At 41.4% G+C, this 144,179-nt stretch overlaps 1 protein-coding gene across 1 annotated transcript; it reads right to left on the reverse strand.

The window, feature by feature from the left end:
* Positions 1 to 8,898: 8,898 nt before the first annotated feature.
* On the reverse strand, positions 8,899 to 99,690 carry LOC117517920 (glutaredoxin domain-containing cysteine-rich protein 2). The gene is given in 7 exon segments (XM_034179052.1): positions 8,899 to 9,747; positions 22,526 to 22,545; positions 23,647 to 23,854; positions 55,769 to 55,878; positions 92,791 to 92,974; positions 94,368 to 94,433; positions 99,652 to 99,690. Coding segments are annotated over 7 exon segments (801 nt in total). The 3' UTR covers positions 8,899 to 9,573.
* Between the last annotated feature and the right edge of the window lie 44,489 nt (positions 99,691 to 144,179).

A 144,179-nucleotide genomic window follows, 5' to 3' on the forward strand; every position in this document is an offset into this window, starting at 1 on the left:
TACGACAGTACAGTACCTGGACATCGAAAAAGGTGGAAGTGTTCCGCCTATAAGAAGCGGATGGCGAACCAGAGTACTAGTGGGGCTTTGGCAACCCCCAAAGGCTATACTGATACGACTTGGCATAAAGTCGGGAAGAGGATTATTTCGAAGATCAACTCCTCTGTACTCTGTGATAGCACAGTATCTCTACAATGGAGCGGCATATTGGAATGCCTATGAGGATATCTTGCACCTACGTAGAGAATTGAATCCTGCGTCTTCACAATGTTTCTTTACACCCCAGGGACAACCGCCTGAAATGAAGGAAGTGACAGTTGTCACTTGGCAATGGGCGTGGCGAGGACTGGATATTAGACTACCGTGGCCATCTCCCTTGTTAAACATTCTTCTTCAGCAACGAGCATCAAGTGTCCCTGGTGAGAGCACAAGACAAACCACAGCACCTAAGATCATCTATCTCCGAGATGGGAGAACCACAGGAAGACAACGTGATCACCACGCAACCTCGAAGGATCAACGACAGACCAAGAGAAAGAGAATCTGGCATAGAAATGCCACTACTGCAACAACCACGAGGGCAGCAGCCGCTGCCACAAGTACCAAGTGAATTCTACTACGAAAATGTTGGAATAAGGCAGCAGCAACAGCAGCAACAAAGCTGGCCGTGGAAGAAAAAGTACCTCCAATGTTGGAGTTGGATGGCCAGACTTACAGCATTATTAGTCGGCATTGCTGTACTTCTGGCTATCCTGTACCATTATGGTAGTACGCCCTGGACCTTATCCCATATCAGGGTCCAGTACGCCACAACGAAAACTTTTCAACAGACATGTTGGGGAGTTGAATCAAGAAACACCTACATGATATGGGACCAGAATTCTACAGAAAGATGGGCAAAGATGAAGAACCTAACTCAGCAGATGCAAAAGAACAAGTGGCTGCAATACTTGAACGACAGTGGGGAATTTCCAACCATCACTACCAATCACAACCTGACCACCGGAGCAGAGATCCTACAAAACCTACAAGTGAGGGAAAAAGAGATTATCGTGGCGACCATCTTACGGTTAAAGCAAAAACAGCGGAGAGAAGTAGGCTGCACTTGGATAAGACCTGAACCTGGCGAGCCAGCCTGGTATTGCTCATGGGGATGCAGAGTACTACTGGGCTATCGAGCAGGATATTGGGAGAAAGAAGCTGTTTTTCCAGCATTACCAAGACATGATGTTTGCAGAATGATAATGCCTACCTGGAAACATTGGGGAAATTACAACCTCACCTGTGACAACACCCGCAGCAGAGTGCCGAAAGTGGATACTACATCTACAATAATCCCTCCGTTGAACAACGCTACCGACATGGGGACAGGAATACCAACCGTCATCTCACCAGAAGGATCGGTGGGATCCACAAAGATATCACCAACACAGAGAGGAACTAAATTACTCCCTGCATCGCCAACACAAGATACACAGCGATTATCAGAACCAAAAGTTAAAATTATGGATAATGAGGTTAGAAAGAGATGGAAGGAGCTTAATGATTATTGTGTAAAAGAAAAAGTAGCAAAATTAGATAGATGTTATTGGAATCGACCTATTGGATGTAAATCTCAAAATTACATGGTGCTTACACCAGTTATTGATTTGATAGACAGGATTGTTTGGAGACAAATACAAGAGGCGAAACATGATGAATGGCTTAACGACACCTTTCCGTGGGTCTGGAGCGTTCCACTGAGACATTTTGAGGGGAATTTTCCAAAGGGATACATGTGGACTGGGCATAGTTTGAAGGGTCCATATAAAGCAAATTTCTATGTGCAAAAACTACCAAAACCTGATGAGCTAAGGTCAGTACCACAGGATGATTTTGACAAAATTGATCAATGCGTGGCGCATAAAATCTATGTAAGCTTACATGAGACAGAATACCATAGTAGTTTGGCTGCAGGTTCTGGTAAATCCCCCCGATGTCCCATAGACCAAATTAAGACAGAGAATTGGCTAAGATGGGTATATAACTGTACAAGGTTGTTACAGATTCCAACCATTAAGGGGACCCTTCAAGCATGGAAGGAAGGACTTAAGCGTAGTGAAGACGTTACCTGGTGGGGAATGGAGAGATTTGAGATTGAAGATTGGGTATTCCCCTGTTTAGATCAAAGTGATAATTATTGGGTTAGATATCAATACATCGCCACGGTCTACTCCAGAGATAGAGATACTTGGTCTAGTTTACTCTGGAGACCAGATCCTTATGTTACGCCACGGCCATGGAAAATGATTTGTAATAAGCTTAACACTACATGCACAATAAGCCTTGCCCGTCAAAATTGTAGAAATGTTCCTGGCTGGGAGGGATATTGTGATGCTTACTATGATGGCGAGTACGACACTTATGGCCATCAAACAGTTTGGGAGAAGAACCGTGCAGGCGAATGGATAAGAGCTTTTCCACCCAACGTTGGCTGTGCCAAGGCTGTCCTGGGACATGGAATGTCGAAAAGGAGACAGATCCTAGGTCACATAGTGCCATTTGTTGGAGATCCTGTGATAATGCTTGAAGAAGGATATGCTTTCAAGAAAAGTCTGTGTGAAGGACGAGAAATTGTCGGTTACGAATGGGTGGGGCCCAATCGGATTTACAATAATGGTACATGTGAATCGCCTGCAGAACATTGGATTAGCTGTGGAGAAGGAAGAAGTCGGCATGAATGTTCTTGGTGGGAAAGAACGCAACTAGTCGCTGGAGAAGCCATCACCACTTTTGCTGCAGAAACCGGAGAAGTCATTAAAGAAGGTCTCGAAGTAGTGACTGGTTGGATTGGACATTTGTTTGGATATCTTTGGCCCTATCTGTTAACCATAATAGGATTAATTATTGCTGCAGTAATTGGATATGTTTTGTTAAAAGGTAGTTTCGCAGCCGCCCTGCGCTTGTGTGGGAGGAGCACACAACGCAGTGAAATGGAGCCCCTCCTCTGTTAGGGGAGGAGCTATGGAACCTATAAAGCTCGACGCCGAGACACGCCCTGTTCATTCTGCCTTGGGGGAGCGAAGGAGGAAGAAGCATCTACATAACAGCACACCAACTTAAGGAGATAAGTAAAGAAAATAAGAGAGCACAATGTCCAACAATACTGGCGGCATAACTGACACCATCTTCAAAGTGAGTAGAGTGGAGTTTATTGCACTACTGTTAATATGGCTGCTATACTGCTGTGTCGGCCGTTGGGACTTACGACAACCACTACGAATAGTAACGCTACTACATGGATGTGTCAGATTGGCGATCATCAATCTGCACTACGGTCAGAGTGACTTAGGGTTGTCTTTATTCATCACTCACATCCTCGGTCGCTTTAATCTCCAGTTTGACTGTTGGGGAATATGGCAGTACACATCGATTACAGTTTGGATGGTGATAGATATGACAGCAATCTTTTACGCCCCAGCAGTGATAGCTAACATTGTGTGCGAAGCTGTGATGGCCCTGACCCTATTGGCGTACATAGCTACGTTAACTGGAGCCGTGCAACGCAAGAAACCTTGGCTCTACAAACTTGGACTAATCATAATTTGGGCCTTAGGATGGGGAATATTATCATCCTTATACTGGCTGTCCATGGTTAGTCAACTACTCCTGCTGTTATCGTTTACGACCTATGATGCTTGCTTCCCGCGTACAGCTTCTTCAGCTACTACGGGAATGGTAACGTCATCACCATCCCAATCTCCTACGGTGATCATGAGGCAGCTCTGGCGTGCATCTGAATAATCCCGACAAACTCTTTTGCTTGCTTGCGATATAATCATTAAAAGACTAATGTTTCCTCTTACACTGTAGGGGGATATAAGATGTATTAATTGTCAAGCCACCCTGGAACAAGCGATCTACCTCTGGGAGGTAACACCGACTCTGTGGTGCCCGACGTGTTACAGCAACAACTTCGCTGTCCAAGTGGCACGAGGAATAATGGGACGGAAGGATACATCTTTTGTGCCCCAGGTACCAACAGCAATCAATCAATCAATCAATCAACTTTTTTTTTATATAGCGCCAAATCACAACAAACAGTTGCCCCAAGGCGCTCTATATTGTAAGGCAAGGCCATGCAATAATTATGAAAAACCCCAACGGTCAAAACGACCCCCTATGAGCAAGCACTTGGCTACAGTGGGAAGGAAAAACTCCCTTTTAACAGGAAGAAACCTCCAGCAGAACCAGGCTCAGGGAGGGGCAGTCTTCTGCTGAGACTGGTTGGGGCTGAGGGAAAGAACCAGGAAAAAGACATGCTGTGGAGGGGGGCAGAGATCGATCACTAATGATTAAATGCAGAGTGATGCATACGGAGCAAAAAGAGAAAGAAACAGTGCATCATGGGAACCCCCCCACAGTCTACGTCTAAAGCAGCATAACCAAGGGATGGTCCAGGGTCACCTGATCCAGCCCTAACTATAAGCCTTAGCGAAAAGGAAAGTTTTAAGCCTAATCTTAAAAGTAGAGAGGGTATCTGTCTCCCTGATCTGAATTGGGAGCTGGTTCCACAGGAGAGGAGCCTGAAAGCTGAAGGCTCTGCCTCCCATTCTACTCTTACAAACCCTAGGAACTACAAGTAAGCCTGCAGTCTGAGAGCGAAGCGCTCTAATGGGGTAATATGGTACTACGAGGTCCCTAAGATAAGATGGGACCTGATTATTCAAAACCTTATAAGTAAGAAGAAGAATTTTAAATTCTATTCTAGAATTAACAGGAAGCCAATGAAGAGAGGCCAACACGGGTGAGATATGCTCTCTCCTGCTAGTCCCCGTCAGTACTCTAGCTGCAGCATTCTGAACCAACTGAAGGCTTTTTAGGGAACTTTTAGGACAACCTGATAATAATGAATTACAATAGTCCAGCCTAGAGGAAATAAATGCATGAATTAGTTTTTCAGCATCACTCTGAGACAAGACCTTTCTGATTTTAGAGATATTGCGTAAATGCAAAAAGGCAGTCCTACATATTTGTTTAATATGCGCTTTGAATGACATATCCTGATCAAAAATGACTCCAAGATTTCTCACAGTATTACTAGAGATCAGGGAAATGCCATCCAGAGTAAAGATCTGGTTAGACACCATGCTTCTAAGATTTGTGGGGCCAAGTACAATAACTTCAGTTTTATCTGAGTTTAAAAGCAGGAAATTAGAGGTCATCCATGTCTTTATGTCTGTAAGACAATCCTGCAGTTTAGCTAATTGGTGTGTATCCTCTGGCTTCATGGATAGATAAAGCTGGGTATCATCTGCGTAACAATGAAAATTTAAGCAATACCGTCTAATAATACTGCCTAAGGGAAGCATGTATAAAGTGAATAAAATTGGTCCTAGCACAGAACCTTGTGGAACTCCATAATTAACTTTAGTCTGTGAAGAAGATTCCCCATTTACATGAACAAACTGTAATCTATTAGACAAATATGATTCAAACCACCGCAGCGCAGTGCCTTTAATACCTATGACATGCTCTAATCTCTGTAATAAAATTTTATGGTCAACAGTATCAAAAGCAGCACTGAGGTCCAACAGAACAAGCACAGAGATAAGTCCACTGTCCGAAGCCATAAGAAGATCATTTGTAACCTTCACTAATGCTGTTTCTGTACTATGATGAATTCTAAAACCTGACTGAAACTCTTCAAATAGACCATTCCTCTGCAGGTGATCAGTTAGCTGTTTTACAACTACCCTCTCAAGAATCTTTGAGAGAAAAGGAAGGTTGGAGATTGGCCTATAATTAGCTAAGATAGCTGGGTCAAGTGATGGCTTTTAAGTAATGGTTTAATTACTGCCACCTTAAAAGCCTGTGGTACATAGCCAACTAACAAAGATAGATTGATCATATTTAAGATCGAAGCATTAAATAATGGTAGGGCTTCCTTGAGCAGCCTGGTAGGAATGGGGTCTAATAAACATGTTGATGGTTTGGATGAAGTAACTAATGAAAATAACTCAGACAGAACAATCGGAGAGAAAGAGTCTAACCAAATACCGGCATCACTGAAAGCAGCCAAAGATAACGATACGTCTTTGGGATGGTTATGAGTAATTTTTTTCTCTAATAGTTAAAATTTTGCCTTAACTATTTGCAAATCATTGTATTCTGTTTTTATTTACATTTTACACAACGTCCCAACTTCCCCGGAATTGGGGTTGTACTATAATAATAATAATAATAATAATAACAAAGCAATCAGAGATTTCTGATATCCACCAATCCAGATCTGGATGACCTCCCAAATTCAGTGGAGTCTTGCATGCCCTAATGTCTATATGTGGTGCAAATTTGATGAAAAAGCCGTGAAGCAGTTTTGGCGTAATCCTTCAAAGCCCTTATAAAGTGAAATCTTGATCCAGAATCCAAATCCAGATCATCTCCAAAATGACCATGACCTAATATTCATCTGTGGTGAAAATTTCATCAAAATCCATACAGTTGTTTTGACGTAAACCTGGTAACAGATAGACAATCAAATAAATAAATAAATGCCGATGATTTTATTATGTCCTTGGCAGATGTAATAAAAATACAATCACTGACCCTCAGTTAGGCACTTCAGTGCAGCCAATGGTTCCCCGTTTAACCCAAAATATATAACAGCAGTTACAACAATAAGATGGCCAGCCCAGAACCAAATGTACTCTCCTATAGCAGCATGGTGAAAGAATGATTAGAGCTCTTACCTCACAGTACGAAGGTCCCTGGTTCAATTCCAGCACTGCCCAGTTTCTTTCTGAGTGAGGTGTGCATGTTGTCCTTGCATCTATGTGGTTGTGTACACTCAGTGCCATGTCCCTTTTCACAAATTTTGGTCAACATCACTGGGACGTGCTACAATAATTTCTGCACAAATTACATATGTACAAGCCTAACGTGTTGCGTCATCACGCTAGATCTACAGTAGATGACATTTGTCAGCAGCTGAGACAGTCACATGCATATCTATGAAAGCAAGAACAGAGCTTCACTGAGCACTAAAGCATTATGACATGAGCTGGTGAATTTGTGTTCAAAAGCCAATGTCAGCACGTGTCAACACAGCAGTCAGTGGATGCTATAAAAGAAAATACACTGAAAATGAAATGTTTTATTCAAACACCAAAACTGTGTAACTCAATGAAATAAGTTAAAGCTGGTTTTTGCTTCCATGCTGCTGCTGTTTCGACCAAAGTTCAGAGATGACTGTATGGACGTTTGCTGCTACCAAACACTTCTACATCATCAAAGCACTTTACAGTGATGCCTCACATTCACCCAGGTCACGGTGCAGCCGTGCAAGACATTCACTGCAAACTGGGAGCACCTTGGGAATTAAGGACCCTGCCTAAATGCCTTGGGTGATTTTCTGGTATTACTGGGATTTGAACCGGGGATCCTCTGGGCAGAAGCCCACCACTTCAACCACTTGACCATCACTTCCCCAAGAGAATATGGATTACAGAAGAGGCTCTAAGAGGAAATAGTCTGGCATTACTTCACATGTTGCACCAGGAAGGATCAGGCACCATAAAACACAGAAAGGTTTAGGATTAGAGCTTTCAATGAGCTACAATTTCACTCTTTCTGAACATTTAATGAAAACATTAAGCTCTTCCATTTGTACCTTTATTTTTATTTATCTGTGGTACAAGACGGTTAAATAACTGCACTGGTAAACAATCAATCAGCTCCTTTCAGTGTGCAGCAGCGACAACACGCTGCTCAGAGTTGAATGGGGGGGTTGCACATCAGTGCAGCAAAAAGTCCTCTGGAACACCCGTAAGGCAAACTGCTGAAGATTTTGCTTCCTGCAGACTTTTGGGTCTATTTCATGATTGTGCTGATGCTATATACGAGGGGTGATTGAAAGGTTTTGGGCCTGACCCAGAAAAAAAATAAGGTATGACTCTCCATTTTTTGCGTTCTGAGAAACCAAATTTCTGGGTGCAATGTTGCAGACACCATATCTCAGTGAAGTGAGTAGTGGCGTGTCAGACTGGCAAAATGGACAAAGCTGGTGGGCGTGCTGTGATTCAGTATCTCACAAAAATTGTAATGTCTCTGAAGGGAAATCCATGAGGACACGGTAATGACATTAGGGCAGGATGCCCCATCTTATGCTACATTTAAACACTGGTCAGCTGAATTCAAGAGGATCAGAACAAGATGAAGCAAAATCAGGAAGACCCAGAATTGCCACCTCGATGAATATGATCCAGAAGATCCATGATATGGTCTTCGCTGATGGAAGAGTAAGTGAGAGTCACATAGCTAAGACTGTAGGCATTTTCCAGAAGAGAGTTCATTCAGTTCAGACAGAAGAACTGCGAATGAAAAAACGTTCAGCACAATAGATACCAAGGCTTCTTCATGACTGTGCACAAGACTTGGGTCCATCACATCAAAGCAATGGAAACATGTGGGTTCTCCCCCGCTGATGAAAGCCAAAGCTGTCTTATCTGCTGGAAAGATCATGGCCTGTTTTCTGGGATGCTGAGGGCACCATAATGGTGGACTATCTCTAGAAGGAATAGACCATCAATGGGACCTACTTCCAATCTGCAACAACTTTGGAAGGAAATAAAGCTGATTTCCATCTGTTTCCAAACATGAAAGGTCGTCTTGCTGCAACTCATTATAAATACTAATAATGATGTCAAACCTGCAATAGATGACTTCCTTAAGCTCCGGGATGAGACTTTCTATAAGAACGGTATTAAAGCACTGCAGCGACACTGGTAAAAGTGTGTGGACTTAGCTGGGTTCATTAATTGTAGTTGATGTTTCTCATTTAATCAGCCACATTTTGTGAACCAGTTGACATAATTAGATTAAGTAAATATAACCTTTATTTTTTGTGTGTGTGTTTTCATCACAATATGGCTAAAGACCCGTGTTTGATGGTGTTCTCTCTACACAACAGTAGTGCATTCATTTGCATTTGGGTGGTGTTGAACATTCCTGTTCTTAAGTCCTTCCCTTTAGTTTCACTGTGCATTTTTATTTGTCTTTCCAGCTCAGACTTTTTAATCAACCAGTCTGTTTTTTGGAAAACAAAAGCATCAATTACTCCTCATACAGTACATCAAATCTTGATTGGAAAGGTTTCATTCCCTCTGGCAAATGGAGGAGAGTGATAGGAACAAGTCAGCTTCCCACGGCAGAAGAAATGAACATGCAAAATGTTTGCAGCACTTTAATTAAAATGATAACTCTGTCGTGGAGCAGGCGGGGTGGGGGGGAGTGTTATCTGGAAGCGGAGTGCAGATGCCAAATAATAGTGACAACAACAGCAAAGAAAAAGTGATTATATGTATGTCTTATCTGAAGCCATGTTCACTGCACACAGGAATTGTATTTATGATTTTGTGCCTCCGGCGTTGTCACAACTCCTTCTTCCAGTGATAGCTCTGTTTCCCAGTAGTGCTTGAAAACATCCCACCAAGAATATTGGGATTAGAGCCGTATCACAGCTGGGACGGCTCTGACAGACTGACACATTCGCCGTCTGGCAAACGCCCGTATCTGTTGTTGTGACAAACGTTGCTATTCGCTGGAGCAGGACTGGCACTTCTCCAGGCCGTGGGGGTAGCAGGCCGGGCAACGCAGATCACTGATGGACTCGTTGAAGCGGTTCGCCAGCATGGACAGCTTACTGCCGTGACACAGAGAGCAGGGAGCGCAGCCCGATCCGCCACAATGCTGGCAGCTGTCTGCCTCCTGGAGACAGAAGAAGACGCATTAGCAGAGGGAGGAGGAGGTGAAAGAGAGGAGCTGTGAGGTGACGCAAAGGGTAAACGGGCAGGAAGAGGAGGGAATGGTGGAAAAATACAATGTACACGGAATGAGCTGAAAAGGTTAAGTCGACGGCAAAGGGCAATTTGATGTCGTCCATATTTATACAGTCAGCGGACGTGCTGATTTTAAATGTTCTGGCAAACGATTGTGATTTCTGAACCCTGATGTGTTTGATTAACATGCATCAGTTTTGTATCACAAGCACTACTTACAGAACACCTCATCAAACCACCACTGGCTTTCATATGATCACAATAAAGGATAAACTAATATGAAATATTAAAACTGAGAAAAATAAAAAAATAGTCCATAATTTTTTTTCCCTGCATTACGATGGCAGCATCCTGATTTTTTGGATTAGACACCTGGCTGGGTTTCATAAAGCTGTATTTAGTCTACTAAACTTACTTAGTCGTCTACAGTTAGTCGCCCAACATTATCCGTCCAATCACCATTTCACATCAAAGGCTAAACTTGTAGATTAGCCGTCTTACATTAGCCAATGATTTTCACGGGCATAGCAGCCTCATGAGCGCCATTGCCATGAAACTACTCCAACGCGTGAGAGTTTTGTTTACTTTCGGGTTGGTCATTGTCATGAACTATCCAGCCTTTTTTTCATTAACTGGCTTTATTAACATTTATGGACATATACGAACTGCAGAATGACGTGCATAGTTCTTATGGCCCAGTGACACGAGCATGCCTTTGACTCACGCACTAGCACGACCTGTGTCATGCTGGAGAGTAAACTCGTCTTTAACGGGTGTAGACTGAACGTGAGAGGGGCGTCGGTGCGTGCTATTGCGAACAGAGAATTTTGAAATGTTCAAAAATCTTTCACACATAAATGTCGTGCTACGTGGTGCAATCTAATCTCTAACACGATCTGCAGGTCATCAAGTGGAGTCAAGAAGAAGTGAAACAGAGCGAGTGGTGACATCAGCGGATTACATTAGAGTGCAGCTCATCTGAAGGATTATAACAAGACATTAAATCTGTTATAAACACACTTTAACAGCTGCACACAAGAAGGAAAGAACACACAGCTGTTTTACCAAGCCATCACAATGTAAACATGACAAATAATTACCTTTTAGATGGCTCCAAATGCTTTCTGCAGCTTGTTAGACGTGAACAGCTGAAGCTGGTGCGGTCCTCTGTGATTCAGCAATTTGCAGTTGAAAATGATTGATCCGACAGAAAATAATTATTTTATTATTATTTATATCAGGTGTTACCATTTTAATAATGCAATGTTACCAACCTATATCTCATAAAATAATGCCATTAGGGACATTAGAAGCTATTGCTAAGGACCCTTGGGCATACCTTTAATCTGTGCCCTGCTTTTTAACAGTTTGGAAATGCATTAAAAACCTCAAAAATGGTGAATATACGAGGTCTGTTAGAAAACTATCTGACCTTTTTATTTTTTGCAAAAACTATATGGATTTGAATCATGTGCGCTTGCATCAGCCAAGCTTGAACCTTCGTGCGCATGCGTGAGTTTTTTCACGCCTGTCGGTTGCATCATTTGCCTGTGAGCACGCTTTGAGTGAGCAGTGGTCCACCCCCCTTGTCGGATTTTCATTGCGAGGAAAATGTCTGAACGATTTGGAGCTTTGCTGCATCAAATTTTTCCAGAAATTGTGAGAGACAGCCAGGTGGAAGCCATTCGGAAGATTCAGACGGCTTTCAGGGACGATTCTATGGGGATCACACAGATTTAGGAGTGTTACAACCGGTTTAAAGACGGGGCACAATGGCGGAGGGTGCGCCGTGCTCCGAGTGGCGATCGACAGGCTGAAATGACCAGATCATTTCCAAACTGAACGCTGTGTTGATCCGGGATGTCGTCTGACTACTACAGAAATGGCAGAAGATGTGGACATACCACTTTTTCGGCACATTCCACTGTTACAGGAGTTTTTGTCATGGAAAGAGGAGCAGAGGAATTTGCCACGGAGCCACAAATGGCGCGGGACAAAAGCACCTCCGTGTTGGTCTCACAGGACATGTTGTAACATGCCCAGCTCTTGCACCATTCAGAAGATTCAGACGGCTTTCGGTGGCTTTTCAGTCGTGTGACTATCCGAGAAATTGTGGACGAGCTGCACATGCCACAACATGTCCTGTGAGGCTTCATCACGGCGTTGCTTTTTGTCCCGCGCCATTAGCGGCTCCGTCCCGACGCGCGAATTCCTCCGCACGTCTTTTCATGACAGAAACTCCTGTAACAGTGGAATGTGCCAAAAAAGTGGTATGTCCACCTCTTCTGCCATTTCTGTAGTAGTCATACGATGTCCCGGATCAACACAGTGTTCAGTTTGGAAATGATCTGGTTGTTTCAGCCTGTCGATCGCCGCTCGGAGCGTGGCGCACCCTCCGCCATAGTGCCCCGTCTTTAAACCGGTTGTAACACTCCTTAATCTGTGTGATCCCCATAGAATCGTCACTGAAAGCCGTCTGAATCTTCCGAATGGTTTCCACCTGGCTGTCTCTCACAGTTTCTGGAAAAATTTGATGTAGCAACACTCCAAATCGTTCAGACATTTTCCTCACAATGAAAATCCGACGAGGGGGGTGGACCAGTGCTCACTCAAAGTGTGCTCACAGGCGAATGACGCAACCGACAGGTGTGAAAAAACTCACGCATGTGCACGAAGGTTCAAGCTTGGCTGATGCAAGTGCACATGATTCAAATCCATACAGTTTTGCAAAAAATAAAAAGGTCAGATAGTTTCTAACAGACCTCATATGGTGGAAAAAATGCAATTTTTGCATGTTACCTCGTTTCATGTGAATTGCTCATTATATAATAAGCTGATATTTATCCTCTCGAACCTTTCAAAGAACTACACCAATCAGTGACATTCCCAGTATTTCTCTGGTCATGACACAAGTTACGGAATCAAAATATCTTCACTTGGAGCCAAGCAGCAGTCATTTGAGTAAAATAATAGGTTTGTAACCAGAATCCAAATTTGTCAATTCATTTGAGAAAACACTATGTTCTAAACATAAATCCTTTGATTTCATAATTCCTGTTTATTAGATTTGACACCTAAATTGATCCCCTACAAAACAGTGCTGCACAATGCTGCTCAGTGTAACAGCGATGCGCAATGACTAATGTAAGAATTGTCGAAAGCACATCACATGACAGTCGTCTGCTACAACCATGACCAAAAAGAGAAAGCTCTCCTTTTGGAGGAATATGAGTGACGTGGGGTGCTCTTGGGTGTTCCATCAAGTGGTGGTACATGATAGCTACCGTTTTTGAGGTAAGACACTGACGTTTTGTCAACTAAAATAATACTGGCCTCCTCTGTTGTTGTTGTTCATTTGGCTGCTCCCGTTCCGTGTTCGGGGTCGCCACAGTGGATACAGCCAGATCAGCATTGGTAATTCGCACAAGTTTTACGCTGGATGCCCTTCCTGACGCAACTCCACTTTTACCTGGAGAAACACATACAGTCGCTGGTGTTCCAAAGAGGTCTCCCATCCAGAAATAACCAGATCCTGCTCTGCTTAGCTTCTGAGATCTGACGGGATCAGGCTGACACAGAGCAGACCAGCTGCGGGATTGGCCTCCTCTGTACCAGGCTAAAAACTTTAGTCAGGCAACGTGAAGCTTTAGCCGACTAAGCGCTTTGTGCAACGACTAACGCAGAGTTGTCAAGTTGAGATACACTCAAGGATTACTTTTATTGTCTTGCAGGTCATAGCCGTGAAATGTTGAAGAATGTCATGCATTAGTATGAGAGCGTGACAACATGTTGAGTTTCACACCGAATGCCTGAGACCTGACAGGGCTGCTTTAAAGCGCGAGTCTCACTCCGAATGAGTAAGACTTGCGAGCCCTGCTAACATCAAAAAGTTAGTCAGTTAAGTGAGCTTATTGACTAAACAAGATTTGACTGCTTTATAAAACCTGGCCCTGGAGTTTTCTAGTTTTATATAGTTTTAATGTAGCAGTGTTTTGATTGTCAGCAGGATTACACAAATATTACTAAACCGATTTTCTTGTCACTTGGTGGATAGGTTGGGGATGATCCAAGGAAGAAACCATTGACTTTTGGAGCAGATCATTTATATACGAGGGCTGTCAATAAAGTAACGGTCCTTTTTATTTTTTTCAAAAACTATATGGATTTCATTCATATGTTTTTACGTCAGACATGCTTGAACCCTCGTGCGCATGCGTGAGTTTTTCCACGCCTGTCGGTGACGTCATTCGCCTGTGAGCACTCCTTGTGGGAGGAGTCGTCCAGCCCCTCGTCGGAATTCCTTTGTCTGAGAAGTTGCTGAGAGACTGGCGCTTTGTTTGATCAAAATTTTTTATAAACCTGTGAGACACATCAAAGTGGACACGGTTCGAAAAATTAAGCTGGTTTTCAGTGAAAATTTTAACGGCTGATGAGAAATTTTGAGGTGATACTGTCGCTTTAAGGACTTCCCACGGTGCGAGACGTCGCTCAGCGCTCTCAGCCGCCGTCGTCAGCCTGTTCAAGCTGAAAACCTCCACATTTCAGGCTCTATTGATCCAGGACGTCGTGAGAGAACAGAGAAGTTTCAGAAGAAGTCGGTTTCATCAGCATTTTATCCGGATATTCCACTGTTAAAGGAGATTTTTTTAATGAAAGACGTGCGGACGGATCCGCGCGCCAGGACGCAGCCGACGCGGTGCGGCGGCACAGGAAAAACACCTCCGTGTTGATAACCATTTGTAAAATCCAGGCGGCTTTTGATGGCTTTCAGTGGAGTGAGTATATGAGAAATTGTTTAACAGGCAGGACATGTTCCAACTTGTCCTTAAGGCTTTCAACAGAGGTGTTTTTCCTGTGGCGGAGCGTCGCGGCGGCTGCGTCCCGACGCGCGGACCCGTCCGCACGTCTTTCATTAAAAAAATCTTTAACAGTGGAATATCCGGATAAATGCTGAAACCGACTTCTTCTGAAACTCTCTGTTCTCTCACGACGTCCTGGATCAATAGAACCTGAAATGTGGAGGTTTTCAGTTTGAAACAGGCTGATGACGCCGCCTGAGAGCGCTGCGCGACGTCTCGCACCGTGGGAAGTCCTTAAAGTGACAGAATCACCTCAAAATCTCTCATCAGCCGTTAAAATTTTCACTGAAACCATCTTAATTTTTCGAACCGTGTCCACTTCAATGTGTCTCACAGGTTTAGAAAAAATTTTGATCAAACAAAGCGCCAGTCTCTCAGCAACTTCTCAGACAAAGGAATTCCGACGAGGGGCTGGACGACTCCTCCCACAAGGAGTGCTCACAGGCGAATGACGTCACTGACAGGCGTGGAAAAACTCACGCATGCGCACGAGGGTTCAAGCATGTCTGACGTAAAAACATATGAATGAAATCCATATAGTTCTTGAAAAAAATAAAAAGGACCGTTACTTTATTGACAGCCCCGTATATATATATATATATATATATATATATATATATATATAATATATATATATATATATATATATATATATATATATATATATATATATATATATATAGTGGCTTGCAAAAGTATTTTGGTATTTTGGCCACTTGGTATTTCACGCTTTTTAATTTGTTAATGGCATCTCAAATACAAAAAAAAACACAAAAAAATAAATCAATATAAAAATTTCTAAAATTATTTTCCTTAGACTTAAACTTAAGCTCTACAACTTGCTATAAATTAATTGCAAATATAAAGCCAAGCTGATGTGTTGTATAAGTAATCGCCCCTTTGGTGTATACCTGTATATAATCAGTTTAACTGCCAGTTTTCTTCAGACAAGTCGATGGATACATGTACATTTCCAAGTCACTGAATATGTCTTTAACTTTATTTACATCACTTATGAAGAAATACAAACAGTATGGCACTGTATGGTAAACCTGTGTGGAGTAGACTGAGTGAGGCCACCAAGACATCCAGACAACCCAAAAGTTATAAGCTTCTGTGGCTGTGATTGGAGAAATTGTGCATGTTTGCATTTTGTATCCCCAGTTATGCAATTTCATAATGAAGTGGTATAGAGGAGAATTTTCTTTCGCCAAAGCATCAAATCTAGGCTTGCAGTATGTTTATTAACTTTGGTGAGTAGATGGATAATGGTCAAGAAAATTAAAGATTTTATGATGAATTTGATCTGGAACATAATTTGGATACAAGGTTGGGAAGATATTTTAAGCATTCAGGAACTTTTCATTCCATAATGCATTAATATGAACTTTTGATAACATTTTCTGAAGGGGATGAATAATGTCACAGTAAATAAAATAATGTTAGAGACAAAACAACACTGAATTCAAAGTTATCGATGGATGCAAGTGAAAGTGTTTATTTTGCCAGTGGGGAATATGTGGCCTTGGGGGAGATATGTGCTTTCTGAGTGTCTTGTAGTTAAGTAATAAAATCAGGCATAGGTTTGAAAAATCAAACATGATTATTATATGTAAAAGCATCAAAAACAAATCAGTTTTAACATTTACTTTCTTCCAGTCCATAGGTATGATACGTGTTTCCCAGACTGAAACAAAGATTGTTGGTAATGCCAGTAGAACAGCATTTCCACCTGTCTGGAGGATTTCAGCTCCAATATTGAAGTTCCCTGGAGCTTTTCCCATCCTCAGCCCTTTCACGATATTACGACCCCACCAACATTTGCTTTGCAGTTGATTGGAAGATAAACCACCAGAACCTTGATACTGGAGCGTCTAACATCTTCCTGTATTAAAATGTTGTTGCTTAACTTGCAAAACCTTAAGCCAGTTCACACAGGACCAGTGTTAACACCACAATCTGGTTTGAAGGGCCATAGCACCGTAAACATTCATTTAATTTAACGCCTTGGTAAGTAGCTGTTTAACACAATAATCTACAGCCATCTGGACATTTGACATCCAGCTCATTATTGCGGGAAAATTTATAATAATGAGGCTGTACATTATAATTTTTTTAGTCCATTGCATAATGATGAGGGGTGGATATAACAGAAGAGGTATGCAATTATGTCCTGTATAAATTTTACAAACTACTGGCAGTGGCAATATCGATGTCACTAAAATTGGCAATCAACATTCATAGATTAGAATAAATTGAGACTGAATGAAGCTTAGTTGAGGATGTTTTGTCATTTTTGAAATATGAATTTTGAAGATTTCTCATGGATGTGCTGTTAAGATAAAGTGAATATGTGGAAGCAGTTGTTTAAAATATATAAGATTGAGGTCACAAAAATAAGCAGTTTAAGTGTCAATTTGATATCTTGAAGGACATTTTTTGAATAAGAATTTTGCCACATCTGAAGTGAAAATGAGTTACCGGCCTTTCACATTGAATACGTCAGGCCAGTCCGTCAGCGCCTTCCAATCCGTCGGATGCGTTTCCAACGTGTCTGACGCATTCGACGCGTGACGTCAGACGCGGCGCTTCTGAAGCGGCAAGGAGGGGGGAGATTGTACGTAGCACTCTGGCTGTTTCCACAACCTGAAAAAAGTTCAGCAATCGCCATTTTGAATTTGGGTCGCCTGAACCACAAAAAAACTAAAAAAAAACAGCAGTAGAACGATTCTCTCATCACCCTGCTGGGAGAAGCTTTTTTCAGCTACTTTTCGGAGTGACCCCGACCAAGGGAGGACTGACAACTTGGTGGAATATCGACCGAACCATGACAGCGGGCCGACCCGCACGGAGAAGCCGGCCTTCAGGCATCATTCCTGGGTAAACCGAGGCAGGCAGCCGGGGGGATGGAGCAAACCCACTCAGTCCAAAATCTCCCACTTTTTGGATATATGCGAAGTCCCAGTTTGCCCAAAGGAGTTTACTTCTGCAGATTTATCGAGGGTGAGAATAAAATAAAAGTAAAACGTGACATTTCTGCACTGCTGTGAAGGTTTATTGATCGGCTAATGTTAGCTTAGCTTTTTAGCACAGTTGATCTGATGTGAACGCTTTAATTTGTAGATGGTTCAGTCTTTTTATTTTTACCAAATAAAGCTACAGCTTTTTTCGGAGACCACAAATTTCAACTTTAAATAACTTTTTTCAGGCATTTTTTCCATCGGTTTTTTTTTTTTTTCGTTTTTTTTTGTTTTTCTTTTTTTATATATAAACTGTTTAGTGTTTCTTTATATTTAAAGAAATATTTTATTTGTCCCAGTCACGAACATTGCTGTGCACATAACCAATCTTCCATTGATGAGCTGAACACCATGAAGTCCAGTCGAAAGAAAACATCTCTGCTCTTCAAAATAGGACAAAAGTGTCTTCAGCAACACCACCAGAGTTCAAAGCTGCAGAAGAGACCTTCATCTGGTCCCGAGAATCCAGCATAACATCACCTGCTTCTAAATAAAAGGCTCTTTCAACAGCAACTATTTTATTATTTTTTAAAAAGCTGTTTCATTTTATATTTTAACAATAAATGTGTTGTGAAAGTGTAGGAACACGGACCCACAACAGGGGGCGTAAAAGAACGGGCAATGGATAAGCCAAACAGTAACAATTTAATGTTGTAAACTGTGCACAACGGAATACAGACAACAATCAGTTTGGGACTATAGTCAATTACACGTTGGGTGACGTGTGGGCAGGCTTGAGGATAGGAGACGCCCGTCCGGAACCGAGCCGGATCCCACATGGCCCTCACCGCCAACGGATCTGAAGAACACCGGAGCCGCCAAGTCCTGGGTCCCCAGGTGGTCACCGTCTCCAGCTGTCAGACCTGGTACTGCTGGCAGAGAACAGAAACAGCACAGGTGAGTGTGAGTACGCACACTCAGTAATCCCACAGTCTGTGTTCAGTAAGGAGGGAGAACCTCCACCTCCAATAACACACTCGGACAGCTCCTGTGAAAACCACTTATCTGGTTGGGGTGGGAGGTGAAGCCGTCGCAGTCCACACCAAACGCCAATACAGCAGATAAGGAATACGTCACAGGGAAACGGCTGCAAATGAGATCAGACTATTATTCAGTTTAAATTCAGCAGAGAAATTACCTCCAAGGTAGCTGATTTCTCGGCGGGGAGGTGGAGTTGCAGTCCGGCCTTATGGTGATGGTGTTGAGTAGTGGATGAGTGACAGCTGGTACGGATGATGAGTGACAGCTGTCACTCCGGTCGCTCCGATGCCCTCTCGTGCTTGAAGCCCGCACTTCAAGCAGGGCGCCATCTTGTGGTGGTGGGCCAGCAGTACCTCCTCTTCAGCGGCCCACACAACAAAATGAACGGATCATTAAAAATGTCCACGAATCAAAGTCCAAAGAAATTTGCACAGGTAGAAGCCCTCCACTTATTCTGCTCAAATTCATATTTTAGAAATGACTCTGTCCTGATAACAATATTAAAGGCAATTACATATTTTGGCGAAATTACAAGTTGAAATGACCATTAAAAAAATCATGAGGTTTATGTCACAGAAATCCTACTTTACAATCACACTGCAGTCACTGTTAAATTATTTCCTGTTGCATTTATAATAAACATTTCTATTTATTTACAGTGTCTGTTTTTCTGGTTGAAATGAGATATAAATAATCTACCAGACTTTAAAAAATGTACAAGTTTCCATGTTATTTTATTTGTCCTAAAAATAAATGTCCAAGGTTCCTTATGTTAAACAAGAAAATTATCTAATCTGAAATAACAGGTGGTTTTAATTTACAGATGAAAGGTTTCTAAAGAACCATTTATATTTAGCTATTTTAATTACAAGTGTTCTAAACTTTTTTTTAACAGTAATCAGAAATTCTGAGGTAACAAACAACAACAACAAAAAAACATTTCCAAGGATTTTTCTTCAGAAAACTGCTCTATAAATGAACAGTCCTGTGACACGTTTCTGTTTTTGTACAGATCAGTGGTTTCTGCAGCAATTGATTTTGTATAGATCAGTGGTTTCTGCCACGAGTCTTCCGTGTTTTGGCCCAAGCGTCGTTCCTATTGGACAGCGGCGAAGCTACGTCATGGCTCAGCGCATCGAAAGTTGGATTGGATTGAACTTTGACCGCGTCAGCCTGCTGACAGCGGCAATGCGCGCTCCTGTCACAAGCATCATTTTAGCTCGGCTTTTGATGCAACGCTTCTGACGTGTCTAAAAAGCAATGCTTCTCATTGAAAATAATGCTTTTTTAGACTGATTTTTGATGCATTTGACGCTTCCGACGATTCAGTGTGAAAGGCCCTTTACTGTAAAAGCAGCTGAAAGAAAATGAAATATTAAGTGTGGAGGACCACATTACACACAGCAAAGTCTGCAGTGTTAATTTCACTTACATAGTTTTTATTTTACAACTATTTCTTGATTCATAGAATTCTTGCTGGTTTGAGTTAAATATTTACTGTTCTAACAAACAAAAGTGACTATTTAATTGTGCAGCATTTAAAATGTATTTTCAACACCATAGACAACACTTTAACACTCTTTTGATTTAAAAATGCAATTGTTTGGCTATTGTTTATAGAAATACCACAGACAAGGTCTAACCCACAACCTTTTAGTTAGCAACAGCTCTCACATGGGATCACAATCAAAACGCAAAGGAATGCTTTTCTGAGATGACACCTTTAGAGAGTTAAATTACACTTTGAGTTAAATCAACACTAAATAAACAATTCTGAGAATCAACTCCAACATCGTGTAGGTTTTGACACAGAGGGCCCTATGGTGCATGATCTAAAGTACATGCAGTCAGTGCATTTGGGACGTGTGCGATGTGCAGTGTGAAAAGTAAGGTACAGGTGCAAAGGGGTTGTATTAGTCACTCCATTCATTAGGGCCACTTGTGCATGAAGCATGAATTCTGTGCAAAACATGTAAAATCGTAAAATCTTTTTTTTTTCCCTTTCTTTATATTCTACTATTGTAGTATAATTACACAACTCTGGAAGAACATTTGGCTTCTGTGAGTGGAGAAACTGGGAATGGTGCAACATTTTTATTTTATCTTCATTTTACATACAGTCCCAACTTTTTCTGAATTGTGGTTGTTTCTGTTGCATTTCTGAAATTATTTCTCCCTCATCAGTCACGTTTGTGCTTAAACACTGCATTAAGCCCATATTGAACAAATAAATGCCTTTGGAAAGTAACAGCTGTTAAAGTCAGAGTTCTCACCTGCTTTTTGTGATCTGTGCATCTGAACATCACCACAGCTCTCCATGTCAGGGTTTTTTTTTTGTGTGGTGTGTGTGTGTGTGTGTGTGTGTGTGTGTGTGTGTGTGTGTGGTGTGTGTGTGTGGCTCAGTTCATTCATATATCTCATTTTTTAAATATGTTTTTAAAGCTGTTGACCGTTTATTTCATCTCATGATCTCATAAATTCAGCATTTGACGCGCACATGGTGTGAACAGGACGGTAACGGCAGAAATCACACCTTTAGAGAAAGTCAGAGAGAAGTAAAAAGCAGCTTCACGTTTTGGTTTTGTTTTTTAACATGTTCACTCGGGTTAAAATCCTCTCTCTGCTCCGCGCTCGCTGCGCACTGATGGTTCTCAGACTGTAACGTGTCACACCTGCATTCAAGGAATCTCCCTCACGCACCCCCTCCCTCGCAGTCTGCAGCCTGTTGACTCCGCACGCGCGCACACACACACACACACACACACACAGACACACACACACCAACAGCTCTGCATTTTAGATGGCTTTTGAAGAAGACGGCCACTGTTTTAAATCAGCCGTCTTATCCCAAACGGCAGGAATGGATCGCTTTTCAGCCTCCATGTTATTGTCCCGCCTTAAGACGAGAGCGAGGCTGCAGCACAATGACGTCAGATTCTGAGTCGTTTTATGCTTTGTGGATAAAATAAATAATTCACGGTAATCGCGAATATGAAAAATAATCGCGATTGACAAATATTGTAATAATTGTGACAGCCCTAATCTCAAGTGTTTTTTTAGACATGTTGACACTTTTATTCACAATAATCTGCCACCTCTAATATTCACGGAGCGCAGAGGCTGCCTTCAGCGAACCCAGTTGTGAGCGAGAAGGCCCAAGTCTGACCACGGTGACATCAACGGAGGTCAGGCCGCCTTCCCCGCACACCTCCACAGCCAACGCGGTTTCTCCTTCCCCAGAGGAGCCATGCTCCGTGAGCAGCTGAGATTCCCGCTGTAGTCAGCAACCCGTAACCATGGCGACACACAACGCTATGTGCGCAAGTATGTCTATTATACTATAGTACTGCGCTTTGCTGCTATCTACTGGAATAAAAGAGCATTACATCATCTGCCACCACTATTACAGCACATACACCTGATAATGGTGATATTTGATAATTGCCCACGGCACCCCTGACGATGGATCACGGCACGCACCCCAGTGAGAATCACTGATCTAGAGTTTAAATGCGTATCAGTTTATTTAAGTATAGCAGAAGGTTGGTCCTCCCTCCCAATGAGCGTTTTCCCAGACCTCACTTTGAAGGGGTGTGTGTGTGTGTGTGTGAGAGAGAGAGAGAGAGACTGAGCGAGTTTTTTCAGATCCGCACCGTGTTTGGCACGTTTTACGCCGGATGCCCTTCCTGACACAACTCCAGTTTGACCTGGAGAAACACTCAGCCGCTGGTGTTCCAAAGAGGTCTCCCATCCAAGTACTAACCAGATCCTGCTCTGCTTAGCTTCTGAGATCTGACGGGATCAGACTGGCACAGAGCAGACCAGCTGCGTACCTCCTTTATTCAACTTTAGATGAGGTTTTTGCGAGTCTGTCGCAGTCTGTCTGTTACCACACGGTAGTGCACAGGCACAGCAAACAACCCGATCTTGTGTTTAGACCAACATACCTTATTCTTGTTGCTTCTACAGTAAGGTGCTTGCCATAAATTTCACAACTCCATCCACCAAGGACTGCTTTGGATCAGATAGAAGTTCGATACCCAAGAGTGTTAAACACTTTAAGTGTTAAAATCAGCTGGCTCTGAGATTAAAAAGAAAAGTTTTTTTGCTGTGTAGTTACAAACTGCATGAGACAGTCGGTGAGCGGGGCTGCAGTGTGTTCGCCTGATACCATTTTGTGATTATTAAGCTGATGTTTTGTGATGATGAGCACCAGATTGAGCAAATAGAGGCAGCATCTGTGCAGACGCAGTATAAATCTGAGACTGCGCTAGAGAAGGAGAGGAGGAGGAGAAGGAGTAAGGCAGAAAAATTAACTGGCTTGGACTTTGAGCATCAAAGGCAAAGAAGATAAGAGAACAAAGCAAAGAGGAGTAAGAAATCCAAATAATGGTGGGGGGGGGACTGAGAAACCTTTTCTCTCTGGCTTGAGAAAATGAGAATATAACGAGAGATGTGAGGCAAGGATGGAGGGAATGAGAGGAAACAAGCAGTAATCATCCGAGGAGGTGAGAGGGAGGGAATAATGACGAGCTGGGTATCATTGTAAGCATGTAAGTGGCAGGCAAATGCTGCAACGGCAAAGTGAAACTGTGGACTCCTCAGTATGTGTTCACAGTTGAGTGATAACACCAGGACAATGGGTGGGTAGCGACTGCTGCACCGGCGATGCGGCGTAAGAAAAGACAAGGAGAAGGGTTCAAACGAGGTGGCGGCTGCTGGAAAACACAGGCGAAGATTGGGGGAAAAGACAAATACGCTCGTCTGTGAACAATTTTGTAAAACAGCAGCATGGCTGCAGAGACAATCCCACATTTATTCCACAAAGATCAAAGACCTCGGTCATGAAAGGATGGCTGACGAATGATGCAGAGAGAGGGCTAGAGGGCAGTATAAGAGAAACAGAACGAGGTGATGAAAACCCAGTTACACCGCTGGAGATCATTTGGCCGGAGACACTACCTTCATCTCTGTGTCCTCCTTCTTTCTCTCCATCTTTAGTACAAAGAGTTTTAGCCTTTCTCCTGCTCTCCCTCTCCCTGGCCTTTGGAGTGTTCTCCGAGTCCCAGGGGGTCTCTGCATGGTGCGCACAGCTTCATTCCTCCTCGGCGGGGGCTCTGATGATACGCAGATTGCTGGTGTAGATGATTATCTTACCAAAATCCAGAACTGAGGACTGAGGGGAGAGAAAGATGGCAGGAGAATAAATGTTACCAAATAAGGGCTTTTTGTATTGATCTAAATGATTCTGACTGAGTACTAGTACAATGAATATAAACAGCATATGATGTTTATTCTCTGTACAACTCAGAATTCTATGTAAAAAGAGAACATGCCTGTGATTACTGAAGACTTTAATGTGTTTGAATTCACAGAGCAAGATGACATTTCAAGTTCAATGTACGCAAAATACCATCATTTTATGAAGATGCATTTAGAAAGTCTACAACTATCAGTAAAAGTCTGAATCCATTTGTTCTAGAGTTCTGTGGCATATACATCACTGGGCCACAATGGAAACAACATTTTATTTTGTTTTTGGGGGTTTGTTATTTGCTTTTTTTGTGTTACTCATCACTCATCTTCAACCGCTTTTCAGGTTGCGGGGGCAACAGCTCCAGCAGGGGACCCCGGACTTCCCTTTCCGTGCCACATTGACCACCTCTGACTGGGGATCCCGAGGCGTTCCCAGGCCAGTGTGGAGATATAATCTCTCCACCTAGTCCTGGGTCTTCCTCGGGGTCTCCTCCCAGATGAACGTGCCTGAAACACCTCTCTTGGGAGGCGCCCAGGAGGCATCCTTACCAGATGCCCGAACCACTTCAGCTGGCTCCTTTCAACACGAAGGAGCAGCAACTGTATTCTATATTCTATATCAGGGTGGCCAAGTTCAGTCCTCGAGAGCCACATTCCTGACACTTTCAGTTGTCCTCCTTGCTCCAACACACCTGAAGCCAATGAAAGGCTCATTAAAAGTCTGTTAAAGAGTCTTTCATTGAATTCAGGTGTGTTGGAGCAGGGAGACAACTAAGAGTGTCAGGAATGTGGCTCTCAAGGACCGAACTTGGCCACCCCTGTTCTATATTCTATTCTATATATAATTAAAATTAATCAATCTACTGGCCAAACTCTGCATGACATCGCCCATAGGTTTCTATAGAGACCCAGAAGAGTTGTAATGGCCAAACCCATATTTGGATAAAGAGGTAGAGCATGTGGGAGACAGACAAAGGAGGTCCAAACATGCCATCAGGTTCAAGTTATCAAAAAAGCTCAGCTAGGAGGCTGGAGGGATTGCCAATTAGTTCTTTCACAAAAAGTTAGCTTTGTTTTTTGTTGTTGTTTGCTTGTTTGTTTGGTTTTTACAATTACATTGTGTTGTACTGAGCAGCTGTATTCAATTTATTTACAATTTATTTCATTTACGAGGTATGTTAGAAAAGTATCAGACCTTTTTATTTTTTGCAAAAACTATATGGATTTGATCATATGTGCTTGCATCAGCCAAGCTTGAACCTTCGTGCGCATGCGTGAGTTTTTTCACACCTGTCGGTTGTGTCATTCGCCTGTGGGCAGGCTTTCAGTGAGCACTGGTCCACCCCTCTCGTCGGATTTTCATTGTCAGGAAAATGTCTGAACGGCTGGAGCAGCACTGCATCAATTTTTCAAGAAACTGCGTGAGACAGCCAGATGGAAACCATTCAGAAAATTCAGATGGCTTCGGTGAAAATCCTATGGGCATCACACAGATTAAGGAGCATGTGTGAAGGGGCCATTACCAACCCCTAGAATAAGCACACAGGTGACAGTGGTAAGAAAAAACTCCCTCTGATGATATTGAGGAAGAAAACCTCAAGCAGACCAGACTCAAAGGGGTGACCCACTGCTTAGGCCATTCTAACCGTTACAAGATTTTGCAAAGTTTTACAAAACAGAACATAACAAAACAAAAGATGAATTTGATGATAATCTATGCAGGCATCCATTCCACAGACAGGGTTCATTTATCATGCCATTCAGTGGGCTTGTTCCCGTGGCAGAGTCTGTTCCATGTTCCACATCCCATTTCAGAAATTATGCGTTGTCAAATCAGTATGGGACATTGTGGACATGTGTCCATCTGCACCTCCTGTGGTTATGATAAAGATTTAACCAGTCATTCATTTACCAAATATGAATAAATAGATGAGGTTTATTGTCATTGTCATTACAAGTGCAACAACAATGAGATTACATCCACACTTAAATTGCCACAGACAAGATACAGCAATTAATCCATAATTATTACTTGTTAACGTAATAATGGCACAACATCAGAATTAAGACAACACATATACATTTGACATTGTTTAGTGCACTAAACTTGAAACAGTCCGTTTAGAGAAGATAAGGAGGCAGACGATTGTTCACCAAGGGCCGTAGAGAAATTCTTCTGGAGGAAAACAATGGGGCATTTTGTCTTCAGAGGCTGATAAGCCTGCCATGTCTATGGTTGAGCAGTGAGAAACACTTTTACAGCTTCACCATGAACAAACCAGATCCAATTATAATATTCCCTGGTCTCTGACATTTCCTTTGCAAGGTGTGCATTTGTGCCAAGATGTGACCATTTTGTGTCTGAGTTCAAGGGTGTAACACAGTATGAGAATGTATCGCCTGCCCAACTCATTAATCATGACGGACAGGTGAGGGGTCGTGGTTCTGGTGGCAGCCGTCTGCCAATTGTCCGGTAGGTCAGGGCAAGCACCATAAACCAATAAGTAAATCCTCGATGTCCTCCACAGAGAATGGCGCAAAGCATGCGGACCCGCCACGTCTCCCAGGCGTCAAGAACATATCACGCAGGGTAGGTCCATCTGGGCACGCAGGGTACCCCCGGCCCTGATCTCCTTGTTTGAAAAAATGGTGTCAATAGCATTCAAAAGACCAGCTGATCAGTTCCATGGTTATCCAATATTTAATTTAATTTGCTATAATGTGCCAAATCACAGCAAAAGCCGTCTCAAGGCGCCTTACATAAAACAAGTCAACATAAAATTGAATAAAATTATTAAAAATGAATAAAAAATTCAAATACATGAATAAAACAGAAGTAAAAGAATTAAAACAAATAAAAATAAAAACTATCCATAAGAAGAGAATAAAAATAGGTTTGAGTCTTGACTAAAAATGTCCACAGACTCAGACTGCCTCACAGTCGCAGGAAGACTGTTCCACAGGGTGGGTGCACGATACGAAAAGGCTCTTTGACCTGCTGACTTCTTCTTCACCGTGGGAACACAGAGTCCCGCATCCTGCGACCGCAAAGCCCAGGCCGGCGCGTAAAGTTCCACCAGATCAGCCAGATAGATGGCGCCAGTCCATGAACAACCTTATAAGTCAATAACAAAACCTTAAAATCTGCTCTCACAGAGACAGGGAGCCAGTGCAAAGATGCCAAAATGGGTGTGATATGTTCAGACCTTCTGCTACGTGTCAGAAGTCTGGCGGCAGCATTCTGAACCAGCTGAAGGACCCCTAATGCTGGACTGTGGTAACCCTGAATAGAACATTACAATAATCTAGTCTAGAAGAAACAAAAGCATGAATCAGGGTCTCCAGCATCAGCCATGGACAGGATGGGCGGCATCCTCGCTATATTTCTCAGATGGACAAAAAGCAGTCCTAGTAACATCCATGATGTGGAGGTCAAAAGACAACGTAGGATCAAAATTACCCCAAGGTTTCCTCATTTGGTCCGTATGATGTATGACACAGGAACCCAGGCTGAGCGCCAGCTGGTCAAACTGATGCAGATGTCTTGCTGGACCAAGAACCATCATTTTCAGTCTTATCAAAGTTTAAAAGTAGGAAGTTACTAGACATCCAACTTCTCACTGATAGAAGGACAGTCCTCCAGGGATTTTATAGGAGTGAGATTTCCCGCAGTTTATCGGCATGTACAACTGAGTATCATCAGCATAACAATGAAAGGCAATCCCAAAACTCAGCAGTATACGCCCAAGGGGTGCCACATACAGGGAGAAAAGCAAGGGGCCTAAAACAGATTCCTGTGGAACCCCAAATCTCATGTCAGCAAGGTCAGCGGTAGTGCCATTATACAAGGACACATTGAGAACGACCTGGACAGATATGACGTCAACCAGATGAGGGCACTTCCAGTAATCCCAAAAAAATTCTCCAACCTATTGAGCAAATGTGATGATCCATGGTATCAAACGCAGCACTGAGATCTAACAACACCAAAACCGTAGTGGTGTCTGAGTCCCATTGCTCGCAGATCATTCACAACTTTACTGAGCGCTGTCTCTGTGGAGTGATATTTCCTAAAAGCAGACTGCAGCAGCTCAAAAGATCATTCTCAGTAAGGTGGTCTATCAGCTGCTGTGAAACCACCTTTTCTAAAATTTTGGAACAGAATGATAGATTTGATATCGGCCTGTAATTTTTAAATACACTATGGTCAAGATTAGATTTCTTAAGTAATGGTTTAATCACTGCTGATTAAAAACATTTCGGAACAGATCCAGAGGTTAATGACAGATTAATAATTTCCACGCACAGTCGGCCCAAGAGTGGGCCACAGGTCCTTAAACAATTTTGTTGGTATGGGATCAAATAAACAGGTTGTGCTTTTTGTAGATGCCACAAGTTTCGTCAGCACGCCCTATGAAATACTATTAAATTCTGTCAATCTAGGTAACACCTCAATGGTAGCGCCACCTCCATAGAAGGTTTTTAATGGCTGGGCTCGATGCAATCCAGATGATTGCCCATTTCTTTTCCAGAGAGTGAGGAAAAACTCATTCCTTCCAGTCTGTTGGGAAGATACTTATCTCCCAAATGAAAGAAAAGATTTTTCTCAATATAGTTTGAAGAATTCATAGTCTGGTGAAGTAGGGACTTTGAAGGTTGGAGCAGAGATAGAGGAGAGAGGAGGAGATGTGACCGCCCTCGCCTGAGTCCTAAGTGACCAAGGAACAATTTTTACCCCTCGATGGACAGCAGAAGGGGTACTGTCATAATTTTGTGGTCATATCCTCCCTTCTGTCTGGGTGTCTGTCTGTATGATTACATAAATACATCGTCACCACTGAGATGATAAATTTCTTAACATGAATTACACCACATACAGGTACATTTCCCATGGCTGAGTCCAGGAAGTCAATGAAGGCCTGGATCTCCGCACTGATCCAGGACCATTGCAATTCAAATACTTCAATTTATCACTCAGCTTCTCAAGTGCTACAATCAGGGCATCCATTGATTCCACAAAGATCATAACATCTGCAAACGTCCAAAGTTATTGAATCTTTCCTCATTGACAAAGGCAATCAAATTGCTGGACTCCACAATCTTACCCAACACCTAGTTCATTCAAGCATTGAACAGAGTTATATTCAGAATATATCGGCTGCCAGAATTCACTGGAAAGACATCAGATATTCTGCCTCCACTCTACATGGCACTCACAGTAATCTTTGTGTGGGCTGGCTATGATTTCCAGCAGAGTACTGGGATTCTACAATTTTTCAAAGCAATCAAATTCAACTGAATCAAAAGCATTGTAAAAATCAACACGGGCTTCAAAGAAGCACTGCCAGGATTCATGATTGCATTTGGGTCGGTTTTGCTTGATTGTTGGCTTCTTGTTTGGAAAAACCTGCCTAGTTGGGGAGCAAAGTCATGCTAAGAATGGCCCTGTATGCAACTCAATGAATAATTTTATGTTGCCATGGTCAACATTTTATGAACAATACAAAACAGTGATCCAAGTCAAAACTGTATGCTACCACTTAGGGGCCTCTGTGCTTTGAGCCCATTCCACACAAGTCAAATCAAGATCAATGTCATGGTCACCGTCAAGGTCAACCTTATGTAAATACTTATCAAATGGTAACTACAACACCCACACAATAACTTCTTTCCCCCATTGAAAGCACACCCCTTGGCACTCGATGCCTATATAAAGAGTCTGTTTCACACAGGTCAAGGCCATCAAGGTCACTGACAGGTGAACATATACACAACACCACCAGCCATCCTATTCACAAGTGGAAAAAACACACAAAGTTTTTTGTGCAGTGGTGTGGCAGATGGGAAGAGTCGTGTATCATGATTTTGTCCCGTTTTGAGGTACAAATGGCCTTCACTGTAGCTGAGTAATGAACTTGACTGGTAACCTTGTTTAAAATCCATTTACTTTGACACTGGTAACTAACTGGTGTAGTGACTGAATGAACATAACCACCAACTCTGCATCATATCAAGAAGTCATATTTTATCCACAAGTGTTGCGCGTTCATATGGTAGCTGTTACCATGCAATGGACACATCTCTGAATGTAAATATGGTTTACCTGAAAGCCTATGAAGGACCTGCTCACTCTGGTACCAAACTATCATGATCGTATAAGCAGGTAGTAATAAATAATCATTTACTATAATATTTCACATGCAAAAGGTGTTGATCAGATGGCCACAGCTCTTTACACTGGTCTTTGCCTGAGGGTAATTGACCCCAGTGACCATGACATGTCACCCTGTTACTTATAGATGATACTGTAGCATAAAGAAATCCTGCTAGTTTATTCATGGCAAATTGGATTTTATTGACCCAGGGGTTTGAGTTGCAGGTCAACTAGAAAGAATATTGAAATAACCCATAATTTGCAAAAAAAAAAAAAAACTCCAAGCACACCTTTAGGGGTATGTTTGGGTGGTGTTGCCATGGTGATGTCAATAAGTGTCAAAAATGAACCCTTGGGAGTGTCCCATTTTCCAATGGTACCAAATTATTTGAGTTGCATACAGATTTGATAAAAAACAACTTTTTCTCCGGCACTACCCTGTTCACCGAACAGCAAGTAACTGTGAATGATTCCGCTCAGAATGACCCTTGTAGGTACAATTCCCGGTACACAGAGAGAATGTAATACCCCTGTAGGTGTTGCAATCCAGATGATTGCCATTTCTTTTCCAGAGAGTGAGGAAAAACTCATTCCTTCCAGTCTGTTGGGAAGATACTTATCTCCCAAATGAAAGAAAGATTTCTTTCAATGCCAGTAGAACAGCATCTCCACTTGTCTGGAGTACTTCGCCCCAATATATACCGTCCCTCTGCAGCTTTATGTGATCTCATCTTTCTCTACTGCATTTGCAGTCTCACTGAAGTTCAGTGATTTTCAACATGGTTGGTGGATCATTTGACAGAGTCCTGGCACCAGAGATGTCCAACATCTACAGACTGTTGGTGAATGTATGCAGGGATACTGTTGGGAAAGTGAAGTACACGGACCCACGCCAGGGCGCGTAAATGAACGGCCAATAGGAAGTCAAATAAATGACAATTTATTATGCAAATATGCAAACAAAACCAAATATGCTCCGGTCAATCAGTAATCAAAAAGGTGACACGTGGGCAGGCCCGAGGGTAGGAGACGCCTATCCAGAGGAGAGCTGGAACCCACGAAGTATCACCGCCAAGAGACCTGCAACACACCAGAGCCGCCAAGTCCTGATTCCCCCAGGTGGCCATCCGCTCATGGCTGTCAGACCCGGTACTGTGGCAGGAACAAAAACAGGTTAAGGGTGGGTGTGTGAACACCAGCAAACAGTCAGTGACTCACAGTAATCCTCTTGTATGAATAAATCCAGATACTCCCAGAGTGCAGAGGAAAAACTGGAGGACGTGCAGTGTCAATTGTTATACTTAGTAAGTCAGAAGTGAGGAGTGGAGACGCAACTCCTCCAACTTCCACAAACTCGGCTACAAGCTGCAAGTATAAGTCACAACTGCAAAGACTTCAGTAACAATGAATGTGCGTACGGGCACAAAACGGCTGAGTCGGTTACCTGTGTGGTAAGCTGATAACTCGCAGAGTTATGGTGTCTCTCCCAGGTTCTTATGGATGTGTTGATGAATAATGACTGGCAGCTGACAGCCAAACGGTGCACCTGGAGGATCCAACCGGTCCGTGGCGCCCTCTGCAGGGCAAAAGGTGCCAGCATGGCAGGGCGCCATCTGGTGGTGGGCCAGCAGTACCTCATCTTCTGCGGCCCACACAACAGATAACATATTTTTACATCTTAACTGACAAAATAAAACATAACATTGCTAGTTAAGGGGTTGTGATGGAAAACATATTTGAACCAGTGATCTAAATACTCTGAGATCTCAAGACATGGATTCCAGGTTTACCCAAGTGAAAACTGGCATTCATGGGTGTACTGGCATTTACTGGGTGTTGGGTAGGGTTGCAGGAACCATTGACTTGGATGCTTTTGTTGGAGAGGAAGGTTTACTGCACTGAATTTGCAGACGTTGTGATCTTTGCTGAATCAAGAGATACTCTTAATGCAGCACCTGAGAAGCTGAGTGAGGAATCAAAGTGTCTGAGTTTGAGATTGGCCTATCAAGACTAAGATTCAGGCTTTTAATGTCTTCCTGAACTCAGCCATCAGAAGTGTATCTGCAGTAGTGTTCAGAATAATAGTAGTACTGTGTGACTAAAAAGATTGATCCAGGTTTTGAGTATATTTCTTATTGTTACATGGGAAACAAGGTACCAGTAGATTCAGTAGATTCTCACAAATCCAACAAGACCAAGCATTCATGATATGCACACTGATAGTCACATAGCACTACTATTATTCTGAACACTACTGTATATGTGGTGAAAGAGGTGAACTTGTAGAGATGTTCACTCCTCACGGAAATGACATACATGTCTCTGGGCCTCCGGCCTTTGAGATCGAGAAGTGCCTGTGATGAGCTTTTGGAGTCATAAGGTCAGTGGACAGAGGTGTTAGGCCATGCTGATATCATTACAGGCAAAAGAAGGCCCAAGTCTTTAGGGTCCTGGTGTTACCTGTCTTGCTGTATGGTTGTGGGACTTGGACACTAACTAGAGACATATGGTGATGACTGGGTGTCTTTGGTGCTAGGTGTCTTTGAAGGATCCTTGGGTACCGCTGGAATGACTTTGTATAAAATGAGCAGTTACTAAGTGAGATTAGGATGAGAACTATCAGTTGTATTATGAGGGAGCCTCAGCGATGACATTTTGGCCATGTGGCCCATTTCTCTGTGCATGGTCCAGCACGCAGGTGCCTGCATGTTGAGGACCCCAGTAGCTGGAGTAGGCCAAGGGGACACCCACGTTTCACCTGGCGGCAGCAAATAGATGACCCGTTGTGTTGTGGATGCAGCAAAGCACAGCACCAACACATGTTCCCAGATTTGACTTGACGATCTAAAAACTACTTGTTTCAGCAAACCAGTCTTCATACTCTAATAGAAAGCAGAAATATTCATGGGGAAATTCCCCTTAGACCACTGTGCTATCTTTTCAATAACACCCTAAAAGGATAATGTAATTCCCAATGGCTGTCATCCTCTGATAAATGTGATAATTTGTTGCCTCAGTCATCAGGGCAATGTATGTCTTTTATTGAGGATAAAAGAGTAAAACTGACACTAAGCCAGCAGGCAATGTAGTGACCTCCCTCGTAGCCGGCTGCACTAATGAAGCCCCTGTCACAGCAGCTCAATAAAAACTGCTTATTCCTGTTAGATGAACAATTTTGCTGCTCCTGTTGTTCCCCTTTAAGTTTTTCTTTTTTTTTTTTTGCATGGCAGTCGATGCTTCAATTACCAAAGGATTAATTTGATTTGCTATTTTCAGCCTTAATCGCTTGTTCTATTCTAAAGATCATTAGGCTTCTGTTGGGGGTTGGTATTCATGTATTTGTTTATTTTGGGGCATGTTCAGTATCTGCTTAAGCAGACTTGCAAAGCCTTGTGGTGTTTTAAAACAGAAACACCAACAATTCCCGGGAGCTATGACTCGTTCTTATTATAATTTGATTATATAAGTCAATATGAGTAAGTAAGCTACAGTGATTATCTGCCAAAATAGAAAAAACAACAGATATGTTTTTAGGGTGGCTCACACAGTAAAATATAATGACTTAATGGATTTCTGCCACTAACACTAATATTAGCTCACTAATACTACTGAAAACAAATGGTAGCTTTAGCCAGCAAATGTTCATAATTTAAAAATACTCAGCCACTTCCCACTATTTTCAATTTATTTTCATTTATATAGCGCCAAATCACAACAGAGTTGTATCAAGGCGCTTCACACAAGTAAGGTCTAATCTTACTAACCCCCAGAGCAGCAGTAGTAAGGAAAAACTCCCTCTGAGGAAGAAACCTCAAGCAGACCAGACTCAAAGGGGTGACCCTCTGCTTGGGCCATGCTACAAACATAAATTACAGAACAATTCACAAAACAAATATGCAGGAAAGGTCTGCTTCTTAACCCCTCTCAAAGCCATTAAAAGATGTCAATCATGAGTCACTTTTGTGCGGATTAAAGTCACTAACTGGGACTCTTGTCTTGTTGCAGGCAAGAAACAAGAATTGTCCTCCATTCTGTTTGCACCACTCCAAACGCTTGCACTGCTCTCTGTCGAGTCAAGTTAGAGTTCCACAGAATTACTAACTTCAAAGTCTTTTAAATCAAATGACACCTCTTTCCAACGTTTGTAATACAAACAATAAACTACAATCGACCAAAATGTTTTTTTCCTCCAAAAATGAGATGTCCTGTATCTTTATGAATTACATTGATGCTAACTTGCAGCACAGCGGCTGCAAGAGCTCAGAGGTATGGATTGACATTCATGCCATTAATGTCTGAAAGGAAATGCTTTTGACAAAAACTACAGCTTGTTTATTTCTATTTATGTCCAGAGTGTCAGGGTTCCTGAACGAGTGGCACAAAAGGAGGAGGACACAAATGCAGACCCACAGACAGAAATGAGGGAATAATCAAAAGGCTTTATCTGGAGGCTAAGCAGTGGTTCGGTACACGGGTAGGAAGGCAGCGATACAAAGGTAACAGGCAGACATTGGGCTGAGGCGTAGTCAAAAACAAGCAATGTTCAAAAACACAGTGAGCAGAGTAGGCAGGCAGAGACAAGCGCAGAGTGCAAAAAACAAGCAAAGTCATCCACAGTAAAGGCAACCAGTTCTAAGTCAGAACTACGGCGTGAAAAAGAGTAAAAAGGGCTTGGACGAGGACAGAAGCACAAGGCATGGAGCACAACGAATTGGCAGTGAAAAACATGAAAGACAGGGCTTAAATGCAGGTGGGGTAATCAGGACGTGATAGGAGTCAGGTGTGGAGAAGTGAGGACATGACAAAGATGAGTCCAGCAGGTGAAAGAGAGTGCAGGAAAGTGAAACTTTACTAAACAGAAGCAGAGTGAAAGCTGGGGCAAGAGAGTGCAGGAAAGTGAAACTTTACTAAACAGAAGCAGAGTGAAAGCTGGGGCAAGAGTGCAGGAAAGTGAAACTTTACTAAACAGAAGCAGAGTGAAAGCTGGGGCAAGAGTGCAGGAAAGTGAAACTTTACTAAACAGAAGCAGAGTGAAAGCTGGGGCAAGAGTGCAGGAAAGTGAAACTTTACTAAACAGAAGCAGAGTGAAAGGTGGGGCAAGAGAGTGCAGGGGAGTGAAGCTAGATAAACAGAAACATCAGTGACAAAACACTAGAAAATAAAATGAGACAAAATAATACAACAAGGAAAAAGATCAAGACTAGACTAGAACGGCACTACATGTGGCAACTGACAGTACATCCAGTGACTGAAAAGAAAAATCAATAGAGCAAATAAAGGACAGAGACAAAACTAAAATGGCACTACCAATGAGGCAAAAGAAAACAACCAACTGAAAATCACCGGTCAGGGTCATAGACAGATGGCAAAACCATAACAGGAGCCCGGAGGGGTCCAAACCATGACATCACTCTCCCAAGGCGGCCGGCACCGACGGCCGACAGGTCCCCCCAAAAAAACATAGCAGGAGGCAGCAGAGGGGCGCCGAATATGGGAGGGATGGAGGGGGCCGGAAGGGTGGGCGTAATAAAACAGGCAGTAGGACATGGATTCCTGAGACCAACTCCGGTCAAGGGCATGCGGGGTTGTCGGCAGTAAGGTGGATGAAAACCCAAAACATTGCCAGGAGGGAGGCCAGGCAGCGGGTAAACCACAACAGGCAAAGTGGAAGAACAGTAAAACACAATGGCCATTGGCCAGCTGCGAGAATGGCAGAGAGTAATCAGAAAGCCATGTGGGGTACCACAAAAAACCACGGAAGAGTCAGGGGTCGGCCATGGAGCCTACTAAAGCCCATGGGCAACTTAATGGACTGACTGTGAGGCCAATCAAGGGCCCCGGTCGAGTCCAGGGGACGGCTGTTAGAACGGAGAGGAACTGTGGCTGATTTGGGGAGAAGGACCGGGGGCTGACAAAGACTTGGCAAAACATAACCCCTTTCTAGTAATGGATTTCTGGTGAAAAGCATGACAGAAGGGTAAACATAACCTAACCATGGAACCAAAAGAGGCAACAGCACGTTTTAGGGTGGGGTACATAAGTCGGAAAAATACCCTAACCAACAAAACCCCAATCAACCAATAAAGCAACATTGAAGAACATGAATAGACAGAAAACATGGAAAACAACAAACCAACAAAAATAGAACAAAATATGCGAAAACCCCCATAATATAACCCGTTCCAGTGGCAACCAATAATTACAAGGCAAAAAACAGCACCATAAAGAAACTGAACTGGGGGAAAACAAAAGAAACAAATTCGCTTAAGAAAGGGGCATAATCCTTTGTTATCAGGGTGAAAGAAAAGTAACAAACTAGCAAAGAACCAAATCTGATGCAAAAATGAGAAAAAAACTGAACACAAACGATGAAAAACTCCACGAAACTGACTCGGAGTGTAATCAAAAATAGACAGACCAATAAAAGAGCCACAAAAGGTGCCAACAGAAAACTGATATGAGAAATGATCCTGCTTCTTCAAAGACTTAAGAAAAAACAAAACGCTGAGGCAAAACTGTAGTGACCTGAAAAAACAAATGATTAGCTAAAGACCCATACTTAAAGAAAATGCTTGATTAAAAAAAAAACAGAAAGCAAAAGAATCCACTAAACCAACGCTGAGGGTGCACAAACAGACAACTTAAAGAGGGACTCCAGAAGAAACTTCATCGAGCAACAGCATGGAGAGACAATCTGTTTCATAAAACTATGCAAGCTGTGAGGGGCCCAGAAAAATAAGGAACTCCAAAACAAAACATTAAGCACATGATTGCAATAAATTTGGCATTAGGCTGATCCAATGATACACCTGTTGACTGAGAGAAAAAACAGAAAAACCTCACAAAAACAAAAAACAATGATAAACTAACCGTCCATACTGTGAAGTTCTCTGGGAGCACCTTCAGGGATGATACTGATGCTTGAGTTGAGCGAGAGCTCTCTGGAGTTGTCAGTAGAGCTGGTTCATTTGGAGAAGAGCATGCTGTGGAGGTCTGAGAAGGTCCTTGCGCTTGTGAAGATGTTGCTGATGGAGTGAGAAACGCCGGTGAGTCCTGGAACATGGGCGCGGTGATCGTTCCAGTGGCGTGCTGAATAGCGGCAGTGTGGACACTCCACCTGCTTCCGCCAGTGATGCGTGAAAAGAGAGCGACTTCGCTTGTTCCTGTGCAGTGAACGCCAGGCATTTTGCTGCAGACAGTGCGTGGGAAATGAGCGGCTCCGCTTGTTCCAGAGGCATGCGTGCTGGAGCTGCTTGAAACGTACGTGGAGTGGGCTCTGGAGGTTTCTCAGCGGGCGTGGTTAGTTTCACTTGCTTCGGAGGTGCACACGTTGGTGCTGCTTGACGCGTGCATGGAGTGGGCTCTGGAGATTTCCCTGCGTTCGTGATCGGCTCCACTTGTTGCTGAAGTGTGCGCACTGGAGTTGCTTGAAGAGTGGGCTGTGGAGGTTTCTCAGTGGGCATGGCTGGGTTTGGTGCTGAGCACAAATCTTAGAAACATGGTGTCTAACCAGATCCTTACTCTGGATGGCATTACCCTGACCTCTAGTAATACTGTGAGAAATCTTGGAGTCATTTTTGATCAGGATATGTCATTCAAAGCGCATATTAAACAAATATGTAGAACTGCTTTTTTGCATTTATGCAATATCTCTAAAATCAGAAAGGTCTTGTCTCAGAGTGATGCTGAAAAACTAATTCATGCATTTATTTCCTCTAGGCTGGACTATTGTAATTCATTATTATCAGGTTGTCCTAAATGTTCCCTAAAAAGCCTTCAGTTAATTCAAAATGCTGCAGCTAGAGTACTGACGGGGACTGGAAGGAGAGAGCATATCTCACCCATATTGGCCTCTCTTCATTGGCTTCCTGTTAATTCTAGAATAGAATTTAAAATTCTTCTTCTTACTTATAAGGTTTTGAATAATCAGGTCCCATCTTATCTTAGGGACCTCGTAGTACCATATCACCCCAATAGAGCGCTTCGCTCTCAGACTGCAGGCTTACTTGTAGTTCCTAGGGTTTGTAAGAGTAGAATGGGAGGCAGAGCCTTCAGCTTTCAGGCTCCTCTCCTGTGGAACCAGCTCCCAATTCAGATCAGGGAGACAGACACCCTCTCTACTTTTAAGATTAGGCTTAAAACTTTCCTTTTTGCTAAAGCTTATAGTTAGGGCTGGATCAGGTGACCCTGAACCATCCCTTAGTTATGCTGCTATAGACGTAGACTGCTGGGGGGTTCCCATGATGCACTGTTTCTTTCTCTTTTTGCTCTGTATGCACCACTCTGCATTTAATCATTAGTGATCGATCTCTGCTCCCCTCCACAGCATGTCTTTTTCCTGGTTCTCTCCCTCAGCCCCAACCAGTCCCAGCAGAAGACTGCCCCTCCCTGAGCCTGGTTCTGCTGGAGGTTTCTTCCTGTTAAAAGGGAGTTTTTCCTTCCCACTGTCGCCAAGTGCTTGCTCACAGGGGGTCGTTTTGACCGTTGGGGTTTTACATAATTATTGTATGGCCTTGCCTTACAATATAAAGCGCCTTGGGGCAACTGTTTGTTGTGATTTGGCGCTATATAAAAAAATTGATTGATTGATATCCAGTCTTTCAGGCCGATTAGGTGCAGCCTGCTTTAGCGCAGGACTGCGCTGGAGTGGTGCCGCAGCGGCGTCTGACAGGGTTATTACTCGGGGTGCTTCAGAACAGGCGGCATAAATGTCTGCTTCATATAAAAAGTCGATGGGGTCCTCGATGCATGGAGGTACCCAACCCAGCTTGAACTGTGTCTTGATGTCAGCTAGTTCAGGAAAGGTTGTCAAAACATCAGGCTCAGACTGCAGGAGCTGCTCAAGTGCCGACAGAACTCGCTGCTTGTTCAGTCAACTTGGACTGTCCTGGTATTCAAAAAACAAGTCCTGTATCTTGAATAAAATAGTTGTCATACCCTGGAGCTCTAACACCTCTGCCTCTGAGGAATCATCAGCACCGTCATCATCGTCATCATCCAGGTCAGTCCAGCCTGACTCATTGTCAGGAGGTTGATGTTCTGAAGGCAGGTACAGCTCAGGATGCCTCACCCAGTCGGGGAGTTTCTTCTCAGTGAATATGCTGACCAGGTCCTCAAGTTCAGGAAAGATGTCATATAGCCAAGTGTTGGCTTCAAGAAGTTCCCATGCTTGATCCAAAGAATCGAGCTTCTCCTTCGGAGAGTAGCAGTCACAAAAGCACACAAAAAGAAATTGAGGTCAGAGAAAATCTCCTTTATGGTGACAATGTCCAGGTTCATAATAGCAGTCTGCAGGATGAAGCTTGAGTCTGCTGTGCCCAGGTGTGGCTAGTTCGTTCTGTCAGGGTTCCTGAATGAGTGGCACAAAAGGAGGAGGACACAAATGCAGACCCACAGACAGAAATGAGGGAATAATCAAAAGGCTTTATCTGGAGGCTAAGCAGTGGTTTGGTACACGGGTAGGCAGGCAGCGATACAAAGGTAACAGGCAGACATTGGGCTGAGGCGTAGTCAAAAACAAGCAATGTTCAAAAACACAGTGAGGCAGAGTAGGCAGGCAGAGACAAGCGCAGAGTCCAAAAAATAAGCAAAGTCATCCACAGTAAAGGCAACCAGTTCTAAGTCAGAACTACTGCGTGAAAAAGAGCAAAAAGGGCTTGGACGAGGGCAGAAGCACAAGGCATGGAGCACAACGAACTAGCAGTGAAAAACATGAAAGACAGGGCTTAAATGCAGGTGGGGTAATCAGGACGTGATAGGAGTCAGGTGTGGAGAAGGTGAGGACATGACAAAGATGAGTAAAGCAAGTGCAAGAGAGTGCAGGAAAGTGAAACTTTACTAAACAGAAGCAGAGTGAAAGCTGGGGCAAGAGAGTGCAGGAAAGTGAAACTTTACTAAACAGAAGCAGAGTGAAAGGTGGGGCAAGAGAGTGCAGGAGAGTGAAGCTAGATAAACAGAAACATCAGTGACAAAAACTAGAAAATAAAATGAGACCAAAATAATACAACAAGGAAAAAGATCAAGACTAAACTAGAACGGAACTACATGTGGCAAAAATATGTAAACTGACAGTACATCCAGTGACTGAAAAGAAAAATCAATAGAGCAAATAAAGGACAGAGACAAAACTAAAACGGCACTAACAATGAGGCAAAAGAAAACAACCAAACTGAAAATCACCGGCCAGGGTCACAGACAGATGGCAAAATGATAACAGGAGCCCGGAGGGGTCCAAACCATGACACAGAGATCAAGGATCTATCATGTAGAGTTCATTTATGTCCAGAGATCAAGGATCCGGTGAACAATTTCATATTTATTTACTTTAAGACTCAATAAAATGTTGACACAGAAAACCTGTAAAGCCTACTTTTAGTACACAGAAGATTCACAAAAGGTATCGATCAGGGAAACAATAAGAAATCGGATCGATAAGCGGAATCGATAATGGCATCAATATCAATAAAATCTTATCAATACCCATCTCTAATCAAGTGTTAAGTGTTAATCAGTATTTAAAAAAAGAGTAGAGCTTGGAGTGCAATATGAACGTTGGCACGCACTGAAGAAGTCAGTAATGCCTTGTGTTAATGCTCATTCAGATTCTACTGCCAAACTAATAGAAGTATGAGTACCCGATCGAATCAGACATTTCAATTTAATTCAATTTATTTAGTTTGTATAGCACCATATCACAACAGAGCTGCTTCAAGGTGCTTCACACAAGTAAGGTGTAACCTTACCAACCCCTACAGCAAACACACAGGTGGCAGTTTTAAGGAAAAACTCCCTCTGATGATATTGAGGAAGAAACCTCAAGCAGACCAGACTCAAAGGGATGACGCACTACTTAGGGCCATTCTACCAAAAAGGTTTACAATACAGAACATGACACAACAACAATTGGCGAGAGTCCATGCAGATGTCCAGTCTACTGTCGGGGGTGGGTGGAGGGGGGTAATCAAGTCTCTCATTGAATCTGTTCCTACAGTGGAGTCCATCCCACGTCCACCACAGAACTCATCCAATCCAGCACATTGATCCAGCCACATCTGGGACAGACAGAAAAAGAAAACTGTCAGGTTTCAGCCCCGTTATGTTCCCAGGTATCATTTTTTTCCCCCCTTTCTCTGTGTTATTGTTGGGGAAAGTGTAATGCACGGACCCACAACAGGGGGCGCAAATGAACGGTCAATAGATAGTCCAATAAATACAATTTATTGTGGCAAATGTGCACAACAGGTCGAATACGGCTGTTAGACAGTCAATTACAAAATACAACAGGTGACGTGTGGGCAGGCCCGAGGGTAGGAGACGCCTATCCAGAGAAGAGCCGCGGCCCACAAGGTTCCGCCGCCAACGAAGACCTGCAGTACACTGAAGCCGCCAAGTCCCGAGTCCCCAGGTGGCCTCTACTTCAGCTGTCAGATCCGGTACTGCTGGCAGGAACAAAAACAGGTTAATGGTGGGTGTGTGGACACCCAGTAAGCAGTCAGCAACTCATTTCAGTTCCTTTTGTGGAAGAATCTCCACCTCCGACATAAAAACACAGAAACGTGCAGAGACCGACTGTTACTTCTCTGGTTTGGAAAGAGGAGTGAAGTCCGTCACTCTTCAACGTCCAAAACCCAGCTCCCAGCTGATTTGAAGATAACAGGTCCTCCTGCAAAGGTTTCAAAGAAAGACAATGAGAAGTGCGTTGAGCACAGACATGGCTGAGAGTTTTACCTGAGTGGTAAACTGATATCTCGGCAGAGATGTGGTGTCTCCTCCAGGCTTTTATAGTGGTGATGATGGTGATTGCTGACAGCTGTCAGTCCTGGCTCCTGGGTAGTGACTGTGCCCTCTGGTGCCTGAAACCCGACTACAGGCAGGGCGCCCTCTGGCGTTGGCCAGCAGTACCTCCTCTTCGGGTGGCCCACACAACAGTTATTTTGTAGTCATTAGTTTTGTTTTCAGTTTATCAGTTATTCTCTGGTTATCTTTCTTTAGTCATGCATATAGTTTCAGCCCAGTCTTTGTTTTTCAATTGTTATGTTTTTGTTACTGGTTTTATTTTCTGTTTCTCATATGTAATCATTAGTTGTATCGTTCCTTTTTTCTGTGCATTACACTGTTGTCTTGGATTTTGTTCTTTGGTTATGCTGTTTAGTCTATAGGTTACTTTGCTATCTTTATTATCTTGTAGATTTTTGGCCATGCCTTGAGTTTAGTTTGTAATCTAATATAGTCACTGATTGTTGTCACCATTAGTATTTCATTCACTTACACTCTTGCACCTGTCACCTTTGTCTCTGTCTGCCTCTTATGTTCACTTGCACCTGCCTGTTTCATCTTTGTCTCTGTATGCCATTATTGCTCCATCTCTCTCATGCCTCTCTTCCACCTCTTGGATTCACCTGACCATGCATCCCTTTCCAGAACATTCCCAAACACATGCATCTTGTTTCCCTAATTACATCACCTGTGTTATTTAAGCCCTTTATTTTCTCCACTCCCCTGCCAGTTCGTTGATCTCCATGTCCTCCTTGTTAATTGTCCTGTTTTTGCCACGTTGTGTATCTACCTTGCTTTATTTTTCAGATCTCACTTTTTGCCTCAGCCCATGTTACAGTGTCTCTCAATGCCTTCAAACCCAGCCTGTTTTTTACCATGTTTTTGCCTTGTACCTACCTGTACCTCTGCTTCACTACCTGCCTTCCTGTGCACCGTACTCCTGCCTGTCTTAACAATAAAGTCTATCTTTTTACCTCCAACACTTTGTCAACGAGTCTGCATTTTGTGTCCTCCCAGTTTCTGTGCCATGCATCCTCGAGCCCTGACATAAACAGAATCAGTCGGCCAGAAAAACTACACTTAAGGTATAATTCGTTAACATTAAGCAACAGGATTTATTTGATTTATTTGTTAGTTGCAGTTTCAGACAGGCTAATGAATACTGTTTATGCTGAGTTGTATTATTTATATAAATGTTATAGGGTACTAAGCAAGCAAATGGTACTGATATAAATCTGTTAACAAGAGTGAACACAATTGTTTTTTATTACCTGTATCAGTTGCACGATGAATTAATGTAACCACCCCCAAAAAATGGCATTGCCTCTGAAAGATCTGTTCCAGTGTGCCTGTCAGGTCTGTTCCTGTCCAGGCTCGTGTCTTGGTTTGTCCACTGTATGTGTCCATGTCCCCTCTCTTTGTTATACTGTCTGGCACTGATCTTTGATTTTCTGCTTATTATACTTAGTTACTAGTTGAATTTATCTATTTGTTATCCTTTTGCCATGTGTTGAGTTCTGTTCTATTTTCAGCCCCAGTCTTTAATTTTCTTGTGATCTCTTTTCAGTTTTTTATGTGTTTCCTAGTTTGATTCTTTGTTCTTTTCATGCTGGTATTTTATTCGACCTTTGGTTTTGTTCAGTTTTGTTCTAGGTATTTTATTTTCATCACTGTTGTTTTGGGTGGGGCTACTTTCACCTTTCCTTTTTTTGACTCTGCTCCTGTTTATCATGCCCACCTGCCATTATGGTATTTGGGCTTATATCTCATGTCTACTTTGTGTTTGTCTAACTGCACTCTCTTGCTTCCCGTCTTTCCTCATCTTTGATTTGTCTGACCATGCCCTCTTCCTGAATGTTATGCACACCTGTCTCTTTTCCCTAATCACCAACTGGATTGTTTAAGTCTTGTGCATTTTGTCTTTCTCTGCCAGTTCGTTGAACCCTGAGTCCTTGTTCGAGCCTCTTTGTCATTGAGCAGTTTTTGTTTTTTCCGTGTTGTGACCGTGCTCCTTTTTTAACCTTGACCTTGCTCTTGTCTCTGCCCATGTACTCTGTTGGTCTGTGATTTTGAACCTCACTTGTTTTTGACCACTTCTCTGTCTCACGTCTGTCTGTTACATTGCATCACTGACTGTCATCCTGTGTATCGAACCTTTTCCCATATATAAGATGAAGCCCTTTTGAAAACTCCAACTCCTGTGTCCGTGAGTCTGCATCTGTGTTCACCTCCTGTTTGTGCCATGCCACCCAAGAGCTTGACAGAGCCCACAACTACATATCTGTAGTATTTAATTATAAATATTCTAGTAAACATAAACATTATAAAATGCAGACATCTGTGTTTCCATGAAACAGAATATGTCTTTGATTCATACTTACATATTGTAAAATCAAACCACATGGCTGGAATCACTTATGAATGTTACAATTACAAATATACAGAATTTGCATGACTTGTGTCATCTGGGTATGTTCATTACTGAAGCAGTGCCACCAAATGGTGTGTGCTAAGTGTGTTTATTTGGTGATTGTGGGAGTATTTGCATAGGGCTTACAGGAGTAATGAAGGGGTTTTAGAAGCTTGACAGATATCATTACATTACATTACGCTTGCCTCTACTGGTGGTTGGCTCTCACTGTGGTATTGTATCACTTCCTGTTCCGGAGCACAGCGGTGTTTTGCTGTATCTGTTAGCTGTTTTAATCTGCGCAGTTAGATTGATCTAGTTAACTAGATAACGATTTGTTTCACAGTGTAATCTTCACGTGCCTAACTAAAGAACTCCCTCTGCTGAATCGCCTCTAAATTATTTACACATTATTCACTTTGTGTGTTTTTAGGAATCCGCTAGCTTAGCGCAGCTACTAGCTCTTAGCCGGTTTTAGCATGGCGGCTTCTCCTGTCTCTCCCGCACTTTTCTGCTCTGGGTGTGAAATGTTTAGTTATTCCTCAGCCTCCTTTAGCAGTAATGGTACTTGTAATAAGTGTAGCTTATTCGTAGCTTTGGAGGCCAGGCTGGGTGAATTGGAGACTCGGCTCTGCACCGTGGAAAATCCTACAGCTAGCCAGGCCCCTGTAGTCGGTGCGGACCAAGGTAGCTTAGCCGCCGTTAGTTCCCCTCCGGCAGATCCCGAGCAGCCGGGAAAGCAGGCCGACTGGGTGACTGTGAGGAGGAAGCGTAGTTCTAAACAGAAGCCCCGTGTACACCGCCAACCCGTTCACATTTCTAACCGTTTTTCTCCACTCGGTGACACACCCGCCGAGGAACAAACTCTGGTTATTGGCAACTCTGTTTTGAGAAATGTGAAGTTAGCGACACCAGCAACCATAGTCAATTGTCTTCCGGGGGCCAGAGCAGGCGACACTGAAGGAAATTTGAAACTGCTGGCTAAGGCTAAGCGTAAATTTGGTAAGATTGTAATTCATGTCGGCAGTAATGACACCCGGTTACGCCAATCGGAGGTCACTAAAATTAACATTTAATCGGTGTGTAACTTTGCAAAAACAATGTCGGACTCTGTAGTTTTCTCTGGGCCCCTCCCCAATCGGACCGGGAGTGACATGTTTAGCCGCATGTTCTCCCTGAATTGCTGGCTGTCTGAGTGGTGTCCAAAAAATGAGGTGGGCTTCATAGATAATTGGCAAAGCTTCTGGGGAAAACTTGGTCTTGTTAGGAGAGACGGCATCCATCCCACTTTGGATGGAGCAGCTCTCATTCTAGAAATCTGGCCAATTTTCTTAAATCCTCCAAACCGTGACTATCCAGGGTTGGGACCAGGAAGCAGAGTTGTAGTCTTACACACCTCTGCAGCTTCTCCCCCCTGCCATCCCCTCATTACCCCATCCCTGTAGAGACGGTGCCTGCTCCCAGATCACCAATAACCAGCAAAAATCTATTTAAGCATAAAATTCAAAAAGAAAAATAATATAGCACCTTCAACTCCACCACAGACTAAAACAGTTAAATGTGGTCTATTAAACATTAGATTTCTCTCTTCTAAGTCCCTGTTAGTAATTGATATAATAATTGATCAACATATTAATTTATTCTGCCTTACAGAAACCTGGTTACAGCAGGATGAATATGTTAGTTTAAATGCGTCAACACCCCCGAGTCACACTAACTGTCAGAACGGTCGCAGCACGGGCCGAGGCGGAGGATTAGCAGCAATCTTCCACTCCAGCTTATTAATTAATCAAAAACCCAGACAGAGCTTAATTCATTTGAAAGCTGATTCTTAGTCTTGTCCATCCAAATTGGAAGTCCCAAAAACCAGTTAATTTGTTGTTATCTATCGTCCACCTGGTCGTTACTGTGAGTTTCTCTGTGAATTTTCGGACCTTTTGTCTGACTTAGTGCTTAGCTCAGATAAGATAATTATAGTGGGCGATTTTAACATCCACACAGATGCTTAGAATGACAGCCTCAACACTGCATTTAATCTATTGTTATACTTGATTGGCTTTGCTCAAAATGTAAATGAGTCCACCCACCACTTTAATCATACCTTAGATCTTGTTCTGACTTATGGTATGGAAATTGAAGACTTAACAGTATTCCCTGAAAACTCCCTTCTGTCTGATCATTTCTTAATAATATTTACATTTACTCTGATGGACTACCCAGCAGTGGGGAAATAAGTTTCATTACAGTAGAAGTCTTTCAGAAAGCGCTGTAACTAGGTTTAAGGATATGATTCCTTCTTTATGTTCTCCAATGTCATATACCAACACAGGGCAGAGTAGCTACCTAAAATCTGTGAGTGAGCTAGAGTATCTCGTCAATAGTTTTACATCCTCATTGAAGACAACTTTGGATGCTGTAGCTCCTCTGAAAAAGAGAGCTTTAAATCAGAAGTGCCTGACTCTGTGGTATAACTCACAAACTCGCAGCTTAAAGCAGATAACCCGTAAGTTGGAGAGGAAATGGCGTCTCACTAATTTAGAAGATCTTCACTTAGCCTGGAAAAAGAGTCTGTTGCTCTATAAAAAGCCCTCCGTAAAGCTAGGACATCTTTCTACTCATCAATAATTGAAGAAAATAAGAACAACCCCAGGTTCTTTTCAGCACTGTAGCCAGGCTGACAAAGAGTCAGAGCTCTATTGAGCCGAGTATTCCTTTAACTTTAACTAGTAATGACTTCATGACTTTCGTTGCTAATAAAATTTTAACTATTAGAGAAAAAATTACTCATAACCATCCCAAAGACATATCGTCTCTTTGGCTGCTTTCAGTGATGCCGGTATTTGGTTAGACTCTTTCTCTCCGATTGTTCTGTCTGAGTTACTTTCATTAGTTACTTCCTCCAAACCATCAACATGTCTATTAGACCCCATTCGTACCAGGCTGCTCAAGGAAGCCCTACCATTAATTAATGCTTCGGTCTTAAATATGATCAATCTATCTTTATTAGTTGGCTATGTACCACAGGCTTTTAAGGTGGCAGTAATTAAACCATTACTTAAAAAGCCATCACTTGACCCAGCTATCTTAGCTAATTATAGGCCAATCTCCAACCTTCCTTTTTTCTCAAAAATTCTTGAAAGGGTAGTTGTAAAACAGCTAACTGATCATCTGCAGAGGAATGGTGTATTTGAAGAGTTTCAGTCAGGGTTTAGAATTCATCATAGTACAGAAACAGCATTAGTGAAGGTTACAAATGATCTTCTTATGGCCTCAGACAGTGGACTCATCTCTGTACTTGTTCTGTTAGACCTTAGTGCTGCTTTTGATACTGTTGACCATAAAATTTTATTACAGAGATTAGAGCATGCTATAGATATTAAAGGCACTGTGCTGCAGTGGTTTGAATCATATTTATCTAATAGATTACAATTTGTTCATGTAAATGGGGAATCTTCTTCACAGACTAAGGTTAATTATGGAGTTCCACAAGGTTCTGTGCTAGGACCAATTTTATTCACTTTATACATGCTTCCCTTAGGCAGTATTATTAGACAGCATTGCTTAAATTTTCATTGTTACGCAGATGATACCCAGCTTTATCTATCCATGAAGCCAGAGGACACACATCAATTAGCTAAACTGCAGGATTGTCTTACAGACATAAAGACATGGATGACCTCTAATTTCCTGGTCTTAAACTCAGATGAAACTGAAGTTATTGTACTTGGCCCCACAAATCTTAGAAACATGGTGTCTAACCAGATCCTTACTCTGGATGGCATTACCCTGACCTCTAGTAATATTGTGAGAAATCTTGGAGTCATTTTTGATCAGGATATGTCATTCAGTGCGCATATTAAACAAATATGTAGGACTGCTTTTTTGCATTTGTGCAATATCTCTAAAATTAGAAAGGCCTTGTCTCAGAGTGATGCTGAAAAACTAATTCATGCATTTATTTCCTCTAGGCTGGACTACTGTAATTCATTATTATCAGGTTGTCCTAAAAGTTCCCTGAAAAGCCTTCAGTTAATTCAAAATGCTGCAGCTCGGGTACTGACAGGGACTAGAAGGAGAGAGCATATTTCACCCATATTGGCCTCTCTTCAATGGCTTCCTGTTAATTCTAGAATAGAATTTAATTAATTCTTTAATTCTTCTTCTTACTTATAAGGTTTTGAATAATCAGGTCCCATCTTATCTTAGGGACCTCACAGTACCATATCACCCCAATAGAGTGCTTCACTCTCAGACTGCAGGCTTACTTGTAGTTCCTAGGGTTTTTAAGAGTAGAATGGGAGGCAGAGATTTCAGCTTTCAGGCTCCTCTCCTCTGGAACCAGCTCCCAATTCGGATCAGGGAGACAGACACCCTCTCTACTTTTAAGATTAGGCTTAAAACTTTCCTTTTTGCTAAAGCTTATAGTTAGGGCTGGATCAGGTGACCCTGAACCATCCCTTAGTTATGCTGCTATAGACTTAGACTGCCGGGGGGTTCCCATGATGCACTGTGTGTTTCTTTCTCTTTTTGCTCTGTATGCACCACTCTGCATTTAATCATTAGTGATTGATCTCTGTTCCCCTCCACAGCATGTCTTTTTCCTGATTCTCTCCCTCAGCCCCAACCAGTCCCAGCAGAAGACTGCCCCTCCCTGAGCCTGGTTCTGCTGGAGGTTTCTTCCTGTTAAAAGGGAGTTTTTCCTTCAGACTGTCGCCAAGTGCTTGCTCACAGGGGGTCGTTTTGACCGTTGGGGTTTTTCCGTAATTATTGTATGGCTTTGCCTTGCAATCTATAATTTGATTAATTGATTTGATTTGATAAATTGATTTGATTTGATTACATTTCCAGGAGAAAACACATTATTTCATGTGTAATTAATATCCCAATCATGGAGTGGGCAAATTTAAACTGTATTTTAAGGCAAAACCTAGAAACTGGGTAACATTAGCATTCATCTGTATATACTTGACAATCTGATTCAGAACCTCTGAAGGTATCCAAAATATTCTACAACCCCAATTCCAGTGAAGTCGGGACTTTGTGAAAAATGTAAATAAAAACAGAATACGAGGGTAGGCTGAAAAGTTAGGTAGGCTGACTATGATGCAGTTGTCGAATTGAACAAATTCAGGGTTATTTTTCTACATAGTCTCCCTGTAACTACACACACTTCTTCCAGCGGTGCTTGAGTGCTTCGATTCCCTTGGCATAGAAGCTTTCATCTTGAGAGTCAAAATAGTCCTCAACGGCAGCCATCACCTCATCATTGCTCCGATAGTGCTTCCCAGCCAAGTTTTTTTTCAGGTTTGGGAACAGATGAAAGTCCGAGGGTGCCAAGTCAGGGGAGTATGGTGGGTGATCTACCAGTTCGAATCCACACTCGTGGATAGTGGCCATGGCCACTGTTGACTTGTGAGCTGGGGCATTGTCTTGATGGAACAGCACCCCTTTCATCAGCTTTCCTGGTCGCTTCTTTTTGATAGCCTCGCGTAACTGTCTCAGTAGGTTAGAATAGTACTGTCCATTTATGGTTTGTCCCTTTTCAAGATAGTCCACGAACACAATGCCCTTGGCATCCCCGAAGATTGAAACCATGACCTTTCCCGCAGACAAAATGACCTTGGCCTTCTTTGGAGGTGGTGACCTTGGGTGTGTCCACTGCATTGATTGTTTTTTTGTCTCTGGTTCAAAGTGGTGAACCCAACACTCATCCTGGGTAAGAAAACGTTCCATGTAATTGACTGGATCCTCTTCAAATTGCGTCAAGTTTGCCTTTGACATGACTAGCCTGGTGCGTTTCTGATCAGGCATCAGAAGACATGGCACCCACCGAGCTTTGACATTCCAAGTTCTTCATGCAGAATGTGTTCAATTCTCTCATGGGATATTCCCACAGCATCTGCTAGCTGATTAACCGTCGATCGTCTGTCGTCCATCACCATTTCATGAACAAGGTCAGTGTTTTTCTGGGTTGTGGCTGTTGCAGGCCGCCCAGACCTTGGGTCATCTTCAAGGCTCTCTCTGCCCCTCTTAAATTCAGCTGCTCACTTCTGCACTGTAGATATGGAGGGAGCTTCATCCCCTAATGTAGCAACCATATCCACATGAATGTCCTTGGGCTTTAACCCCTTTTTATGCGGGTACTTAATCACACCGTGATGCCAGATTTTGTCCATTTTTGCCATTTCCCTCTACCACGAACTTTCGAACTTGGCTATGAACCACAAACTACCTCACAACCTGGAAGAAAATAACACAGTTAGTCATCAGAGGAGTTGAACTTAATGCATGCCAAGTTTTATTGAAATGGCATTTCTCCTTCTTGGTGAGCCTTAGAACTTTTCAGCCTACCCTCGTACAATGATTTGCAAATCCTCTTCAACCTATATTCAATTGAATACACCACAAACACAAGATATTTAATGTTCAAACTGATAAACTTTGTTGTTTTTTTGCAAATATTTGCTCATTTTGAAATGGATACCTGCAACACATTTCAAAAAAGTTGGGATGGGGCAACAAAAGACTGGGAAAGTTGATGAATGCTCAAAGAACACCTAATTGGAAACAGGTGAGTGTCATGATTGGGTATAAAAGGAGCATCCCCTAAAGGCTCAGCCATTCACAAGCAAAGATGGGGTGAGGATCACCACTTTGTGAACAACTGCGTGAAAAAATAGTCCAACAGTTTAAGAACATTTCTCAACGTTCACTTGCAAGGAATTTAGGGATTCCGTCATCTACAGGCCATAATATAATCAGAAGATTCAGAGAATCTGGAGAACATTCTAAACGTAAGCGACAAGGTCAAAAACCAACACTGAATGCCTGTGACCTTCGATCCCTCAGGCGGCACTGCATTAAAAACTGACATCATTGTGTAAAGGATCTTACCGCATGGGCTCAGGAACATGTCAGAAAACCACTGTCAGTTAACACAGTTCGTCGCTACATCGACAAGTGCAATTAAAACTCTACCATGCAAAGTAAAAGCCATATATCAACAACATCCAGAAACGCTGTTGCCTTCTCTGGGCCTGAGCTCATTTGAAATGGACAGGCACAAAGTGGAAAAGTGTGCTGTGGTCTGATGAGTCCACATTTCAAATTTGTTTTTGGAAATCATGCAAGTTATGTCCTCCTGACAAAAGAGGAAAAAGACCATCCAGATTGTTACCAGTGCAAAGTTCAAAAGCCAGCATCTATGATGGCATAGGGGTGTGTTAGTGCCCATGGCATAGATAACTTACGCATCTGTGATGGCACCAACAATTCTGTAAGGTATATCCAGGTTTTGGAGCAACACATGCTGCCATCCAAGCAACGTCTTTTTCAGGGACGCGGCTGCTTATTTCAGCAAGACAATGCCAAGCCACATTCTGCACGTGTTACAAGAGCATGGTTTCATAGTAAAAGAGTGCCGGTACTAGACTGGCCTGCCTGCAGTCCAGATCTGTCACCCATTGAAAATGTGTGGCACATTATGAAGCACAAAATACGACAACAGAGACCCCAGACTGTTGCACAACTGAAGTCGTACATCAAGCAAGAATGGGAAAGAATTCCACCTATAAAGCTTCAACAATTAGTGGCCGCAGTTCCCAAATGCTTATTGAGTGTTGTTAGAAGGAAAGGTGATGTAACACAGTGGTAAACATACCACTGTCCCAGCTTTTTTGAAACGTGTTGCAGGCATCCATTTCAAAATGAGCAAATATTTGCACAAAAACAATAAAGTTTATCAGTTTGAACATTAAATATCTTGTCTTTGTGGTGCATTCAATTGAATATAGGTTGAAGAGGATCTGAAAATCAATGAATTCTATTTTTATTTACATTTTACACAAGTCCCAACTTCATTGGAATTGGGGTTGTAATACAAATAAGTGCAGGCTTTTTGTCAAATGTGTGAGAGGGCCATATGGATACTTTTATGTATACCTAAGATGTAAATAAAACCCACATATGAGTCGATTGGTTAACTGTGGTGTTAATATTCCGGGATATGGTTATCATTAAGAAATAAGTTACAGGTCCACACACTATTTTTTGCGAACGCGGTCAGACAACGTGTCGACTTTCTCAGGTCTTCATCAGTTTTTCTACAGAGTAAAGAGATGTGGAAAACATAAACAACCATCTTTTAGAAAGAGATGCCCTCTGGATTTTCAACTTGAGAACTTGAGCCCCAAGAGGCCTCAATGAAGAATTTCACAGAAGACCTTTTTGAAATATTAAATATGTTTTCTGTATTTATCTGCAGAAGAGGTGCTATTACAGTAGAATGTTGAGGAAGTGCTGCTGTACAACTATCATTACAGATATAACCCTCTTTATGTGTGTATGTTTGTGTGTGTGTGTGTGTGTATATATATATATATATATATATATATATATATATATATATATATATATATATATATATATATATATATGTGTGTGTGTGTGTGTGTGTGTGTGTGTGTGTGTGTGTTTTAGATGCATTTTCCCCACAATAGAGGTGGTGCTCCCCATAGCACCCTGCAGAGTAATAAAAGATTTAACAAGTGAGCTCCAGCCCTGTAAGTCAGCTGTGTTATATCTCTTTGTACAGGTCCTGATGTGGTTGAAATGTTATATCAGCAAAAATAATAATAATAATAAATGTGTGGACAGTTTTTGCCCTGCACCTGGGATGTGACCATTGTTTTTCTTTTAACTATGTTGCTTTCATTAGCGTTGACTGGAATGGTCCCGACAAGATTCATTCATTCATTTATTCATGTTCTTTACCCGCTTCATCCAGTTTAGGGTCATGGGGGGGAGGCAACCTAGTTGTCGTGGGGCATGTGGTGGGGTACACCCTGGACAGGACAGCAGTCTATCGCAGGGCCACATATTGGCAGAGAAACATTCACACAAATGCACACACACCTGCAGTTAATTTTGAGTCACCAGTTCACCTAACCGGAGGAACCCGGAGCACCCGATGGAAACCCACAGAAACACTGGGAGAATGTGCAAATTCTACACAGAAAGGACCAGGTGGGATCTTCTCACTGTGAGACAGCAGTGCTATACACGAAGCCACCATGCTGCCCTTAAAAGTAAGTTATTTTGGCTTCTCCCTTTTTCCACTAGGGGTCGCCACAGCAGGCCCGATATGGTTATAAATATAGCGTAGACGGTGAAAAAATATTCAACCGTTTTGCATTTGATGTATTACTCTGCGCCCTGACCGCGTTGCTAGGCAGATGTCAGTAATGGTTGTGTCACCTGAGAGAGAGAGAAACTGGTAGAATGACGACAGTGCAGAAATGGGTGAATTTAATGTATCATATGAAAGTATTGATGTGGATTCTGATACAGAATTACTCAATGCAGTTGACCAGATGGAGAAATCTGTGGGTCTGCTCACAGAATTTCCAGTTTGACATGAAGATGCTGTTACTATCAACACAATCAACACGGCCCAGAGGATCACTGGCCGCTCTCTGCCCAGCCTGGAGGACATTGCCAGCTCTCGCTACCTCAGCAGAGCTGCCATCATCATCAAAGACACATCCCACCCCAGCAACCACCTGTTTGACCTACTACCCTCGGGCCAACGGTATAAAACAGAGTCAGGGACAGCTTTTTCCCCAGAGCAATCACTGCACTGAACAATAACAAACCACACTAATCTGCACTTTTCAATATTTCTTGTGCAATATCTGTACCCATGTGCAATATTTTCCAGTGCAATATCATACCACATTTGTACATAATTTCTCATTTTACATTTTATATTTTGTCCACATTTTATTCTTAGTTGTACATTTATTTAAATAATTTATTTTGTTAAATTTTATTATCTTTTATTTGGCTAAAAATTACTCGCACCTTGGAAAAGCACCTTTCGGAGTTGCACTCAAATCTCGTTGCAATGTAAATTACAATGACAGTAAAGGCGATTCTAATTCTGATTCTTACTACGGTAAGCTTTGCCGACCGATGTAAATATTTCAATTGCTGCTGTGGTAACCGATAAATACAATGTTAACAGTGCAGAGAAGCTTGAATCTTTGACTGGAGTGGGTTGCTTGACGCGAGGACATTTCGCTTCTAATCGCAGAAGCTTCCTAAGCTAAATTTCTTGCTCTGGTAGTCTGACTTCTGTCTTGAATCTTGTAGAGAAGATATACCAGATATGAAGATATATGAGATATATCTTCTCTACAAGAGTCAAGACAGAAGTCAGACTACCAGAGCAAGACATTTAGCTGAGGAAGCTTCTGCAATTAGAAGCGAAATGTCCTCGCGTCAAGCAACCCAGTCCAGTCGAAGATTCAAGCTTCTCTACTATGGAAACAACATGGACAACTGAGAGCCTTCACAGAAACAATACTAACAGTGATTATTTGATAACTTGGGACCAGGAATCGAGCAACTTTTCCCTGAAACTACAGTCTGCTTAACAGTTTTATCGAACTTTATTATTTTGCAGGTTTAGATGTAGCCTGCAGTGGTGAAGCAGTCTTTTACTGAAAACACGGATCCAGGTTGAATTACTTACAGAAAAATAAACCATGCAAACAATGGAATTGGGTTAGAATGTGAATAACCCCCTTTTGTATTGCAAATATCCGCTTCGCTGGTAAAACTCGATTTGCGACCGTAGAATCCAGCATTAATGTCCGCAAACCATCAGACACAATGGAGTTATTCCCTAATTTCATAGCCAATGATGCATTTGCCCCAGACTGTGGCTGATGAAAGTGTCAAGGTCATACACGCGAGCTGAGGGGTGGCATAAAGCCCGTGGTGCAATGAAAGTGAGAGGTGCGCAGTCATAATCACACACATGGTCGCACCATTGGCTCCTCAGCCAAGCACATACACTAAATTGTGAAGAAATTCACATTTTGCGATTTACATTTTGCAAGACCTGCGTTAATGTTTTGGGAGACATTTTTTCAGTATTCACGTTTTGCAATTCATGGTTTGCGGGTAATTCATGATTTGCAGCTGAGTCACGTTTTGGGGGTTAACAACGGTCAAACAGAAATGGACCAAACATGATGTGAAAACGTCAAGGACTTTACTCTGAGAACCTCTCGCCACCTGGGGTGGTTCAGGCATGCGGTGAGAATGCACACAGGCATGTCCAAGTGGGAGGAGGTCCTGGGGGAAGGCCAAGGACAACATGGAGGCATAATTTTTGCTAGCTGCCTTGGGAACTCCTCGGGATCCCCCAGAAAGAGTTAGAGAATATGGTGAGGGATAGGGATGTGTGAGAGCTGCTCTGTCTACTGCCACTGTGATACGGACCCAGATAAGTGGCAGAAAATGATTGAATGAATTAAATAATTAATTAAAGTTGTGAAAGCACCTGAAGAAATTCTGCCTTTGGAGAGTAGAGCGACTGTCTCTCATCATGTGGATATGTTGGAACCATCACAGACCACCTCAGCGGATGTGTGTTATCTGAGAAATTGATTTGGTGAGGATCAAAACTAGTGCACTGCCTTTCTTACACGTGTGTCTCCCTCTGCCATCTCAGTCAGGCCTGGAGCAGGCTTGTAGCTTCCCACACCTCTGTACACGTTAATTCTCTGGGCTATGAGCCCTGTAGGATGATAGACACCTGAACACAGAAAGAAACAGGTTGGGAAAATAATCTTTCAACTTTTACATAAGGTTTAACACTGAAGCCTTGAATTTATCTGCAAAAAGCGAGTATTTCTTCAAAAATTGATGTTGGATGTAAAATATATGTGGAAGAGTTTACATTTGGAGATATGAGAGGTGAGCCATGGAGTCACAGAGGGATATAAGTGCATGTCAAGGACATAGCATGAGATAATCAGCAGACATCGTTGAAATGGCATTGTGATGTTCTCCTGTATAGTGTTTCAGGCTGAAATTCTCCTTAGTCGTTGTGATGCAAGTCTATTCTCTAACTGTATAATATTCAAGTAATTGTCTCTCCAAAAGTGTTTACTACAAATGTGCACCTGTACATTTCACTTTTCTAGCTAACCACATTTATCCAGCTTCACTGGTGTGCACTGTCCAGACTTTTGTCCAACACATGAGAATATTTCATGATCCAAATTATGGTCTGGTCAACAAATAATAACTGTTAATATACTGTGTTGATACAGTATAGCAAAGTGTGATGCACAGCTGGGGATTTGGATCATATATGGGTCACTTCAAGGATGTATATATGGCAGCAGCTGTAAACTCATATGGTATTCTCAGAGAAATTGTGAAAAAGTGGAAATACAGTGACTCCAGAAAGTATTCACATTTTATGTTACAGCCTTATTCCAAAATAGAGTAAATTTATTTTTCCCTCAAAATTCTACTCACAATACCCCATAAGGACAACATGAAAAACAGTTTTTATTTTTAATACATTTGCAGAAAAACATAAGAAATCACACGTACAAAAGTATTCACACCCTTTACTCAATACTCTGTTGATGCACCTTTGGCAGCAGTTATAGTCACAAGTGTTCTTGAATATGATGCCACAAGCATTGTGCACCTATCTTTGGGCAGTTTTGCCCATTCCTCTTTGCAGCACCTCTCAAGCTCCATCAGGTTTGAAGGGGAGCGTCAGTGCACAGCCATTTTCAGATCTCTCCAGAGATGTTCAATCAAATTGAGGTCTAGGCTCTGGCTGAGCCACTCAAGGACATTCGCATAGTTGTTCTGAAGCCGCTCCTTTGATTTCTTGGCTTAGGGTCATTGTCCTGCTGAAAGATGAACCGTCACCCCAGTCTGAGGTCAAGAGCGCTCTGGAGCAGGTTTTCATCCAGGATGTCTCTGTACATTACTGCATTCATCTTTCCCTCAATCCTGACTAGTCTCCCAGTTCCTGCTGTTGAAAAACATCCCCACAGTATGATGCTGCTACCACCATGCTTCACTGCAGGGATGGTGCCTGGTTTCCTCCAAACGTGATGCCTGTCATTCATGCCAAAGAGTTCAATCTTTGTATCATAAGACCAGAGAATTTTGTTTCTCATGGTCTGAGGGTCCTTCAGTTGCCGTTTGGCAAACTCCAGGTGGCCTGCCATGTACCTTTTACTAAGGAGTGGCTTCTGTCAGGTCACTCTATGATACAGGCCTGATTGCTGGATTGCTGGAGAGTTGGTTGTCCTTAGTGAAGGGTTTGCTCTCTCCACAGAGGAATGCTGGAGCTCTGACAGAGTAACCATCAGGTTCTTGGTCACCTCCCTCAATAAGGCCCTTCTCCCCCAATCGCTCAGTTCAGACAGGTGGCCAGCTCTAGGAAGAGTCCTGGTGGATCCGAATTTCTTCCATTTACAGATGATGGAGGCCACTGTGCTCATTGAGACCTTCAAAGCAGAAATGTTTCTGTACCCTTGCCCAGATTTGTGCCTCAGACTTGTAGACCTCAGTCTTGGAGGTCTACAAACAATTCCTTTGACTTTATGCTTGATTTGTGCTCTGACATGTACTGTCAACTGTGAGACCTTATATGTAGACAGATGTATGCCTTTCCAAATCATGGTAAATGGACCTTTCCATCTGTATTAGAAGCTCAAAGTGCTTTACAGTGATGAGGGTTTTATTAAAAAGACCTGAAAGTTCAGCTACAGATTTGCCAGAAGGTACATCTGAGATTTAAGCCTAGATTTAATGCTTTGGTGAAAGAAAACCCTCCTCTGTACCACTTCATCACGAAGCTGTATAACTGGGGATACAAAATGCAAAACATGCACTATGCACAATTTCTCCAATCACAGCCACAGAAGCGTGTAACTTCTTCTGGGTTGTCTGAGTGTCTTGGTGGCTTTCCTCACTCTTCTCCTTCTTGCACAGTCACTCAGTTTTTGAGAACTGTTTACTCCACACAGATTTACCATAGAGTGCCATATTGTTTGTATTTCTTCATAACTGATGTAAATAAAGTTTAAGACATATTCAGTGGCTTGGAAATGTTCATGTATCCATCCCCTGACTTGTCTGAAGAAAACTGGCAATTAAACTGACTATTTAAAGGTATTATACCAAAGGGGCTGATTACTTATGCAACCCATCATCTTGACTTTTATATTTTTAATTAATTTATATCACATTGTAGAGATTTACTTTCAGTTTGAGTCTAAGATAATTTTAAAAATTTTTATATTGAGAAGCCTGATTTACTTTTTGTATTTGAAATGCCATAAACAAAATAAAATGCGTGAAATACTAAAGGGCTGAATTCCTTTGCAAGCTACTATATATATATAGCAAGAGAGAGAGAGAGAGAGAGAGAGAGAGAGAGAGAGAGATAGAGATATATAAATTTGCAAAAATCTTAAAAAAAAAAACTTTTTTACACTGTTATGATGGGGTATTGTAGGTAGAATTGAGGAAGAAGATTAATTTAATCCATTTTGGAATAAGGCTGTAACATAACAAAATGTGGAAAAAGTGAAGCGCGGTGAATACTTTCCAGATGCACAGTACACTGGACATTATTGTTACTAGTTGGGTTGTAAATGAGTTTAATGAGTAAAATATTCCATCAGACTCATCCACCTTCACCACCTATACTCATTACACCGAAACAATTCTGTCACCCTCCTTCTCATTCATACCCTTATACTCTATCTTGCAACAAATGGCCTTCATTCCCCTTCTCTCCACTGCATACTTTCACTTCCCTAAACTCAGATCAACCTGCTCCCTACTCTTATTGCAGGTTACAATGCCATCTGCAAACAAAGTCCATGTGGACTCCTGTCTGATCCCATCAGACAACCCGTCCACCACCATTGCAAATAAGAAAGGGCTGATCTGTGAGCATGTCAGCCTTCTTTACCACTTTACCACTCCTATAGTTCCACCATGTGAACTTCTCAATCACACATATAGTATCTAATAGATAGAAAAAACATTATCAACAATCAGAATCACAACAGTTACCCTTCTGAGAGGATACAAAGCTAAATTTAAAAAATTCAGGAAAACTGAAAGCAGAACAACAAAAACTGTACACCTAACAACCAGCAATACAGTTAGTAGAACAGGTAATATCAATTTTACAGTAAAATCATGCAAACATTGATACAAGCACCAAATTTGATATGATGATTACCAAAATAGTAATTAACAAATCTGGTTGATTGGCCACTTGAAAATACAAGATGGTGGTTATTTTCCAAGATGGCCACCAAAATGACCTCCCATAAAATAAATTTTTGCATTGAAATGCTCTTATCACAATGGAAATGTTTTACAGCATCAGTGAATTCCAAGATGGTGCCTAATGCCACGATGGCCACCGAATCAACCCCAAAATCTTTTTTTTTTCCTTACAAAACTGCCATTACTTATTTGATTTGTGTGAGCTTGCTCTCAAATTGTAGGTTTTAATTTTCATGTTTCAACAGTAATATATGACACTCTTAGTGGCATAAATTGCCATTTGTCCGTGGTGTCGGCAGATATTAAAAATTATAACACAATATATTCCACACTTAACACCTTTTAGTAGGCCTACATGCAGTAGTTTCAAGATATGAAAATTTTCATAATGTGCCGAATGAAACCCATTCAGACTAAATGTAATAAACTTCACTCTAATTTGGCATATAAGCAAAATAAAACATAATAAATACTATAAATAGTAAATAAAATATAACAAAATGGAATTTGACATCAGTATCATTTTAAATCAATGAAATAGGCACTTTTCTATGCATACATGAATTTTTGGTTGGTCATGTTTGAATTTTCAATTGGCCAGTCAACTAGATACGTGGAGCAATGTCATAAGAATCACTATGGCAGATTTAGTGCTTGTACCACCGAATGCATGATTTCTCCATTATCTGCTCCATTAAGTCAGCCTCTCCTTTAGGTGGGGCTGTTCTCCATCACTCTTTCTGAATGATGGACTCCAGACCTCAAGCTTCTCTATTTCACCAGGTTCAGGTTCCTGAACAGAGTTGTTTAACATGCAACAATCCATTTTTAATGATGTTAGCATACTAAAACAAACAGAATAATGAAAATATATCAAAGGTTGGGTAGGATTACTTTGAAAGAAATACATGTGGATTACATGTATGTATGTACATACATTTGGATTACTTGTAATCTGATTACTTTTGGATTACATTTCAAAGTAATCCTACCCAAATTGAATATACAGTAGTGTTCAGAATAATAGTAGTGCTATGTGACTAAAAAGATTAATCCAGGTTTTGAGTATATTTCTTATTGTTACATGGGAAACAAGGTACCAGTAGATTCAATAGATTCTCACAAATCCAACAAGACCAAGCATTCATGATATGCACACGCTTAAGGCTATGAAATTGGGCTATTAGTAAAAACAAGTAGAAAAGGGGGTGTTCACAATAACAGTAGTGTGGCATTCAGTCAGTGAGTTCGTCAATTTTGTGGAACACGTGTGAATCAGGTGTCCCCTATTTAAGGATGAAGCCAGCACCTGTTGAACATGCTTTTCTCTTTGAAAGCCTGAGGAAAATGGGATGTTCAAGACATTGTTCAGAAGAACAGTGTAGTTTGATTAAAAACTTGATTGGAGAGGGGAAAACTTATACGCAGGTGCAAAAAATTATAGGCTGTTCATCTACAATGATGTCCAATTCTTTAAAATGGACAAAAAATCCAGAGACGTGTGGAAGAAAACAGAAAACATCCAGGATGATCAAAGAAAGTCTGGAGTTACCTGTAAGTGCTGTGACAGTTAGAAGATGCCTGTGTGAAGCTAATTTATTTGCAAGAATCCCCTGCAAAGTCCCTCCGTTAAATAAAAGACATGTGCAGAAGAGGTTACAATTTGCCAAAGAACACATCGACTGTCCTAAAGAGAAATGGAGGAATATTTTGTGGACTGATGAGAGTAAATTTGTTCTTTTTGGGTCCAAGGGCCGCAGACAGTTTGTGAGACAACCCCCAAACTCTGAATTCAAGCCACAGTTCACATTGAAGACAGTGAAGCATGGTGGTGCAAGCATCATGATATGGACATGTTTCTCCTACTATGGTGTTGGGCCTATATATCGCATACCAGGTATCATGGATCAGTTTGGATATGTCAAAATACTTGAAGAGGTCATGTTGCCTTGTGCTGAAAAGGACATGCCCTTGAAATGGGTGTTTCAACAAGACAATGACCCCAAGCACCCTAGTAAACGAGCAAAATCCTGGTTCCAAACCAACAAAATGAATGCCTCGCAGATGTGAAGAAATCATGAAAAACTGTGGTTATACAACTAAATACTAGTTTAGTGATTCACGGGATTGCTAAAAAAGCAGTTTAGACATAATAGTTTTGAGTTTGTAGCGTCAACAGCAGATGCTACTATTATTGTGAACACCCCCTTTTCTACTTTTTTTTAGTAATAGCCCAATTTCATAGCCTTAAGAGTGTGCATATCATGAATGCTTGGTCTTGTTGGATTTATGAGAATCTACTGAATCTACTGGTACCTTGTTTCCCATGTAACAATAAGAAATATACTCAAAACCTGGATTAATCTTTTTAGTCACATAGCACTACTATTATTCTGAACACTACTGTATCTTATGTGAGTCTGTGATGTTGCTCAGTTGTTCCCACTGCAGCGTATGAATATGTCATGGGTGAATTGGGAACTAGATACTAAATACTAGTTACTAAATACTAACTATATAACCAAATCAGTCAGAGATTGGTAGTGGTGGCCATGGGAAACAGAGGCTGAAATTATACGATATGAATAGCAAATGCCAAATTCATGGCACTACTGCAATTCTTTGGAGCTACAGCCCCATCAAGCCCCACAGTAGAGCTGCCTATGACTCTATTGTAAACATCATTCTGATCTTCCTTGTTACCATTTTACACACAGTTTCACACAAACAAACCTCAGCGCACTCATACATACAAAGCAGATAAAGACATAGTGGAAAAGCCCACCCTGTTGGTCTCCCTGAGCATCCTCAAATCCACAAAGCTGCTCCATCTCCAGATGACTGGGAGGGATTTTGCGGTGGACGAAGCTATGAGGGTATTTCTCCTCTGGACTGTCAAGCTCCTGACCATCCTCATACACATGTTTGAGCACTCGACCGCTGTACGATGATGCCAGCTTGAACCTCACCTATAATGTAGAGGTGAAGAGATAATGTGTTTTTATTGTACTCAAGAAAATTTTGATAATATACTGAAGCTTTGAAGCTATCACACATTAATGAACAGTTTGTATATTTTGCAAGTAAAAGAGAAAAGTTGAGAGTACAGAAAACTGTGATTAGACAAGGAGAATGTATGGATATATGCATGCACTTCCATATTACTCTGTATATATTTTCTGTGTCTGGCTTACATTCCATGTACATCCACACCAGTACATGGAACTAAGTATCTTGTATCTTGCCAGCATACACTAGCTGACAGTTCAAAGTAAAATAACCCTAACTATTCATACCTTAATGACTTGAAACACCTTAACCTGGGTAGTTATTTTAAAAATCACTGCTGTACAGTTGTCATGATTGGTGAAACTAGCCTAGGGACAAAAAATAATTTTTGTGCTAAGCTGTAAACATGTTTGTTACTGTTGTAATTTTAACACAGGAGTCTATGGGGTAATTAATCAGTTTTGCAGCAAGTCTCAAGTGGTCATACAGAGAGCTGTAACATACATCACATCCGTGCTGGCTTAATTTTTTTCCGCACCAGAGGTTGCAACTTGATTATGATGTGAACTTTAAACTCATAGTGAAAAACACTGCATCATCAAACAATTGTCAAGCAGCCAAGAAATACATTGTGAGAGTACAATGTTAGAAGAGAAGCCCAAAAAGCTTCTTTAAAATGCTAGAATGCTAGCAGTCATAAAATCTCAATGCAGTCCTAAAAGTAGCAATGTGTCAGAACCTGATAGAAAAAGGGGAAATATGCTTGTAATGCAACTCAATCTCACAACATTCGTGATGCATCAGATAACTAAAACTATGGTTTGTGATACCATCGTGACAAGCACCACATTTTCATGACTGGAGCACAAATTCATTTTGTGACGGGAGCATATGCGGAGTGATGTGGGGGGGAGTCTGTGGGGGTTAGCGTTCCAGGTTAGGGAAAGGAGAGGGTTTAGTTAAGGTCAGTTTTAGGGGAAGGGCAGGGTTAAAATTAGTAATATTAAAAAAACGCACCACGAAAATGTGACTCATTCCCTGACGGGAGCACGACGAAAAACGTGAGCCTTGGCTGGTATTAGCATAAGTTCCAAATAAAAGCATTTTCTCCAGAAAAGAGAGATTTGGTTTTCAGAAAGTATTTTTTCCAAAAATATATCTTGAAATAGGAGGAGTTGTCTTAAGTTCAAAATATTTTGCTGTTTGTTTCAGTTTCACAATACCAGAAATAGTTCTAATTTCACTAAAGTCATCAATGGCATGAAAGTCATTTTCTGAATGGCTCTAATACAAAGCTTCTTATAAAACGTGTACTTCAGGCAAACTGAAATATTCTCCAATAATCACTCACCTTTCTGGGTTTTGTGTCCTCATAGCGCTGATTCAGTTTCCTCTGGAGTTTCCTCCATGGTAGCCGACTAAGTGCCAGAGGTTGAGAGAGGGTCAATCCACCCAGAAGCTCCTTACATGTAGCAAAATGGCATCAGCTGGGTATTGTGGTACCTGGTGTAATGAAAGCATGGAGTGCTAAAAAAAACTGACGAAAGCACAGCGTGTGGAAGTCCAACTGAAGAGATGTGTGTGAGAAGTGGACGGATAAACTAAATGAGACAAAGCGGCTCCTGTGCGTCCTCCTGCATCCTGAGTTTGAGTGTACCTGCTGTTGTAGGCACCAACCTTTCTAGTTCCACTTGTTTAATTATTCACTGCAAGATTGTGTGTACACAAGGGTGGTTTGGAAACCAGAAGCTGTCATCAAAGAATTATGAGCACCAGAATAGAAGCTAGTTGCGTGCAATGCCCAGTATTTGTGAGAGTGGAGGAAAAAAGACAGTGTGCATGTGAGTTGTTAGACAGTTAAAAGACTGCCTGCCTGTCTTTCAAGTGAGGCCTAGAGCGTCACATTTCAAAGCAAACATAGCTTTTGATGTTTGTTTCTGTCAGAATGAAAATCTTTACTCTATGATTAAACAATACTTTGCTTGTTTAAAAGTGTGTTCCTTGTTTGTTTTCATCTGTGTGAATGTGAGATGTATGGGCTTGATGTGTTTTGAAGAAGTGCACCTCTTAAGTTAGTCGTTATTGTGTTGTTTACATTCCAAAGTTCTAGTGTCAACAAAAATTGACATGAGTGCACCTACTGTGCAACAATGAAGGTAAAATGTGCCGCTAGTTCCTGTTGTAAACACCAGGAGTCCAAAACTGACAATCGAATTGCAAGAAACGTGGTGATGAATGGTTACACCAAAACAAAAGAAGGCTAAGGTAAGACACTGTCTGCATAATCAGTCACTTTAAAAGTTTATTTACTTTTGTTGAGGTAAATATGCACACATGTACATCTGTAGGAGTGCTCTCCATGTCACCACACGCTTCTAATGGCATTTTTACAGATGTTGTAGTGACCAGAAGTTGTTTACTTTACATGTTTTAGCTTGTCCTGCACCATTATATTTTAGAGCTGTTTAGCCCATGATGCTGTTAGTGTAACGCAATGCTGGAATGATTTAAATAGTTTTTGTCCCGAACGAAAAGTTGAACCTGAAAACATCTAAAAATAAGGTCCAGGTTGAAAAATCCAAGAGTGACTTTGAAGATGTCACATGAAGGTGGGTACAATGGGCAGCAGGTGGCAGACAAAATATGTACAATTCGCCATAATCGTCCAGCATCCAGCAGGTAGCAGACATGTATATGGGATATTACATATGAAAACAAAGTGCTTTCAGGATTGATCTGGTGCATCAACGGCCACCACTTTTATTTTGGCAATGAAATGATATAAAAAATATACATAAAATTGATTACTAAGGATAAAAACAAAGTTTCCCAGAAAAATAATTGTAGTCATCAAGGATAAAAAGATCTTGGACATAGAAGGATAAAGTCCTTAGTCTTACCTTGTGGTTTTTGTTTCATTGTTTCTTTTGTTCCATCATCTTTGTTGTTGATACACCAGTTTTTAATAACTTTTAAGGCATGAGTCAAGTCCTCTGCATTTTGAAGATAACTTCTGAGCTGAGTTTTTCAGATTAAAAATTAATTTGCGAGTTTCCATATTCTACATTTTTTGCTCAGTGACAAACGTGTTCTTGTTAATTTAGATATTTCTCCACAACTTTTGTTGCAAAGCGTTGAACTTTTTCTAAAATTTTACAGACTTGAAATTGATTTTCCACAAGTTTTGGAAGCTGCAAGACCATTTTTGATAGCAAACACCAAAACTTTCATCCTGGTTCAGAACCTACAGAACCGCCAAACTATCACTTATCTTAACTTATTTGCTACAAATGCAATAAAAACACTGCAGATATCAAGGTCTAGACTAATTTTATACAGTGTACTCATTTTCTGTATTCATAAGTGATCAGTTTCAACTTCCAATATATTGATTACAATTCATAATTTGTGGCCATGATTCATTAAACTGATCATGTTATAGTTTGTAATGAATGTTAGACTTATTAGCATGCCACATTTGATTTAAGTCTCTGTAAATCCTCTAATTTAACATAGATAGTTTCTTTACATCTGATGTTAAACATAGTTTGTACTATAAATGTGTTGATGGCAGTCATAAAAAGGAGTTGTCTGTTCAGCTCATACTCCCATTATGAAGGATGAAATACCATTTTTCCTGTTACAGTAGCAGAAACTCATTTTTGTATTTTAATTACTTCTACCAACTTTGCCAGAATTAATCAACATAAACCCTATCATGTTGAACTGTATTGATACTGGTGAGATGTTGTTCATCACTTTGTACGTTCTAATGTGATTTAAGTGGGGAGGGGCTCCACTTTTTAAGAGTATGGATTCTGTCCCTACAGCATTTATCTTTCCAAACATTACATATTAGTTACTTTTTTGTGTTTCTTCATCAACTGCCAATGAATCTAGTCACCTCAATATGTCTTTAAAACCAAAAACTGACAGAAATCTAGACCAGAATTTGTCTTTCCTAAGGTAAATGGCTCTGCCTTCAATCCTCATTGGTAAAATAAACATTTGTAATTACATTTCAAATAAAGTAAAATTCGCGGGGGAACGCCTTGGGGTTCCCCCGGAGGAGCTGGAGGAGGTGTGTGTGGATCAGGAGGTCTGGGCGGCTTTGCTTGAGCTGCTGCCCCAACGACCCGACTCCGGATAAAGCCGAAGAAAATGGATGGATGGATGGATGGATGGATGGATGGATGGATGGATGGATGGATGGATGGATGGATGGATGGATGGATGGATGGATGGATGGATGGATGGATGGATAAAGTAAAAATTGTTATTTAATTTAGTGTAATTATAATTCTAATATTATTATGATTAATCCATAGTGATGTTTTACAGAATGTTAGAACAGTCTTTGCAGGACAGGTCCTAGTCTTGATGGTGAAGGGGTATGTGGATCTCAAATCCTGCTGTTGGAAGAAGGTAGGGCCAGAGCCTATCCCAGGCTTCAGACAGGGACCAACCTGTGGCAGTGGGGTGGAGGCGGTTGGCTTCTGGCTGGCAAAATGGCAGAGATGAGTTATAACTCATTCATTCATTCATTTCTATGCCCGCTTATTCTAAATAAGGAGAGGCGGGGGGCTGATATTTTTAAATAATTTGCACATTTCCTATTAGTCCTGAGTTGATGAATACAAGGGGACCAGTTGCTTTCTATCAGAGATGCACTTCTGTCCCTGGTTATGTGAATCTGAAAGGATGCTTGAAAATCTTTTATTCTTCCTAGTACTGTATTTCCTTGATTAAATACCTGACCTTGAAGAGGGGGCCTGCCTCATTTAATGGCAGGGTCAAAACTTCATCTGAAAAAAATAACACCTGCCTTAAATAAGCGTTCTGGCATTATGTGACATTAAAAACGATTACAATTGGTCGAGTCACTCTTTTTTCTAAGTCGCTGCGAAGTGGCACCTTAAAATCCTGAAGCCTGATTTATGCTTTTACGACTAAGAATCTCCGTGGCCACGCAGTGACATCTGTGGGTGTGTCCCTTTCAAAGTTCTCTGTCACGTAGTGGGTGCTGTAACACCCAAAAGTATGGAGCGCTACATGACAGCTCCACTTCTTATACGAGTAAAAGTTGACATAACGTGAATTTCTCCACTGTGAGATCAGTAAGTCTTATCTTATCTTATTTATCAACATCCAAACCAACGTTACCGGTACATACAATTTCCCTCCATGAATTGTGGGTCATTTGAGCGTCTCTTTCCAACTATGAAGTTGGTCATATTTGCGGACTTTTCTGCCAAATGTTCATGATCAAAATGATCGGCATGCACACTGCAAGACCTTCTAAATCTGATGGGAGAGGAAGGAGGGACACCAGAAAAGTGATCAATTGTAGCCCTTGCAGTCTCCGTCCTTTGGGAAGTGCACATCAGCCTATGGAGATGTTATGCAGCGACACAGAGGGCTCTGATCTAAAAAGGTTGTCTTTGGTTAGCCACATCCCTGGATATGTGTGAAACTTAACACCATATTACAGTGCAGACAGTAAGCAGCACTTTGTTAACAATCGGCAACCTTGAATAAAAGACTGCCACGTTTAGGTGCCGGGCTTGAAAAAAATAAACACCATGGCATTTAATCAAAGAAATACGGTACTTGTCCTATTCTACATTTCTTAATTAGTTATTACTGTAACTTGGTGCATGGAACCATTTGGTATTGCATCCAAAAAACCAGGTCTGTGTCTGGGTTATGATCAAGTAGACTACTGTAGAACTACCTGCACAGTACAAGGCAATTAATCAACAATGCATGATGACCACAGTACGTAGTGTACACAGTTCAGGTTAAACACACCACATGGTGAACACGAGTGTTTCTCCTATTATAGTACAGGCCTGAGGGGCCACCGGGCCAATGAGAGCATTGCCAACCTGTAATACAGTACATCATAAAATATATAGTATATACATAATACATACAGTGGCTTGCAAAAGTATCAGCCCCTTGGTATTTCATGCATTTTAATTTGTTTATGGCATTTATGGCAAGCTGTATAACTGGGGATACAAAATGCAAAACATGCACTATGCACAATTGTCTCAATCACAGCCACAGAAGCCTATAACTTCTTTTGGGTTGTCTGGGTGTCTTGGTGGCTTTCCTCAGTCTTCTCCTTCTTGCACAATCATTCAGTTTTTGAGAACTGTCTACTCCACACAGATTTACCATAGTGTGCCACACTCTTTGTATTTCTTCATAACTGATGTAAATAAAGTTCAAGACATATTCAGTGATTTGGAAGTGTTCGTGCCTCCATCCCATGACTTGTCTGAAAAAACTGGCAATTAAACTGATGGGTATTACACCAAAGGGGCTGATTACTTATGCAACCCATCATCTGGGCTTTTATATTTTTAATTAATTTATATCAAGTTGTAGAGATTTACTTTCAGTTTGAGTCTAATGAAGATCATTTTAGAAATTTTTATATTGAGAAGCCTGATTTAGTTTTTGTTATTTGAAATGCCATAAAGAAATTAAGCGTGAAATACCAAGTGGCTGAATACGAGGTCTGTTAGAAAGTATCGGACCTTTTTATTTTTTTCAAAAACTGATGGATTTGAATCACGTGTGCTTGCATGAGCAAACCTTGAACCTTCGTGCGCATGCTGTGTGAACTTTTCCACGCCTGTCGATTGCATCATTTTCTGGTAAGCAGCCTTTGTGTGAGGACATGTGTTGTGCGCTCAGCGGATTTTTATTTCAAGGAAATGGCGGAATGACTGGAGCAGCGCACTTCAAATTTTGCCAGAACTGGGCGACAGCAGGTGGAAACCATTCGGATGATTCAGACAGCTTCGGTGACTTTTCAGTTGTGTAACTATCTGAGAAATTGTGGAAGAGGTGGGCATGTCACAGCATGTCCTGTGAGACTTCAAACACAGAGGTGCTTTTGCTCCACAGTTAGCAGCAGCATGAATTTTCACCACCACTCTTTTCATGGCCAAATATTCTGTCACAGTGGAATGTACCGAAAAAGTGCTGATGTCCACCTCTTCGCGTTTCTAGGACAGTCACATGACGGTCCCACATCACCACAGAGTCACTTTGAAAATGATATGGTCATTTCAGCATGTGATGGCAGACCAGAGCGTGGCTCGCTCTCCACTGTTGTGTGGACGTCTTTAAACCGGTTGTACTGCTCCTTAATCTGGTGATGCCCATAGGATCATCCACGAAAGCCGTCTGAATCATTCGAATGGTTTCCACCTGGCTGTAGCCCAGTTTTTGGCCAAAATTGGATTCGCGCTTGCTCCAGTCGTTCCGTTCTTTTTCCTTGCAATGAAAATCTGCCGAGCGCATACACATGTCCTCACACAAAGGCTGCTTACCAGAAAATGATGCAATCGACAGGCGTGAAAAGTTCATGCATGCGCACGAAGGTTCAAGGTTTGCTCATGCAAGCGTACGTGATTCAATCCATCAGGTTTTTACAAAACAATAAAAAGGTCGATACTTTTCTAACAGACCTCGTACTATTGCAAGCCACTGTAACATAACCACTACGTGTGATGTGATTGTATTGAAATTATCAACACACCACAGCAGCATGCAGGTTATGACATCGCCCCCTGAACTTTTTGAACTAACTATCCAGTTTCACTCTTGCTGTCACTCAGGGAATATAATAATCTAGCAGCCTGGTAGTCCCCAGGAGACTGTCACTCACCAGTTAGCCTCTCTTAGAACCTATCTATCTCTGCTGGAGGTGGGTCCAAAACAATCACTTCCTCTTCAGGAACAAAAGCATGCTGGTTAATGTAGTTCATCAGCAAGCATATCTACATAAAAATCCAATAGGGTCAGCCAAGCAAGAAAGTATTTTAGGAGCATGTCAGTAAGGGATTCATTTACTAAGCTGGCCTTTGGTTTAAGGGACTGCCACTGTAAATCTGTCTCTGTTTCTCCACATTAGCTGTAATGTATATTCTACTATCCCCACTATCCTCCCTCAATACAATAGGTAAAATGAGCTTCATTACTCAGGTACATGCGGCCTGCTAGCCACAAAGATCTTCCACTTTCATTTTCTCTCAACCTATGAACTAATGGTGCGAATCGAAACAGAGAAGTAATGGCTTTCGTTCCGTAGTGACAGTCATAATGCATTGGCCCCGAATGTGCAAGACAAGCCTCATTGAGCCACATATTTAATCCCAAATGAAGGTCTATTCCCCAGATGGTGTAAAGTAACCTTCTACTTGATAAACTATCATGAAAGTGTAAATTAGCCTGGAAAATCTATCATATGCTGTAGGCAATTAATAAACCAAGTAAGAGGATGATGAGTGTAGGCTGCTCCTCCCTAAATTCTGCAATCTGCGGTGGATTATTTGCTGTGTACACGAGTTCCACCTTGCACTGGTGTATGGTAATACACCAGTCTCTTGCGCAAATTCTATATGGATCTGCATTTTTATTTGGCACCAAGTTTTATGCTGTTTCCCCTTCCTGAGACAATGCCACATTTCAAGGAAAATGGGATGTGTGGTCTTGAACTGGGAGCCTTTCTGTTTTGGAAGCAAGTGCACTAACTGCTTGATCAGACTGCTTGACTCTGCAAAATCAGAGTATATGGCAAATATTGTGTCTACAAATCTTCACAAACCCCAGGTATTTTTAATGTTTGAACAAAATTGTTAACCTATTGATTCAATGGTGCTGTTCCCTCTGGTTTCTTTGTGTGACAAATTTTGTCAATTTTTCAGTGACAAAATCTCACTCATTCGATCTTCTTTGCCAACTGTCATCACTGACCCCTGCATCATTCCTGAGTGCTCAAGCTGTTTTAGTCAATTTGAGCCTATTTCTCTGTGACCTATCTACAACTGTTCAAAGTTTAAGGCTTTCAGACTGTGCACTGGATTTCCTTCCTGCTAAGCTTTTGAAAGAATCCTTGATTCAGTGGCATTTGTATTTTAACAGTGATTAATGACCCTCTGACTTCAGGTGTCGTTCCTTGTTCCTTTAACAGGCCATAATACAGCCCCTCTTAAAAAACATAATTTGGACCCTGCTACTTTTCTAATTATAGACCCATTTCTAAGATGCCATTTTTATATAAATACTTGAAAAGGTGTCTATACTCAAGTACAGTCGCACCTTACTGCATTGACATAACTGAACACTTCCAGTCTGTTTTAAACCTTTGCACAGCACTGAAACTGCTCTTTTAAAAGTTTTAATGATCTTCTTTAATCATGGGACTCTGGCAGCTCAGCTGTGCTTGTGCTTTTAGATTTAACTGCAGCCTTTGACACTGTTGACCACCAAATCTTATTATCTCGCCTTGAACGTGCGTTGGATTAATGACACAGTGCTCAATGTTCAAGTCCTATTTGACTGGTCGGTGCTTTTCTGTAAACCTTGGTCCCTTTGCGTCACAGAAAGCCCCTTTGACTTGTGGAGTACCTCAAGGTTCAATCTTAGGGCCAATTCTATTTTCGCTCTATTTGCTTTCTTTGGGATCAATTTTTAAGAAATATAACATTCAGTTTCACTGCTTTGCTGATGATGTGCAGATCTATTTACCTCTGAAACTTAAACTCATCTGCCATCCTACAGACTTGCTTTCAAGAAGTCAAAGACTGGATGTCTTTAAACTTTTTGAATCTAAATGAAAGTAAAACAGAGATTGTGGTCCTTGGTGACCTTGACCTTTCTGCCCTTGGTTCACTCGCCTCCTACTGTCGTTCATCTGCTAAGACCCTTGGTGTTTTTATAGACAGCTCTTTTAAATTCGAGAAGCAGATCAACACAGTGGTCAAAACAAGCTTCTTCCAGCTTAGACTTTTAAGTAAAATCAAGCGTTGCCTGCCCCCAAAACAGCTGGAACAGGTTGTGCACGCCTTGATCACGTCTCGTTTAGACTACTGCAATTCTCTGTATGTTGGTCTTAATCAGTCGTCTCTGCATCGCCTCCAGATGGTGCAAAATGCAGCTGCGCGTCTGCTTACTGGAGCCAAACGGCACCAACACATTTCTCCTGTTTATCTTCACTGCACTGGTTGCCTGTTGCTTTTAGAATTTATTTTAGATTTTGATGCTTGTTTTTAAATCAATTCACGGTCAGCCCCATTCTATTATCTGATATGCTGTCATTGCACACTCCAGGAAGAGCCCTCCACTCCGCGGACCAGAGTTTACTAGTCTGTCCCAGGTCTAAGCTGAAGACCAGGGGAGACAGAGCCTTTGCTGTTGCGGGGCCCAAGCTCTGGAACTCTCTGCCGTTAAATGTCCGACTGGCTCCTTCAATTGACTCTTTAAGACTCTTTTAAAGACACATCTTTTTGCACTGGCTTTTTAACCACAAGATGAGCTGAATACTGCCACATCTTTTATTGTCTTGTTGATTTATTTTGTTCTTGTATTAACTAAATGTATTTTAATTCCTTTTATTGTACAGCACTTTGGGGCAGTGTTGACTGTTTGTAAATGTGCTTTATAAATAAACCTGACCTTGACCTTGACCTGAGGGCTACACAATGTGTCCACATGCAGTTCCAGGTTCAGTCAGCAAATCCGTGAGTCACTTGAGTGTTGAGCCCAGACGCATGGAGTGATATGTAGCAATGAATCTGAGTCCAGTATGATTCACGCAGACAGGAAGTGTGCCTGATTCATTCAGACTTACAGAAGCAAATCTGAATCCACTGTGTTTTGTGCTGACAAAGAAGCCCTCGATTCAGTGATGGATGTATGTTGTCCTCAGATTGTACAGGTTATCAATAAAGTATTATTGGTTCAATTTGTCTGTGTCACCTGGTGTTAGAAGCCCGTTTAGAACTGAAAGGATACATGTTAATGGACAACACAGACTTGTGAATCCAAGATTAGTCATGGGGTCCAACTTGTCCAGCTGTTTCACCAAATGTTTTGAAACAATCTTTCAAAATATTCAACTTGATTTGCCCTTGAGTGTTGAAACATAATAAAAACCAATAAAAGAATGGCTACAGTAGTGCATTCATGAGCACACACACTGCTTGTTTTCTCTTAATCTATACATCCTGAAGTCACACTGAAAGCCGTATGTATTGAGAAATGCAGTCCTGTCAGTGGGAGGAGTGTAATTACCCAAATTAACTATGCCCTCAGATCAACAGACTTCAGTTAAGCTTCGGTGAGGATTGATCTTTTTGTTTTGTCTTGTCTCAGCTGGGTGTGGCTGACCTACTTGCCTGCTTGCACCTGCAATCACGTTTATTCCAGTGCAGTTTAAAGACTGGCTCATATTCCTCCCCAATAGTTCATTACGCACCTCTGTGCTAGCCATGCCAGCCTTATGACCTGTTCACCCACACTTGGGTACAGTTTGACGTTTGGACTTATTCCTAGCTTCTGGACTCTAAGTGAAAATAAATGGGCCAGCATGGTGGATAGTGGTTAACACTGATGCCTCCACAGCAAAAGGTCATGGGTTTGATTCCCACCTGTGCCCATTTTGTGGCCGTTTGCATGTTTTCCTGTGTTTGTGTGGGTTTCCTCGGGTGCTCCAGTTCCTCCCACATTGAACGGTATGCAGGTTAGGTGGATTGGAAACTGTTGTGAAAGTGTAGGAACACGGACCCACAACAGGGGGCGCAATGAACGGACAATGGAGGAAGGTGAATAACAAGGTTTACTATTGTGAAACGAGCACAATAAATACAACAATCACAATTTGGGGTCGAATCCGCTGGTGTCGTGTGGGCAGGCCCGAAGGTAGGAGACGTCCGTCTCAGTCGAACCGGAACCACCCAGATCTCCTCTGCCACCGAACCCTGGAAATACTGGAACCGCCAAGTCCCGAATTCCCAGGTGGCCACTGCCTCCGCTCGTCGGATCCGGTACTGCTGGGGGAGAGAGCAACACACAGGTGTGGATGCGACCGCACCCAGTAACGGAGAGGGGAGAAGCCGCCTCCACCTCTTGTCAATGTACAGCAGGAAGGTGAGTACTTATCCAAGCAATGAAGCTACCAGTAGTCAACAGTCCTGAAAAGGTTTAACAAGTTTAGCTGGTTGTTCAGAATGTAAATGCAGAGAATATACCTCAGTCTTAGGCGATATCTCGCACTGAGGTGGAGACGCCGTCTCCTGGTATACCTCTGTGCTGAGTGGAACAGCTGTGTCTGTGATGGGTGACAGCTGTCACCCAGGCTACTCCATAAGGCGGCAGCGCCCTCTGGTGCCTGGAGCCCGCACTCCAGGCAGGGCGCCCTTGGTGGTGGTGGGCAAGCAGTACCTCCCTCTTCAGCGGCCCACACAACAGAACTTTATAATTGCCTAGGTCTCCCTTGCAAAAGAGGTCTGTCTCAATGAGACTAACGTGGATAATCAATAAATGATTTATTTACCAGATGAGCAGAGTCAGTTTGTGGTTGTCTACACTGAAAAAAATATTGAAATAATATTTACTTGAAAAAAACGAGGAAAGTTTTTTTCACTCAGAAATTCCAAGTAAATTTACAAGTGGAATTCTTAAGTAAATTTTACTGGGATATATTAGTTTTTCTAAAAGACTAACTCAAATGCACTTGGTTTCAGTGCAAAAGGTTTCCGGTTCAAACCCCATCCCTGCCACATTTCTCCATGTAATGTGGAGGTCCATCAGGAAGGGCATCCGGTGTAGAATTTGTGCCAAATCAACATGCAGATCCAAACTAGAACTGCTGTGGCAACCTTGACTGAAAACAAGGGGAACAGCTGAAGACTTTTTATGAAAAAAGACAGAAAAATTCAATTAATATATTCAGCTGATAATTGTAGTAAATGTTACTTGAAAAACTAATATATGCAAGTATAATTTACTTAAGAATTCTCCTTGTAAAATTTACTTGGAATTTCTAAGTGAAAAACTTTCCTAGGTTTTTTCAAGTAAATATCACTTCAAATTTTTTTTTTTTCAGTGTACATTTTATGGTCCTATTTATTCATCTATGTGCCATCTTGTCCTCCTGTCTACTCCAAAATATGATAGAAATAAAATGTAAAATGCATGTAGTGTGCTTTCCACTAATAGTAAAGGTTTTGTCACTCTAGGCCTTTTCTGGTTACATTTATAGAAGACAATCGGACGCACAGCAGGAGAGATTTGATATTCACACTTATGTTTTGAACTGCATCTATCTTTTAACACATAAGCCCTATTCTTCTGTTCATATCTGTGCCTTAGGTCTGTGCTCTGCACTGTCCACCTGCAACATGACACAGATTTAAAAAAAAAAAAATCCACATATTTCAGAAGTTGGGGATGGCACGCTAGAGTGTTTGGGACCACTTGCTTTTGGCACAGAAGCAAAACAATAAACACCAAAAATGATGATAGAAAAAAAGTGTCAGATGCCATACCTTGAGCAAATTAACACAGTAAATAGTTTGTGGAATGGATGTTTCATTATAGTTAAGAAAAGGAATGAGAGAGCTTACTCTAAATTAATGTTACTTTCAATAACATTACTCTGTTACGCTGTCAAAACTTACAGAAATCAATCTTTTTTTCCACACTAAGGACCTGTTTTGCTCATGGCATGGAACATGTTTATGTCAACAGGAAATGACTTTTATTTTGAAAAAGAGTGCTCCCCCACACACACACAATAATCAAGTATACCATTAAAACATAGCCGATTTTAGTCCTATTAGGATGAGATTGGTTTTCTAAGGGAAGGAGAATTGATGTAATATGATTATGCATAACACAGGATAAGAAAGTTTTATATAAATGACAGAGATGGGAGTGGTTACTCAAATAGGTCAGGTGCATGGCCGTCAATACTCAAAAAAAGAGAATATGGAGCATATGGATTGCATATGGATTGCGCACAAAATTGGCTCATATTCGCTTAACATCCGCAATATGCGTGAAACATGCTTCTATGAGTCGGTCAACACCGTACACATCCACAATTATCCGCAGAGGCACGTTTTTCTGTTACCAGGATTTCTGAGCTGCACAAAATTTTGGCTGCGGATGACATCCGCCTTACATACTCCATACATACTCAATACATACACAATACATACTCAATCTATGCGCTGTATATTCGCCGTCATCTGCTGATATCCGTAACTGACAGGGATCTGCGGCTTGGCAGCGGACTGGGACAGTGTGCAAAATGGATATTTTGCATGCCCATGATGTCCACATCACAAATTAAAATAGGTTGTAGCGACTGCATACAGATTGGCCACGAATAAAGCGTTTTTATTACATCTGCTTTGCATCTGATTTGCAGTGGATGCAAATCAGATGCGCTGTGTTCACAGCTGGACACTGTTCTTTGTTATACCGGCTGCCACGCGCTCTGCGCTGGATGCTGCCTATAAAATAATTATTTTGTGGCAGATTAATCATTTATTCTGTAAATTGTCTGTTGAAAACAGCTCTAATCACCTCCTGAATCACACAGGAAGCTGCAGCTGGGCCGCTTGCGCACATGGCTAATAAGCTGCAGAAAGCATTTTGAGCTGTCTAAAAGGTAATTATTTGACTTGTTTACATTGTCAAGGCTTGATAAAACAGTTGCGTGTTTTTTCCTTCTTGTCTGCAGCTGTTACAGTATTTCTTCCTATGTTTATAACAGATATAACTTCTTGTTATAATCGTTCAGACGAGCTGCGCACTGATGCGATCTGCTGATGTCACCACTCACCCTGTTCACTGCTTGTTTACTCCAGTCAACTTGTCCAAGTCCAGCAAATGGTCCAGAGCCTGTATTGTTGGTGTGAATAGTGATGCCGACGGCCTGAGTGCGCCTCTTTTATGACCGCAATCCAGATGCCGTGCACGCGCAACACATGCACGATGCATTCATAATACAACCAATGCATCCGATCCGTTTCCTCACTACATGCATTATACAATCGTGATTGTTCATCATATAGTCACTATATATATTAACATATCCGTTTATTCATACTGGGACATTTGTCATTTTTGGCCATTTTTGTTGCGGACGACAACGAATGCCCGTAATATGTATACTCAATTCAGGCGCAATTAATCTTCTCCCCAGTGGGACCAGGCCCCAAGTGTCTTCTTTTGGCTGTATGCACTCTGTACAGCGGTGCACAGCGGTAAACACCTCTTTTAAAGAGTGCAAGCCACAGCAAGCCACAGATCAAGACAGTGTCTGCTTGGTCTAGTGTTAAGATAGAGGCTTTAAAGGGATCTTTCCTCTGCACAGATTGGGACATTTTTCATACACTGGACATCGATGAGGCTACGGATACTATAACAGACTAACACAGTTTTGTACAGACTGTGTGGTTACAAAAAAGGATATTATTATGTATCCAAACAACAAACCTTACATAACCAAAGAAGTTAAAGACTGTATCAACTGCAAAAAAAAAAAAAAAAAATGGCTTTTAAGAATCATGACCAGATGGGAAAAACTGCAAAAATAACTGAATTGGATGCTAAGACATGCAAGGAAGAGGCACAAGGACAACATCAAGCAGAATTTTGCCTCAATGGACTCTAAAAAACTTTGGGATTCGATGAAAGTGGAAGCTAACATGACAACAAAACAGAAAAGCTTTGTAACAGATGATGATCAGAAAAAAGCAAATGAGCTCCTCAAAATCATTGTTGATTAATGATGTAATTAATGATCATCACTTAGATATGATTGGGTTATGTGAAACCTGTCTTAAACCTACAGCTGTCCTCCCCTTAAATGAAGCCTGTCCAACAGCATATACATTTAGTTACGTCCCTCGTCATGCGAAGCAAGGCAGGGGTGTTGCTTTTATTTATAAATCTAGGTTTTGCTTATTAGCTGTTGGGGGTCACAAATAAACTTGTTTGAGCATCTGATTCTCCGCTCTGCTCAGGATATTACGCATTGCCAAGGTCAGAAGAATAAAAATCAGCCATATGACTTTGTCACTGTATATAGGCCTCCTGGCCCATATTCTGAATTCTTAGATGAATTTGGTGTGTTCATTTCTAACTTGTCAACTAGTGCAGATAACATTCTGCATTCAGGATTCAACGCACATTAGTGGAAATACCCTGGATCTGGTTCTCACAAGTGGTATTGCTGTCATGAATATTGACTTCATGCCTCTTACATCAGTGGTCTCTGATCACTTATTAAGCTTACAGTTTCGCTGCCGTGTTTAGTGGAACAACAACCTTATTTATCACTGCAGCGATGCATCAACTCCTCAACTAAGACTGAACTAGAAGCTAGACTGCCTGATGTCTTAGCCTCATTTCTGACAAATACCCAGTCAGTAGACAGACTTGTGGACAGTTTAAACTCAGTGCTCAAAACTACACTCAACATGATTGCACCACCTGTGTTGAAACCGCGCTCCCCCAAATCACAGTATCCTTGGTTCAATGATTACCTGCGTGACCTCAAGCATAAAGCAAGAGGTCTAGACGGAAATGGCGTCATTCAAAATTAGAAGTATTCCACCTTGCGTGGCGTGATGCTATCTTAGACTATAAGCATGCATTACTGGCTACAAAGCGGACCTACTACTCTGATTTGTTCAACAAAAACAAGCATAACTCAAAGTTCTTGTTCGACATAGTGGCAACACTTATTCATGGACAACCACCTGTAGCTCACTCTCCTTTTACAGCACAAGATTTCCTGGATTACTTTGAGAAGAAAATAGATGATATTAGGCATGCTGACAAAACTCATAACATCAACAAAAAGCACAACCTGTTTATTTGATCCTATACCAACAAAACTGTTTAAGGACCTGTGGCCCACTCTTGGGCCGACTGTGCTGGAAATGATTAATCTTTCTTTAACTTCTGGATCGGTTCCTAAATGTTTCGAATCTGCAGGGATTAAACCATTCCTTAAGACACCTAATCTTGACCCTAGTGTATTGAAAAATTATCGGCAGATATCAAATCTATCATTTTGCTCTAAAATTCTGGAAAAAGTGGTGTCGGACACCACTACGGTTCTGTTGCTGTTAGATCTCAGTGCTGCATTTGATACAGTGGATCATCATATTCTACTTGATAGGCTGGAAAATCATTTTGGGATTACTGGGAGTGCTCTTGCATGGCTGACGTCATACTTGACCATACGTTCTCACTGTGTTTTGTACAGTAACACTACCTCTAACCTTAGTGACATGAAATTTGGGGTTCCACAGGAGTCTGTCTTAGGCCCCTGCTTTTCTCCCTTTATATAGCACCCCTTGAGCACATATTGTGGCATTTTGGGATTACCTTTCACTGCTATGCAGATGATACTCAGTTATACATGCCGATAACTGCTGGTAATCTCGTTCACATAAAATCCTTAGAAGATTGCCTTGCAGCAGTGAGAAGCTGGATGTCTAGAAACTTCCTACTTTTAAACTCTGATAAGACTGAAATGATGGTTCTTGGTCCAGTGAGACATCGGCATCAATTTGACCAGTTAACACTCAGCCTAGGTATGTGTGTCATACATCACACTGACAAAGTGAGGAACCTTGGGGTTATTTTTGATCCTTTGTTGTCCTTTGGCCTCCATATTAGAAATATTACTAGGACTGCTTTCTTCCACCTGCGAAATATAGCGAAGATTCGTCCCATCCTGTCTATGGCTGATGCTGAGACCCTGATCCATGCATTCATCTCTTCTAGATTGGACTACTGCAATGTTCTATTTTCTGGTTTACCACAGTCTAGCATTAGGGCTCTTCAATTGGTTCAAAATGCTGCAGCCAGACATTTGACACGAAGCAGAAAGTTTGACCACATTACACCCATTTGGCGTCTCTTCACTGGCTTCCTGTCCCAGTGAGATCAGATTTTAAGGTTCTGCTACTAACCTATAAAATTATTCATGGACTGGCACCTCCCTACCTAGCTGACCTAATTAAACCTTATGTACCGGCTCGGGCTTTACGTTCTCAGGGTGCAGGACTACTTTGTGTCCCTAGGGTGGATAAGAAGTCTATGGGTCACAGAGCTTTCTCTTATCGTGCCCCTGTTCTGTGGAATGGTCTCCCTGTGTCAATAAAACAGTCAGATTCTGTGGAGACTTTCAAGTCCAGATTTAAGACTCACTTATTTTCCCTTTCATATAGCTAGCATACTGGTATAGTTTTGTTTTACGCTTTTTACTCTTTTAATTCATGTTATTAGTAATTGGAGCGGGCCGCGGCCTCAACTTTACCTAAATTCTGGGTCTTTTAGTGAAGCTTAGGGCTAGCGGCCGGCGATCACCTTAGTATTTCTTCTGTTTGTCTTGTTGATTAATGCTGGCAAATTATGCTGTATTTTTTGTCTTTCTGATGCCTGATTCAGTTTTTTCTCTGTTTAAGGTGCAGCTCCATTCAGAGATGGGAATTGTATTTGTGTTGGCGACCCTCCTGTCCTGTGCACCAACAGCAATTCTTGTATATTCGTCCGTGAATTGTTCTGTGAATTGTTTCTGTAATTTATGTTTGTAGCATGGCCCAAGCAGAGGGTCACCCCTTTGAGTCTGGTCTGCTTGAGGTTTCTTCCTCAGAGGGAGTTTTTCCTTACCACTGTTGCTCTGGGGGTTGGTAAGGTTAGACCTTACCTGTGTGAAGCACCTTGAGGCAACTCTGTTGTGATTTGGCACTATATAAAGGAAAATAAAATAAAAAAAATAATAAAAAGCTCAGTCAATCAATCAATCAATCAATCAATTTTTTTTTTTATATAGCGCCAAATCACAACAAACAGTTGCCCCAAGGCGCTTTATATTGTAAGGCAAGGCCATACAACAATTATGTAAAACCCCAACGGTCAAAACGACCCCTGTGAGCAAGCACTTGGCTACAGTGGGAAGGAAAAACTCCCTTTTAACAGGAAGAAACCTCCAGCAGAACCAGGCTCAGGGAGGGGCAGTCTTCTGCTGGGACTGGTTGGGGCTGAGGGAGAGAACCAGGAAAAAGACATGCTGTGGAGGGGAGCAGAGATCGATCACTAATGATTAAATGCAGAGTGGTGCATACAGAGCAAAAAGAGAAAGAAACAGTGCATCATGGGAACCCCCAGCAGTCTACGTCTATAGCAGCATAACTAAGGGATGGTTCAGGGTCACCTGATCCAGCCCTAACTATAAGCTTTAGCAAAAAGGAAAGTTTTAAGCCTAATCTTAAAAGTAGAGAGGGTGTCTGTCTCCCTGATCTGAATTGGGAGCTGGTTCCACAGGAGAGGAGCCTGAAAGCTGAAGGCTCTGCCTCCCATTCTACTCTTACAAACCCTAGGAACTACAAGTAAGCCTGCAGTCTGAGAGCGAAGCGCTCTAATGGGTGATATGGTACTACGAGGTCCCTAAGATAAGATGGGACCTGATTATTCAAAACCTTATAAGTAAGAAGAAGAATTTTAAATTCTATTCTAGAATTAACAGGAAGCCAATGAAGAGAGGCCAATATGGGTGAGATATGCTCTCTCCTTCTAGTCCCCATCAGTACTCTAGCTGCAGCATTTTGAATTAACTGAAGGCTTTTTAGGGAACTTTTAGGACAACCTGATAATAATGAATTACAATAGTCCAGCCTAGAGGAAATAAATGCATGAATTAGTTTTTCAGCATCACTCTGAGACAAGACCTTTCTGATTTTAGAGATATTGCGTAAATGCAAAAAAGCAGTCCTACATATTTGTTTAATATGCGCTTTGAATGACATATCCTGATCAAAAATGACTCCAAGATTTCTCACAGTATTACTAGAGGTCAGGGTAATGCCATCCAGAGTAAGGATCTGGTTAGACACCATGTTTCTAAGATTTGTGGGGCCAAGTACAATAACTTCAGTTTTATCTGAGTTTAAAAGCAGGAAATTAGAGGTCATCCATGTCTTTATGTCTGTAAGACAATCCTGCAGTTTAGCTAATTGGTGTGTGTCCTCTGGCTTCATGGATAGATAAAGCTGGGTATCATCTGCGTAACAATGACAATTTAAGCAATACCGTCTAATAATACTGCCTAAGGGAAGCATGTATAAAGTGAATAAAATTGGTCCTAGCACAGAACCTTGTGGAACTCCATAATTAACTTTAGTCTGTGAAGAAGATTCCCCATTTACATGAACAAACTGTAATCTATTAGACAAATATGATTCAAACCACCGCAGCGCAGTGCCTTTAATACCTCAAAATCAAAAGCAGCACTGAGGTCTAACAGAACAAGCACAGAGATGAGTCCACTGTCCGAGGCCATAAGAAGATCATTTGTAACCTTCACTAATGCTGTTTCTGTACTATGATGAATTCTAAAACCTGACTGAAACTCTTCAAATAGACCATTCCTCTGCAGATGATCAGTTAGCTGTTTTACAACTACCCTTTCAAGAATTTTTGAGAGAAAAGGAAGGTTGGAGATTGGCCTATAATTAGCTAAGATAGCTGGGTCAAGTGATGGCTTTTTAAGTAATGGTTTAATTACTGCCACCTTAAAAGCCTGTGGTACATAGCCAACTAACAAAGATAGATTGATCATATTTAAGATTGAAGCAAAATAATGGTAGGGCTTCCTTGAGCAGCCTGGCAGGAATGGGGTCTAATAAACATGTTGATGGTTTGGATGAAGTAACTAATGAAAATAACTCAAACAGAACAATCGGAGAGAAAGAGTCTAACCAAATACCGGCATCACTGAAAGCAGCCAAAGATAACGATACGTCTTTGGGATGGTTATGAGTAATTTTTTCTCTAATGGTTAAAATTTTGTTAGCAAAGAAAGTCATGAAGTCATTACTAGTTAAAGTTAATGGAATACTCAGCTCAATAGAGCTCTGACTCTTTGTCAGCCTGGCTACAGTGCTGAAAAGAAACCTGGGGTCAGTGACTTCTATTGGAGATTTGAGACCCAGGATTTTTCTTTGGCTTGTGCTAATATTTAAATTCCATTTAACCTACTGATTTGTGCACTAGGTTAGTAGTTGATCCAGGCAAAATCAGGTCACTTTTTAGTGGGGTTCAGAAAAAAATAAGTCTGCTGGCCCAGATGGCATGTCAGCTTTTTTTAAGACTTTTCAGAGGAGCTTACACCAGCCTGGTTCCCGGTCTTCCAGCAGTCTGTAGACCAGCACACAGTTCCTTTACTCTGGAAAAAATCAGTTATTGTTCCCGTCCCCAAAAAAACCCTGCCCAATGGTTAACAATGATTTTAGACCTGTAACTTTAACTTCTGTTGTTATGAAATGCTTAGAAAAATATATTGTGTCTATTTTAAAGTCAGAGATAAATTCAAATCTAGATCCACTGCAGTTTGCTTATAGGAGAGGGGGGACACAGATGATGCCATTAATGGCATCACTCACCTGACATTAAAACACCTTGAAGATCTAAAGGCTTACGCACGTCTTTTATTTATTGATTTTAGTTCTGCTTTTAACACATTACAGCCTCATTTACTGATCCAAAAACTAATTCACCTGTCATTAAACCGTGTAATTATAAAATGGTTTTATTATTTTTTAACAGACAGAATTTAAAATGTCAGAGTTAGCAACACTATCTCTGATCCAAAAAAACATCAGTACTGGCATACCTCAGGGCTGTGTCTGTTTGCCTATCCTTTTTACTGTTTATACTGACGATTGCATTGGCCACTTCCATGGAAACCATGTTCTTAAGTTTTCTGATGACACTGCCATCCTCAGTCTGCTTCACAAAGACTCAGATCCATCATTGTACTTTAATGAGGTGCAGTCTTTTGTCCACTGGTGTGATTCTAATTTTCTTACCGTAAATGTAAAGAAAACTGAGATGATAACTGGCCCTCGCTCTATTGGTGATCATACCCCTCTGGTAATCCATGAAAAAAATACAATCAAGTCAGTTTTTACAGGTATCTAGGCATTTACTTAACCAGTTTAGCTGGAAAACACATCAATAATTTATGCTCCCTTTACAGCAGAGGTTGTATTTTCTGCGCAGAATTAGGGTGTTTGGGGTTGATCAGAAGATCTTTTTTTTCTGTTTTATCAGGCTGTTTTGGAAATCATTCCGGTATGGGGTGTCATCTTGGTACGGTAATCTCTCTGTCCAGTTAAAATCTAAGCTTGCTCGTCTGGTGAAGACTGCCATTAAAGTTGTAGGGATAACTGAAAACTCTTTCCTGCAGTCCATGCATCAACAATCTGTTCTCAAACAAGCACAACGAGCTTTGTCGGATCATTCCCACATCCTCTACCATGAGTATGAACTCCTACCATCTGGCAGGCGATACAGAATCCCTCAATGTAGACTGAATCACTTTAAGAACTCATTCGTGCCCATGTCAATTACAGTTTTAAATAATGGTTCCTGGGATAGGTACGGTAGTAGGATTGTGCATTCATGTCATGGTGACATTGCTATTCAGTGTTATTTATTCATTGTCATTCACTATATTGTCAGCATTTTCCTTTTAACCATATGTGGGAGACGGCTGTGCAATAGGGGTATGTGCAATATGGGTATGTGGTTTAGGGATATGTGCAATACGCATGAATCATCTGTGTGAGACTGCTGTACAATTGGGTTATGTGCAATTTGGATATGTGTATTAGGGATATGTGCAATATGCATGAGCCATTTGTGCAGAATTGTTGTCCAAAAGGGGTATGTGCAATATTGGCGTGTGTATTAAGTTATGTGCAATATGCATGAGTTATGTAATTGTGCCATGGCAGGTTTATCTGTGCAACTCTTGGGGTCCAAGACAAATTTCCCGGAGGGGACAATAAAGTGTTATATTGTATTGTATCTTAAGTGGTCTAAACATTTCTCATATGCCTGAATAAATTATGCAATATGGGATTTATCAATCAATCATAGTACACACATGACAATATTTTTATGGAGCACATGGTGAGAAAATATTTTGCAGCTTTGCTTGCTGAGTACAATTCACATTCATCAATGAGGTAAGAAAACACAACCATTTTTAACCCAAATGTGTATCATTAATTGATCACTGTATTGTTTGAGTAGTAATGATCATATTAACAGTGGTGGGCACAGGTAAGCTAATCCGATAAAAGATAATTATCGAAGCTAATGTTTTTGCTATCGGATTAGCTTTTCAGATAAGTTTTAAAACCATCATCGGACCAGTTATCTTCCGATAAATTGAGTTCTGATAACTTTCAGTCCGATAACATTTTTTTTTTTTGCTGGTAAAGTGAGCAAAGTTTAACGGTCCAAAATGTTTGGAAACCCTTATATCAAACATTTTAGTCCATCTGTTGTGTATTTGTAGCAGACTGGCTGCCTGTCACTTGCTAATGACGTCATCATTAAGTGCAAAACGTGATTGGCCGGTCAATGCAGGGAGCATTGTGGGTTGTGTTTTTCAGGTTCACTTTGGATGTTACAGTGAGTTGTCCGCTTGACACAAAAACAAAACCGAGTAATTTTAACATTCTTTTATTTATTTTATTCATGTTTAGACACTGTTTTGGATTTTTTTTAAAGGACACCTTATGTGGATTATTTATTCAGATGAATCACATTGAAACTAACAGGTAAGACTTTATATTTAATATGTGTATTTTACGCTGCCAATCAATGCATTAATGGATGTATTTCAGTTGTTTAAGCCGCAGGGTTGAAAGCGTGTGAAAAAAAATCAGCAGCATTTTAGTTCGTAAATGACGGTGTGTCTAATACCGAGATAAACTGTGACTTCTAATACTGTGTTTTACTGCTTTTGAAAGATGATGACAGTGTTTGGGGTTTTATTTTTATTTCATTCATTTTTCATGCATTCTTATGTGTTTGTGATCCTTGAATTTACCCAACAACGAAAAGTGAAAGTGAAACTGGTTTATCAGAAGCCGACAGTGTAATCTGATGTGGCCGCATCTGAATAAAAGTTATCGGTTATCTGTTATCTGTAATAAAGATACATTTTTTTGCAGTTTATTGGTTTAGCATCATAAAAGATAACTTTTCAGTTATCGGATTAATGGTTATCGAAGCTAACTTTTTGGTTAGCTGTGCCCACCACTGCATATTAATTAGAAATTATTTAACTGTGCAGTTCCTTTAATAATGTGTTGTCTAAGTTTTGTACCATTTCTGATCACAATATATGCAGACTACACACAAGTCCAAATGGACTGCACCCCTGACCACCTGTGAATGTCGCATCTGGCCACAGTCCACAGCATTCATCAATGAGCTTGACTTTGAGAATCCAACATATCCAGGCATGTACAGTGCCTTGTGTGAGTGTATCCTGAATCCTTGTTACAAGCATTCTATATTTCTGTCTACAATGGAAATGGTGACACATCAGCTTTTACATAGTTGCACCATTATTTATTCACATATAATGCCAGAATAAAATATTACAGGTGGCCAAATATTACAAGTGCTTTTTCCAGCCCAAGTATAAATAGGACTAATGCCTCCCTCTCCATCACTACATCCCTCCAGAAGCAAGGAACTCAAATTGCACTCTTTGAATGTCTTGGTTTGCCCTCAAGGAGCTGTCAGACAGCACTGAGGAAGAATACAAGAGATTAATACAGAGATGGAAAGAAAGCAGGAGGGAATAACAGACGGATGTAATCATGTGGGACAACCAAGTTGAGGAGGTACAGTAACTAAAAATAAATGTTAATATTTTTCTAAAATCATATCTGTATGAGGGTACTTTAGAAAGTTCTCATCCTCACTTGGAAACAAATGTATCTGGAGCCTCAAAATGTGACCTTTCTGGGTGAGGCAGAGTACTTTTTGAAGTCCCATCATAGACAGAGATCTTTGTTGGAGGCATCTGGAAGATGGCTTCATCAAGAAACATTCCAACCTGCTGAGAAGAGTTGGACTTGGCATAGAAAGACTCACTGAGCCAATAAGAGTGCCTGACCCGGAACACAAGCAACTTAACTCTCAGTTTAAGTATTTTGAGATTAAGACAGCCATATTGAATAAGTTGCTGAAGTTTACAAAGTCACTTAAATGATGACAAAGCAGAAAGTTTCAGCACCATGTAAGATAAGACTGTCATTTTAATAACTCCCCACTAATGCATTTAAACTTCATTATCTTAATTACAGTGTATCAAATGAAAGATGTTACAAGTAATAGCCAATTTAATATTTAATATTTCACTGGGACTTAAATTTGATCTTATTTTAATTGGCTGACCGGTGGCAGTGATGATGTTTAGCTCCCATGATAGTTTAAGTCCTTGCTGAAATGCACAGATTGGATGCTGCCAATGCTTCATCTTGTGATCTCCACACCCCACTCTAATTGCAGCCCTGGGGGGGGACTTCTCTCAAAAATGATGCATGAGTGTCTCCACTGACTGTAATCCCTGCCAAAATGAAACTCAGGACAGCAGCAGGAGATTTATTGGTGGGAATCAACAGATACTCCTAATAAGCCGTAAGTACTGCGCATCCAGAAAGTATTCACAGCGTTTCACTTAGTCCACATCTTGTTATGTTATAGCCTTATTCCAAAATGGAGCAAATTCATTTTTTCCCCTCAAAATTCTACTCGCAACACCCCATAACGACAACATGAAAAAAGGAGAGGTTTTTGTGTTGTTTGTTTGGTGGTTTTTTTGGGGGGGTTACTAAGGAGTGGCTTCTGTCAGGTCACTCTATGATACAGGCCTGATTGCTGGATTGGGAGAGTTGGTTGTCCTTAGTGAAGGGTTTGCTCTCTCCACAGAGGAATGCTGGAGCTCTGACAGAGTAACCATCAGGTTCTTGGTCACCTCCCTCAATAAGGCCCTTCTCCCCCAATCGCTCAGTTCAGACAGGTGGCCAGCTCTAGGAAGAGTCCTGGTGGATCCGAATTTCTTCCATTTACAGATGATGGAGGCCACTGTGCTCATTGAGACCTTCAAAGCAGAAATGTTTCTGTACCCTTGCCCAGATTTGTGCCTCAGACTTGTAGACCTCAGTCTTGGAGGTCTACAAACAATTCCTTTGACTTTATGCTTGATTTGTGCTCTGACATGTACTGTCAACTGTGAGACCTTATATGTAGACAGATGTATGCCTTTCCAAATCATGGTAAATGGACCTTTCCATCTGTATTAGAAGCTCAAAGTGCTTTACAGTGATGAGGGTTTTATTAAAAAGACCTGAAAGTTCAGCTACAGATTTGCCAGAAGGTACATCTGAGATTTAAGCCTAGATTTAATGCTTTGGTGAAAGAAAACCCTCCTCTGTACCACTTCATCACGAAGCTGTATAACTGGGGATACAAAATGCAAAACATGCACTATGCACAATTTCTCCAATCACAGCCACAGAAGCGTGTAACTTCTTCTGGGTTGTCTGAGTGTCTTGGTGGCTTTCCTCACTCTTCTCCTTCTTGCACAGTCACTCAGTTTTTGAGAACTGTTTACTCCACACAGATTTACCATAGAGTGCCATATTGTTTGTATTTCTTCATAACTGATGTAATAAAGTTTAAGACATATTCAGTGGCTTGGAAATGTTCATGTATCCATCCCCTGACTTGTCTGAAGAAAACTGGCAATTAAACTGACTATTTAAAGGTATTATACCAAAGGGGCTGATTACTTATGCAACCCATCATCTTGACTTTTATATTTTTAATTAATTTATATCACATTGTAGAGATTTACTTTCAGTTTGAGTCTAAGATAATTTTAAAAATTTTTATATTGAGAAGCCTGATTTACTTTTTGTATTTGAAATGCCATAAAAAATAAAATGCGTGAAATACTAAAGGGCTGAATTCCTTTGCAAGCTACTATATATATAGCAAGAGAGAGAGAGAGAGAGAGAGAGAGAGAGAGAGAGATAGAGATAATAAATTTGCAAAAATCTTAAAAAAAAAACTTTTTTACACTGTTATGATGGGGTATTGTAGGTAGAATTGAGGAAGAAGATTAATTTAATCCATTTTGGAATAAGGCTGTAACATAACAAAATGTGGAAAAAGTGAAGCGCGGTGAATACTTTCCAGATGCACAGTACACTGGACATTATTGTTACTAGTTGGGTTGTAAATGAGTTTAATGAGTAAAATATTCCATCAGACTCATCCACCTTCACCACCTATACTCATTACACCGAAACAATTCTGTCACCCTCCTTCTCATTCATACCCTTATACTCTATCTTGCAACAAATGGCCTTCATTCCCCTTCTCTCCACTGCATACTTTCACTTCCCTAAACTCAGATCAACCTGCTCCCTACTCTTATTGCAGGTTACAATGCCATCTGCAAACAAAGTCCATGTGGACTCCTGTCTGATCCCATCAGACAACCCGTCCACCACCATTGCAAATAAGAAAGGGCTGATCTGTGAGCATGTCAGCCTTCTTTACCACTTTACCACTCCTATAGTTCCACCATGTGAACTTCTCAATCACACATATAGTATCTAATAGATAGAAAAAACATTATCAACAATCAGAATCACAACAGTTACCCTTCTGAGAGGATACAAAGCTAAATTTTAAAAAATTCAGGAAAACTGAAAGCAGAACAACAAAAACTGTACACCTAACAACCAGCAATACAGTTAGTAGAACAGGTAATATCAATTTTACAGTAAAATCATGCAAACATTGATACAAGCACCAAATTTGATATGATGATTACCAAAATAGTAATTAACAAATCTGGTTGATTGGCCACTTGAAAATACAAGATGGTGGTTATTTTCCAAGATGGCCACCAAAATGACCTCCCATAAAATAAATTTTTGCATTGAAATGCTCTTATCACAATGGAAATGTTTTACAGCATCAGTGAATTCCAAGATGGTGCCTAATGCCACGATGGCCACCGAATCAACCCCAAAATCTTTTTTTTTTCCTTACAAAACTGCCATTACTTATTTGATTTGTGTGAGCTTGCTCTCAAATTGTAGGTTTTAATTTTCATGTTTCAACAGTAATATATGACACTCTTAGTGGCATAAATTGCCATTTGTCCGTGGTGTCGGCAGATATTAAAAATTATAACACAATATATTCCACACTTAACACCTTTTAGTAGGCCTACATGCAGTAGTTTCAAGATATGAAAATTTTCATAATGTGCCGAATGAAACCCATTCAGACTAAATGTATAAACTTCACTCTAATTTGGCATATAAGCAAAATAAAACATAATAAATACTATAAATAGTAAATAAAATATAACAAAATGGAATTTGACATCAGTATCATTTTTAAATCAATGAAATAGGCACTTTTCTATGCATACATGAATTTTTGGTTGGTCATGTTTGAATTTTCAATTGGCCAGTCAACTAGATACGTGGAGCAATGTCATAAGAATCACTATGGCAGATTTAGTGCTTGTACCACCGAATGCATGATTTCTCCATTATCTGCTCCATTAAGTCAGCCTCTCCTTTAGGTGGGGCTGTTCTCCATCACTCTTTCTGAATGATGGACTCCAGACCTCAAGCTTCTCTATTTCACCAGGTTCAGGTTCCTGAACAGAGTTGTTTAACATGCAACAATCCATTTTTAATGATGTTAGCATACTAAAACAAACAGAATAATGAAAATATATCAAAGGTTGGGTAGGATTACTTTGAAAGAAATACATGTGGATTACATGTATGTATGTACATACATTTGGATTACTTGTAATCTGATTACTTTTGGATTACATTTCAAAGTAATCCTACCCAAAATTGAATATACAGTAGTGTTCAGAATAATAGTAGTGCTATGTGACTAAAAAGATTAATCCAGGTTTTGAGTATATTTCTTATTGTTACATGGGAAACAAGGTACCAGTAGATTCAATAGATTCTCACAAATCCAACAAGACCAAGCATTCATGATATGCACACGCTTAAGGCTATGAAATTGGGCTATTAGTAAAAACAAGTAGAAAAGGGGGTGTTCACAATAACAGTAGTGTGGCATTCAGTCAGTGAGTTCGTCAATTTTGTGGAACACGTGTGAATCAGGTGTCCCCTATTTAAGGATGAAGCCAGCACCTGTTGAACATGCTTTTCTCTTTGAAAGCCTGAGGAAAATGGGATGTTCAAGACATTGTTCAGAAGAACAGTGTAGTTTGATTAAAAACTTGATTGGAGAGGGGAAAACTTATACGCAGGTGCAAAAAATTATAGGCTGTTCATCTACAATGATGTCCAATTCTTTAAAATGGACAAAAAATCCAGAGACGTGTGGAAGAAAACAGAAAACATCCAGGATGATCAAAGAAAGTCTGGAGTTACCTGTAAGTGCTGTGACAGTTAGAAGATGCCTGTGTGAAGCTAATTTATTTGCAAGAATCCCCTGCAAAGTCCCTCCGTTAAAAAAAGACATGTGCAGAAGAGGTTACAATTTGCCAAAGAACACATCGACTGTCCTAAAGAGAAATGGAGGAATATTTTGTGTGGACTGTGAGAGTAAATTTGTTCTTTTTGGGTCCAAGGGCCGCAGACAGTTTGTGAGACAACCCCCAAACTCTGAATTCAAGCCACAGTTCACATTGAAGACAGTGAAGCATGGTGGTGCAAGCATCATGATATGGACATGTTTCTCCTACTATGGTGTTGGGCCTATATATCGCATACCAGGTATCATGGATCAGTTTGGATATGTCAAAATACTTGAAGAGGTCATGTTGCCTTGTGCTGAAAAGGACATGCCCTTGAAATGGGTGTTTCAACAAGACAATGACCCCAAGCACCCTAGTAAACGAGCAAAATCCTGGTTCCAAACCAACAAAATGAATGCCTCGCAGATGTGAAGAAATCATGAAAAACTGTGGTTATACAACTAAATACTAGTTTAGTGATTCACGGGATTGCTAAAAAAGCAGTTTAGACATAATAGTTTTGAGTTTGTAGCGTCAACAGCAGATGCTACTATTATTGTGAACACCCCCTTTTCTACTTTTTTTTAGTAATAGCCCAATTTCATAGCCTTAAGAGTGTGCATATCATGAATGCTTGGTCTTGTTGGATTTATGAGAATCTACTGAATCTACTGGTACCTTGTTTCCCATGTAACAATAAGAAATATACTCAAAACCTGGATTAATCTTTTAGTCACATAGCACTACTATTCTGAACACTACTGTATCTTATGTGAGTCTGTGATGTTGCTCAGTTGTTCCCACTGCAGCGTATGAATATGTCATGGGTGAATTGGGAACTAGATACTAAATACTAGTTACTAAATACTAACTATATAACCAAATCAGTCAGAGATTGGTAGTGGTGGCCATGGGAAACAGAGGCTGAAATTATACGATATGAATAGCAAATGCCAAATTCATGGCACTACTGCAATTCTTTGGAGCTACAGCCCCATCAAGCCCCACAGTAGAGCTGCCTATGACTCTATTGTAAACATCATTCTGATCTTCCTTGTTACCATTTTACACACAGTTTCACACAAACAAACCTCAGCGCACTCATACATACAAAGCAGATAAAGACATAGTGGAAAAGCCCACCCTGTTGGTCTCCCTGAGCATCCTCAAATCCACAAAGCTGCTCCATCTCCAGATGACTGGGAGGGATTTTGCGGTGGACGAAGCTATGAGGGTATTTCTCCTCTGGACTGTCAAGCTCCTGACCATCCTCATACACATGTTTGAGCACTCGACCGCTGTACGATGATGCCAGCTTGAACCTCACCTATAATGTAGAGGTGAAGAGATAATGTGTTTTATTGTACTCAAGAAAATTTTGATAATATACTGAAGCTTTGAAGCTATCACACATTAATGAACAGTTTGTATATTTTGCAAGTAAAAAGAGAAAAGTTGAGAGTACAGAAAACTGTGATTAGACAAGGAGAATGTATGGATATATGCATGCACTTCCATATTACTCTGTATATATTTTCTGTGTCTGGGCTTACATTCCATGTACATCCACACCAGTACATGGAACTAAGTCTTGTATCTTGCCAGCATACACTAGCTGACAGTCAAAGTAAAAATAACCCTAACTATTCATACCTTAATGACTTGAAACACCTTAACCTGGGTAGTTATTTTAAAAAATCACTGCTGTACAGTTGTCATGATTGGTGAAACTAGCCTAGGGACAAAAAATAATTTTTGTGCTAAGCTGTAAACATGTTTGTTACTGTTGTAATTTTAACACAGGAGTCTATGGGGTAATTAATCAGTTTTCAGCAAGTCTCAAGTGGTCATACAGAGAGCTGTAACATACATCATCCGTGCTGGCTTAATTTTTTTCCGCACCAGAGGTTGCAACTTGATTATGATGTGAACTTTAAACTCATAGTGAAAAACACTGCATCATCAAACAATTGTCAAGCAGCCAAGAAATACATTGTGAGAGTACAATGTTAGAAGAGAAGCCCAAAAAGCTTCTTTAAAATGCTAGAATGCTAGCAGTCATAAAATCTCAATGCAGTCCTAAAAGTAGCAATGTGTCAGAACCTGATAGAAAAAAGGGGAAATATGCTTGTAATGCAACTCAATCTCACAACATTTCGTGATGCATCAGATAAACTAAAACTATGGTTTGTGATACCATCGTGACAAGCACCACATTTTCATGACTGGAGCACAAATTCATTTTGTGACGGGAGCATATGCGGAGTGATGTGGGGGGGAGTCTGTGGGGGTTAGCGTTCCAGTTAGGGGAAAGGAGAGGGTTTAGTTAAGGTCAGTTTTAGGGGAAGGGGCAGGGTTAAAATTAGTAATATTAAAAAAACGCACCACGAAAATGTGACTCATTCCCTGACGGGAGCACGACGAAAAACGTGAGCCTTGGCTGGTATTAGCATAAGTTCCAAATAAAAGCATTTTCTCCAGAAAAAGAGAGATTTGGTTTTCAGAAAGTATTTTTCCAAAAATATATCTTGAAATAGGAGGAGTTGTCTTAAGTTCAAAATATTTTGCTTGTTTGTTTCAGTTTCACAATACCAGAAATAGTTCTAATTTCACTAAAGTCATCAATGGCATGAAAGTCATTTTCTGAATGGCTCTAATACAAAGCTTCTTATAAAACGTGTACTTCAGGCAAACTGAAATATTCTCCAATAATCACTCACCTTTCTGGGTTTTGTGTCCTCATAGCGCTGATTCAGTTTCCTCTGGAGTTCCTCCATGGTAGCCGACTAAGTGCCAGAGGTTGAGAGAGGGTCAATCCACCCAAGAAGCTCCTTACATGTAGCAAAATGGCATCAGCTGGGTATTGTGGTACCTGGTGTAATGAAAGCATGGAGTGCTAAAAAAAACTGACGAAAGCACAGCGTGTGGAAGTCCAACTGAAGAGATGTGTGTGAGAAGTGGACGGATAAACTAAATGAGACAAAGCGGCTCCTGTGCGTCCTCCTGCATCCTGAGTTTGAGTGTACCTGCTGTTGTAGGCACCAACCTTTCTAGTTCCACTTGTTTAATTATTCACTGCAAGATTGTGTGTACACAAGGGTGGTTTGGAAACCAGAAGCTGTCATCAAAGAATTATGAGCACCAGAATAGAAGCTAGTTGCGTGCAATGCCCAGTATTTGTGAGAGTGGAGGAAAAAAGACAGTGTGCATGTGAGTTGTTAGACAGTTAAAAGACTGCCTGCCTGTCTTTCAAGTGAGGCCTAGAGCGTCACATTTCAAAGCAAACATAGCTTTTGATGTTTGTTTCTGTCAGAATGAAAATCTTTACTCTATGATTAAACAATACTTTGCTTGTTTAAAAGTGTGTTCCTTGTTTGTTTTCATCTGTGTGAATGTGAGATGTATGGGCTTGATGTTTTGAAGAAGTGCACCTCTTAAGTTAGTCGTTATTGTGTTGTTTACATTCCAAAGTTCTAGTGTCAACAAAAATTGACATGAGTGCACCTACTGTGCAACAATGAAGGTAAAATGTGCCGCTAGTTCCTGTTGTAAACACCAGGAGTCCAAAACTGACAATCGAATTGCAAGAACGTGGTGATGAATGGTTACACCAAAACAAAAGAAGGCTAAGGTAAGACACTGTCTGCATAATCAGTCACTTTAAAAGTTTATTTACTTTTGTTGAGGTAAATATGCACACATGTACATCTGTAGGAGTGCTCTCCATGTCACCACACGCTTCTAATGGCATTTTTACAGATGTTGTAGTGACCAGAAGTTGTTTACTTTACATGTTTTAGCTTGTCCTGCACCATTATATTTTAGAGCTGTTTAGCCCATGATGCTGTTAGTGTAACGCAATGCTGGAATGATTTAAATAGTTTTTGTCCCGAACGAAAAGTTGAACCTGAAAACATCTAAAAATAAGGTCCAGGTTGAAAAATCCAAGAGTGACTTTGAAGATGTTCACATGAAGGTGGGTACAATGGGCAGCAGGTGGCAGACAAAATATGTACAATTCGCCATAATCGTCCAGCATCCAGCAGGTAGCAGACATGTATATGGGATATTACATATGAAAAACAAAGTTGCTTTCAGGATTGATCTGGTGCATCAAAGGCCACCACTTTTATTTTGGCAATGAAATGATATAAAAAATATACATAAAATTGATTACTAAGGATAAAAACAAAGTTTCCCAGAAAAAATAATTGTAGTCATCAAGGATAAAAAGATCTTGGACATAGAAGGATAAAGTCCTTAGTCTTACCTTGTGGTTTTTGTTTCATTGTTTCTTTTGTTCCATCATCTTTGTTGTTTGATACACCAGTTTTTAATAACTTTTAAGGCATGAGTCAAGTCCTCTGCATTTTGAAGATAACTTCTGAGCTGAGTTTTTCAGATTAAAAATTAATTTGCGAGTTTCCATATTCTACATTTTTTGCTCAGTGACAAACGTGTTCTTGTTAATTTAGATATTTCTCCACAACTTTTGTTGCAAAGCGTTGAACTTTTTCTAAAATTTTACAGACTTGAAATTGATTTTCCACAAGTTTTGGAAGCTGCAAGACCATTTTTGATAGCAAACACCAAAACTTTCATCCTGGTTCAGAACCTACAGAACCGCCAAACTATCACTTATCTTAACTTATTTGCTACAAATGCAATAAAAACACTGCAGATATTCAAGGTCTAGACTAATTTTATACAGTGTACTCATTTTCTGTATTCATAAGTGATCAGTTTCAACTTCCAATTATATTGATTACAATTCATAATTTGTGGCCATGATTCATTAAACTGATCATGTTATAGTTTGTAATGAATGTTAGACTTATTAGCATGCCACATTTGATTTAAGTCTCTGTAAATCCTCTAATTTAACATAGATAGTTTCTTTTACATCTGATGTTAAACATAGTTTGTACTATAAATGTGTTGATGGCAGTCATAAAAAGGAGTTGTCTGTTCAGCTCATACTCCCATTATGAAGGATGAAATACCATTTTCCTGTTACAGTAGCAGAACTCATTTTTGTATTTTAATTAACTTCTACCAAACTTTGCCAGAATTAATCAACATAAACCCTATCATGTTGAAATGTATTGATACTGGTGAGATGTTGTTCATCACTTTGTACGTTCTAATGTGATTTAAGTGGGGAGGGGCTCCACTTTTTAAGAGTATGGATTCTGTCCCTACAGCATTTATCTTTCCAAACATTACATATTAGTTACTTTTTTGTGTTTCTTCATCAACTGCCAATTGAATCTAGTCACCTCAATATGTCTTTAAAAACCAAAAACTGACAGAAATCTAGACCAGAATTTGTCTTTCCTAAGGTAAATGGCTCTGCCTTCAATCCTCATTGGTAAAATAAACATTTGTAATTACATTTCAAATAAAGTAAAAATTCGCCGGGGGAACGCCTTGGGGTTCCCCCGGAGGAGCTGGAGGAGGTGTGTGTGGATCAGGAGGTCTGGGCGGCTTTGCTTGAGCTGCTGCCCCAACGACCCGACTCCGGATAAAGCCGAAGAAAATGGATGGATGGATGATGGAGATGGATGGATGGATGGATGGTATGGAATGGATGATGGATGGATGGATGGATGATGGAGTGGATGGATGGATGGATGGATAAAGTAAAAATTGTTATTTAATTTAGTGTAATTATAATTCTAATATTATTATGATTTAATCCATAGTGATGTTTTACAGAATGTTAGAACAGTCTTTGCAGGACAGGTCCTAGTCTTGATGGTGAAGGGGTATGTGGATCTCAAATCCTGCTGTTGGAAGAAGGTAGGGCCAGAGCCTATCCCAGGCTTCAGACAGGGACCAACCTGTGGCAGTGGGGTGGAGGCGGTTGGCTTCTGGCTGGCAAAATGGCAGAGATGAGTTATAACTCATTCATTCATTCATTTTCTATGCCCGCTTATTCTAAATAAGGAGAGGCGGGGGCTGATATTTTTAAATAATTTGCACATTTCCTATTAGTCCTGAGTTGATGAATACAAGGGGACCAGTTGCTTTCTATCAGAGATGCACTTCTGTCCCTGGTTATGTGAATCTGAAAGGATGCTTGAAAATCTTTTATTCTTCCTAGTACGGTATTTCCTTGATTAAATACCTGACCTTGAAGAGGGGGGCCTGCCTCATTTAATGGCAGGGTCAAAACTTCATCTGAAAAAAATAACACCTGCCTTAAATAAGCGTCTGGCATTATGTGCATTAAAAACGATTACAATTGGTCGAGTCACTCTTATTTTCTAAGTCCGCTGCGAAGTGGCACCTTAAAATCCTGAAGCCTGATTTATGCTTTTACGACTAAGAATCTCCGTGGCCACGCAGTGGACATCTGGGGTGTGTCCCTTCAATTCTCTGTCACGTTAGTGGGTGCTGTAGAACACCCAAAAAGTTATGGAGCAGCTACTGACAGCTCCACTTCTTTATACGAGTAAAAGTTGACAGTAACGTGAATTTTCCACTGTGAGATCGTAAAGTCTTATCTTTCTTATTATCAACATCCAAACCAACTTTACCGTACATACAATTTCCCTCCATGAATTGTGGGGTCATTTGAGCGTCTCTTTCCAACTATGAAGTTGGTCATATTTGCGGACTTTCTGCCAAATGTTCATGAGCAAAATGATCGGCATGACACAGTGCAAGACCTTCTAAAGCTGATGGGAGAGGAAGGAGGGACACCAGAAAAGTGATCATTGTAGCCCTGCAGTCCTCCCGTCCTTTGTGGAAGTGCACATCCAGCCTATGGAGAGTTATGCAAGCGACACAGAGGGCTCTGACTCTAAAAAGGTTGTCTTTGGTTAGCCACATCCCTGGATATGTGTGAAACTTACACCATATTACAGTGCAGACAGTAAGCAGCACTTTGTTAACAATCGGCAACCTTGAATAAAAGACTGCCACGTTTAGGTGCCGGGCTTGAAAAAATAAACACCATGGCATTTAATCAAAGAAATACGGTACTTGTTCCTATTCTACATTTCTTAATTAGTTATTACTGTAACTTGGTGCATGGAACCATTTGGTATTGCATCCAAAAAAACCAGGTCTGTGTCTGGGTTATGATCAAGTAGACTACTGTAGAACTACCTGCACAGTACAAAGGCCAATTAATCAACAATGCATGATGACCACAGTACGTAGTGTACACAGTTCAGGTTAAACACACCACATTGTGACCACGAGTGTTTCTCCTATTATAGTACAGGCCTGAGGGGCCACCGGGCCAATGAGAAGGCATTGCCAAACTGTAAATACAGTACATCATAAAATATATAGTATATACATAATACATACAGTGGCTTGCAAAAGTATTCAGCCCCTTGGTATTTCATGCATTTTAATTTGTTTATGGCATTTATGGCAAGCTGTATAACTGGGGATACAAAATGCAAAACATGCACTATGCACAATTTCTCCAATCACAGCCACAGAAGCCTATAAACTTCTTTTGGGTTGTCTGGGTGTCTTGGTGGCTTTCCTCAGTCTTCTCCTTCTTGCACAATCATTCAGTTTTGAGAACTGTCTACTCCACACAGATTTACCAGTAGTGTGCCACACTCTTTGTATTTCTTCAGTAACTGATGTAAATAAAGTGTCAAGACATATTCAGTGATTTGGAATTGTTCGTGCCTCCATCCCATGACTTGTCTGAAAAAAACTGGCAATTAAACTGATGGGTATTACACCAAAGGGGCTGATTACTTATGCAACCCATCATCTGGCTTTTATATTTTTAATTAATTTATATCAAGTTGTAGAGATTTACTTTCAGTTTGAGTCTAAGGAAGATCATTTTAGAAATTTTTATATTGGAGAAGCCTGATTGTAGTTTTTGTAGTTGAAATGCACAGAAAGAGATTAAGCGTTAAATACCAAGTGGCTGAATACGAGGGTCTGTTAGAAAAGTAATCGGACCTTTTTTATTTTTTTCAAAAAACCTGATGGATTTGAATCACTGTGCTTGCAGGAGCAAACCTTGACCTTCGTGCGCAGGCGTGTGAGACTTTCACGCATGTCGATTGCATCATTTTCTGGTAAGTCAGCCCTTTGTGTGAGGACATGTGTTTGCGCTCAGCGGATTTTTAATTTCAAGGAAATGGCGGAATGACTGAGCACGCACCTTCAAATTTGGCCAGAAACTGGGCGACAGCCAGGTGGAAACCATTCGTATGATTCAGACAGCTTTCGGTGACTTTTCGAGTTGTCGTAACTATCTGAGAATTGTGGAAGAGGTGGGCATGTCACAGCATGTCCTGTGAGACTTTCACACAGAGTGCTTTTGCTCCACCGTTAGCATCAGCATGAATTTTCCCACGCACTCTTTTCATGGCCAAATCTTCTGTCACAGTGGAATGTACCGAAAAAGTGCTGATGTCCACCTCTTCCGCAGTTTCTCGGACAGTCACATGACGGTCCCACATCACCACAGAGTTCACTTTGAAAATGATATGGTCATTTCAGCATGTTGATGGCCGACCAGAGCGTGGCTCGCTCTCCACTGTTGTGTGGACGTCTTTAAACCGGTTGTACTGCTCCTTAATCTGTGTGATGCCCATAGGATCATCACCGAAAGCCGTCTGAATCATTCGAATGGTTTCCACCTGGCTGTCGCCCAGTTTTTGGCAAAATTGGATTCGGCGCTGCTCCAGTCGTTCCGTCTTTTTCCTTGCAATGAAAATCTGCCGAGCGCACTACACATGTCCTCACACAAAGGCTGCTTACCAGAAAATGATGCAATCGACAGGCGTGAAAAAGTTCATGCATGCGCACGAAGGTTCAAGGTTTGCTCATGCAAGCGTACGTGATTCAAATCCATCAGGTTTTTACAAAAATAAAAAGGTCCGATACTTTTCTAACAGACCTCGTACTATGCAAGCCACTGTAACATAACCCACTACGTGTTGATGTGATGTATTGAAAATTATCAACACAACACAGCAGCATGCAGGTTATGACATCGCCACCTGAACTTTTTGAACTAACTATCCAGTTTCACTCTTGCTGTCACTCAGGGAATATAATAATCTAGCAGCCTGGTAGTCCCCAGGAGACTGTCACTCACCAGTTAGCCCTCTCTTAGAACCTATCTATCTCTGCTGGAGGTGGGTCCAAAACAATCACTTCCTCTTCAGGAACAAAAGCATGCTGGTTAATGTAGTTCATCAGCAAGCATATCTACATAAAAATCCAATAGGGTCAGCCAAGCAAGAAAGTATTTTAGGAGCATGTCAGTAAGGGATTCATTTACTAAGCTGCCTTTGGTTTAAGGGACTGCCACTGTAAATCTGTCTCTGTTTCTCCACATTAGCTGTCATGTATATTCTACTATCCCCACTATCCTCCCTCAATACATAGGTAAAATGAGCTTCATTACTCAGTACATGCGGCCTGCTAGCCACAAAGATCTTCCACTTTCATTTTCTCTCAACCTATGAACTAATGGTGCGAATCGAAACAGAGAAGTAATGGCTTTCGTTCCGTAGTGACAGTCATAATGCATTTGGCCCCGAATGTGCAAGACAAGCCTCATTGAGCCACATATTTAATCCCAAATGAAGGTCTATTCCCCAGATGGTGTAAAGTACTTCTACTTGATAACTATCATGAAGTGTAAATTAGACTGGAAAATCTATCATATGCTGTAGGCAATTATAAACCAAGTAAGAGGATGATGAGTGTAGGATGCTCCTCCCTAAATTCTGCAAATCTGCGGTGGATTATTTGCTGTGTACACGAGTCCACCTTGCACTGGTGTATGTCATACACCAGTCTCTTGCGCAAATTCTATATGGATCTGCATTTTTATTTGGCACAAGTTTTATGCTGTTTCCCTTCCTGAGACAATGCCACATTTCAAGGAAAATGGGCATGTGTGGTCTTGAACTGGGAGCTTTCTGTTTTGGAAGCAAGTGCACTAACTGCTTGATCAGACTGCTTGACTCTGCAAAATCAGAGTATATGGCAAATATTGTGTCTACAAATCTTCACAAACCCCAGGTATTTTTAATGTTTTGAACAAAATTGTTAACCCTATTGATTCAACTGGTGCTGTTCCCTCTGTTTCTTTGTGTGACAAATTTTGTCAATTTTTCAGTGACAAAATCTCACTCATTCGATCTTCTTTGCCAACTGTCATCACTGACCCCTGCATCATTCCTGAGTGCTCAGCTGTTTTTAGTCAATTTGAGCCTATTTCTCTGTGACCTATCTAAAACTGTTCAAAGTTTAAGGCTTTCAGACTGTGCACTGGATTTCCTTCCTGCTAAGCTTTTGAAAGAAGTCCTTGATTCAGTTGGCCTTTGTATTTTACAGTTGATTAATGACCCTCTGACTTCAGGTGTCGTTCCTTGTTCCTTTAAACAGGCCATAATACAGCCCCTCTTAAAAAAACATAATTTGGACCCTGCTACTTTTTCTAATTATAGACCCATTTCTAAGATGCCATTTTTATATAAAATACTTGAAAAGGTGGTCTATACTCAATTACAGTCGCACCTTACTGCATTTGACATAACTGAACAATTCCAGTCTGGTTTTAAACCTTTGCACAGCACTGAAACTGCTCTTTTAAAAGTTTTTAATGATCTTCTTTTAATCATGGACTCTGGCAGCTCAGCTGTGCTTGTGCTTTTAGATTTAACTGCAGCCTTGACACTGTTGACCACCAAATCTTATTATCTCGCCTTGAATCGTGCGTTGGATTAAATGACACAGTGCTCAAATGGTTTCAAGTCCTATTTGACTGGTCGGTGCTTTTCTGTAAACCTTGGTCCCTTTGCGTCACAGAAAGCCCCTTTGACTTGTGGAGTACCTCAAGTTCAATCTTAGGGCCAATTCTATTTTCGCTCTATTTGCTTTCTTTGGGATCAATTTTTAAGAAATATAACATTCAGTTTCACTGCTTTGCTGATGATGTGCAGATCTATTTACCTCTGAAACTTAAACTCATCTGCCATCCTACAGACTTGCTTTCAAGAAGTCAAAAGACTGGATGTCTTTAAAACTTTTTGAATCTAAATGAAAGTAAAACAGAGATGTGGTCCTTGGTGACCTTGACCTTTCTGCCCTTGGTTCACCTCGCCTCCTACTGTCGTTCATCTGCTAAGACCCTTGGTGTTTTTATAGACAGCTCTTTTAAATTCGAGAAGCAGATCAACACAGTGGTCAAAACAAGCTTCTTCCAGCTTAGACTTTTAAGTAAAATCAAGCGTTGCCTGCCCCCAAAACAGCTGGAACAGGTTGTGCACGCCTTGATCACGTCTCGTTTAGACTACTGCAATTCTCTGTATGTTGGTCCTTAATCAGTCGTCTCTGCATCGCCTCCAGATGGTGCAAAATGCAGCTGCGCGTCTGCTTACTGGAGCCAAACGGCACCAACACATTTCTCCTGTTTTATCTTCACTGCACTGGTTGCCTGTTGCTTTTAGAATTTATTTTAAGATTTTGATGCTTGTTTTTAAATCAATTCACGGTCAAGCCCCATTCTATTTATCTGATATGCTGTCATTGCACACTCCAGGAAGAGCCCTCCACTCCGCGGACCAGAGTTTACTAGTCTGTCCCAGGTCTAAGCTGAAGACCAGGGGAGACAGAGCCTTTGCTGTTGCGGGGCCCAAGCTCTGGAACTCTCTGCCGTTAAAATGTCCGACTGGCTCCTTCAATTGACTCTTTTAAGACTCTTTTAAAGACACATCTTTTTGCACTGGCTTTTAACACAAGATGAGCTGAATACTGCCACATCTTTTATTGTCTTGTTGATTATTTTGTCTTGTATTTAACTAAATGTAATTTAATTCCTTTATTGTACAGCACTTTGGGGCAGTGTTGACTGTTTGTAAATGTGCTTTATAAATAAACCTGACCTTGACCTTGACCTTGAGGGCTACACAATGTGTCCACCATGCAAGTTCCAGGTTCAGTCAGCAAATCCGTGAGTCACTTGAGTGTTGAGCCCAGACGCATGGAGTGATATGTAGCAATGAATCTGAGTCCAGTATGATTCACGCAGACAGGAAGTGTGCCTGATTCATTCAGACTTACAGAAGCAAATCTGAATCCACTGTGTTTTGTGCTGACAAAGAAGCCCTCGATTCAGTGATGGATGTATGTTGTCCTCAGATTGTACAGGTTATCAATAAAGTATTATTGGTTCAATTTGTCTGTGTCACCTGGTGTTAGAAGCCCGTTTAGAACTGAAAGGATACATGTTAATGGACAACACAGACTTGTGAATCCCAGATTAGTCATGGGGTCCAACTTGTCCAGCTGTTTCACCAAATGTTTTGAAACAAATCTTTCAAAATATTCAACTTGATTTGCCCTTGAGTGTTGAAACATAATAAAAACCAATAAAAGAATGGCTACAGTAGTGCATTCATGAGCACACACACTGCTTGTTTTTCTCTTAATCTATACATTCCTGAAGTCACACTGAAGCCGTATGTATTGAAGAAATGCAGTTCCTGTCAGTGGGAGGAGTGTAATTACCCAAATTAAACTATGCCCTCAGATCAACAGACTTCAGTTAAGCTTCTGTGAGGATTTGATCTTTTTGTTTTTGTCTTGTCTCCAGCTGGGTGTGGCTGACCTACTTGCCTCTTGCACCTGCAATCACTGTTCTATTCCAGTGCAGTTTAAAAGACTGGCTCATTCATCTACTCCCCAATAGTTCATTTACGCACCTCTTGTGCCAGCCATGCCCAGCCTTATGACCTGTTCCACCCACACTTGTGGTACAGTTTGACGTTTTGGACTTATTCCTAGCTTCTGGACTCTAAGTGAAAATAAATGGGCAGCATGGTGGATTAGTGGTTAACACTGATGCCTCACAGCAAAAAGGTCATGGGTTTGATTCCCACCTGTGACCATTTTGTGTGACGTTTGCATGTTTTCCCTGTGTTTGTGTGGGTTTCCTCCGGGTGCTCCAGTTTCCTCCCACATTGAAAGGTATGCAGGTTAGGTGGATTGGAAACTGTTGTGAAAGTGTAGGAACACGGACCCACAACAGGGGGCGCAATGAACGGACAATGGAGGAAGGTGAATAACAAGGTTTACTATTGTGAAACGAGCACAATAAATACAACAATCACAATTTGGGGTCGAATCCGCTGGTGTCGTGTGGGCAGGCCCGAAGGTAGGAGACGTCCGTCTCAGTCGAACCGGAACCACCCAGATCTCCTCTGCCACCGAACCCTGGAAATACTGGAACCGCCAAGTCCCGAATTCCCAGGTGGCCACTGCCTCCGCTCGTCGGATCCGGTACTGCTGGCGGGAGAGAGCAACAACACACAGGTGTGGATGCGACCGCACCCAGTAACGGAGAGGGGAGAAGCCGCCTCCACCTCTTGTCAATGTACAGCAGGAAGGTGAGTACTTATCCAAGCAATGAAGCTACCAGTAGTCAACAGTCCTGAAAAGGTTTAACAAGTTTAGCTGGTTGTTCAGAATGTAAATGCAGAGAATATTACCTCAGTCTTAGGCGATATCTCGGCACTGAGGTGGAGACGCCGTCCTCCTGGTATACCTCTGTGCTGAGTGGAACAGCTGTGTCTGGTGATGGGTGACAGCTGTCACCCAGGCTACTCCCATAAGGCGGCAGCGCCCTCTGGTGCCTGGAGCCCGCACTCCAGGCAGGGCGCCCTCTGGTGGTGGTGGGCCAGCAGTACCTCCTCTTCAGCGGCCCACACAACAGAAACTTTATAATTGCATAGGTCTCCCTTGCAAAAGAGGTCTTGTTCTCAATGAGACTAACGTGGATAATCAATAAAATGATTTTATTTACCAGATGAGCAGAGTCAGTTTGTGGTTGTCTACACTGAAAAAAATATTGAAATAATATTTACTTGAAAAAAAAACGAGGAAAGTTTTTTCACTCAGAAATTCCAAGTAAATTTTACAAGTGGAATTCTTAAGTAAATTTTACTGGGATATATTAGTTTTTCTAAAAGAATAACTCAAATGCACTTGGTTTCAGTGCAAAAGGTTTCCGGTTCAAACCCCATCCCTGCCACATTTCTCCATGTAATGTGGAGGTCCATCAGGAAGGGCATCCGGTGTAGAATTTGTGCCAAATCAACATGCAGATCCAAACTAGAACTGCTGTGGCAACCTTGACTGAAAACAAGGGGAACAGCTGAAGACTTTTTATGAAAAAAGACAGAAAAATTCAATTAATATATTCAGCTGATAATTGTAGTAAATGTTACTTGAAAAACTAATATATGCAAGTATAATTTACTTAAGAATTCTCCTTGTAAAATTTACTTGGAATTTCTAAGTGAAAAACTTTCCTAGGTTTTTTCAAGTAAATATCACTCCAATTTTTTTTTTTTTCAGTGTACATTTTATGGTCCTATTTATTCATCTATGTGCCATCTTGTCCTCCTGTCTACTCCAAAATATGATAGAAATAAAATGTAAAATGCATGTAGTGTGCTTTCCACTAATAGTAAAGGTTTTGTCACTCTAGGCCTTTTCTGGTTACATTTATAGAAGACAATCGGACGCACAGCAGGAGAGATTTGATATTCACACTTATGTTTTGAACTGCATCTATCTTTTAACACATAAGCCCTATTCTTCTGTTCATATCTGTGCCTTAGGTCTGTGCTCTGCACTGTCCACCTGCAACATGACACAGATTTAAAAAAAAAAAAATCCACATATTTCAGAAGTTGGTGGATGGCACGCTAGAGTGTTTGGGACCACTTGCTTTTGGCACAGAAGCAAAACAATAAACACCAAAAATGATGATAGAAAAAAAGTGTCAGATGCCATACCTTGAGCAAATTAACACAGTAAATAGTTTGTGGAATGGATGTTTCATTATAGTTAAGAAAAGGAATGAGAGAGCTTACTCTAAATTAATGTTACTTTCAATAACATTACTCTGTTACGCTGTCAAAACTTACAGAAATCAATCTTTTTTTTCCACACTAAGGACCTGTTTTGCTCATGGCATGGAACATGTTTATGTCAACAGGAAATGACTTTTATTTTGAAAAAGAGTGCTCCCCCACACACAACAATAATCAAGTATACCATTAAAACATAGCCGATTTTAGTCCTATTAGGATGAGATTGGTTTTCTAAGGGAAGGAGAATTGATGTAATATGTATTATGCATAACACAGGATAAGAAAGTTTTATATAAATGACAGAGATGGGAGTGGTTACTCAAATAGGTCAGGTGCATGGCCGTCAATACTCAAAAAAAAGAGACATATGGATTGCGCACAAAATTGGCTCATATTCGCTTAACATCCGCAATATGCGTGAAACATGCTTCTATGAGTCGGTCAACACCGTACACATCCACAATTATCCGCAGAGGCACGTTTTTCTGTTACCAGGATTTCTGAGCTGCACAAAATTTTGGCTGCGGATGACATCCGCCTTACATACTCCATACATACTCAATACATACACAATACATACTCAATCTATGCGCTGTATATTCGCCGTCATCTGCTGATATCCGTAACTGACAGGGATCTGCGGCTTGGCAGCGGACTGGGACAGTGTGCAAAATGGATATTTTGCATGCCCATGATGTCCACATCACAAATTAAAATAGGTTGTAGCGACTGCATACAGATTGGCCACGAATAAAGCGTTTTTATTACATCTGCTTTGCATCTGATTTGCAGTGGATGCAAATCAGATGCGCTGTGTTCACAGCTGGACACTGTTCTTTGTTATACCGGCTGCCACGCGCTCTGCGCTGGATGCTGCCTATATAAAATAATTATTTTGTGGCAGATTAATCATTTTATTCTGTAAATTGTCTGTTGAAAACAGCTCTAATCACCTCCTGAATCACACAGGAAGCTGCAGCTGGGCCGCTTGCGCACATGGCTAATAAGCTGCAGAAAGCATTTTGAGCTGTCTAAAAAGGTAATTATTTGACTTGTTTACATTGTCAAGGCTTGATAAAACAGTTGCGTGTTTTTTCCTTCTTGTCTGCAGCTGTTACAGTATTTCTTCCTATGTTTATAACAGATATAACTTCTTGTTATAATCGTTCAGACGAGCTGCGCACTGATGCGATCTGCTGATGTCACCACTCACCCTGTTCACTGCTTGTTTACTCCAGTCAACTTGTCCAAGTCCAGCAAATGGTCCAGAGCCTGTATTGTTGGTGTGAATAGTGATGCCGACGGCCTGAGTGCGCCTCTTTTATGACCGCAATCCAGATGCCGTGCACGCGCAACACATGCACGATGCATTCATAATACAACCAATGCATCCGATCCGTTTCCTCACTACATGCATTATACAATCGTGATTGTTCATCATATAGTCACTATATATTATTAACATATCCGTTTATTCATACTGGGACATTTGTCATTTTTGGCCATTTTTGTTGCGGACGACAACGAATGCCCGTAATATGTATACTCAATTCAGGCGCAATTAATCTTCTCCCCAGTGGGACCAGGCCCCAAGTGTCTTCTTTTGGCTGTATGCACTCTGTACAGCGGTGCACAGCGGTAAACACCTCTTTTAAAGAGTGCAAGCCACAGATCAAGACAGTGTCTGCTTGGTCTAGTGTTAAGATAGAGGCTTTAAAGGGATCTTTCCTCTGCACAGATTGGGACATTTTTCATACACTGGACATCGATGAGGCTACGGATACTATAACAGACTACACACAGTTTTGTACAGACTGTGTGGTTACAAAAAGGATATTATTATGTATCCAAACAACAAACCTTACATAACCAAAGAAGTTAAAGACTGTATCAACTGCAAAAAAAAAAAAAAAAATGGCTTTTAAGAATCATGACCAGATGGGATTAAAAACTGCAAAAATAACTGAATTGGATGCTAAGACATGCAAGGAAGAGGCACAAGGACAACATCAAGCAGAATTTTGCCTCAATGGACTCTAAAAAACTTTGGGATTCGATGAAAGTGGAAGCTAACATGACAACAAAACAGAAAAGCTTTGTAACAGATGATGATCAGAAAAAAGCAAATGAGCTCCTCAAAATCATTGTTGATTAATGATGTAATTAATGATCATCACTTAGATATGATTGGGTTATGTGAAACCTGTCTTAAACCTACAGCTGTCCTCCCCTTAAATGAAGCCTGTCCAACAGCATATACATTTAGTTACGTCCCTCGTCATGCGAAGCAAGGCAGGGGTGTTGCTTTTATTTATAAATCTAGGTTTTGCTTATTAGCTGTTGGGGGTCACAAATATAACTTGTTTGAGCATCTGATTCTCCGCTCTGCTCAGGATATTACGCATTGCCAAGGTCAGAAGAATAAAAATCAGCCATATGACTTTGTCACTGTATATAGGCCTCCTGGCCCATATTCTGAATTCTTAGATGAATTTGGTGTGTTCATTTCTAACTTGTCAACTAGTGCAGATAACATTCTGCATTCAGGATTCAACGCACATTAGTGGAAATACCCTGGATCTGGTTCTCACAAGTGGTATTGCTGTCATGAATATTGACTTCATGCCTCTTACATCAGTGGTCTCTGATCACTCACTTATTAAGCTTACAGTTTCGCTGCCGTGTTTAGTGGAACAACAACCTTATTTATCACTGCAGCGATGCATCAACTCCTCAACTAAGACTGAACTAGAAGCTAGACTGCCTGATGTCTTAGCCTCATTTCTGACAAATACCCAGTCAGTAGACAGACTTGTGGACAGTTTAAACTCAGTGCTCAAAACTACACTCAACATGATTGCACCACCTGTGTTGAAACCGCGCTCCCCCAAATCACAGTATCCTTGGTTCAATGATTACCTGCGTGACCTCAAGCATAAAGCAAGAGGTCTAGACGGAAATGGCGTCATTCAAAATTAGAAGTATTCCACCTTGCGTGGCGTGATGCTATCTTAGACTATAAGCATGCATTACTGGCTACAAAGCGGACCTACTACTCTGATTTGTTCAACAAAAACAAGCATAACTCAAAGTTCTTGTTCGACATAGTGGCAACACTTATTCATGGACAACCACCTGTAGCTCACTCTCCTTTTACAGCACAAGATTTCCTGGATTACTTTGAGAAGAAAATAGATGATATTAGGCATGCTGACAAAACTCATAACATCAACAAAAAGCACAACCTGTTTATTTGATCCTATACCAACAAAACTGTTTAAGGACCTGTGGCCCACTCTTGGGCCGACTGTGCTGGAAATGATTAATCTTTCTTTAACTTCTGGATCGGTTCCTAAATGTTTCGAATCTGCAGGGATTAAACCATTCCTTAAGACACCTAATCTTGACCCTAGTGTATTGAAAAATTATCGGCAGATATCAAATCTATCATTTTGCTCTAAAATTCTGGAAAAAGTGGTGTCGGACACCACTACGGTTCTGTTGCTGTTAGATCTCAGTGCTGCATTTGATACAGTGGATCATCATATTCTACTTGATAGGCTGGAAAATCATTTTGGGATTACTGGGAGTGCTCTTGCATGGCTGACGTCATACTTGACCATACGTTCTCACTGTGTTTTGTACAGTAACACTACCTCTAACCTTAGTGACATGAAATTTGGGGTTCCACAGGAGTCTGTCTTAGGCCCCCTGCTTTTCACCCTTTATATAGCACCCCTTGAGCACATATTGCGGCATTTTGGGATTACCTTTCACTGCTATGCAGATGATACTCAGTTATACATGCCGATAACTGCTGGTAATCTCGTTCACATAAAATCCTTAGAAGATTGCCTTGCAGCAGTGAGAAGCTGGATGTCTAGAAACTTCCTACTTTTAAACTCTGATAAGACTGAAATGATGGTTCTTGGTCCAGTGAGACATCGGCATCAATTTGACCAGTTAACACTCAGCCTAGGTATGTGTGTCATACATCACACTGACAAAGTGAGGAACCTTGGGGTTATTTTTTATCCTTTGTTGTCCTTTGGCCTCCATATTAGAAATATTACTAGGACTGCTTTCTTCCACCTGCGAAATATAGCGAAGATTCGTCCCATCCTGTCTATGGCTGATGCTGAGACCCTGATCCATGCATTCATCTCTTCTAGATTGGACTACTGCAATGTTCTATTTTCTGGTTTACCACAGTCTAGCATTAGGGCTCTTCAATTGGTTCAAAATGCTGCAGCCAGACATTTGACACGAAGCAGAAAGTTTGACCACATTACACCCATTTTGGCGTCTCTTCACTGGCTTCCTGTCCCAGTGAGATCAGATTTTAAGGTTCTGCTACTAACCTATAAAATTATTCATGGACTGGCACCTCCCTACCTAGCTGACCTAATTAAACCTTATGTACCGGCTCGGGCTTTACGTTCTCAGGGTGCAGGACTACTTTGTGTCCCTAGGGTGGATAAGAAGTCTATGGGTCACAGAGCTTTCTCTTATCGTGCCCCTGTTCTGTGGAATGGTCTCCCTGTGTCAATAAACAGTCAGATTCTGTGGAGACTTTCAAGTCCAGATTTAAGACTCACTTATTTTCCCTTTCATATAGCTAGCATACTGGTATAGTTTTGTTTTACGCTTTTTACTCTTTTAATTCATGTTATTAGTAATTGGAGCGGGCCGCGGCCTCAACTTTACCTAAATTCTGGGTCTTTTAGTGAAGCTTAGGGCTAGCGGCCGGCGATCACCTTAGTATTTCTTCTGTTTGTCTTGTTGATTAATGCTGGCAAATTATGCTGTATTTTTTGTCTTTCTGATGCCTGATTCAGTTTTTTCTCTGTTTAAGGTGCAGCTCCATTCAGAGATGGGAATTGTATTTGTGTTGGCGACCCTCCTGTCCTGTGCACCAACAGCAATTCTTGTATATTCGTCCGTGAATTGTTCTGTGAATTGTTTCTGTAATTTATGTTTGTAGCATGGCCCAAGCAGAGGGTCACCCCTTTGAGTCTGGTCTGCTTGAGGTTTCTTCCTCAGAGGGAGTTTTTCCTTACCACTGTTGCTCTGGGGGTTGGTAAGGTTAGACCTTACCTGTGTGAAGCACCTTGAGGCAACTCTGTTGTGATTTGGCACTATATAAAGGAAAATAAAATAAAAAAAATAATAAAAAGCTCAGTCAATCAATCAATCAATCAATCAATTTTTTTTTTTATATAGCGCCAAATCACAACAAACAGTTGCCCCAAGGCGCTTTATATTGTAAGGCAAGGCCATACAACAATTATGTAAAACCCCAACGGTCAAAACGACCCCCTGTGAGCAAGCACTTGGCTACAGTGGGAAGGAAAAACTCCCTTTTAACAGGAAGAAACCTCCAGCAGAACCAGGCTCAGGGAGGGGCAGTCTTCTGCTGGGACTGGTTGGGGCTGAGGGAGAGAACCAGGAAAAAGACATGCTGTGGAGGGGAGCAGAGATCGATCACTAATGATTAAATGCAGAGTGGTGCATACAGAGCAAAAAGAGAAAGAAACAGTGCATCATGGGAACCCCCAGCAGTCTACGTCTATAGCAGCATAACTAAGGGATGGTTCAGGGTCACCTGATCCAGCCCTAACTATAAGCTTTAGCAAAAAGGAAAGTTTTAAGCCTAATCTTAAAAGTAGAGAGGGTGTCTGTCTCCCTGATCTGAATTGGGAGCTGGTTCCACAGGAGAGGAGCCTGAAAGCTGAAGGCTCTGCCTCCCATTCTACTCTTACAAACCCTAGGAACTACAAGTAAGCCTGCAGTCTGAGAGCGAAGCGCTCTAATGGGGTGATATGGTACTACGAGGTCCCTAAGATAAGATGGGACCTGATTATTCAAAACCTTATAAGTAAGAAGAAGAATTTTAAATTCTATTCTAGAATTAACAGGAAGCCAATGAAGAGAGGCCAATATGGGTGAGATATGCTCTCTCCTTCTAGTCCCCATCAGTACTCTAGCTGCAGCATTTTGAATTAACTGAAGGCTTTTTAGGGAACTTTTAGGACAACCTGATAATAATGAATTACAATAGTCCAGCCTAGAGGAAATAAATGCATGAATTAGTTTTTCAGCATCACTCTGAGACAAGACCTTTCTGATTTTAGAGATATTGCGTAAATGCAAAAAAGCAGTCCTACATATTTGTTTAATATGCGCTTTGAATGACATATCCTGATCAAAAATGACTCCAAGATTTCTCACAGTATTACTAGAGGTCAGGGTAATGCCATCCAGAGTAAGGATCTGGTTAGACACCATGTTTCTAAGATTTGTGGGGCCAAGTACAATAACTTCAGTTTTATCTGAGTTTAAAAGCAGGAAATTAGAGGTCATCCATGTCTTTATGTCTGTAAGACAATCCTGCAGTTTAGCTAATTGGTGTGTGTCCTCTGGCTTCATGGATAGATAAAGCTGGGTATCATCTGCGTAACAATGACAATTTAAGCAATACCGTCTAATAATACTGCCTAAGGGAAGCATGTATAAAGTGAATAAAATTGGTCCTAGCACAGAACCTTGTGGAACTCCATAATTAACTTTAGTCTGTGAAGAAGATTCCCCATTTACATGAACAAACTGTAATCTATTAGACAAATATGATTCAAACCACCACAGCGCAGTGCCTTTAATACCTCAAAATCAAAAGCAGCACTGAGGTCTAACAGAACAAGCACAGAGATGAGTCCACTGTCCGAGGCCATAAGAAGATCATTTGTAACCTTCACTAATGCTGTTTCTGTACTATGATGAATTCTAAAACCTGACTGAAACTCTTCAAATAGACCATTCCTCTGCAGATGATCAGTTAGCTGTTTTACAACTACCCTTTCAAGAATTTTTGAGAGAAAAGGAAGGTTGGAGATTGGCCTATAATTAGCTAAGATAGCTGGGTCAAGTGATGGCTTTTTAAGTAATGGTTTAATTACTGCCACCTTAAAAGCCTGTGGTACATAGCCAACTAACAAAGATAGATTGATCATATTTAAGATTGAAGCATTAAATAATGGTAGGGCTTCCTTGAGCAGCCTGGCAGGAATGGGGTCTAATAAACATGTTGATGGTTTGGATGAAGTAACTAATGAAAATAACTCAAACAGAACAATCGGAGAGAAAGAGTCTAACCAAATACCGGCATCACTGAAAGCAGCCAAAGATAACGATACGTCTTTGGGATGGTTATGAGTAATTTTTTCTCTAATGGTTAAAATTTTGTTAGCAAAGAAAGTCATGAAGTCATTACTAGTTAAAGTTAATGGAATACTCAGCTCAATAGAGCTCTGACTCTTTGTCAGCCTGGCTACAGTGCTGAAAAGAAACCTGGGGTCAGTGACTTCTATTGGAGATTTGAGACCCAGGATTTTTCTTTGGCTTGTGCTAATATTTAAATTCCATTTAACCTACTGATTTGTGCACTAGGTTAGTAGTTGATCCAGGCAAAATCAGGTCACTTTTTAGTGGGGTTCAGAAAAAAATAAGTCTGCTGGCCCAGATGGCATGTCAGCTTTTCTTTTAAGACTTTTCAGAGGAGCTTACACCAGCCTGGTTCCCGGTCTTCCAGCAGTCTGTAGACCAGCACACAGTTCCTTTACTCTGGAAAAAATCAGTTATTGTTCCCGTCCCCAAAAAAACCCTGCCCAATGGTTAACAATGATTTTAGACCTGTAACTTTAACTTCTGTTGTTATGAAATGCTTAGAAAAATATATTGTGTCTATTTTAAAGTCAGAGATAAATTCAAATCTAGATCCACTGCAGTTTGCTTATAGGAGAGGGTGGGACACAGATGATGCCATTAATGGCATCACTCACCTGACATTAAAACACCTTGAAGATCTAAAGGCTTACGCACGTCTTTTATTTATTGATTTTAGTTCTGCTTTTAACACATTACAGCCTCATTTACTGATCCAAAAACTAATTCACCTGTCATTAAACCGTGTAATTATAAAATGGTTTTATTATTTTTTAACAGACAGAATTTAAAATGTCAGAGTTAGCAACACTATCTCTGATCCAAAAAACATCAGTACTGGCATACCTCAGGGCTGTGTCTGTTTGCCTATCCTTTTTACTGTTTATACTGACGATTGCATTGGCCACTTCCATGGAAACCATGTTCTTAAGTTTTCTGATGACACTGCCATCCTCAGTCTGCTTCACAAAGACTCAGATCCATCATTGTACTTTAATGAGGTGCAGTCTTTTGTCCACTGGTGTGATTCTAATTTTCTTACCGTAAATGTAAAGAAAACTGAGATGATAACTGGCCCTCGCTCTATTGGTGATCATACCCCTCTGGTAATCCATGAAAAATAAATCAATCAAGTCAGTTTTTACAGGTATCTAGGCATTTACTTAACCAGTTTAGCTGGAAAACACATCAATAATTTATGCTCCCTTTACAGCAGAGGTTGTATTTTCTGCGCAGAATTAGGGTGTTTGGGGTTGATCAGAAGATCTTTTTTTTCTGTTTTATCAGGCTGTTTTGGAAATCATTCCGGTATGGGGTGTCATCTTGGTACGGTAATCTCTCTGTCCAGTTAAAATCTAAGCTTGCTCGTCTGGTGAAGACTGCCATTAAAGTTGTAGGGATAACTGAAAACTCTTTCCTGCAGTCCATGCATCAACAATCTGTTCTCAAACAAGCACAACGAGCTTTGTCGGATCATTCCCACATCCTCTACCATGAGTATGAACTCCTACCATCTGGCAGGCGATACAGAATCCCTCAATGTAGACTGAATCACTTTAAGAACTCATTCGTGCCCATGTCAATTACAGTTTTAAATAATGGTTCCTGGGATAGGTACGGTAGTAGGATTGTGCATTCATGTCATGGTGACATTGCTATTCAGTGTTATTTATTCATTGTCATTCACTATATTGTCAGCATTTTCCTTTTAACCATATGTGGGAGACGGCTGTGCAATAGGGGTATGTGCAATATGGGTATGTGGTTTAGGGATATGTGCAATACGCATGAATCATCTGTGTGAGACTGCTGTACAATTGGGTTATGTGCAATTTGGATATGTGTATTAGGGATATGTGCAATATGCATGAGCCATTTGTGCAGAATTGTTGTCCAAAAGGGGTATGTGCAATATTGGCGTGTGTATTAAGTTATGTGCAATATGCATGAGTTATGTAATTGTGCCATGGCAGGTTTATCTGTGCAACTCTTGGGGTCCAAGACAAATTTCCCGGAGGGGACAATAAAGTGTATTATATTGTATTGTATCTTAAGTGGTCTAAACATTTCTCATATGCCTGAATAAATTATGCAATATGGGATTTATCAATCAATCATAGTACACACATGACAATATTTTTATGGAGCACATGGTGAGAAAATATTTTGCAGCTTTGCTTGCTGAGTACAATTCACATTCATCAATGAGGTAAGAAAACACAACCATTTTTAACCCAAATGTGTATACATTAATTGATCACTGTATTGTTTGAGTAGTAATGATCATATTAACAGTGGTGGGCACAGGTAAGCTAATCCGATAAAAGATAATTATCGAAGCTAATGTTTTTGCTATCGGATTAGCTTTTCAGATAAGTTTTAAAACCATCATCGGACCAGTTATCTTCCGATAAATTGAGTTCTGATAACTTTCAGTCCGATAACATTTTTTTTTTTTTGCTGGTAAAGTGAGCAAAGTTTAACGGTCCAAAATGTTTGGAAACCCTTATATCAAACATTTTAGTCCATCTGTTGTGTATTTGTAGCAGACTGGCTGCCTGTCACTTGCTAATGACGTCATCATTAAGTGCAAAACGTGATTGGCCGGTCAATGCAGGGAGCATTGTGGGTTGTGTTTTTCAGGTTCACTTTGGATGTTACAGTGAGTTGTCCGCTTGACACAAAAACAAAACCGAGTAATTTTAACATTCTTTTATTTTATTTTATTCATGTTTAGACACTGTTTTGGATTTTTTTTAAAGGACACCTTATGTGGATTATTTATTCAGATGAATCACATTGAAACTAACAGGTAAGACTTTATATTTAATATGTGTATTTTACGCTGCCAATCAATGCATTAATGGATGTATTTCAGTTGTTTAAGCCGCAGGGTTGAAAGCGTGTGAAAAAAAATCAGCAGCATTTTAGTTCGTAAATGACGGTGTGTCTAATACCGAGATAAACTGTGACTTCTAATACTGTGTTTTACTGCTTTTGAAAGATGATGACAGTGTTTGGGGTTTTATTTTTTATTTCATTCATTTTTCATGCATTCTTATGTGTTTGTGATCCTTGAATTTACCCAACAACGAAAAGTGAAAGTGAAACTGGTTTATCAGAAGCCGACAGTGTAATCTGATGTGGCCGCATCTGAATAAAAGTTATCGGTTATCTGTTATCTGTAATAAAGATACATTTTTTTGCAGTTTATTGGTTTAGCATCATAAAAGATAACTTTTCAGTTATCGGATTAATGGTTATCGAAGCTAACTTTTTGGTTAGCTGTGCCCACCACTGCATATTAATTAGAAATTATTTAACTGTGCAGTTCCTTTAATAATGTGTTGTCTAAGTTTTGTACCATTTCTGATCACAATATATGCAGACTACACACAAGTCCAAATGGACTGCACCCCAGACCACCTGTGAATGTCGCATCTGGCCACAGTCCACAGCATTCATCAAATGAGCTTGACTTTGAGAATCCAACATATCCAGGCATGTACAGTGCCTTGTGTGAGTGTATCCTGAATCCTTGTTACAAGCATTCTATATTTCTGTCTACAATGGAAATGGTGACACATCAGCTTTTACATAGTTGCACCATTATTTATTCACATATAATGCCAGAATAAAATATTACAGGTGGCCAAATATTACAAGTGCTTTTTCCAGCCCAAGTATAAATAGGACTAATGCCTCCCTCTCCATCACTACATCCCTCCAGAAGCAAGGAACTCAAATTGCACTCTTTGAATGTCTTGGTTTGCCCTCAAGGAGCTGTCAGACAGCACTGAGGAAGAATACAAGAGATTAATACAGAGATGGAAAGAAAGCAGGAGGGAATAACAGACGGATGTAATCATGTGGGACAACCAAGTTGAGGAGGTACAGTAACTAAAAATAAATGTTAATATTTTTCTAAAATCATATCTGTATGAGGGTACTTTAGAAAGTTCTCATCCTCACTTGGAAACAAATGTATCTGGAGCCTCAAAATGTGACCTTTCTGGGTGAGGCAGAGTACTTTTTGAAGTCCCATCATAGACAGAGATCTTTGTTGGAGGCATCTGGAAGATGGCTTCATCAAGAAACATTCCAACCTGCTGAGAAGAGTTGGACTTGGCATAGAAAGACTCACTGAGCCAATAAGAGTGCCTGACTCCGGAACACAAGCAACTTAACTCTCAGTTTAAGTATTTTGAGATTAAGACAGCCATATTGAATAAGTTGCTGAAGTTTACAAAGTCACTTAAATGATGACAAAGCAGAAAGTTTCAGCACCATGTAAGATAAGACTGTCATTTTAATAACTCCCCACTAATGCATTTAAACTTCATTATCTTAATTACAGTGTATCAAATGAAAGATGTTACAAGTAATAGCCAATTTAATATTTAATATTTCACTGGGACTTAAATTTTGATCTTATTTTAATTGGCTGACCGGTGGCAGTGATGATGTTTAGCTCCCATGATAGTTTAAGTCCTTGCTGAAATGCACAGATTGGATGCTGCCAATGCTTCATCTTGTGATCTCCACACCCCACTCTAATTGCAGCCCTGGGGGGGGACTTCTCTCAAAAATGATGCATGAGTGTCTCCACTGACTGTAATCCCTGCCAAAATGAAACTCAGGACAGCAGCAGGAGATTTATTGGTGGGAATCAACAGATACTCCTAATAAGCCGTAAGTACTGCGCATCCAGAAAGTATTCACAGCGTTTCACTTAGTCCACATCTTGTTATGTTATAGCCTTATTCCAAAATGGAGCAAATTCATTTTTTCCCCTCAAAATTCTACTCGCAACACCCCATAACGACAACATGAAAAAAGGAGAAGGTTTTTTTGTTTGTTTGTTTGTTTGGTTGGTTTTTTTTGGGGGGGGAGGGGGGGGGTCTTTTTTTTGCAAATTTAGGAAAAATGAAAAAATTAAGAAATTACATGTACACAAGTGTTCACACCCTTTGCTCAATACTTTGTTGATGCATCTTTGGCAGGAGTTACAGACAAGTCTTCTTGAATATGATGCTACAAGCTTGGTGCACCTATCATTGGGAAGTTCTGCCCATTCCTCTTTACAGCACCTCTCAAGCTCCATCAAGTTGGATGGGGGGTTGTTCTTATTTTCTTCAATTAGTGATGAGTAGAAAAATGTCCTAGGTTTACGGAGGGCTTTTTTATAGAGCAACAGACTCTTTTTCCAGGCTAAGTGAAGATCTTCTAAATTAGTGAGACGCCATTTCCTCTCCAACTTACGGGTTATCTGCTTTAAGCTACGAGTTTGTGAGTTATACCACGGAGTCAGACACTTCTGATTTAAAGCTCTCTTTTTTAGAGGAGCTACAGCATCCAAAGTTGTCTTCAATGAGGATGTAAAACTATTGACGAGATACTCTATCTCACTTACAGAGTTTAGGTAGCTACTCTGCACTGTGTTGGTATATGACATTAGAGAACATAAAGAAGGAATCATATCCTTAAACCTAGTTACACCGCTTTCTGAAAGACTTCTAGTGTAATGAAACTTATTCCCCACTGCTGGGTAGTCCATCAGAGTAAATGTAAATGTTATTAAGAAATGATCAGACAGAAGGGAGTTTTCAGGGAATACTGTTAAGTCTTCTATTTCCATACCATAAGTCAGAACAAGATCTAAGATATGATTAAAGTGGTGGGTGGACTCATTTACTTTTTGAGCAAAGCCAATAGATTCTAATAATAGATTAAATGCAGTGTTGAGGCTGTCATTCTCAGCATCTGTGTGGATGTTAAAATCGCCCACTATAATTATCTTATCTGAGCTAAGCACTAAGTCAGACAAAAGGTCTGAAAATTCACAGAGAAACTCACAGTAACGACCAGGTGGACGATAGATAATAACAAATAAAACTGGTTTTTGGGACTTCCAATTTGGATGGACAAGACTAAGAGTCAAGCTTTCAAATGAATTAAAGCTCTGTCTGGGTTTTTGATTAATTAATAAGCTGGAATGGAAGATTGCTGCTAATCCTCCGCCCCGGCCCATGCTACGAGCATTCTGACAGTTAGTGTGACTCGGGGGTGTTGACTCATTTAAACTAACATATTCATCCTGCTGTAACCAGGTTTCTGTAAGGCAGAATAAATCAATATGTTGATCAATTATTATATCATTTACCAACAGGGACTTAGAAGAGAGAGACCTAATGTTTAATAGACCACATTGGGGTAATGAGGGGATGGCAGGGGGAGAGAAGCTGCAGAGAGGTGTGTAAGACTACAACTCTGCTTCCTGGTCCCAACCCTGGATAGTCACGGTTTGGAGGATTTAAGAAAATTGGCCAGATTTCTAGAAATGAGAGCAGCTCCATCCAAAGTGGGATGGATGCCGTCTCTCCTAACAAGACCAGGTTTTCCCCAGAAGCTTTGCCAATTATCTATGAAGCCCACCTCATTTTTTGGACACCACTCAGACAGCCAGCAATTCAAGGAGAACATGCAGCTAAACATGTCACTCCCGGTCTGATTGGGGAGGGGCCCAGAGAAAACTACAGAGTCCGACATTGTTTTTGCAAAGTTACACACCGATTTAATGTTAATTTTAGTGACCTCCGATTGGCGTAACCGGGTGTCATTACTGCCGACGTGAATTACAATCTTACCAAATTTACGCTTAGCCTTAGCCAGCAGTTTCAAATTTCCTTCAATGTCGCCTGCTCTGGCCCCCGGAAGACAATTGACTATGGTTGCTGGTGTCGCTAACTTCACATTTCTCAAAACAGAGTTGCCAATAACCAGAGTTTGTTCCTCGGCGGGTGTGTCACCGAGTGGAGAAAAACGGTTAGAAATGTGAACGGGTTGGCGGTGTACACGGGGCTTCTGTTTAGGGCTACGCTTCCTCCTCACAGTCACCCAGTCAGCCTGCTTTCCCGGCTGCTCGGGATCTGCCAGGGGGTAACTAACGGCGGCTAAGCTACCTTGGTCCGCACCGACTACAGGGGCCTGGCTAGCTGTAGAATTTTCCACGGTGCGGAGCCGAGTCTCCAATTCGCCCAGCCTGGCCTCCAAAGCTACGAATAAGCTACACTTATTACAAGTACCGTTACTGCTAAAGGAGGCCGAGGAATAACTAAACATTTCACACCCAGAGCAGAAAAGTGCGGGAGAGACAGGAGAAGCCGCCATGCTAAATCGGCTAAGAGCTAGTAGCTACGCTAAGCTAGCGGATTCCTAAAAACACGCAAAGTGAATAATGTGTAAATAATTTAGAGGTGATTCAGCAGAAGGAGTGCTTTAGTTAAGGCATGTAAAGATTACACTGGGAAACAAATCGTAATCTAGATAACTAGATCAATCTAACTGCGCAGATTAAACAGCTAACAGATACAGAAAAACACAGCTGTGCTCCGGAACAGGAAGTGATACAATACCGCAGTGAGAGCCAACCACCAGTAGAGGCAAGCAAGAGGGGATCACACAGGATTGTTGTTATACCGTGTACTTAATGCAGTAAAAACTACATGCTGAGGAAAAAAAAAAAGCAGAATGACTGCCAGAAATATCCAGTGAAAAGTCCGGACATCTCTAGTCCACTCATGGACGTTCGTTCACGCGCGCACATGTGAACAATTAAAAGAAAAAAAAGTGGGCTCCAGGCATTAGTTCCTTGTTCTCTGCTCAAACTCTCACATCACAGTTAAAAAAGGTACAAAAAAGGACATAAGTCCTGAGAGAGGACATGTTAACATCAAATAGAAATCCAGACATCTCCACATTCGCTTGAAGGTTCGTTCGCGCGCGCGCGTATCTCGCGGTCAAAGAAGGAAAGAACAGACAGCAAAAACAGCTCACTACTTCCAAGGGCAGCGACGTGTGTACTGTGTTCAGAAAACAGAACTCTTTGTTCCAAACTAATATATATAATATGTCTGAAATTCAGTTTGCGTTTATTAAATTCCACGCAGATTAAACAAAGCAGACATGGATTATTTGTTATTGTTTTAGCAAGTTTTCAGGGTATCATGCATGCAGTCTCTTATCAACGTGAGGAAAAGCATAAAAAATTACATTTTTGTAGTATAAGATTTCTTTTACAATTGTCATCATGTGGATTCTCTATATGTTGTTGGACTGCAGCGACGCTCTGGCACGCAAGGGATTATGGGATACGTCAATAGGGCGAATAAGGGAAGAGTCAATGGCAATGGAAACTTCCTTGTCTTTTTAGCCAAAAATTTCTAATATGATACTATTGTTCACCATCGGATGAAGAGTTTTCAATCATGAGGTTGCTGGACAGAGGTGTTTGACGATGCTGATGAAGAGAAACAAATGTCTGAGTGTACAGATTATTGATGATCCTGTCTTCCTACATGGTTGCAAGACTTGGACACCAACCATTGACTGAAAGAGACAAATGGATGTCTTTGGTACTAGGTCTCTTCAGAGGATCTGTGGGTACCACTGGAATGACTTTTTTGTTACTTAGTGTACTCTCTGACTGTTGGAGAGCAGTTGGAGAAGCAAATTAACGACCAAACATGTGAACGAGCGACAATTTCACGGTTGGTATCTCACTGTAGTGATAAACTTCAGCCACTCGTGACTAAAATGATGACACGTTTGCATGCAAAGTGCTCAGCTCTTATTATGCTGCTATTATCCATGTGAATAAACACTGTGGACTTCCCCAACAGTATCCAGTAACAGCCCTATAAGTAATAATCAAATAATAAAATAAAATAATAAGAATAATCATAACAAATAATAATGGCATGAGGCTTTATCCAGTTGTAGTCCTGATTTAGGGAAAAAATGAAAAAGAAAAAGATAATCCCAGTTACCATGGAAAGGTGCGTCCAGCCCAGTGGTGGGCAATCATGAGCCATGAAGGGCCGAAACACTCCAGGTTTTTCTTGCTACCAAGCACCTCAGCAGGTAATTTCATTAATGCTCAGGTGTCTCAGCAGGTGATTTCATTGACGACCAGGTGTTTAGAAGCTCATCAACAACCCACCTGCTGATGTGACTGGTTGCACAGAAAACATGCAGTGTATCGACCCTCATTGCCCAGCCCTGGTCCAGCCTGTTCACCATGCATGCACATGGGTCAACAGTTGAGCCAAGGCTTCTGGACTCACTTGGCGGCTTCTAGAACTACGGTCTCTCTCCGAACATCTCTTCTATTTTGGCGTGCTCCCTAGCAGCTCAGGCGTGTTGCTCACCCCCCCCCCCCCCCCACAGTTTTCTCACGAATCTCTCACATTAGGTGTCCCAGTGAGTGCATTCAGAGGGTCGCAAGACACCAGCAACAGCTCTGGGAACATACCTGGAGAAGCTTTGTTGCCTCGCCAACTTTGAACAGTTCAAAATCCAGGCGCGATGCTTGCGATGCCCTGCAAGTGAAGTAAGGGGAGAGCGCCACCCAGTGAACATTGCACAAAATCAAACAGTTTCCCTCACAATTGCCGTTTGCACTCTGTCACACCCCAATGAGACAGCACCTTCAGGGAGACTCAGATGAGGAGTTTCACTTGCATTGTGAGGGAGCTATGACATTTTGACCTTTTCTCTGGGCATGATACAGCAGGTGCATAGAGAGAGTTACTTTTGAGATGTGGAGATGGATTGGATATCTGCCTGGGTGGTTGCCATCAGGGATGTGGCAATGCATGACACCAGGGCGTGCTCCAAGACTTGACTTAACGCATGTGAAAGGCAGTTTTGCTGTTTTGTGCACTGTTGATCTTTGCAAAAGCAAGTTAAAGCACAAGAGACTGGAACTGCCAAATGCTTCCTGTTTGTTTTTCATCAAGAATACCCTCATTTTAAAAGTGACAAGCTGAGTTGCAGAGAGAAATGGCCTTGGCAGATGTTGATTAGGAAAACACAGTTTGAACTGGGATAAAATCAAGTAGTTGTTCAATTCTTATTTCAAAGCAAACTCAAAAGCAAGACACAAGAAGCTGAAGAAACCCGGTATGAGGACCGTATTTTTATATCCTGAGACAGCTCACCAATATAGTCAGTGGAGTGATATTTTTATATTGCCATGGTGAACATTTCTGAATTTTAAGTTCCATTTTTGTTGTGTCTCTCTCCAAGGAGACAGAATTTTGTTGCTGCCATGGCAGCTAGTCTCTGTTGCCCAGAGCCATGCTCTGAAGTCTTGTGATGTATACTGAACAGCTGGCTTGCAGAGAATGCTCATTCTTCATGTTCTCCCTAAATGACTCCAGAAGCACCTGATTTAGCTTGTTTGCTAAAGGGATCGATAGAAGAGGAGGCATCGCACTTTGAATGAGAAATCAAATGTCACCAATGTATTACCTTTGGTTGAGAATGTTTGTGCAGTCCAATTACAAACTGCAGCTCTGCAATGTTCCAAGTAAACAATCAAACCTGGAAGTGCAGAAATACGAAATGTCAGAAACAGGAAGTTAAGCTACATGTAATGAAAATGGACTAAATGTCAAAGTAAATGCACCAGAGAATATTTACAATGGAGAAGAATTAACTAATCCCATAAAGAATAATATTAGAAAACAGAATAACATGGTGATCACACCAAAAAAAACAAAACATCACCCATGACATCTATGAACCATATATGCACATCAATACCCAAAAGTGCGTCAAGCTAGGTCTGGGATGAAACATGTGACCACACCACATACCAAGGAACTGCCCCAGGTCATGGACAGCAATCACCCAGTCCAGCTCCACCACTTAAATGTAGCCAGCAACATGTCACAGCCAGATGAAATGTGGACATCCCCTTGGCATTCTACACCTGCTGGGGTCCTCACCATTGAGTCACCTACATGCTGGATCATGCACAGACAAACATGCCACATTGTCAAAAAAATGTTTACTCGAGGAGACTTCCAGTGGTTCCCATAGATTCTATAAAGAGACCCAGTACCAAAAATATCTAGTTGTTGCCTTTGGTCACTGATTGGTATCCAAGTTTCACAATCACACAGTATGAAAGGGAGCCCCGGGACACTAAAGACTTAGGTGTTTGTTCTCCTACAACCCCAATTCCAATGAAGTTGGGATGTTGTGTGAAATGTAAATTAAAAACAGAATACAATGATTTGCATATCCTCTTCAACCTATATTTAATTGAATACGCCACAAAGACAAGATATTTCATGTTCAAACTGATAGACTTTTTTGTTTTTGTTTTTGTATTTGCTCATTTTGAAATGGATGCCTGCAACACATTTCAAAAAAGCTGGGACAGTGGTATGTTTACCACTGTGTTACATCACCTTTCCTTCTAACAACACTCAATAAGCATTTGGGAACTGAGGACACTAATTGTTGAAGTTTTGTAGGTGGAATTCTTTCCATTCTTGCTTGATGTACAACTTCAGTTGTTCAACAGTCCCGGGTTTCTGTTGTCGTATTTTGCACTTAATAATGCGCCACACATTTTCAATTGGCAACAGGTCTGGACTGCAGGTAGACCAATCTAGTACCCGCACTCTTTTACTATGAAGCCATTCTGTTGTAACACGTGCAGAATGTGACTTGGCATCGTCTTGCTGAAATAAGCAGGGACGTCCCTGAAAAAGATGTTGCTTGGATGGCAGCATGTGTTGCTCCAAAACCTGGATGTACCTTTCAGCATTGATAGTAAGTAAGTAAGTAAATTTATTTATATAGCGCCTTTCACAGACATAAGTCACAAAGCACTTCACAGGTTAAAATGCAATAATAAATAATAAAAACATAGATAAAACAAAAGACAAGGTTAACAATCGGTCAGTTCTGAAAAGCCTTATTAAAGAGAAGAGTCTTCAAATGCTTCTTAAAAGTCTCAGCACATTCCAGGGAACACAGAGAAAGTGGCAGTTCGTTCCAGAGACGAGAGGCTGTGGCTTTAAAAGATCTGTCACCTCGGGTTTTAAAGCAGGTCCCTGGAACCATCAGCAGGTTCTGGCCTGAAGACCTGAGACTACGGGCAGAGGTATAAGGCTGAATCAAATCTTTAATATATCCGGGAGCCTGATCATGAAGGACTCGGAACGTCAGGACCAAGATTTTGAAAATGAGTCTAGACTCAACTGGGAGCCAATGGAGAGACTTTAGGACAGGGGTAATATGAGCTCTCCTGTTTATACGAGTCAACAACCTCGTAGCAGAGTTTTGGACGTACTGTAGCCGGTTAAGGTCTTTTCTATTAAGGCAGGTAAACAGGCTGTTACAGTAGTCCAATCGTGAGGAGATGAAAGCGTGGATGATTGTCTCCAGCTCATGACAAGATACCACCTGTCGCAGCTTAGCGATATTCCGCAAGTGAAAAAAACAATTTCCAATTAATTTATTACAATGCTCAGAAAGAGACATTACTTCATCAAAGATAACTCCGAGATTCTGCAGACTTGTCTTAACTGATGAGCCCAAGTCACCCAGCTGCTGCTTGATGCCGGGAATGGCATCATCAGGGGCAACAATAAGTGTCTCAGTTTTCTCGGAGTTCAATTGAAGGCTATTTCCATTCAGCCACTGCTTCACCTGTGACAGACAGTTCATTACAGAGTTCAGTTTCCCAAGTTCCGTAGTTTTAAAAGAGCAGTATAGTTGTATGTCATCAGCATACAGATGATAGGACACATCACTGAAACACTGAATTATCTGCCCAAGGGGAAGAATATATAAAAGAAACAAGAGTGGCCCCAGCACTGAGCCTTGTGGTATGCCACACTGCAGGCAAGCCGACTCAGACCTAACATGGTTTACTGAAATGCTAAAACTCCTGTTTGTCAAATAGGAGGTAAACCATTTCAGCACAGAGCCCGACATTCCCACCAGATCTCGTAGCCTATTGACCATGATGGTGTGGTCGACCGTGTCAAAGGCAGAGGACAGGTCTAAGAGGACCATCACAGTACACCTCCCAGCGTCAGCAGACATCATGATGTCACTAGACACTCTTAACAGTGCAGTCTCAGTAGTGTGGTGTTTCCGAAAACCTGACTGGAATTTGTCATAGATGTTATGTGTCTCAAGGAAGGATGTCAGTTGTTTGGCTACATTTTTCCAGTAATTTCGATAGAAAGGGAAGCTTAGATATTGGGCGGTAGTTTTTATACTCTGCTTGGTCCATGTTAGGCTTTTTGAGTCTTGGTTCGATCACCGCATGTTTGAAGTAGGTGGGAAATACACCAGATAAAAGGGAAAAATTGAACAATTCAGTGACCCATAGGCCAATATAGTCAAGAATATTAAGGAAAAGTTTAGAGGGGATAATGTCGACCAAGCTAGAGGTCAGCCTCATTTTGGATGACAATGCCACAATGTCTTCCAAATGCACAGGGTCGAAGGTTGACCACATCTGTGCAGGTGGCTCACTCTGAATAGGGCCAGAATATGAAGGCCAGTTTATTTGGTCTTTTATTTCCTGCACATTCACAATAAAGAAAGTTAAAAAGTCATTGCTGTTGCCTTCAAACAGCACAGGAGTAGCAGGAGCAGTGTTAGACACTAAAAAATTTATAGTGTCAAATAACACTTTCGGGTTTCCCTTATTTGTTGTTATTAATTGTTGAAAGTGTTTAAATCTGGCCTCTTTTATAGACTCATTTAAAGACAACATAAGGTCTTTAAGATGCAACCTATGGACCTGGAGCTGAGTGGATTTCCACAGCCGTTCAGTTTTACGGCACGTCCTTCTTAAACTCCGGATGCTGTCATTTATCCAAGGGCAGGTGTGTTCATGGGTAGCACGAATTGTCTTGAGAGGAGCAACTTTGTCCAAGATTGTAGCACAATGCCAATTAAAACAGTTCAAGAAGCTGGTCACATCTGTGCAGTGTTCAAAAACGTATGAATTGAACAAGGCACAGAATCTGCCTGCTGTTGTCTCTGTGATGATCCTTCGTTCGGCCTGTTTACGGACAGGTCGAGGCTCAGAAGGAACAGAAAGATCAAAGAAAATGCCACTATGATCACTCATGTGGACATCTTCAACACATACATTTGTGACGTGTAGGCGTAGTGAGTACACTTGATCGAGTGTATGTCCTTTTAAGTGGGTGGAGCCTAATACATGTTGTCTAAAATCATGGATTTCCATAGTCTTTAAAAATTCCACTGCTGGGGAAGACAAAGTGTCTTCAAAGTGCAGGTTGAAATCACCAAGAACTAAAAGTCTCTCGAGTTTAATAAGAGATGATAAAAAGCTGTTAAACTCTGTGATAAAAGTGCCTGCAAAACCAGGGGGTCGATAGATTAAAATTACATAAAAACTGCTTGAGGAACCGACCTTAATCATTTGTGATTCAAATGAGGGGAATTGTTCACAGTCAATCATTCTGCATGTGTATCTGTCCTGAAACACAGCAGCTAGACCTCCACCTCTTCGACCGGAGCAGGGCTTCCCAAGAGCACTGCAGCCCACAGGGCGCAGTTCACAAGGTCTCTGGTGCCTGTCGCGGCGGCAATCCCCGAACCCGGTGGTGGACGCCGGAAGTAAGGGATGCTGTCAAGCTGAAGAAGGAGTCCTACTTATCTTTGTTGGTAGGTGGGACCCCGGAGGCAGCTGACAGGTACTGGCAGGCCAAGCGTGCCGCAGCCCGTGCGGTCACAGAGGCAAAAGCTCGGGTCTGGGAGGAGTTCGGGGAGGCCATGGAGGAGGACTATTGGTCGGCCTCGAAGAGATTCTGGCAAACCGTCCGACACCTCAGGAGGCGGAAGCAGCTCTCCACCAGCACTGTTTACGGTGCAGGTGGGGAGCTGTTGACCCTGACTGAGGATGTTGTCAGGCGGTGGGAGGAATACTTCGAGGATCTCCTCAATCCCATCGTCACGTCTTCCGAAGAGGAAGCAGAGACTGAGGACTCAGAGGCCAGGCCGAAGTCACCGAGGTGGTTAGAAAGCTCCTTGGTGGCAAGGCTCCTGGGGTGGATGAAATCCATCCTGAGTACCTTAAGTCTCTGGATGTTGTGGGACTGTCTTGGCTGACACGCCTCTGCAGCATCGAGTGGCGATCGGGGACAGTGCCTCTGGATTGGCAGACCAGGGTGGTGGTCCCTTTGTTTAAGAAGGGGGGCCGGAGGGTGTTTTCAAACTATAGGGGGATCACACTCCTCAGCCACTCCGGTAAGGTCTATTCCAGAGTACTGGAGAGGAGAATTCGACTGATGGTCTAACCTCGGATTCAGGAGGAGCAGTGTGGTTTTCGTCCTGGTCGTGGCACACTGGACCAGCTCTACACGCTCCATCGGGTGCTCGAGGGTGAATGGGGGTTCGCCCAACCAGTCCACATGTATTTTGTGGATCTGGAGAAGGCTTTCGACCGTGTCCCTTGGGGCACCCTGTGGGGGGTGCTCCGGGGGTATGGGGTCCGGGGTCCTTTGCTAAGGGCTATCCGGTCCCTGTACGACCGCAGCAGGAGCTTGGTTTGCATTGCCGGTAGTAAGTCAAACCTGTTTCCAGTGCACGTTGGCCTCTGCCAGGGCTGCCCTTTGTCACCGGTTCTGTTCACTATTTTTATGGACAGAATTTCTCGGCGCAGCCAGGGTGTAGAGGGGGTCTGGTTTGGGAACCACAGAATCTCGTCTCTGCTGTTTGCAGACGATGTGGTTCTGTTGGCTTCGTCAAATCAGGACCTTCAGCGTGCACTGGGGCAGTTTGCAGCTGAGTGTGAAGCGTCCGGGATGAAAATCAGCACCTCCAAATCCAAGGCCATGGTTCTCGACCGGAAAAAGGTGCTTTGCCCTCTTCAGGTCGGTGGAGTGTCCTTGCCTCAAGTGGAGGAGTTTAAGTATCTCAGGGTCTTGTTCATGAGTGAGGGACAGATGGAGCGTGAGATCAATAGACGGATCGGTGCAGCATCTGCAGTGATGTGGTCGCTGTATCAGACCGTCGTAGTGAAGAGAGAGCTGAGTAGGGGGGCAAAGCTCTCGATTTACCGATCGATCTACATTCTGATCCTCACCTATGGTCATGAGATTTGGTTCATGACCAAAAGAAAGAGATTGCGAGTACAAGAGGCCGAGATGAGTTTCCTCCGCAGGGTGGCTGGGCACTCCCTTAGAGATAGGGTGAGGAGCTCGGTCACTCGGAGGAGCTCGGAGTCGAGCCGCTGCTCCTCCACGTCAAAAGGAGTCAGTTGAGGTGGCTTGGGCATCTTTTCCGGATGCCCCCTGGACGCCTCACTGGAGAGGTGTTCCGGGTACGTCCCATTGGGAGGAGGCCCCGGGGAAGACCCAGGACATGCTGGAGGGACTACATCTCTCGGCTGGCTTGGGAACGCCTTGGAGTTCCCCTGGAGGAGCTGGGGGAGGTGTATGCGGATCGGGAGGTCTGGGCAGCTTTGCTTGAGCTTTTTTTTTTGGTGTGTGCGTGCATGACAAACAGAGCACCGCTGACATTTGCTGTTTTGCATGCATATGTATTTTGGGTCAACGATGAACGCCGCCAAAATGAAACGCTGATAGGAGTAATAGTTTTGGAGAAGCTACAAATATTAGATTGCATTGCACTACATTTTGGACTCACATGCCTTTCCAACAGGGGGCAGTAAATGATCTTTATATTAAAAGCGTGAGTGCAAGTGCATATAATTGTAAATTCATTAAAAAATACATGGACGACACAAAAAAGTGAAAACACTTATTTCCATTGTGGTCCATTTAAAAATCAAATGACAAAATAGAAGTAATAATAAAATAATAATAATAATAATGATAATAATAATAACAGTGTGTATAAAGTGTGTTGAATTCCTCCTCTAAAAATTGTTGAGGTCTAAGGAATGAAAAACATTCTGGACTGAAACGCCATTCAAACTTATTGCTTAATTTATTACCACCCATGAAAAATGTCAGCTACCTATTTTATAAATACTACCCAATCTAGAGCCCATGAATCCCCACTGGCAACACACTGTTGGGTCTAATAATGGTGCCAATGACAGTCTGTGGCTCTCTGCATTCAGTCTGTCTTCAACCTGTCAACGATATTTATTATTTATGGTAAGACCTCTCAGTGCTTTCTGCAGGTTTCCTATTCAGATGTTTCTTTTACTTTGTTCACTATGCCAACCCATCACTGCATTCCATTCTCTTTTTACAATTTGAAATCTTAATTTTAATTTTCAGGAAAACATCAGAGATAAATAAAAGATCCATTCCATTTTCTTTTTCTGCTTTAAAAAATGACAACATCCACTCAAACATAGCAGAGTGATATATTGTTGTAACTGAATGATTCTCAAAGATCTAATCTTTTAAGTGAAAAAGATAAAATCCAAGTCTGATTAATCATAAATTTAAACAATGTTTTACTGGTGTGCTAACCCAACTTCCCACTTGAGACCCTCTTCAATCAATGATATACAGTATACAGCAAAGTGTGTAGTCTGGTTAATGTCACATGATTCAAAATTAAATGAACTCTCAATAACTGCGTTATGCCTAAGTTGAATGTGTAATGCCTTCACTGTCAACATTTAGTGCCATCACAGCCCGCATTTATAGCTTCCTATACAGCTCGGAATTGCCACCAAGCCATGTACTGCAACTTCACTTGATGATACTCAGAAACACCTCCTCCTGTGATCACTCGCAGCACCGATGCAATCCCTGACATCTTTTACTGTGTTGTTTCTAATGAACTCCCTTATTCCATTTTTTTTTTTCTTTTTGGCCATCTTTTCGATTCTTCTACCTAGACTGTGTGTAAACTCCTATAAAACAGTCTGATCTTGAACTCTAGCCAGAGTTCACCTTAAATCTTGAGTGTATTTCTCAATAAATGTACACTCAACAAAAATATAAACGCAACACTTTTGGTTTTGCTCCCATTTTGTATGAGATGAACTCAAAGATCTAAAACTTTTTCCACATACACAATATCACCATTTCCCTCAAATATTGTTCACAAACCAGTCTAAATCTGTGATAGTGAGCACTTCTCCTTCGCTGAGATAATCCATCCCACCTCACAGGTGTGCCATAACAAGATGCTGATTAGACACCATGATTAGTGCACAGGTGTGCCTTAGACTGCCCACAATAAAAGGCCACTCTGAAAGGTGCAGTTTTATCACACAGCACAATGCCACAGATGTCGCAAGATTTGAGGGAGCGTGCAATTGGTATGCTGACAGCAGGAATGTCAACCAGAGCTGTTGCTCGTGTATTGAAAGTTCATTTCTCTACCATAAGCCATCTCCAAAGGCATTTCAGAGAATTTGGCAGTACATCCAACCAGCCTCACAACCGCAGACCACGTGTAACCACACCAGCCCAGGACCTCCACATCCAGCATGTTCACCTCCAAGATCGTCTGAGACCAGCCACTCGGACAGCTGCTGGAACAATCGGTTTGCATAACCAAAGAATTTCTGCACAAACTGTCAGAAACCGTCTCAGGGAAGCTCATCTGCATGCTCGTCGTCCTCATCGGAGTCTCGACCTGACTCCAGTTCGTCGTCGTAACCGATTTGAGTGGGCAAATGCTCACATTCGCTGGCATTTGGCACGTTGGAGAGGGGTTCTCTTCACGGATGATGCGAAGGAGATGTGTTGCGCTGCATGAGGCAAATGGTGGTCACACCAGATACTGACTGGTATCCCCCCCAATAAAACAAAACTGCACCTTTCAGAGTGGCCTTTTATTGTGGGCAGTCTAAGGCACACCTGTGCACTAATCATGGTGTCTAATCAGCATTTTGGTATGGCACACCTGTGAGGTGGGATGGATTATCTCAGCGAAGGAGAAGTGCTCACTATCACAGATTTCGACTGGTTTGTGAACAATATTTGAGGGAAATGGTGATATTGTGTATGTGAAAAAAGTTTTAGATCTTTGAGTTCATCTCATACAAAATGGGAGCAAAACCAAAAGTGTTGCGTTTATATTTTTGTTGAGTATATTTTAAAACCAGCAGCTATGCACTGAGCACCAATGGAACAAATGGTAATGACTTGAAACACTTGTTGTGAAAGTGTAGTGACACGGACCCACAACAGGGGGCGCAAATGAACGGTCAATAGATGAGGCAAAAAGTAACAATTTAATGTTGTGAAGGTGCACAACGAACATACAGACAATCTCAGAATATGATTACAGTCAATTCACAAAGGTGACGTGTGGGCAGGCTCGAGGATAGAAGACGTCTGTCCTGAGAAGAGCCGGAACCACACGATTTCCGCCGCCACCGAACCTGGTGAATACTGGAGCCGCCAAGTCCCGAATTCCCAGGTGATCACCGTCCCCGACTGTCGGATCTGGTACTGCTGGCGAAGAACAAAGACAGTCAAGTGTGGGTGTGTGTACACCCAGTAACAACAACGGTGGGAATGCCACCTCCACCTCTAACACAATATTCTGCAGAGGACCGCAGTGATTCCTCAGGGGAAAAGAGTGCCGTCCAGCACTCACTCAGCTTCCACAGACAGAGGGACCGGTACTCCTGCAAACACTCACAATATACAGATTATATTGTAAAACACAAACGGCTGAGTCTATTACCTCCAAAGAAGTACGATATCTCGGCGATGAGGTGGAGATGACGTCTGGGTTTTATGGAGTGCGATGATGAAGAATGAGTGACAGCTGTCAGGAATTAATGAGTGACAGCTGTCACTCCCGGCTGTGTCCGTGGCGGCAGCGCCCTCTCATGCCTGAAGCCCGCACTTCAGGCAGGGCGCCCTCTGGTGGTGGGCCAGCAGTACCTCCTCTTCTGGCGGCCCACACAACAACACTAGGACGGATGTAAAAACTCTTAAGGTTTATTTTCTAACCAATTACAAACCTTTGGGACCTACTAACATTTCAGGTGTTTGAGCAATAACACCAACAATGTGAGCATTTTGTAAAAGCAAAAAAAAAAAAAAACACAACACAACACACACAAAAAACATTGACCATAAATCCATTTATTTATTTATTTAGTTTATATAGCGCCAAATTGCAACAAAACGCTTCACACAAGGAAGGTCTAACCTTACCAACTCCTAGAGCAAGCTCACAGGCGACAGTGGTAAGGAAAAACTCCCTCTGATGATACTGAGGAAGAAACCTCAAGCAGACCAGACTCAAAAGGGTGACCCACTGTTTAAGCCATTCTACCAAAAAGTAAAAACAACAATTGACAAGAGTTCATGCAGGCATCCAGTGTACCATCAGGAGGAGAAGGGGGGGTGTGGTGTTGGAGAGGGGGGTCATCAAGCCATTCATTGGATCTGTTCCTACAGAGGAGTCCATCTGTGTCAGCCACAGAAATCATCCAATCCAGCCTGTGGATCCAGCCAGATCTCAGACAGAGAGAAAAAGAAAACAGAATCAGTTGGCCAGAAAAACTACACTTAAGGTATAATTCATCAGCATTAAGAAGCAAGAAAGCAGAAGCCCTAAGCTTCACTAACAGACCCAAATGTGAGATAAAATTGAGGCCAAGACCTGCTCTGTTTACTAATAAAATGAATTTAAAAGGGTAGGAAGCATAGTACATACTACGCCAGTATCCTAGCCATACCAAAGGTAGAATAAATGTGTCTGGACTTGAAAGTCTCTACAGAATCTGACTGTTTTATTGATGCATGGAGATCATTCCACAAAACAGGAGCACATTAAGAGAAAGCTCTATGACCTGCAGACTTTTTATTCACCCTAGGGACACAAAGTAGCTGTGCGCCCTGAGAACGCAGGCCGGTACGTAGGGCTTGAGTAGGTCAGCTAAACAGGGAGGTGCTAGTCTGTGAATAATTTTATAGGTTAATAGTGGAACCATAAAATCTAGTCTCACAGAGACAGGAAGCCAGTGAAGAGACACCAAAATGGGTGGTTAAACTTTCTACTTCATGTCAAGAGTCTGTCAGCAGCATTTTGAACCAACTGGAGAGCCCTAATGCTAGACTGCGGTAAACCAGAAAATAGAATATTGCAGTAGTCCAATCTAGAAGAGACAAACGCATGAATCAGGGTCTCCAGACAGGATGGGAGGAATCTTCGTTATATTTCGTAGGTGGAAGAAAGCAGTCCTTGTAATATCGCTAATGTGGAGGTCAAAGAACAGTGTAGAATCAAAAATCACCCCAAGGTTCCTCACTTTGTCAGTGTGATCTATGACACACAAGCCTAGGTTAAGCATTAGCTGATCAAACTAATGCTGATGTTTTGTTGGACCAAGAACCATCATTTCAGTCTTGTCTGAGTTCAAAAGTCATCCAGCTTTTCACTGATGCAAGGCAATCCTTTAAGGAATGAGATTACCAGCAGTTATTGGCACGTACAACTGAGCATGATCAGCATTCTATGCTAATGATAAAATCCATCCATATTCTTTACCAGCATACTCCAATTAAGGATCACAGGGGGCTGAAGCCTATCCCAGCAGTCATAGGGTGTGAGGCAGGGTACCCCCTGAACAGGACACCATTCTATTGCAGGGCCACACATAGACAGACAAACATATTCATACCTGCATGCACACCTATGGTCAATTTAAAGTTTCCAGTTCACCTAACCTGCATGTTTTGGAAGTGGGAAAAACCCTGAGCACCCGGAGGGAACCCACACAAACATTGACAGATTGGCCACAAATGTAGTACTTGTTCAAAATTATTATAATTTTTATTTTCATCATGTTGGGTTCCTGTATAAGTCTGTTACTTTTTATATCATGCAAAAGACATTTATCAGTTCTGACAAGACCACAAAAGAAGAGAGTGAGTAGCAGAAACACAGTATAGTGGAGCTGGTAAGCTTTCAAGAGATACATGCTTTACTGGTTGTAACGATGAGAGCGAGGCCACTTCTTTTTCAAAGGTAAGTCTTTATGTGTATGACTGTTTGTGTACTTTATCTTTTTCTTACAAGTTGGGTTTTTTTCTTTCAGGAAAACTAAAAGCAGCTTAAACTGTCTGGTTGGCTCTGATGTTCATTTGAGCATTCTGTCTAGTCCATCCATTTCCTCCTGAATCCTGTACGATAAGCCCCAAACAAGAGGTATTACTGCACATACACAAAGGCATTTGTGTATTTGTACGAAACAAATGTACAAAATAAACAACTGCATAAAAAGTTCAAACTAAATTTAACCATAATTAAAGTGACGCAAATTTGGTTGTGACAAAAGGACACTGTTGCATTGTGACGTCACTGCTTCCATAGTGAATATACTGGGGAGTGAAAGTAATCCATCCATCCATTTTCTATACCCTCTTACTCTAATTAAGGGTCACGGGAGCGCTGGACAGGAAGCCAGTCTATAGCAGGGCCAGGTGCAAGTAAATAATTAATTTAACTGGTTAAAATGAATACAAAAATACAAATACTTGATCTATGTGACCTTTATGGAGCCACAAGGCTGCTGGACAAAGGTGTTTGGTGATGCCAGTATCTTTGCAGGAGAACAAACTTGAAAGTCCAACCCCATGAGATGAACACCCATGAGCTCCGATCCACCAGATGCCCCTGCATCAAGAATAGGCATTCATCAATAGCTGATATAACCACCTGGTCAAGGGATTACTTTGGGAAATCTCTGTCAAGCAACACAATATGGAGTTTCACAAATTCCACTTAAAACTATACTGTGCAAAAAAGAACCCATATGTTAATCTTGTGCAGAAGCAGCATCAGCCTCTCTGGGCTTTTAAGCATCTGGGTTGGACTAAAGTGAAAATGTACATTGTGATCAGATGACTCAGTATTCTGGAACTATTTTGGAAGAAATGGATGCCGTGTGCTCCAGACCAGAGAGGAAAGGACTATCCAGACTGTTATCAGCAATACATCCAAAAGCCAGGGCTTGTCAGAGTGTAGGGTTGTGTCAGTGCCCATGGTAAAGGCAATTTACATGTCTGTGAAATGTTCATTGAGATTTGCTCCTGGAGGGCACCTGCCCTGTTTTTTTTTTTTTTTTTACTCTCTCCCTGTTCCACTTGCAGCTGATAGTGTGCTCAGCCAATGCATGGCTGGGAAACACCTGAATTAAATAATTTGGAGTGAGAAGAGCAGTCAAGACTGGGAGCATGCGCTGATGCCACACTATGCGGCATCTACAACACCATGGAACTGCCTTGGGTCTTGGCTGGCAACCACCCAGGCGGACAACCAGTCCATTACCACATCTCTAAAATAACCAAGAGCAGGTCAACATGGAAATGTGCAGGGCAGGTGCCCTCCAGGAACAGATTTTTCAGCAGAAATATATGCTGGCTCAAAGACAGCTTTCCAGGTACATTTATGCTTCTTAAACAAGTCAAGTCTGGGACCATGTGCTAATGGATGCTTTGCTGCAACCACAACACCACAGAACTGTCTTTGGTCCTGGATGGCAACCACCCAAGCAGACAACCAGTCCATTCCCACATCTCGAAAATAACCATCTATCTGCCGTGGCCAGGTAAAACGTGGGTGCCCCTTGGCCTTCTCCAGCTAGGGTGTAGATGGGGTCCTCAATACTCAGGCACTTGTGTGCTGGATAATGTACAGACAAACGGGCCACATGGCCATAATGTCGTAGCTGACGCTCCCTCACAATGCAAGTGATACTCCTCATCTTGGTTGATACAAAGTCATTCCAGCGGCACCCAAGGATCCTTCAAAGATGCATAGTACTAAATACATCCAGTCATCACCTTAGGTCACTGGTTAGTGTCTAAGTCTTACAACCATACAGCAAGACAGGCAGCACCAGGACCCTAAAGACTTGGGCCTTTGTTTGCCTGAAAACATATCGGCATCGCCAAACACCTCTATCCAGTGACCTCATGACTCCATAAGCTCTTCCCAGGCACCTCTTGATCTCAAAGGTCAATGAACCACAGACATATATGTTACTGCCATTTTAAACAAGACAATGCAAATCCATTTTCTGTGCACATTTCAAAGGCATGGCTGCAGAAGAAAGGCCATGGGTACTGGACTGGCCTACCTGAGAATGTATGGAGAATTTTCAAATGCATAATGAAGCAACAACAACCCCGTATTAAATAACATGGGGATGTCACTATTCCAACACGTGTTGTGAACTAAACTGGTAAATGCTTTAGCATCCCAACTTTATATATATATATATATATATATATATATATATATATATATATATATATGTTGTGGCCAGCCTTTTGTCTGCATCTCTCCCCTTCCCTTCTGTCTCCTCTTGTGTGTTGTCTGTTTTCCCTCCAGGTGGCACACTGCAGAGTCGAGGAACACCTGCTGCTCATCATCTACTCGCACCTGATGCTCATGAGCGGCTCATCAGGAGCGGGTGCCTTAACTCCGGACTTTGAGCTCAGTCACTGCAAAATTCTTTGTTCAGATTCCTGCATGTGATTCCATGATAGCCATGCCGTCATTCCAGCTGCTTCCATGCGCTTTGACATCTGCGCTTCCCACAGCTCATCGCCAGGTAACCTGGCCTCCTCTAATTTCCACATTAGAGCTCGTTTATCTTTTGGTGTTTCCAGATGCCTTCTTGCCCAGCTTCCATGCTGTACTCCTCCTGACTTCCACGCCACTCTGCACTACATCACTTTGGAACTCATCGGCTCTCTGTCTCAGAGCGCACAGGTCTGCCATGTTCACCTAAGTTCCCGCATGTCTCTGAGATCCAGTTCTCACACTGCTCCTGTTTGTGACTGTGCATGACCAAGAACTGTTTCCAAGAACTGTGTTCAAGAACTATTACCAAGAACTGTATGAACTCATATACAGAACTGCTAAGAACTTTCCAAGTTGATTCTGAAGCCAAGACCTGCTTAACTGGAACTGCGTCATAAGACGCATCTGACCTCTGAAGATAATTCATGAACTGTGAACAATTCCTGAACAGTGAACATTATTTTGTAACTTTTGAACTTTATTTCCTGAGCTGTGAACGTACCAACAGTGAACTGTTAATTGTTAAAGCAGCCTGAGTTATGAGTGTTATCACCCACCTCTGTTGTCCTCGTCCTCGGCTCTGTGCGTTCCACCTAGCTCCAGTATCAGTTCCATATATTCCAGGATCCCAGCCTGTTCTCCACCTTTAAAGCCTAGCTCAGCTTGACCTGCAGCTTCCTAATTTCCACCGCTACATGCGGGCTGACTGTCCACTCTGTAGGCATCTCCAGTGCAGCACATTTTGTTTATTTATTATTGTAAATAAATCTCTCTTCGTTCACAACCAGTTCTCTTCCTTGCTCCCAGCGTTTGGGTCCACAGCCTGTACCGGTTCGGTCCTATCCAGACCTCTAACCACAACAATATTGCAGGCCTTAAATGTAGGAATGGATGTATATTAACAAATGGAATGATGATGACTGCACAAAACATGAAATATCTCTCTGCAATTAAATGAAAGCCAAAGTAAATATAAAAATCATTTTGGGTGGGGTTTTCTGTATGTTAGTTTGCTTATTTTCCATACGGTTCCAACTTTTTCAGATTTGGGATTGTATAAGTGTACACTACTAAAGATTACATTCTTTATATGGTATAGATAAGGATGGAGGTATGAACCTGTGTCAGTAAGGGTTGAAGATGGAACTGACCTTTTACCTCCCTACTTTAAGAAAGAATCACCACAGTACACATTACAACACAGTGCTGTCTTTTATTATCTCTGCAGTCTGCTAATAATTACAGCACTGAGGAGAGTCATGCAAAACCACTCTCCTCCCCCATCCTGACCTCCATCTCTGATATCCTCCATTAAGTCCCCAAAGTTTTTTTGATTCTCCATTTATCTGTCCATTCATCACATCCCTCAGCTCTCTGAATCGCCTCAACCTTCTCTCGCAAACGATGTCACTGCCTTCCTCTGATTTAGATAACAGATTTGATGAAGACTTTGTCTTCTTTTCCAAAGCTAGTTTTCCTCCATACGTCGTGATGTAGTTACACATGGTGGTTGTCATTAGGATTACAGAGTTAGGACTGAATCAGATACAAAACCATTGTGACATACCACATTGGGGCAAAATGAAGGGATAAAAGATGCAGAGAATGTTGATGAAAGCGATAATGATGAGTCTGAGAGGAAATGCAGAGGAGGAAATTGCAGATCTCCTTTTCTAGTTGGTGTTTTATGCCTTAAGCCAAATTGGCAGCTTTTATTGTGGTGATATTTCGATTGTTTCCCGATTGTCTTATCTTAATCCAAGTATATTGATTCTGTCAGCTACATGCCACAAAAACACCAGCAAGCTCTTTCCGTGTGGTAATGCTCTTGGCAGCAGAAATTAGACATTGTAGTGACAGGTCCAGGTGGCTGAGTTGTCCCAGAATGAACAATGTTGCTGAGAGGGGTTGATGTGAGAGGTGATATTAGTCATCCAGTTGACTCAACAACAAAAAAGGGAGACAGGCGGACAGAAAGAGACAGACATATATAGAGAGAGAGAGAGAGAGTGAGAGAGAGAGAGAGAGAGAGAGAGAGAGAGAGAGAGAGAAAACATTTCTCCAAGCATTAAGCTACAATGTCTCAGATGAAGCCCACCAGGAAGAAGAAGAAGTTGCAGTTCCTTGACTGGCCACTTGAGGCTGGCTCCAAAAGCGAGCTTCTTAACTTCTTAGTTTAAAATCCTTTAAGCACCAATTAGGGGCATGGTCACTTTGAGTGACAGCTGCAAAACAGAGCGCCTCCGACTGTCACTGTATTGGAAGATCAGAGGCCACTTGATGTGGCTGCTAGCTGTTGTGGAGTGTGTCATTTTGAGTATTTTATTACAAATAATTGAAATAATATAGTTTGTTTGATGAAACTGTTGTAATGTCCTATTTTCAGGGTTACCACAGTCCAGTATTAAGGATCTCCAATTAGTTCAGAATGCTGCTGCCAGACTTTTGACACGGAGCAGAACGTTTGACCATATCACACCTGTTCTGGCTAGAGTTGGGTATCAGAAACCAGTTCTTTTCGGGTATCGTTAAATGATTCAATTCACCGATATCAACAGTCTTTTTGCTTAACGATTCCCTTATCGGTTCTTCAGAGTGCCATTGTTTTTGGGGATGTTTGTCGGGAAAATGATCATTTCCCTACATTGATTACAGACCCTGCAGCGGCTATGGAATCAACAGCTTCTGCAGCGCGACTCACTGAAGCGTGAACCAATATAGCATTGCTTCGATCCGCTGGCTCATTGGTTCATTTAATTTCGCTTTAATTTTTCCCCGCTAAAACCCTAAAGAGCATATGTCTGTGAGTAATATTTACCTTTTTATGTTAAACCGACCTGTCATGGTCTTCTGAAACAGTTGATAGATGTATTATATAACTTAAAAACGGGACTGATGCTAACGTGTTAGCGTGTCTAAGGCATTTTCAATGTTAAAGTTAGCACATTTGTGTGCATGTTTTCTGTATGATAATTAATGGCTCAGCATTTCTCTTCATAAAAGAGTCAGATGTATTAAAATTTGTAATATCTTTTATTTTTCTTTATATATTAATAATAATATGAGGGCTGTCAATAAAGTATAGGTCCTTTTATTTTTTTCAAAAACTATATGGATTTCATTCATATGTTTTTACGTCAGACATGCTTGAACCCTCGTGCGCATGCGTGAGTTTTCCACGCCTGTCGGTGACGTCATTCGCCTGTGAGCACTCCTTGTGGGAGGAGTCGTCCAGCCCCTCGTCGGAATTCCTTTGTCTGAGAAGTTGCTGAGAGACTGGTGCTTTGTTTGATCAAAATTTTTTCTAAACCTGTGAGACACATCGAAGTGGACACGGTTCGAAAAATTAAGCTGGTTTTCAGTGAAAATTTTAACGGCTGATGAGAGATTTTGAGGTGATTCTGTCGCTTTAAGGACTTCCCACGGTGTGAGACGTCGCGCAGCGCTCTCAGGCGCCGTCGTCAGCCTGTTCAAGCTGAAAACCTCCACATTTCAGGCTCTATTGATCCAGGACGTCGTGAGAGAACAGAGAAGTTTCAGAAGAAGTCGGTTTCAGCATTTTATCAGGATATTCCAATGTTAAAGGAGATTTTTTTAATGAAAGACGTGCGGACGGCACAGGAAAAACACCTCCGTGTTGATAACCATTTGTAAAATCCAGGTGGCTTTTGATGGCTTTCAGTGGAGTGAGTATATGAGAAATTGTTTAACAGCAGGACATGTTCCAACTTGTCCTTAAGGCTTCCAACGGAGGTGTTTTTCCAGTGGCGGAGCGTCGCGGCGGCTGTGAGCCGATGCGCGGACCCGTCCGCACGTCTTTCATTAAAAAAATCTCCTTTAACAGTGGAATATCCGGATAAAATGCTGAAACCGACTTCTTCTGAAACTTCTCTGTTCTCTCACGACGTCCTGGATCAATAGAGCCTAAAATGTGGAGGTTTTCAGCTTGAACAGGCTGATGACGCCGCCTGACAGCGTTGCGCGACGTCTCGCACCGTGAAAAGTCCTTAAAGCGACAGTCTCACCTCAAAATCTCTCATCAGCCATTAAAATTTTCACTGAAAACCAGCTTAATTTTTCGAACCGTGTCCACTTCGATGTGTCTCACAGGTTTAGAAAAAATTTTGATCAAACAACGCGCCAGTCTCTCAGCAACTTCTCAGACAAAGGAATTCCGACGAGGGGCTGGACGACTCCTCCCACAAGGAGCGCTCACAGGCGAATGACGTCACCGACAGGCGTGGAAAAACTCACGCATGCGCACGAGGGTTCAAGCATGTCTGACGTAAAAACATATGATGAAATCCATATAGTTTTTGAAAAAAATAAAAAGGACCTATACTTTATTGACAGACCTCGTAATTGCAACAACAACAGCAACTCTTCAGAAGTAGCAAATCCACTTCTTAACCAAAGTTTTAGGATCCAGTGACCAATTTCATATTTATTACTTTAAGACTTAATAAAATGTTGTTGACATAGAAAACCTGTAAAGCCTACTTTTAGTACACAGAAAATTCACAAGAGGTATCGATAAGGGAATCGATAAGGAATTGGATAAGCGGAATCGATAGATAAAATCTTATCAATACCCATCCTTAGTTCTGGTATCTCTACATTGGCTGCCTGTCTCTGTGAGATCAGATTTTAAGGTTCTTTTATTGGCCTGTAAAATTGTTCATAGACTGGCACTGACCTACCGAGCTGATCAGGTTAAACCCTATGTACCGGCCCGGGCTTTGCGCTGACAGGATGCAGGACTGCTTTATGTCCCGAGGGTGAAGAAAGAAAAATTTTACAGTACCAGTACTGTAAAATTGGAAATACACAGTACTGTGACCATTTTAACTTTTAAACCCTTTAAACTATTATCATCATTATGGTGACCACTTGTTAATTATTCATATAATTATAACCATAAAGCCGTTATTTTAGAATATCAAAGTTTATTTAATGAAACATTGCAATTTTTTGCAGACATTTATTCACAGTACAAAAGTCACAAATAATGCAGGCAGCCATAGCAAATCTTGACAACCACAAACTTCTCCTTTAACAGCCTAAAAGACATTCAACTTCTTAAAAACATGGCAAGCAATTGATATCAGTGTAACATAAACGACACAGTACACGTTGACTAAATGTTTTCAGTACATTCAGGAATCCATAAACAGTGTTTTGTTTTGTTTGTTTTTTGTTGTGTGTTGTTTTGTTTTTTTTAGATTTGTCATTGCTTCTCATATGAAGATTGCACAATATGACAGACCAGATATCAGAATTGTAAAATGTCTCAAAAGTTATAGAACTTGTGACTACATTTGGATTGGATAAGCATTTCTTAAGAGAACAAAAAACATCTCCAGATGAGTGAAATCTACAGCACAGGAAGTATTACAATTACTTTTAAAGTAACAAATACACTTCTGAATCATTTGAACAATATCAAATTTGTAATTGAAATTTGGACTAGAATGATCAAAATAATAGAACTGTCACACAATATGGTCATCAACAGTGGAGCAATATCAGACTGCCTATATTTTTTTAAATTGATAGAGCAGGTTGTTCAGAATAATAGTAGTGCTATGTGACTAAAAGCTTAATCCAGGTTTTGAGTATATTTCTTATTGTTACATGGGAAACAAGGTACCAGTAGATTCAGTAGATTCTCACAATCCAACAAGACCAAGCATTCATAATATGCACACTCTTAAGGCTATGAAATTGGACTATTAGTAAAAAAAAAAAAGTAGAAAAGGGGGTGTTCACAATAATAGTAGCATCTGCTGTTGACGCTACAAACTCAAAACCATTATGTTCAAACTGCTTTTTTAGCAATCCTGTGAATCACTAAACTAGTATTAGTTGTATAACCACAGTTTTTCATGATTTCTTCACATCTGCGAGTCATTAATTTTGTTGGTTTGGAACCAAGATTTTGCTCGTTTCTAGTGTGCTTGGGGTCATTGTCTTGTTGAAACACCCATTTCAAGGGCATGTCCTCTTCAGCATAAGGCAACAGACCTCTTCAAGTATTTGACATATCCAAACTGATCCATGATACCTGGTATGCGATATATAGGCCCAACA

The sequence above is a fragment of the Thalassophryne amazonica genome, chromosome 9 (genome assembly GCF_902500255.1).
Source record: "Thalassophryne amazonica chromosome 9, fThaAma1.1, whole genome shotgun sequence".
Classification (NCBI taxonomy): domain Eukaryota; kingdom Metazoa; phylum Chordata; class Actinopteri; order Batrachoidiformes; family Batrachoididae; genus Thalassophryne; species Thalassophryne amazonica.